The 107,933-nt window shown below is 44.9% G+C and overlaps 5 protein-coding genes and 1 long non-coding RNA gene across 10 annotated transcripts; 4 read left to right on the top strand and 2 right to left on the bottom strand.

Moving 5' to 3' along the window:
• The first annotated feature begins 12,258 nt into the window (after positions 1-12,258).
• Positions 12,259-23,914, top strand: LOC115537078 (ADP-ribosyl cyclase/cyclic ADP-ribose hydrolase 1). The gene is made up of 8 exons (XM_030348711.1): positions 12,259-12,601; positions 15,515-15,641; positions 16,599-16,731; positions 16,848-16,930; positions 17,709-17,782; positions 18,756-18,842; positions 18,933-19,016; positions 23,106-23,914. Exons 1-8 carry the CDS (start codon positions 12,453-12,455, stop codon positions 23,161-23,163), a joined length of 795 nt encoding a protein of 264 aa, XP_030204571.1. The 5' UTR covers positions 12,259-12,452; the 3' UTR covers positions 23,164-23,914.
• Positions 23,915-35,791: 11,877 nt separating this feature from the next.
• On the top strand, positions 35,792-37,327 carry LOC115537384 (uncharacterized). Of its 2 annotated transcripts, none has more exons than XR_003974797.1 (3): positions 35,792-35,827; positions 36,040-36,099; positions 36,951-37,327. It is a non-coding gene; the product is annotated as an uncharacterized LOC115537384 (long non-coding RNA). The 2 variants fall into 2 exon arrangements; XR_003974798.1 differs by lacking the exon at positions 35,792-35,827 and adding an exon at positions 35,853-35,893.
• A 9,568-nt stretch (positions 37,328-46,895) lies between these two features.
• si:dkey-192l18.9 (F-box/LRR-repeat protein 7) lies at positions 46,896-75,093 on the bottom strand. 2 transcript variants are annotated; one of them, XM_030348446.1, is made up of 4 exons: positions 74,560-75,088; positions 69,806-69,895; positions 51,829-52,485; positions 46,896-50,106 (listed from the first exon to the last, which is right to left on the bottom strand). In XM_030348446.1, the coding sequence occupies exons 1-4, from the start codon at positions 74,594-74,596 to the stop codon at positions 49,370-49,372; spliced, it is 1,521 nt and encodes a 506-aa protein (XP_030204306.1). In that variant the 5' UTR covers positions 74,597-75,088; the 3' UTR covers positions 46,896-49,369. The 2 variants fall into 2 exon arrangements, with proteins under 2 accessions (XP_030204306.1, XP_030204307.1); XM_030348447.1 differs by lacking the exon at positions 69,806-69,895 and having other exon boundaries at positions 74,560-75,093.
• Positions 75,094-75,474: 381 nt separating this feature from the next.
• Positions 75,475-84,292, bottom strand: med1l (mediator complex subunit 1-like). Of its 2 annotated transcripts, none has more exons than XM_030348444.1 (17): positions 84,009-84,292; positions 83,282-83,373; positions 81,520-81,592; positions 81,340-81,394; positions 80,708-80,834; positions 80,478-80,506; positions 80,217-80,291; positions 80,069-80,143; positions 79,819-79,895; positions 79,673-79,735; positions 79,268-79,388; positions 78,439-78,563; positions 78,088-78,209; positions 77,644-77,842; positions 77,211-77,309; positions 76,701-76,803; positions 75,475-76,302 (listed from the first exon to the last, which is right to left on the bottom strand). In XM_030348444.1, the coding sequence occupies exons 2-17, from the start codon at positions 83,369-83,371 to the stop codon at positions 75,906-75,908; spliced, it is 1,830 nt and encodes a 609-aa protein (XP_030204304.1). In that variant the 5' UTR covers positions 83,372-83,373; positions 84,009-84,292; the 3' UTR covers positions 75,475-75,905. The 2 variants fall into 2 exon arrangements, with proteins under 2 accessions (XP_030204304.1, XP_030204305.1); XM_030348445.1 differs by lacking the exon at positions 84,009-84,292 and adding an exon at positions 83,725-83,995.
• ralaa (v-ral simian leukemia viral oncogene homolog Aa (ras related)) lies at positions 83,798-93,254 on the top strand. Of its 2 annotated transcripts, none has more exons than XM_030348449.1 (5): positions 83,798-83,988; positions 85,805-86,069; positions 86,772-86,980; positions 87,908-88,082; positions 90,612-93,254. In XM_030348449.1, the coding sequence occupies exons 2-5, from the start codon at positions 85,956-85,958 to the stop codon at positions 90,732-90,734; spliced, it is 621 nt and encodes a 206-aa protein (XP_030204309.1). In that variant the 5' UTR covers positions 83,798-83,988; positions 85,805-85,955; the 3' UTR covers positions 90,735-93,254. The 2 variants fall into 2 exon arrangements, with proteins under 2 accessions (XP_030204309.1, XP_030204310.1); XM_030348450.1 differs by lacking the exon at positions 83,798-83,988 and adding an exon at positions 84,324-84,453.
• Positions 93,255-93,574: 320 nt separating this feature from the next.
• cdk13 (cyclin dependent kinase 13) lies at positions 93,575-105,591 on the top strand. Its single transcript, XM_030348443.1, has 14 exons — positions 93,575-95,683; positions 96,599-97,159; positions 97,325-97,492; positions 97,816-97,955; positions 98,078-98,248; positions 98,599-98,788; positions 99,084-99,140; positions 100,458-100,559; positions 100,946-101,023; positions 101,301-101,417; positions 101,780-101,911; positions 102,288-102,484; positions 102,864-103,469; positions 103,971-105,591. Exons 1-14 carry the CDS (start codon positions 94,554-94,556, stop codon positions 104,573-104,575), a joined length of 4,254 nt encoding a protein of 1,417 aa, XP_030204303.1. The 5' UTR covers positions 93,575-94,553; the 3' UTR covers positions 104,576-105,591.
• Positions 105,592-107,933: the final 2,342 nt, after the last annotated feature.

Genomic DNA, 107,933 nt, shown 5'->3' with positions numbered 1-107,933 from the left:
AGTAACTGCTGTTAATAAAAAAGCAAAGGGTCAGAATTTTGAGAATAAGTAAGGAATAATCACCGAGAGGCCGGGCAATAAACAGTTTGATATGCCCGGCTCGTGGACGGCTTACCGCCCGAGACGAAGTCGAGGGCGGTAACCTTCCGCGAGCCGGGCATATCAAACTGTTCATTGCCCTGCCTTGAGGTGATTATTCCGTTTATTCTACTTCGCGCCGGCCAACATAATAAAACAATTCAAATACTTTAATAATTAGCCTTTTTCTTATTCGTATTGCATGCTTATTAAATGTATGCTCTGTTTAAGTTCATCTCCCTCGAAAAGTAGTTCCCTTTAGAACTACGGTGAATAACGTTAGCTCAACTGTAGGTAACGCGTTTCTATAGCAACCACACAAGGCTGGATCTGATCTCACTAGTTTAACAACGTTGTTACATTCGTATCAAGTCAGCTTTAATGACGATCGATCAAACATGCACTCCTTGGTTTATTTTTACAACGGACCTCATGTTTGAAATGTATGTGATAGAAAACGATACAAGCGGCGTATTGATCTACTGTGCTCAGTCAGCAGCAAGTAGAGTGTGAAGTGTATAAGATAGTGTTGTAATACTGCGTGTACAAACCAGCCTGAACAAATAGTAGAATTTTGATAGCCCTTGCCCTCGTCCTAGCCATGCATTTGTGTGTTGACAGTCGTAGGAGTTTTGATCGACGTAGCAACAGTAACTAAGCAAGGGGGCTTTGCGAACGTGCGCTGGGACAGCTGATTCGCCAAACAGGCTCGCAGTCTGTGTTCTACCACAGTCCCCGACGTTATTCTCATATCTCTCATGATTCTTTTTTTTTTTTCTAAAGATGAGTTGATTTTGTAACGAGTAACGAAGGTTTCAAGCGAAATGTAGCGGAGTAAAAGTATCCGTTTTCTTCGCAAAATGTAGCGAAGTAAAAGTAAAAGTACAGAGAAATATAAGTAGTAAAGTAAAGTACAAATATCCCAAAAAACTACTTAAGTACAGTAACGAAGTATTTCTACTTCGCTACTATAAAACACTGAATATAGGGCACTCTCCGGGGTTGCTGCAAGTGAACCTTGAGTGTTTAGTGTTGAACCACCGAGGTGGTCAACGCACTCTCCGGGGTTACTGCAGCGAACGTTGTGCCACCGACGTAGTCAACGAACTCACCAGGGTTGCTGCAGCGAACCTTGACTGTTTGATGTTGTGCCACCGACGTAGTCAACGAACTCACCAGGGTTGCTGCAGCGAACCTTGACTGTTTGATGTTGTGCGACGCAGTCAACGCACTCTTCGGGTTGCTGCAGGCGAACCTTGAGTTGTTTTTTTTTATAGTCGTGCGTAAAGTGATAGCAATACCTTTCCATACAAGTTACGAAGCCAGATCTTACATAGCTTGAATAATTAATAACCACCACCACCACCAGAAGTTGCAAGCATGTTAAATGAGTATAAACATTAATTTAACATAGATTACTATGAACATGAATTGCTTGAATCAAATTACAACTTTAAGAATAATGATGATGTAGCCTACTTTATGAACAATAGATGGTTAAATTAAATTATATGCTTAAATCAAATTGTAAAGATGGAGATTGTGTAAGATACGGTATAAGACCACAGTAGCCTACAGATAGGGCTAATACAGCCTGTAAAGTGTTAACTGACCGGGACAGATGGTCAGTGGATAGTAGGGCCTACCCAGTAGATGAGTTGAAATGGTGGAAGCGGCAAATGGAGGGAGACTCATGCTGAAAAGTCCATTTCTCTCCTTCCCTTTTGTGGTGTTGAACAGCTGGGTGCGCCCAGGGGACAAAGGACCTCCTCATCCTGTCCGTTTCGCAAGGTATTGACAGAAGTCTGACACTGAAAATGCTCGGCTGTTTGTTGAATGTGTGTCCAGTGGGGGTCAGTATCCAAGATTGCCATCATCCAGTTCAGTCTCCTTTTCTCTGCTATTGAAGGGATGCACATCAGATCTATACCCAAAACATAGCCAGCTTTCCTTAACAGCCTGTCCAGTCGCCCAGTATCCATCTTCCTAATGATTCCTTCCAACAACAGCGGAGAGTACAATGAGAGACTGGCAAAACATCCTCAGGCGCTTGCAGACATTGAAAGACCACAGCCTCCTTTATAACAATAATAATAATAATAATAATAATAATAATAATAATAATAATAATAATAACTAGAAAATGCATTTCCTGCAGAAATGCGGTGAGTGCTGTAATGCAAAGTGAGGTTGAAAATATGTGTGTGTGTGTGTGTGTGTGTGTGTGTGTGTGTGTGTGTGTGTGTGTGTGTGTGTGTGTGTGTGTGTGTGTGTGTGTGTGTGTGTGTGTCTGTGTGTGTGTGTACGTGCGTGATAATATAATTGTATCACGACCAAAAGCTCTGCGCCTCCGGATGGCCGTATAGCACAGGGAGCTCTGTAGGGATTGTGCTTTGCGCGGGGTTTGTTTACCGCCGTTGCTATGGTTACCTAAATTATTATAAACAACTGAAAACAATACCAGTGTGGGTGTCAGATTGACTCGGCTGCCGGATCGACTCAGGGTCCTAGATGCGCAATAATGACGCACTTCCTATAAGCGCTGTCTTTTAAATGTGCATGCGCGTTTCATTCATTCCCATGTTGTCCCATGTTCCCAAGTATTAACGATCTCCTTTGTATTCTAATTTATGAATAATAATCTAATGTACAAATTATTGTTGCCTATACTTGGGTAATATATAAAAGAAGAATCGGTTCAGAATCGCTCCCAACACAGAGTCAAAACAGCGACCCACACGCAGACACTTCCGTTCTCCTCCTTCAGAATAAGAGTCCCTAACAGGAACTGGGTTACATATGCATTCATCAGGGCCCTGTACCACGAAGCTCGCTTAGAGGGTTAGCGAGGTATGTTGAGCTCCAAGCCTGGGTTAGTTGTACCACGAAAGTCGATCTCTTTTAGCGTCGCTGTATCACCATGGTGACTTATGCTCGCAACCAAACCTGGTCGGGAGCAGTTTTTCGGCTTAGTCTAGCCGGAGATCGGCTACTTAAATCGGCGTGCGCAGCTTCCTAGCCCCTCCTCTGACAATGGCGTCACCATTTGTGGGTGTTCCCGTGGACCCCGGCGCACTTCTCGTACAGGCGTCTCTCCGGAGACAGAGGGTTTTACGGGACAGAACCGATCCCTTGGCATTGTCTGACGATATTCAGATTTCAGACTTTATTGTCATTGTGCAAACAACGAAATTGGGGTTCTTCATGAGACATACAGATTCTCATCAGAGGGTGTTCGTTATTTGATCGTCCTTTTGGACCTCATGTAGACAATAATTACTGTTGCGCATTGTGTCTCAGTGACAGAGTGCTAGAGTGGAGGTAGCGCGTCAGTCTTGAATTTCTGCGCGGGGGGTTCGACTCCCAAGTGACGCGAATTTCTGTGAAGCCTATAAAGTCCTAATTCTCATGCATATGGAATACTTATTCACTAAAGCTTATGGAATTATATTTTTGTGCTTATTTCGAACTTGAACCCATATTTTCAAGGCCGTGCTGGCACCACATCTATGGGGGTAAAATGCATGATAGACCGGCGAATTTGAACCCCGGTCGCTGGCGTTCGGGTCTTATGCTAATCCACTACGCTACAGCCGCTACCTCTCGGCAGTCGAAAACATGCGATACATTTCTTAAATAGGGTGTATTTAAAGTGAATTCCCTAAATGATAGAATAAGGCAGGATGGACGTTGCTTATGCATTTTTAAATCATCATCATTCTATTTGGATCAATGGCGAACAATTCTGCATTTGGCATAGTTATTTTACAGACAATATGCAGAATCTTTTCACTTATACGCATATAGACTGCTTGATCTATCGTAAAGGTGAGAAAAATGACGCAAAAAACGCCCCTCTCACGTGAACGCGCACTGAACCTAAAGCGGAAAACCTGGTTCAACTAATTGAATCTAAAGTGAGCTTCGTGGTACCATTTAACTCTGATTGCGAGTTGCGGCTCTGTCGAGCCAGGTTTTCCCAAGAAAGCCTGGGTATGTTCAGCGAGCTTCGTGGTATACCCCCAAGGGCTTTTAGACGTGTTTCCAACGGCTTTGTTTGTGAGAAAGAACGGGCTGCGTTCAATGAAATAAAAACCAAAACGTATTGAGCCTTCGTTTTATGTCCATGATTGAGCCCCTTTTATAAACAACCCTTCCGGGTTTTGTCCGTTGGCTTGTGTCGATACGTCAAGTGTCGATACGTCATCTGTAAACGCAGGACCCCGAGTTGATCTGGCAGCCGAGTCAATCTGGTACCCACACCGGTGATTCTGAAAAAGTTTAAATGATATCGAAATTCCGTTGAGATATTATGGAAGATACAAGTGTGTAGATTTGTTAAATGGTTTGAACGATGGTTAACGGTTGAAAATGTATTTAGTAACGTTACTTCTACAGTTGAAGTACCAGAGGACGGCTCTGTCGTCCTCCCATTGACTCCCATGTTAAAAAAAAGATAATATTTTAAAAGAAGAATATCTTAAAAGGTATAAAATATTTTAAAAATCTGAAAAGAATAGCGCGATTCCAAGCTATTCTGAATATTTTAAAATTTCTCTCGGTGAAAAATTGAGGAAGGAGATAGGTCCGTAAGTTTGTAGAGAATAATGAAGACATTTAGAAAGAAAGATTAAAACCTAAGAAGAACAATAGTTGAGCGCTGCATGCAGCACTCACCTAATAATAATTTTGTATCCTTTACTAATCCCCTTAATTGGGGAAATTCTTTCTCTGCATTTAACCAATCTGGTACTACTTCTATTGCACCCGAAGCAGCGTGCAGCCAAGACCATCAATGGTTCAAGAATATATACACACTGTAAAAAAAAAAAATAGGAAAAAGGTGACCAAAACCAAACCTTTCACATTAAAAGCTGTGAGTGAGTTTTGAGGTGAGTAACAAAGGAACGAGGTGAATATTTTGGGGGAAATGTGGAAATGCAAAAGTTTGAGGACAGCAGCAGCTGCAATATTTTCAGCATTTATATACACCAACTATTTATTTAATGTGACAGGTGACAGGAGCCTGATGGAAGACTTCCTGAAGGGCTTGGATCAGTTGGGCAATACCTACTACTACTGCCCACTACTTGGGCAGTAGTATCAGCTGAAACTCCCCCCCCCCCCCCCCCCCCCCCCCCCCCCCCCCCCTAGCACGCTGCTTCTATTATATTTGATAGGCCTAACTTTTCTATGCGTTTCATTCCAACTCACAAAGTGAATTATTCCTCATCATATACTACCATCTACAGGCTAAAACCTGCAACTGCATTTTCATGCTTCGGACACTATTTTGCTTCTAATGGAATTTAAAATAAGTTAAATGTGGGCATGTATTGTAACTTGCTCTAATATAAATGGACAGCCATGCAATATATCAAACTCCTCAATTGAAAAATAAAATCCTATAGAGATTCCAACCAACAGAAGAGCAGACAGAACTAACATAGCTTAACCTATTGTATCTCCATGCATGATTGGAATCCAACTTACCCCATGTCCCTTTACAGATTCCGTAGATTCGCAATTTATGAATTTAAATAATTTCTGTTTTGTTTCATGTAGTTTTTATTTTGTTTCATTTTAGTTTTCATCAATCCCTCCTATAATAATCATGATATTCTTCATTATTAATTTCTACACTTTTTTATAATAAACTAATAAGATACTTAGTAATCCAAACAGCAACAAGAGGGAACTGGCAATGTGACATTCCTTAGTTTTAGCTAACTATTAGATAATAGCTGTTAGTAGTAGCTATATAGCTGGGCAATTCCATGCAAATGTCAACCTCACCATGAAAAAATAAAGTAGCCACATTAGTTCTCATTTTCAAATGATTATGAATACTATTATTGTTATTTAAAGCCGTGTCAGTCTTGACTGTGGGTGATGGGGTCCGCTGTGTCTGCTAGTGTCTAAAATACAGTAATATTTTTATTTACATTATCAAACGGAAGAACTTTTATTATGAAGAGCACAGGGCAACGAAGCACACTAGCCAATCAATGACCCCGCCCACCGACCGAAACAAGATATTGAGTGGTAAATTTGTTTTGTTAAGTAAGAACCAAAAAACGAATAAACAAACTGAAATTTTGATTTTCGTTTTTTTTACAAAACGAAAAAACGAGAAAAACGGCTTGTTTTCTGGTTTCTGCTTGTGTCAATTATTCCCAGAAAACAGAGTAATAAAACGTACCTTGAGCAAGGTACATTTTATTAAAGCCTCAATACATGTTCACATTTAATTTGCGTTGCGTTCCTCTGGGTCTGTCACAAACTAGTTGGGCTACGCCCTCCCCTACTCAGTTCTGTTCGCTTTGCATTGGTGGAAGTGAGTAGGGGGAGTGGTTAAAGCCTTCAGATTGGACGGTTTGACTTTAGTTACCGTCATGTTTTGTATTATTTTTTTACCATTTTTGTTTTATAGGGACAAACATGAACACATTTCTCCTGCAGGGGATTGATAAAGTTCTATCTATGTAACAGAAGGAAACACTTACTCATACTCCATCAAATATTCATACTCATACTTTGCACACTTTACCACAGCATTGGCCTACTGAATGCCACAGATATATTTTTAAGCATTGGACTGAATGCCACATAAATATAATATATGTTTTGCACGTTTGCAACGTTTAAAAGTTCAGGGAACTTTGAATACCGAGTTAAAAGTATGGTTAAAAAAACACACATGTCGAATTATTAGACGATTGCAGATATCACAGTTTAACAAAACACGAGAAAGAAAACGTGGCCTATGCAACTGGTGTTGCTTAGGCCAATATCCTTTTGAGGCAGTGTTGTTTCTGAATATTAGTGTTAAGAGCCAATAATGCCTATCATACATTAGTCACCATGCATGTCTGTGGACAAATTTGTATGCAGTCACATATTAATATATCTCCCCCCCCCACCGACAAAATCTCACTCTGAACTCAGTTAAAAAATGGAGAGCCCTGCATTGCGCATCTGTTGACCTTTATCCATTTACAGTAAACAGATAATTTTTTCTTGCTGGAAGATATTTTATATTGTTTTCATATTATTATTTACTGACAGTGATTACAGAATGCGAGTGCGTGTTATATTGAAAGCGAGGCTGGGTGTGCCTATGAATATAGGCTACAGTGAGTTGTTTAAGGTGCTTTACAAGCAAATCATATTGTCTACTCTGTACAGTGACAGGGAGTGTAAAGTAACCTACTTCATTCAATATCGAATAGACTACTGTAGCCTACACTATGTACAAATGGTTTTGCTCTTTACTCATGGCAGTTGTGACAGTAATTTTAACGTGTCTGCAGGCAAGCTTCACTCATTCCAGGATGCATTATGCGTTGTCTTATAGCCTACTTGGAACATGTTTTGGAATGGATCTATGGTATCGTGTAGAAATTTGCTCATAACAGGACAGCTGGAATACGTTTTTTTTGTGATGTTTTATGATGTTTCAATGTTGCGTTGGTAATGTGTTAGACAGCTTAGATGTTCTTAGATGTTTTGTTAACCTGATTCATATCCCACTCTGTGTGAGTAAAAGTGTGCTACTGCTGCAAAATCTCTTTGCTTTTGTTTTTTTCTTTTCTTTAATGTGTTTGGAAATGACTTTTAATGATGTTAACTAGATCTCATAACGGCCTAAACACATAAAATGTTTATATACCCTATACCGTTTGACTATAAGACCTCTATAAGAATCTCCTCTGTGCAACTATTCATGTAGTCAGTCAATGATCAAACTAGTAGCATGAATCTGAATTACAGTCCAAGCGGGTTAGGCAAGGCAAGGCAATTGAATTTTTATAGCCCAGTTTGTCTCAAAGGGCTTTACATAGCATGAGCATCATAACAACATCCTCTTCCCTTAAACCCTCACATCCACTGAGTAAAAACTCCCAGGAAAACCCTTTTAACAGGTGAAAAATTGCAGTTGGTTCAGAGGGATGGAGCTGTGGAGAATATATGGAAACACAGAGAGACTGCGAGACGCCAAGGCCAAACTACAAGGTGTGAAAGGTGAGGGGGGGGGGGGGGGGGGGGGGGGGGGGGGCTGTACTTAAATTTAGTTAGAGTGTCTGCCTCTCTGACCCATGGAGAGAGCTGGCTCCAAAGGAAAGGAGCCCAGTAACTGAATGCTCTACTTCCCAGTCTGTTTTTAGAGATACTGGGAGTCACTAACAGACCTGCATTCTGGGAGCCAATAAAAATCTTTGATAAGTCATAATAAAAAGAATGACTAATTATTGGGCATTTAAAGATGTATATTATTACATTGCAGCATTATTTGGGGATGACAATACAAGACTTCCATGAATGTGCATTTGAAGGAGTGTTTGTTTTGTATTCCAGCTGGCAAATTTCTATAGGCTATAGATCCATTTCAAAACACATTCCAAGTAGGCTATAGGACAAAGCATAATACATCCTGGAATGAGTGAAGCTTGCCTGCTGACTTGTTAAAACTGTCACAACTGCCATGAGTAAAGGGCAAAACCATTTGTACATAGTGTAGTTTACAGTAGCCTATTCAATATTGACTGAAGTAGGTTACTGCACACTCTTTGTCACTGTACAGAGTAGTCAATATGATTTGCTTGTACAGCACCTTAAACAACTCACGGTAGCCTATGTTCATAGGCACACCCAGCCTCGCTTTCAATATAACACACACTTGCATTCTGTAATCACTGTCAGTAAATAATAATATGAAAACAATATAAAATATCTTCCAGCAAGAAAAAAATATCTGTTTACTGTAAATGGATAAAGGTCAACAGATGCGCAATGCAGGGCTCTCCATTTTTGAATGTATATATTAATATGTGACTGCATACAAATTTGTCCACAGACATGGTGACTTATGTATGATAGCAGGCATTATTGGCCCTTAACACTAATATTCAGAAACAACACTGCCTCAAAAGGATATTGGCCTAAGCAACACCAGTAGAGGCATATACGTTCCCTGAACTTTTAAACGTTGCAAACAGTGTTCTGTATGTTACGTACAGTGTTCTGTATGTCTTATATGTTATACATGGTATAGGCCTACATAATTGCGTTCTGTTTTGTATGTTTGTGTTGTTGTTCTGTCTCCTCCTCCTGTTTTCATTCTCCAAGTTCTCAGATGTGCGCACCTGGTCCCGATCACCAAATCACCACACCTGTTCCAGATCTCCAATCAACCATTCCCCTTTAAATAGTCATGTGTTTGTTTGTCAGTTTGGGGAGTGCTTTGGTTTGCTAGTGTTTCTTTGTTGGTTTATTGTATTGTCTTTAGTTGTTACACGTTTGTTTAAACCTTACTAATTTAGTTGTTAGCAGCCTACTTTAGTTTTGTCTTTGTTAATTCTTTTGTTGTGCGCACAGGGTCAATAAGGACAGGTAAGATACCCCGGGGGTTTACATATTTCATACACGTAGGTTTACCCGTTGTTAATACCCTAGGTAACACCCACTGTACTTTTTCGGTGCAAAGCACCTGTCAATGGGGGGTTGGGTTTTGTTATGTTCTTTTCTTTGGTGCCACTGACAGTCCTTGTTGATCCCTGTGTTGCTTTTTTTGTACATAAACACTTTATATTGAATTCACCTTTTGTCTTGGATTTTGTGTGACTGCACCCTCACTTGCCCAAACCTGTTGCCCTTATGTTGCGTCCTACTCCGAGCCACCAGGGGGGCGTAACACATGCAAAACTTATATTATATTTATGTGGCATTCAGTCCAATGCTTAAAAATATATCTGTGGCATTCAGTAGGCCAATGCTGTGGTAAAGTGTGCAAAGTATGAGTATGAATATTTGACGGAGTATGAGTAAGTGTTTCCTTCTGTTACATAGATAGAACTTTATCAATCCCCTGCAGGAGAAATGTGTAATGTTTGTCCCTATAAAACAATAATGGTAAAAAAAATAATACAAAACATGACGGTAACTCTAAAGTCAAACCGTCCAATCTGAAGGCTTTACTTAACCACTCCCCCTACTCACTTCCACCAATGCAAAGCGAACTGAACTGAGTAGGGGAGGGCGTAGCCCAACTAGTTTGCGACAGACCCAGAGGAACGCAACGCAAATTAAATGTGGACATGTATTGAGGCTTTAATAAAATCCCGGACGATTTTGAAATTTCACCCGGACGCATTTGATTCCTATCCTTCCACTGTTAAATAGCGGCGCAAGTTGTGTGGCGTGTGAGCGTGTGCATGGGTTGAATTGCGTGCGTCTCACGGAGAGCCCTGCGCAATGTTCAGCTGTCAGAAATGTGTTGTAATCACTTGTATTCCTCATAGCTCTCAGGCTGTGAGGAAATCAGCAGCCCGCGATCACAGCTCCTTTGATGGGAACGCGCACAGAGCGCATAGTTCAGAGCCGGACAATGATGTCGTAGTAAAGCCGTCGGGTCTACTCTGCATGTATTAACTGTGGCTAAACATCAACTGCACTGAAGTCTTCATAAGTTCTCATGTTCAAATGATTATGAATGCTATTATTGTTATTTGAAGCCGTGTCAGTCTTGACTGTGGGTGGTGTGGTCCTCTGTGTCTGCTAGTGTCTATAATACAGTAATATTTTTGTCGACATTATCAAACGGAAGAACTTTTATTATGAAGAGCACAGGGCAATGAAGCACGCTAGCCCATAAGAGGACCCGCCCACCGGCGGAAACCAGATATTGAGTGGTAAATTCGTTAGGCTCAGTAAGAACCAAAAAACGAATAAACGAACTGAAATTTAGATTTTCGTTTTCTTGTCAAAACGAAAAAACGATAAAACGGCTTGTTTTCTGGTTTCTGCTTGCGTCAATTATTCCCAGAAAACAGAGTAATAAAACGTACCTTGCTCTACCTTGCTCCTTTAATTGACCTGTCAACACTTGCTATATATTATTTATAAATATAAATTAAATAAATTATAAATTCCAAAACTTTCCTCCTTGAACTGAACTCCGGTGTATTCGGCAATCGACTTGTGTGGACTTCCTGTAAACACGGACATACCGGTAATGCTTGTTAAACTGTCTTTTTAAATAAAAACCAAGTTTGCAAACTTAGTGGTTGGTGCTTCGTTTTATGTGTAGGGTCGCTAGTCATGCTTCTGCAGATGTTTGGTGCGATTTTTAGCAATATTAGTGGTTCAAAAATGCAGATTTGGAAGCGAAACTCAACGCCCCAAGCCAATAACATGGACGCTAATCATTTCGCCGTGCAAACTTTAATACTCGATTTTCAATGAAAGAGGTATCTGGAGGGCTTATTTGATGGGTTTTCATGCCAAAACAATGACCCTTGGTTCAATTTACGCCGGAATTACACTTTAAGTTAGCACAAAACGGCGTTTCGCGGTTAAACTATTCTGCCCGTACACACACACACACACACACACACACACACACACACACACACACACTGGCGGTTGGTGGTTAAGTTAGCACACAACGCTCAACACACAAACATTTCTAGAGGAATTTTGTAGCTATAAAATGTGACTTCAATGTTGAATCCATATATTTAACAACACCACTTCAACTATTTGGTGTTCAACGTTGTTTTGATGTTTTTTCATGAACATCAAACCAGTCAGTTTAATTGAATTGACTGCTTCAGGTATGTTTCTGTATATTCGTATTCAAAGCTGTGTAAGGCCATAAAAAGCCAATAGAGGGCACTAGTGCCAAATATGCACGATTTGGGGGAAACGCCTGACCTGAACCAAACTAACTCATCGACCAACAACTCAGAGAGAACTTCACTGTACATCTTTCCAGTTAAAGAAATAGTCTCCATGTAAAGACTCGGCTCTCCTCACATAAAAACAAACTCATTGATTAAAAGGCCTTTCCTCCCCTTTCCAATGAGATGCGTATTTCCTTCAGAGTGCCGCGCCAAAGAGCTGTCCGACTGAATGTTATTCGTGTCACTTTCTTAATGAAAGCGGCAGGCCAGACCTCTTACTTTTACTGAAAAAACACTTTATTGTACCAGATGGGAGATAAGGGTAATCGCTAGCAGTCTCGTCCTTTTTGGGGCAGGTGGGTTCATGGAGCACAAAACAGCTCAAAACAGCAATAATCTCTGTTGTGATTATGAACGCTCATGCACAGTTGCGCCAATTGTCAATAGGGACACCTAGCGGAAACTGGGGGGAAATGACCTGCAGTAACCTGAAGACTGGAGGTGAGCGGCCCGTGCGCATGCTTGTTTTCGGCTCTACCGGGGAGTGCGTCCGTATAAATAGACTCCGAGGAGCCACAAGCCAGCGAGGAGCAGAAAGCAACAGGCGGGGGAACAAGTTCAGGACAGAGCCCGTCCAACTGAAGGACTGTGTCGTTCGAGATAGCTGACGGGTTGAGTTCAGACGCAGGCATGATGGACCGCTTTAAGTGTTGCGTGCTGGTGGCTGGCTGTGCCATTATCGTCCTGGCTGTCGTGGTCGTGGAACCGGTGATGGTGACCTTCAAGGCCACGTTCATCAAGGACTGCAAGAGGATAGCTGCGAAGGACAGAAGGAACAGGTAGAACCAACATTTCCAACATTTTTTTTTTTTGTTTTCTCCCTTATGTAACCCTTATGCAATACGTTTGCAAGGAAATGCAGTATGCACGGCTTTTAATTGACCTCCATTCATTTAGCTTGATCAATATCTGTTCATCAATCGATCGATTTTTGACATTTCTTTATTGTGTTGTTTGCGTTGTTCTGTCTAGTCCATTCAATTCATCAGACGCTTTGAACTCACACAAACGAGTGCCACAATGAAGATGTACCCCTATAACAATGCACGAATATAAGATACATAATAATAATAAAAATAATAATATAATAATGATAACATATTTACATGAGTCCATACACATACATATGCTGAGGCCTACTTACATAGGCCTACATATACATCAGTACACATATATTCATCAAACAACACATAAAATAGATAAAAGTTAACTCGTCCAACTTTTCACGACTATCTTCAATATGATTTAATTGCAATCATGTATTCAAAACGTTTCAAATGCCCCATGTCTTGAATTATAATTCTGTAAGTTAATCTTTGCATTTCTAAAATATTATTTATATTTGACTTCCAGTTGTTAAATGATGGTGGAGTAGGTTTTAACCAGTTCCACGTTATCTGTTTCATTGCTGCGATCCTAAGTATCCTAAACAAATATTTATCTATTTCTGATGTGAGTTCAGCAGGTGATAGATAGGCCTACACCATAATTGAGTTTGTTATCAGTTGCCAGAACGTCTTTAGTGATGGGCAAACATATAAAACGTGAGTGATGTGCATTATTCTCCCCACAATTTTTTCCAACAATCTGGTGAATTTGGTGTCCTCAATTTTGATCGTATTTTTGGTGTAATGATCATTACACCAAAAATAAACACAAGATTCTTCGAATAATTTCTATATTTTCCATGTGTTCTCGTTCTCCCTCCAAAACCTTGAGTTTGTTGTTTTATCTATTGTTTTATAAGTGTTTTCCCATTCACAACCGGTATATCTGCTGATTTGTGCGTGAGTAGGCCCTACGGCACACAGTGCGGCAGTGTGGTCTGTTAAAAAATATGAGATAGAAATATGAGACAGATAGACCCCCTGTTTCCAGCGGGGACGTAAGCGCCGTGGTCACCGCTGCTGATCGCTGCCACTCTAATCAATTAAACCATCCCCACCGGGCGCGCTGCGTAACGTCTCAGCACCAGCGTCCCAGGATTGGACGCAGCCGTTCCGCGGCGATACGTCCCCGGTGGAAATCAAAAAGATAATTCGAACTTTGAGTTTGTGTATCATAAATTTACGCTCTCTAAATTATCTTTATAAACCATTGTGTCATCATTGCATGAATAATTGATAATGGATTAGGCTATATAGGCCTATTGCTTATATTGTATAGGCTAGGAGCAATGCTTTATAAAGTGCATTCAGTTCACGTTCCCGTTTAACTCATCACCACACCTTGCCCTGTGCTGTCCGACCTACTTTCAGAAATGCATATGCTATCTCACTCAAAAAATCATGTAGGCCTACAGACCTTTTTCAAAGTTTGTCTGCGTGTGGGAGCACCAGAGACCCAGAACAACACCCCAAATCTCAGGAAAAGGGTTGTTTTCATAATGTGTCCCCTTTAAGGTCACGTAATCCCGTGTGTGTGCCTGGTTATAGCCTTGACTTGTCCTTTGAAGATCCAATATTCTATGGGTTCTACTTTGAGGATTTGCTTCTAGGCCCTATGTCAGTTTCGGTAAATTTTGCTTTCGATAGACCGACACCCATTAACCGGTAACTGGTTAATTTTTCAGAAAAAAAAAGGAAAAATAATGTGAAATACAAGAATGTGGCGCTTTCCTTTTGGTTCAATGCTCCATTGACTCAATGAGCTTTGGCGCCGCATTTCTAATGGCTTTCCATTTAGAGGTGCTGCTAACATTTTAATGTTTTGTGAGGTAAACGTCTCGCCTTTATTATATTTTCTGTTGTCTTTACTGACGTTTATTGCCGCATTTTGATCAGGTCATCGTTGAAGGGGTGAGGCAGTAATGACGGCGTTCTATTATCCCTTACATACGTTGTTGCATATAGGCCTACTTACCGTAGGCTATAGCCTACTTCAGGGCAAAGCAAGACACCTCCACTGCGCGTCGGTGTCCTGTTCGCCCTGTCGGGGCTTATTTTCGATAATGACCGGCGACGTTCTATACATTAGGCTACCCGCTTATTACACGGCTACTTGCCAAAATGAAAAAAATAACTTCACAAGGTGTGTCTTTTTACAATTTATTTGTTACCAGCATTCGTAGTGTTGATCAGCAGAGAAATAGTTGTCCGCCAAAGACGTTGACGTCGCTTACCAACCGAAGAAGCTGCGGTTGACAAGTTACCGAGCCACTTGCGGAGTAGGCCTAGGCCTGATACCAAAGACGTCATTAGTGGCAAAAAATCCTTTGTTTTCCCTGACAGCGGTCAATTATACTAAGCAACGGGTATAATTCACCACCGGAAGTTGTGAAGGGCCCATGCAAGTGAACGAAGCGTTCCACGGCATTGAGAAGACCCGTGTAATTAAATGCAAATGAACCTATAAACCGGCATACGAAACCGGTCAAAAATATTCTTGGAGGTCAGCCGGTTAACGTTTAACGGTTAACCATTGACATCCCTATTTGTTTTATCATTGACTTATTAGGCCTATTAAGTTGTTAAGCTCTGTTTCAATAAAACATTTATTCAATTAAAGGCTTAGAATTTCCTGCCTGGTTTGTGTCTGGTTGATAACTTTTGTATTTTTGATATTGAATGGCTAAAATGTATTAATCAATGAATTTATGTGATTTTACATAAAACTTTAGGTCGATATAGATTGTTTTGCAGGCCATGTTCATGGTCTGCCTTACTCTCAAAAATCTCTGTTTTTGTTCAAAGCACCTACTGTGTGGATGTCTGGAGTGCCTTTGAGAAAGCGTACGTGGGCCGGGACCCCTGTCAGGTCCCGCCGGAGGCCTACGATCACCTGCTGTCCGTCGCACCTCCGCAGCCCATGCGCAACCGGGTAAATAGCCTATCCTGAGCACACTACTACTTAACCTGTTTCTAACACATGGTTAGGCTAGACACAGGGCTGGTCGCTCATAAACAGGGGTCCTCTATTCATTGTTGCAATTCAAGGACATAAGTAAGCTATTTATGTTAAATGTCCCATTGCATGCTACTTTATGGATGCCTGAATATAGGTTTTTAGTGGGCCTCTAACCATTGGCAGTTCTAGGGGCGGGGCCAAAGGGGCCCTGGCCCCTGCTGAAATCTGATTGGCCCCTGACGTACCCCTGTTCCGTCAATCAATTGACGAGCGGAACTACCGGAGAATTCAACGATCACAGATGCAATTCCACACCCATACTATTGGCGGCAGTAATTTGTCAATGCAACGTAGGAGAAGAAGAGGACCTGCAGAGGTCTTGGCTTTATCATTTTTTGCTTGAATCTTTTAATGTTAATGGCTGAATGATACCAGAGCCTGCTAGGCGGAAGAAAGAATCCATCCATCTTGAAGACAATTTTTGATTGGTCACAAATCCTCGTGTCTGTTGTCATTAATTTATGAAAGAGTTTTTTCATGAACTTCAGGGAGTCAAAGCCAAAGTTCCTTTCCCCCAATTCCTTCTCAACCATGGCTGAGATAACCCCCACTATGAGTCTCGTTGTGGAAACATCTGAGACGTCAGATTATGTGTTTATATCTATGCATATGTATGCATAGATATAAACACATAATGTCTCTCTCTCTCTCTCTCTCTCTCTCTCTCTCTCTCTATATATATATATATATATATATATATATATATATATATATATATATATGCGTGCGTATGTAAATTTGTTGAATTTGAATTTGAATTGTTATTATTATGTCATGCATTAGCATGCCCAGCCCACATCGGCTTATAAAACACCATGGCAGCTCAATGTATGTGTGTATCAAGAGGATGCTGTGGTGTGTGTGTGCCAGATGTTGTTTTGGAGCGGGACCAAGGAGGTGGCCCACCAGGTGTCAGTGGGATGCTACCAGACCCTGGAGGACACCATGCTGGGATCTGTACTGGATGGAAAGGTCTGGTGTGGGAAGAAGGGGAGGAAGAGCAGTAAGACACCACTACTATATAAAATACTACAGTGTATAGTGTTTATATATATATAGCCATCGGGAAACATCGGGTTCTCATGGGTCTGGTCTGTCTCTCTGCCTCTCTTGTGTCAGAAACGTTCACCTCTGGGTGTCCCGGCTGGACTGAATGTGTGAACACCCCGGTCAGGTCCTTCTGGAGCAGAGCGTCTGCTGAGGTACGTCATCACGAGACAGTTGACTCACAATTATGTATAGGTCTAAAGATAGGATAACAGCATTGCATACCTTGTGTAGCACCATTCGAAAGCAGTTTACAACGTTCTTTACAAGAAAATATTAAGATTCAAGTGATTCATGATTATTTATTGTTGCATGTCATATACAGTATAAGGCAGTACAAATGAATTAGTTCTGGTTTCTTGGCCTAGCAAAAACACGGATAAAGGCATATACACGCACAGACACAGACACACACACACACAGTGTCACACACACACACACACACACACACACACACACACACACACACACACACACACACACACACACTCATTTAAAGGTAAATTATGAAGCTTAATAATTTACTTTTTAATAAAAAGCTTAAGAGCAATTCATTGACACTGTGACGTCATTGAATAAGAAATTGACACACAACTCTATACACATGTTAAGGGAGTTGTCCTCTTTGAGAATGACATGTTCCAGTTTGTGCCACCTTCTGAAGTGGGCTTGTCATTGATAGAATAATATTCGCTAATGAGCATATTTTTATTTGCCATAAATGTTCTGTTTTTTTCTCAATCAAAATTGTAAATTTTAATCAAACAAGTCCATGGATCATGTTTCCCAAATTGTGTTTCATGAGAAGCTTTGTTAGTGAGGAAGAATTTCTTTGAATTTCATTGAGCATCAAACCCAGAACCCAATGATTGATAACCACCATCCTGGCCGCCCCTGGTCATAACAATGCATGTGACATGTTGTCTGGTTCAGTTTGCAGCGGTTGCCTGCGGAGATGCTGTCGTCCTACTCAACGGCTCCAGAGATACCCCCTTCAGCCCTACCAGGTGAGTTACTGCGTTAACGAAACAATGTTTAACACTTCAACTAGCTTGTCGATAAAGATAACCTGGAGACTAACAAGAACCGCCATTTGGGTTGATTAACAGCATGGCTTGAAGCTATGATTCATTAATGACCTGGCTGGAGGGAAACAGGTTGTTTTTAAAACAGTTCCTGGAACTCTTTTCTACAGGCGCGTTCCGAATGAGAGACTTTCCCTCCAGTGAGCCGCTATGGGTGTGGGTTGGGAGAGATGATCCGCCCAACTACACCGTTTAGCGGCTCAGTTTGCGGCCCAGGCAGTACCTGCCTCGGGGTAGGAGCTTTCTTAGCCGCTCCTAACTAGTCAACGCTGATTGGATACAGTTGAGGCGGGTCATACACATTGGATATAACATTGAGTATGTATGCATGTGTATGCATGTGGCGAAGTTTTTCGATTTTCAATCGAAAATACACATTAACATTACAGAAAAACAGGCTTACCATTTGCCCTTTTCTAAGACGTTGCATTGCATTTTGCGATGTAAATTCCGAACACAGCAACCCTTTCTCTGTTACCGCCTTGCTGTGTTGGTCAATGTTCCTGTATGGTAACAGACGCCAAGGGGAACTAAGTGACTGGTTGGAATCAAAACACTACACTGCTTTCCAATAAGTCCTCAGTCATAAAGCGGCTTATGTTATCTCAGAGAAATTTTACATATTTCAAAATAACTTTCATGTAGGGCGGAACAAAAAGTAGGCGCGACACAATTTGCTCATTCAGGATTAGATTGGCAGCAGAGCATCGGTAGAGTATACTCCTAAACAAAACAGTTTTCGATTGTTTTGAAAGTTATGGCCACATCCACTCAACCTTTGTGATGCACTCAACACACTCAATAAATGCTGCAATACATTGATCAATTGTTTTAAGACAGGTATCTATCATTTTCAATGAGGTAACCTTAACTTTTTGTGTTTGAACTTTTGAAGTACTTTTGCCAAAATCGAAGTCCAGAAGTTCAAACCCGGCAAAATGAAGAGTCTCACTGTCGTCCTGGTAACCAAGGACAAAGTTGTGTATGTTTTTTTTCTAATATCTCTAATAATCCTTCCTCCATATCCAACTGCTTATCTTGACTAAACGAACAATTTTACTTTCTTTCATAGGGCTAACTGTGAGAATGCATCTTTAAATAAGTTAAAGAAGCAACTCAAACCTGGAATCAAGTATATTTGCAAGGAGGTGACAGAGTAAGTGTGTGTGTGTGTGTGTGTCTGTCTGTCGTCATCATCATCTTCATCATCATATTTTTCCGCTAGGCACAGTAGTGGCCTAGGGGCGCTCCAGCTTAAACTTGTGGTCAAGCAGTCGCTGGGACTGTGTTCTCTTCATCATCATTCTGGCCTGATGTATAACCTGTCAAATATAACCTGTTAGTGTATTTTGCTGTATACAAGTATTCCTACATACTTAAGATTTTATTTGTAGCAAAAGTCACGCATTGGGAGGGTCTCAGTTATTTAGTGCAATTGTTCGTTAGAGATCTTGAAACTCCAGTCCAGGTCACCTCTGACTCTTTAATTTTGTGTCAAACATTCTTTCTTCTGTCACTCCGACTAGGAGCATTCTTCCGTTCAAAACTCCCTTGTTCCATGTTTCTCAGAAACCCATGCCAAATGAACACAACCTTGTTGAGTTCGTACTCTGTTAGTTCCCAGGCTTGAACACTGTAGAGGAGACGAGATCGGACACAGGTCGTACACAGTTCGTGATGTTATATCATAGTTCTAGACGTTTTTGATATTTTTGACTCAAAGAGTTATCAAACTCTCTTGGTCTGTTAATCATTCATCATCATTAAATACCATTGTCTCAATGTTATCATATGATATTTGCATTCCATACCGTTGAAAGGTGTGGAGAGTATGTTCTGAAGTTCCTCTGCTGTTCCTCTGCTGATAACCTGATCATCGGCATAGAGACCGGCAACCCCCAGAAGATGTGGTCGAGTTTGTATACCTGGGAAGCCACATCAGCACAGGAGGAGCTGATAAAGATGTTGAGCTATGCATCAGCAAAGCAAGACATGCCTTTAGAACACTCCTGAACACACCTGTATGGCCTTTCCCCAGCTCTCCAGAAACACAACACCAAAATCAGAATATTCAATACAAACGTAAAATCGATCCTTCTCTATTGTTGTGAAACCTGGAAAACCACCAAATCAATCATCAATAAACTACAACTGTTTATTGACAACTGTCTCAAATACATACTGAGGATTACGTGGCCCAACAAAATATCAAATGTAGACCTGTGGAGACTGTAAAGCCAGAGCCTGGAAATCTTTTCACTTCTGCTCTTTAATGGCATGTATATCTCAACTCACTGTAGGCCACTTTGGATAAAGTGTCTCTGCTAGGGCTGTAACGATACGCGTATCAAACCGAAAATCGCGATACTCAAAGCCACGAACCTGTCTCGCGGTGTGAGAAGGCAGAAGCGCGATATGCCCTTTCTAACTCTTCGGTCAAATTGTCCGATTGAAATTTGCTAACAATTTGTCTAAATAATAGTCTGCTGACAGCGCCCCCTCCTATCAATGCCGTAAATATGTGACGAGATGCCCTCTCTGTGATCACAGCTCCGTGGCTACGGAGGATTGCATTTCTCCACAGCCGTCGAAGTCCTCATATGCGATATGAACGACATTTATCCAGAGTGGGCCAAGCGCGAAAAAAATTGCCTGTGTGATCCTGTCTCTATTGTTTTGTGTGATTTGACTGGCAGTTTGTCTGCTTATAGGTCGGAATGAAGCGGCCACCGATTATTGACAGGATGGGTACTTTATTCTACCGGACTCGTTCGCTTCTTCACTCGACACACGCGCTACCGCTCGCTCTCCTCGCTCGTCCACTCACTCGCTGACGTCACTCACACACGCATACGCACACTGCCATTCTCGCGTATACATATATGCTACTCGTAACACTATGGGCCCTATTTTAACGGTCTGAAACGCAAGTGGGAAGCGCAAAGCGCAAGTAGCTTTGTGGGCGGTTCTACGGCGCTATCGCTATTTTACAGGCGGATAAATGACGCTTGCGCCGCGGCGCAAGTGTCAAAAGGGTTGGTCTGAAGCAGCCTACTTACCCGTAGGTGTGGTTTGGGCGTAACATGCAACAAACCAATGAGAGTGCCAGCTCCCATCCCCTTTAAGAGCCACGAGCGCATTTGAATCGGACGAGTTGATATTTTGACAGAGCGTCTGCAGTCTCCGATGAGACAGATGCACATGAATTTCAAACTGCAAATGGCTTAGTTTATTGCCAAATAATATGGCCTAATTCACACATGGAATAAGGGGGTTTCTTCCACAACTTCAGAAATACTGAGTCCTCAAATAAATTTCGGCAAAGAAAACGTATGATAGGCTATATGATATGCGGTAACTGTGGTTCTATTTAATGATATAGGCCTACGCAATACATTATAAACATTGTCAGTATTGTATGCTATCCTAATATGCATGTGTCCCCGCGGTAATAGACATTGCCATTGATTGTATTATGCGTTACGTGTTTAGTTTGCCCAAGTGAAGGAGTTCAAGTACCTCGGGGTCTTGTTCGCGAGTGAGGGAACTATGGAGCGTGAGATTGGCCGGAGAATCGGAGCAGCGGGGGCGGTATTGCGTTCGCTTTACCGCACCGTTGTTACGAAAAGAGAGCTGAGCCGCAAGGCAAAGCTCTCGATCTACCGGTCGATCTTCGTTCCTATCCTCACCTATGGTCATGAGGGTTGGGTGATGACCGAAAGGACGAGATCGCGGGTACAAGCGAGATGAGTTTTCTCAGAAGGGTGGCTGGCGTCTCCCTTAGGGATAGGGTGAGAAGCTCAGCCATCCGTGAGGAACTCGGATTAGAGCCGCTGCTCCTTTACTTAGAAAGGAGTAAGCTGAGGTGGTTCGGGCATCTGGTAACGATGCCCACTGGGCGCCTCCCTTGGGAGGTGTTTCAGGCACGTCCAGTGGGGAGGAGACCTCGGGGAAGACCCAGGACTAGGTGGAGAGATTATATCTCAACACTGGCCTGGGAACGCCTCGGGATCCCCCCGTCAGAGCTGGTCAATGTGGCCCGGGAAAGGGAAGTCTGGGGCCCCCTGCTTGAGCTGCTCCCCCCGCGACCCGACCCCGGATAAGCGAACGAAGATGAGATGATGATGAGAGTGTTTAGTTTGCGTGTGTTTAAACAGAGCACACACGAGCGCCCGCATTCATTCATTCTTTTTAACACTCACTCGCGGTAAAACAATGTTTTTCACGATCAAATAGGCCTACTCATCAATCCTAAAAGTTATGGGCATGTAGGCCTACACGATGTCTGTGTCAAGAAAATATGTGTTTGCTGTACGGTGTTTGCAGATGCATTGATTTAAAAGTACAACTTATTACCGCTGCTCTCAGCTGTTCTTTCACAAATAATTGACCAAGAATGTGCGGCTAGGTAGATGAGAGAAGCAAAGTGTATGCGCGAGGTGCACAAGCAATCCGTATGCATCGCATGCGCATGTATGCATGCGCCCTTAAAATAGCATCTGAACAACGCGCCACTGACTTTAAACCAGGTATTTCCTGGTCAGTAGCGCAATGGTATTCAGAGACGGCAAAATACCGTTTGCGCCAGAACACGCCTCCTCCTTCCGCCGAACCGCCCCTTGGGGCGCATGATCAATCCCTAATTTACCGGCGAGTGGCGCTGGTGGGAAAAGAACGCTCTGCGCCAGTTGTAAACTAGCAACGACACATGCGCCAGTGACTAAGTCACTTGCGCCGGATGCAAGATAGGGCCCTATGCCTCGTTATTGCGACGTTCATGTTTTTCCTCATCTATTGAAAGTTAGGCTATTAAACATGTTGCATTCTATACGGCCTGATTATGTCATTATTTAAGCTACATAGCCTCATAAGAAGCGCTAATAAGGATATTTGAATAAACCAACCAAACAGTTAAAGGGGCCCTATTATGCCTACCAGCAAAAAGCATCCTCCAACTGCAATCTTTGGTTATTTCTTTATTAATTTAACTATACTTTAATAGTATTCTTTCGGTTCAAATCTGTTCAGTGTTCCAAATGATTTGTTATTAAATGTTACATTAAGATAATTGGTATTTAAGTGTTATTTAAATAAAATGCTTTTTAAATTTAAAAGAATCGTGGGATGTATCGAACCGTGGGTCAAAAATCGTGATACAAACCGAATCGTGAATTTGTGTATCGTTACAGCCCTAGTCTCTGCTAAATGGATGATTAGATAACAGAAGATTTTCTGTGTCTTGCAGGTCTAAACTCATCAAATGCAAGAAGGACCATGGCAAATCCTGTGTTGTCTGCTGGTGAACCCCTCATCTGCCAGTCCTGTAAGGCTGTGTTCCAATTGTCATTCCAGAGCCTTTCCTTCCTATATCTCCAGATGTTGTCCTCGACCACCATGTACCCTGTTCCAATAGACGCAGTAAGCTAGCAAAAGCAGCCCGAAATAACGTGGTTGGATTTGATAAGGAAACTTTTAGCTTTAAAAACAAGGCTATCTGACGGGTATCGAGTAAATGCTTGTGAACAAGTATTTGTATTGTGTAATGCTATTTTTGACTTATATTTCTTATTATAATGATGAATTGCTATTACACATATAGTCTATAGCCTAGTTTAGAATATTTTAAGTCAAGTAGGGAAAATTGTCGTGTACATAATTGTGTGAGTCAGCAAATGGTTCTTGATTCACGACAGATATGCAGAAGTGTCAAAACGGACACGTTCATAAAATGTGACATAAATAGCCTAGACGGGTGGGGATGGGAGTCATGGTACGGCAATTATTGCTCTATTCTTTTCATCAGTGTCATGATGAGGAATTGACAACACGAGGACATGGTCCATTGTTCTTCTTTCAAACTCATCGGTTTTCTCCCCCAAAACGTGTGCGGGAACTTGAACGTCTGCCCACATGTTGTGCTTTATAATGATCAATGTGTTTTCTCTTTCATATCTCTCTTAAAGGACATAGGCTTTTACATTTTTCGATGATAAACATTGAAATACTTGTTTCAATAACAAATAAATAAAAGATTGATTTCCAACAAAAGAAAAACGCTCGGCAATGTTTTATATTTACTGAAACAGTTTCCTATTTTGCGGTCCTATTATGGCCTGCTTTGTTCATTATCTCAGCGTCCATATGAACATAAGGGATTACACACACACACACACACACACACACACACACACACACACACACACACACACACACACACACACACACACACACACACACACACACACACACACACACACACACACACACACACACACACACGCACACACACACACACAAACTTATGTCGCTGCTTCGAGTCGCTTTCCAGTAGTATTACATTTGAAACAAAAGTCCAAATTTCTACGGATTTCCGCATCCGTGGTCTGCTGAGTCAAAGTTTCAGCCCTGTGAGAAAGGAAAGCGTAACAACGCCCCCACTCAGAAATTTGTTTCATTCTCGACTGGGGTTACCACATTATAGCTATGGGTTTAATCACAACTAGAGGTTGCGCATGCAACGCTTGTACAGAAACTCTAGTAGGTTTGAAAGCGAGGCTATCTAACAGGTATTGTGTAATCGCTAGTGAACAAGTACTACTTTTTTACTATTTTTCATTATAATTATTAATTGCTACTACACTTAAAGCCTATAGCCTAGTTATGAATATTTTAAGTCACGTTTCAACCTTTTCAACCATCACATCACATTTATTAGGTTTCTGTCTGTATAGAATAGTGCCTGTGGTTGTGTTGGTGGTTTAGCTCTTCGAAAATACCACCATGTGACTCAATCAGGTGAAAATATGTTGGTTTACCAAAGTTTCAAAGTTTCCATCATCACAACCACACACACACACACACACACACACACACACACACACACACACACACACACACACACACACACACACACACACACACACACACACAGGTGTCCCTCCCCACCCTCTCTCTCTCTCTCTCTCTCTCTCTCTCTCTCTCTCTCTCTCTCTCTCTCTCTCTCTCTCTCTCTCTCTCTCTCTCTCCCGTCCCTCCCATTCTCTCTTCAGACCATCATGTCCTCCGCTGATATGAGCTCAGTCAAGGCCCAGTTGGACATGTTGTAGACGCAGAGAGAAGAGGTACGTTAAGGGTAAAACACGCATACTAATAGGCATCTAACCCTGAGAACTACCCATTGAGATGTAATACAGGGTTTTTGTTTTTCTACACAGCTTATCTCCATCAATAATAAATGGCCAGATCAGTACAAAGCTATGAGACAGTATTACAAAGGTAATGGAATGCAAGTTTGTGGTTTGAATTCATTTTATTTTACTGTTAAATAAACTCAAGAAAATGCAAATGTGTGGGTATTATAGGCAGCACCATAGACCTACTTCCTGATTGAACGCGAACGAGCCACAGGAGAGGGAGAGAGACAAAGGAGAGAAAGAGAGTACGGGAAGAAAGAGGGAAGAGAGAGATCGGGGAGAGAGAGAAGGAGGGAGAGAGAGAGAGAAAGAGAGACCGGGGAGTTAGAGAGAGAGAAAGAGACCACAGAGAGAGATGAGGAGGGGGGGAGAGACTGTTTGTGTGTTAGTGTGTGCGTGTGTGGTTTTGATGATGACGGAACGCCAGTTGTAGACACACGTGGGCTTTACGAAGCGCTTCACCACAGGCACTATTCTATGCGGTGAGAAACCTTGACCTGAACCCTGGCTTATGGGAATTTTTTTTACTGATAACTATATAAACGGAAGTTGTTGCACTTTCTGTTCTCATGAGGTTGAAACTTCATTTAAAATATTTTAAAATAGGCTATACGCTATAAGTGTAGTAGTAGCAATTCATAATTATAATAAAAAATAGAAGTAAAAAATTGTTAAAATACTTGTTCACAATTAATTACACGAGTTTTTTACCTTTTTTTTTTTTTATAAATGAACATTTTTTAGTTTCTTCTAAACATGTTGGATATGATATGGAAACTTTTTTATATAGCTTTAAAAGCTTTAAACTCATCGGTTTTCTCCCCCAAAACGTGTGCGGGAACTTGAACGTCTGCCCACATGTTGTGCTTTATAATGATCAATGTGTTTTCTCTTTCATATCTCTCTTAAAGGACATAGGCTTTTTCATTTTTCGATGATAAACATTGAAATACTTGTTTCAATAACAAATAAATAAAAGATTGATTTCCAACAAAAGAAAGACGCTCGGCAATGTTTTATATTTACTGAAACAGTTTCCTATTTTGCGGTCCTATTATGGCCTGCTATGTTCATTATCTCAGCGTCCATATGAACATAAGGGATTACACACAAACACACACACACGCACGCACGCACGCACGCACGCACACACACACACACACACACACACACACACACACACACACACACACACACACACACACACACACACACACACACACACACACACACACACACACACACACACAAACTTATGTCGCTGCTTCGAGTCGCTTTCCAGTAGTATTACATTTGAAACAAAAGTCCAAATTTCTACGGATTTCCGCATCCGTGGTCTGCTGAGTCAAAGTTTCAGCCCTGTGAGAAAGGAAAGCGTAACAACGCCCCCACTCAGAAATTTGTTTCATTATCGACTGGGGTTACAACATTATAGCTATGGGTTTAATAACAACTAGAGGTTGCGCATGCAACGCGCGTACAGAAACTCAAGTAGGTTTAGAAGCGAGGCTATCTAACAGGTCTTGTGTAATCGCTAGTGAACAAGTACTATGTTTTTACTATTTTTTATTATAATTATGAATTGCTACTGCACTTAAAGCCTATAGCCTAGTTTCGAATATTTTAGGTCACGTCTCAACCTTTTCAACCATCACATCACATTTATTAGGTTTCTGTCTGTATAGAATAGTGCCTGTGGTTGCGTTGGTGGTTTAGCTCTTCGAAAATACCACCATGTGACTCAATCAGGTGAAAATATGTTGGTTTACCAAAGTTTCCATCATCACACACACACACACACACACACACACACACACACACACACACACACACACACACACACACACACACACACACACACACACACACACACACACACACACACACACACACACACACACAGGTGTCCCTCCCCACCCTCTCTCTCTCTCTCTCTCTCTCTCTCTCTCTCTCTCTCTCTCTCTCTCTCTCTCTCTCTCTCTCTCTCTCTCTCTCTCTCTCTCTCTCTCTCTCTCCCGTCCCTCCCATTCTCTCTTCAGACCATCATGTCCTCCGCTGATGTGAGCTCAGTCAAGGCCCAGTTGGACATGTTGTAGACGCAGAGAGAAGAGGTACGTTAAGGGTAAAACACGCATACTAATAGGCATCTAACCCTGAGAACTACCCATTGAGATGTAATACAGGGTTTTTGTTTTTCTACACAGCTTATCTCCATCAATAATAAATGGCCAGATCAGTACAAAGCTATGAGACAGTATTACAAAGGTAATGGAATGCAAGTTTGTGGTTTGAATTCATTTTATTTTACTGTTAAATAAACTCAAGAAAATGCAAATGTGTGGGTATTATAGGCAGCACCATAGACCTACTTCCTGATTGAACGCGAACGAGCCACAGGAGAGGGAGAGAGACAAAGGAGAGAAAGAGAGTACGGGAAGAAAGAGGGAAGAGAGAGATCGGGGAGAGAGAGAAGGAGGGAGAGAGAGAGAGAAAGAGAGACCGGGGAGTTAGAGAGAGAGAAAGAGACCACAGAGAGAGATGAGGAGGGGGGGAGAGACTGTTTGTGTGTTAGTGTGTGCGTGTGTGGTTTTGATGATGACGGAACGCCAGTTGTAGACACACGTGGGCTTTACGAAGCGCTTCACCACAGGCACTATTCTATGCCGTGAGAAACCTTGACCTGAACCCTGGCTTATGGGAAAAAAATTTACTGATAACTATATAAACGGAAGTTGTTGCACTTTCTGTTCTCATGAGGTTGAAACTTCATTTAAAATATTTTAAAATAGGCTATAGGCCTACGCTATAAGTGTAGTAGTAGCAATTCATAATTATAATAAAAAATAGAAGTAAAAAATTGTTAAAATACTTGTTCACAATTAATTACACGAGTTTTTTACCTTTTTTTTTTTTATAAATGAACATTTTTTAGTTTCTTCTAAACATGTTGGATATGATATGGAAACTTTTTTATATAGCTTTAAAAGCTTTAAACTCATCGGTTTTCTCCCCCAAAACGTGTGCGGGAACTTGAACGTCTGCCCACATGTTGTGCTTTATAATGATCAATGTGTTTTCTCTTTCATATCTCTCTTAAAGGACATAGGCTTTTACATTTTTCGATGATAAACATTGAAATACTTGTTTCAATAACAAATAAATAAAAGATTGATTTCCAACAAAAGAAAAACGCTCGGCAATGTTTTATATTTACTGAAACAGTTTCCTATTTTGCGGTCCTATTATGGCCTGCTATGTTCATTATCTCAGCGTCCATATGAACATAAGGGATTACACACAAACACGCACGCACACACGCACGCACGCACGCACGCACGCACACACACACACACACACACACACACACACACACACAAACACACACACACACACACACACACACACACACACACACACACACACACACACACACACACACACACACACACACACACAAACTTATGTCGCTGCTTCGAGTCGCTTTCCAGTAGTATTACATTTGAAACAAAAGTCCAAATTTCTACGGATTTCCGCATCCGTGGTCTGCTGAGTCAAAGTTTCAGCCCTGTGAGAAAGGAAAGCGTAACAACGCCCCCACTCAGAAATTTGTTTCATTATCGACTGGGGTTACAACATTATAGCTATGGGTTTAATAACAACTAGAGGTTGCGCATGCAACGCGCGTACAGAAACTCTAGTAGGTTTAGAAGCGAGGCTATCTAACAGGTCTTGTGTAATCGCTAGTGAACAAGTACTATGTTTTTACTATTTTTTATTATAATTATGAATTGCTACTGCACTTAAAGCCTATAGCCTAGTTTCGAATATTTTAAGTCACGTCTCAACCTTTTCAACCATCACATTTATTAGTTATCATACTGAAAATCGTTCAACGCAGACATTTCCCTTAACCCAAGGTCCAAGTCGAGGTTTCTGTCTGTATAGAATAGTGCCTGTGGTTTAGCTCTTCGAAAATCCCACCGTGGGACTCAATCAGGTGAAAATATGGTGGTTTACCAAAGTTTCCATCATCAAAACCACACGCGCACACACTAACACACACTAACACACACACACACACACACACACACACACACACACACACACACACACACACACACACACACACACACACACACACAGGTGTCTCGCCCCACCCTCCTCATCTCTCTCCTCTCCCTCTCTCTCCCTCCCTCTCTCTCTCTCTCTCTCTCTCTCTCTCTCTCTCTCTCTCTCTCTCTCTCTCTCTCTCTCTCTCTCTCTCTCTCTCTTACAAAGGTAAAGGAAGGCAAGTTTGTTGTTTGAATTCATTTTATTTTAATGTTAAATAAACTTCGGAGCCCTATTGTAAACTCAAGAAAATGCAAATGTGTGGGTATTATTTAATGTTATTCAATGTGTTTTGTATTCTATGAATAATCTTCAGGTCAGAGAGCAACAACCGTCGGCCAAAACCTGCTCACCAACCCAGCCCAGACTGCGTCGCTCTGACACAGCTACGGCCAAATGACCTCACCTTAACCACTGTGACATCATGGAGCACACCTGACAGCACCATAGGCAGCACCATAGACCTACTTCCTGATTGAACGCGAACGAGCCACAGAACGAGTTTTTTACCAATTTTCTTTTTACAAATTCACATTTTTTAGTTTCTTCTTAGTCATGTTGGATATGATATAGAAACTTTTTTATGTAGCTTTAAAAGTGAGGCAATCTAACGGGTATCGTGCAAATAATTGTGAACAAGTATTTGAACTATTTTTTACTTCTATTTTTTATTATAATTATGAATTGCTACTACTACACTTATGGCGTATAGCCTATTTTCAAATATTTTAAATGAAGTTTCAACCTCTTGAGAACAGAAAGTGCAACAACTTCCGTTTATACAGTCATTTCCCATAAGCCAGGGTTCAGGTCAAGGTTTCTCACCGTATAGAATAGCGCCTGTGTTGAAGCGCTTCGTAAAGCCCACGTGTGTCTACAACTGGCGTTCAGCCATCATCAAAACCACACACGCACACACTAACACACACACAGTCTCTGAGAGTCTCAGAGACTCTCTCTCTCTCCCTCCTTCTCTCTCTCCCCGGTCTCTCTCTCTCTCTCTCTCCTTTGTCTCTCTCTCTCTCCTTTGTCTCAATCTCTCTCTCCTTTGTCTCTATTGCCTCCTCTCTCTCTCTTTCTCTCTCTCTCTCTCTCTCTCTCTCTCTCTCTCTCTCTCTCTCTCTCTCTCTCTCTCTCTCTCTCTCTCTCTTGTCTTTCTTTCCCTCTCTCTCTCTGTTGTCTCTCTTTCTCTCCTTTGTCTCTCTTTCACTCAAACACCTCTCTCTCTCCTCCATCTCTCTCCCCTGTCTCTCCCATTCTCTCTTCAGACAAACATGTCCTCAACAGACATAAGCTCAGTCAAGGCCCAGTTGGACAGGTTGTGGAAGCAGAGAGAAGAGGCACATTAAGGGTAAAACACACATACTAATAGGCATCTAACCCTGTCTACCTATTGAGATGTAATGCAGGATTTTTGTTTTGTTTTAATACACAGCTTATCTCCATCTATAACAAATGGGCCGATCAGTACAAAGTCACGACAAGGTATTGTTACGTATTTTAAGAATCTAAGCTACCCACACATAGACCAAAATGAAGCAGGACCAAACATATAAGCCGTAAATACTATACATAGCCACAAGGGGAGCAAGACCTTATTAGAGGCTGCTCCAGCCACAGATGGCAGCGCCTTTTAAATATATGAAGAAGCCGAAGCCATTACGGCACCCCGGCCACGCCCATTAGGCCACGCCCACTTGGCGGTCTCTACCTGAGGACACGAGGTGGGGATCGCCAGAGAGAGATTTTCAGCGACACCCGCGAAGGGTCACGGGTCTCTGCCCGTGGCCCATAGTAGCCAGAGTTATTATCTCTCACACGTGTTCTACACGATTCCTAGAATTCCCTCCGTATAGCTTCACTTACCATGCCGAAACATGCCGACGACTTTATAATAAATGAAGTGAGTAAAGCAACCCGGGATTGGACAACTTTCTTCGAGAATATGCAACAGATGGTGACCACCGACGTTTGGAAGAAAGTCCCTAGAATCCCGGCGGGCGCGACGCTAAAACAACTTCAACAGGCCACACACGTCTGAGGTAAGTATAAATCATTGTTTTAAAGATTAAATCTGAAATAGGATTGGTTATAAGAACACTTAGGTGTAAGTTTGTTTTAGCCACCGTCCGATCGTGCTGCTGCATAGGCCTAGCATAACAACACGTGTAGATCAACGGTTGCAAGGAACTCTGAAAACCCAACCTCCCCCCTTCATAACACTTGAGTTGTTTTGAGTACTCGTCGTTAACGATCATTCTTGGTAGGCTACTGGTTGAGAGGTGAAGCCCTCCACTATCGGTCTCTGTATTGATCGGGCCAAAATAGTATATTAACAAGAGTTATCTTTAACTTCTCCGCTGAGGCCCGGCACGGTCTGCGTCCACCATAGCGGACGTTCGGAGTGTATACTATCTTATCTGCCGATCCGCTAAATGCCACCCAAGACTGCATGCTTCATTTTACATTCAAGTCTATTGGTATTTTGTTATTAAAGACGATGAATTATTAAGGTAAAAGACCCCTGACCCCCTAGACACGTGAAGTCCCCACCCCCCCCACCCTCTCTCTCTCTCCCTCTTCAACCCCCCCCCCCCCCCTCTCCCCATCCCTTTGTTTACCTGGGCGCTCCTGGCTGTTTGATAAGGCAATGGTAGCCTGCACAAAGGGACCCCCGGTGTGTTATGTCTGTCTGTCTCTGTCGCTGTGTCTGTCTGTACCTCAGGTAATACGTGGGAGAAGTATTACTAGTATTAGTATTATGCCGCTTTTCCACCGCACATGTAGCTCGACTCGACACGACACGACTCGACACGGTAGCAGCGCGGGTCCTTTTCCACCGCAAATAGTACCTCCGGGACGTGGGCGGGGTCGGCTGCGCGAAAGGGCCGTGACGTAATTTTGTACGCGACCCAAACAACACCTACGTAACCCACACATGGACAGAACCCACATAACAACAATGGAGAACATCGATGCGATGGTATTCGTGTTCGTATTATTAGCTGGCATGTTGAAGAAGTGGAATATGTTGGCTGCGGCGCTGCTATGGCTGTTACCAGCATGGTTGCCATGTCGCTCTCGTGACTTCGTCACACTCTCTGGCCAATCAGTGGCCGGCCGTCTGCCGACGTCACCTTTTAGCATCGGCTCAGCCGCTTGGAACCTAGAGCGAGGCGGTACTAGAAAAAGCAGCCACTTCAGGTACCAGATACCATGTTTTCGCGGTGGAAACGCAAAAAAGGCGAGCTGAGTCGAGTCGAGTCGAGTCGTGTCGAGCTGGTACCATGCAGTGGAAAAGCGGCATAAGTGTTTTTTGTGTTATATGATGAATGTCTCGAAGTTAAGCCGAGACCATCATAAGGTAAATAGTGAAAGCGCCGAAGTTAAGCCGGGCCACTATAAGGTTTATTTATTACCGGCCACAAACTTCCAAACTCTTTACGGTGGGGGGAGGAAAGGTCAGGTTTTTAACGTTAATCTAGCTTAGTTGCATATTAAAACGGAGGCTTGGCCAAGGAGTTCAAATTGGATTGATTCCTCCCGGTTCATTTCAAATCTAATGTGCAATTTGATAGCATACAACGCAGCCGTAGAGTGTAACCACGTGGTGTTAAAGAGACGGCGCGTCTTCGTGACGTGGGTTTCCTTTGTCCAGACGTCCGCCATCTTGGGTCTTGCAGAGACCAAGAGCAGCGGGGAGCCTAACTACAGTGTTACATTCTCTCCCACCCTCCCTCTCTCTCCTCCCCCCCCCTCTCTCTCCCTCCTCCTCCCCCCCCTCTCCCTCCCCCCCTCTCCACCCCCCCCCCCCCCCTCTCCCTCCCCCCCTCTCCACCCCCCCCCCCTCTCCACCCCGGAACGGTGGGACGGGGGCTTCGATTTGACTAACAATAGAGAGGCAAGTGGCCTCGCTGTTGTTGGTTTGGTTGAGGTTCTTGGATGGGTTGAGGGGGCAAGGGGAAGTTCTTTCTTCCCCTTGCCCCCTCCCACCCTCACACCTAGCCATGTGTTGGAGGCAGGATGTAAATTTAGTGTTTGTTTATTTGAGGGTCTGTGTGTCTAGGTGCTGAAATACAGAGAGCCACTCCCTAGTTGATATCGGCAAAACACGCAAATGTTTGTGTGGGTTGTAATCAATGTTTTTTGATTCACCAACATTAATAGTTTAAACGATCTGTAAATGTTCACATTTGTACTGAATTTGTTCTTCCTCTTCAGGCCTTTGCAACCCAAGCAGTGATGGATGCGCGGCATTCATGGTTTTAACCGGTGCCCAAGGCGGGAGTTAGCTCAACTGCTGTAGTTCAATTACAATAACATTTGTTTCATCCGATAACTTCTGAATTTTTCTTTTAGGTTCAGTTTTTGTTTTGTTTATAGAATATCACCATATATTTGATACCCAGATGTGCATAATTGTTGTAGGTTTGGATGACTCTTTGTTCTGCCTAGTTTAGACGGTTTTGATTGACCTAGCTCAAGATTCACCGGGTGTCAGACGTAGGATTGTGGCACTTCCTGGGAGCCTCCTCCAAGCCACACGTTAATCGACTAATCGTTCCTGCAGTGTTCTGAGGTGGTAACGATGGGGCTCATGGGGAGGCCCCGGGAGAGTTGTCATTCGCGGGCTCACACGGGGAGAAATCGGGTAGGTCGGTAAGTCAGAAGGTTGAATTAATGTATCGATTTGATGTTGACCAACAAAAAACTAGATAATTATAATAATAAATACTGTTCATGTAATGGTATAGTTTGGTCTGGGACCTGCGTAGCTAAAAAAACTGTTTTGGAAATAGTAATGAACGTGTCCGGGACATGTGTAGCTATAAAATAAGTAAAGATAAAACTGAGTTTTACTTTACTTCACTTTGCTAAGACATATTCACATTTGATGTGGTATGCAGAAAGTGGCGCAATAGGATATTGTGCAGAGAATAAGGCGTATTCACGTTTGATGTGGTATGCGATGTACATAGGAGTGAATCAAAGTGTGGACAACATCAAATGCGATCAATAGGTAGAATAAATGAAGATTAGGTCATCCAATATACATAGTTAGTGTAGGACAATCGGGTAGTATGATGAAGGTAACTGTTATTATGAGATACGGTTAACACAGAAGTGATATTGAACATGCAAATTTTAACATTGTTAATTCCCTTTTACATCTTTTTGGTTATAGCAACTTGGTTGAACTACGGTGTTGTTAACTTTGGTTGTCATTTAATGCGCATGGCTGAAGCAATGCGCAAGGAGGGATGTAGTGTGAAATTAAATCAAAGTAGATACTGTAAAACAATTCAAATTAGAATTAATGGAAATATGTTTTTGAACAACTAACTGCTGTACATGAGTTTGTATTTCTGCAATAGAAACAAAAGTTCCAGAACCAGATGCAGACACACCCTGAGCCTACAAACTACCACCGCCGAGCAAGGACTAACAGTCACATGAGGAGATCAAATAACAGCAGGATTTGAATCGGTTCTGTTTTGGTTGTCCACCATTAGAAACAAATTTTAAAACAACCATATCAGACTATGTTTGTTCTGAATCGCTGCATACAGTTGATCTTTGAGACGGTTGTTTTACAGGCCACCTGTTACTGACACGACGACAACGGAGAACCTGTTTGGAGGCTCCCATGATGTAGGAGTAACCTCTCTGAGTTGAGCCCTTGACAAGGAGGGACGAGTCTTGGGTTCATGAATTACAGGCCCGACGGCGACAGAAGAAACAATGGCTACGATAATAACAACGCCCAAAACCACCCACATGCAACAGCGAACCAATGCACGAAGATCACCTGAACCACCCGAATCCATGCTAGGCTATCAATAATCTTGAATTTTTTAAAAATTGTATTATGACTACCAATTTTTACTTTACTTTTGCACATGATGAAAATTGTATGACCTTGTAGCGCATGACCAAAAGTATTAGCTCAGGATTTCTATTGATGGTTTTGTTTGTGTGCTGTTTGGCCATGTGATTGTATGATAACAAGATTCATGTTCATTGTTGTATTGTTAAATAATGACCTGTATTTCCAATGAGACCCACAAGGTGAATGCCGTCTCAGTATTATGGGGACGCGTAGTGGTTTTTCTCTATTCGATAGAGTTGTTTCCACTCCGGTTGATGGTGTTGATGATTGATCCTAATTTGACTATGTTTTCGGTGTGGTAAATGGTGTTTATGATTTAAAATATTATTGTATGGTCATCTAAGATGACCAAGGAGGGATTGTTACGTATTTTAAGAATCTAAGCTACCCACACATAGACCAAAATGAAGCAGGACCAAACATATAAGCCGTAAATACTATACATAGCCACAAGGGGAGCAAGACCTTATTAGAGGCTGCTCCAGCCACAGATGGCAGCGCCTTTTAAATATATGAAGAAGCCGAAGCCATTACGGCACCCCGGCCACGCCCACTAGGCCACGCCCACTTGGCGGTCTCTACCTGAGGACACGAGGTGGGGATCGCCAGAGAGAGATTTTCAGCGACACCCGCGAAGGGTCACGGGCCTCTGCCCGTGGCCCATAGTAGCCAGAGTTATTATCTCTCACACGTGTTTTACACGATTCCTAGAATTCCCTCCGTATAGCTTCACTTACCATGCCGAAACATGCCGACGACTTTATAATAAATGAAGTGAGTAAAGCAACCCGGGATTGGACAACTTTCTTCGAGAATATGCAACAGTATTAAAAAGGAAAGGTATAGGAATGCAAGTTTGTGGTTTGAGTTCATTTTATTTCAATGTTAAGATCAACTTCGGAGCCCTATTGTAAACTCAATAACTATCAATTTGCGGGCCTTATTTATTGTTTTTAATGTATTTTGTATTCTTTGCTAATCTTCAGGTCAGAGAGTAACACCCTTCAGCCAAAACCAACAAGTGACTAAATTAAGACATTAATCAGGTGAGTCATTCAAATAGTGAGCGTCTGTGTGTGCGTGTTGTTACCTCATTGAGGGATTTCCGCATAAGTAATTCAATAGTTGTTCAATGTCTTGGCAGTACATCTGTGCCGAGTTTGCAGCTTTTACTATCTCCAACACCAAATCTGTTTGAGTATTGGCCTATGGTCGAGTTGTGGCCACTACTCTATATTCAAATGGTCTCACCATATGTGTTACGATTAAGAAATTGTTAATCTTGATGAATGGTGCATGTATTACACGTTTCATGCATATTGCATCGGTAATGGCAGCCTGTTTAAATGCTGAACTTCCAGGACTTGTTATAGTGCCAGCTTTGTGTTATTCTGGCCCATCTATTGATTCCCTAACTCGGAGACAGCAGATCTGGTAAAAAAAAAGGCCACGGTGTGTGGTGATCAGCCCAGGTGTGTGCACTGCCATATATAATATCGTCGCTGACATTGATCTCAGTGAATCAAGTGGCTGAAGAGGAAGCACATATCCTGCCAATGTTAGAAGAAAATTGATTTAAACTGAGGTCATACCTTTCAAATTCCTTATAATTTTGTATATATTGCTGTGTAGCCTAAAGATAAAGTGATTAGGTTAAACATGCTCTGTACCAGATACAAAATACAGGAAGGAAAACATTTGACCCGGCTGCTGTATATGTGATGAATTTATCGATAAATTCAGTGGTTAATTTGAGCAAGAACAAGCTGGAACATGTTCCGGCACCTCCCAAATTGGTTCCGGATAGTGATGGGTTGTTTGCGACCGAATCAATTCGAATGAACAAATCTTTAAAAAGAACGAACCGAACTGATTCTTCTCTCTCGTTCGTTCTCAGGCTCGACTCCTCCCAGACCCACTAGTCGCTGAGTCTCTGAGTCGCTGTTCGTTCACTGACTGTGGTGAAGAGGGACCGACTGAGAGATGTCACGGCTCACGGGAGCCGGCCAGCTGTATGTTGCTCTAGGACTGAGTCTAGGACACTCTTGTCAAATTTTTGCCAATGAGAGACAGGAATACAGCGCTTTCTTGGAAAACAAAACAAATGGGCTTATGCTGCATTTTATTATCCATCCGTCTCGGAGGTCCGAGGACGTTGCCTAGCGACACGCACGAACACGCCCCTCAGTGGTGACCTAGCAAAATTCCGAGACAGAATTCAAGATGGCTGCGCCCAGTGTGACTTGAAGCATGAACTGTTTTCATTGTGCTTGGGCCGCTTTGGTGGTTTAACCGGGTGGCATCAATGTTTTCCTCCAACGACCGAGCGAAATAATAAAAAGTGTGGGCGTGGCGTCAGATCCGAGATCCGAGTCGGTTCGCAGAGAATACTCAAAGGCATGAGCGTACGATAATACGATTACATATCAGTGAAATGGTAAATGCATGCTGTCTTTGTGTTTTCTGTGTCATGCCAGATTGATAAAATTGGCCTATTTGAATGTCTCGTCAATCTGTCTCGTTCTTTCATAGTTCGTTCTCACACACGCAACCCGGGACCCCCACCTTGCTGGATCTTGATCGATTCTTGATTGGGGGTGGCCATCTTGACAAAAGTGTTAAGTTACTGTTAACCCAAGAAAAATCAAATATGCCCAGAATAAATACAACTGCACATTATTTACTTTTAAACTCCATCATTGCTAAATCAAGTCTATTATCTTGGTGATATGTTAAACATCCAATAATCAACTACACCCCCCCATCCCGCTGCGTTTGGTTTGTTAAGTCCTCAGCTGAAAGGAACTTAGTTGTATTAAAAATAAGTCCCTGTGCACAGCCTTTTGATCCTCAGGTGCTGTTTATATGCAGTCAACAACGACATATAAAGTCAAAGAAGTGTAAAATCACCGCACACTGAAATATACATTGATAAGCTGATTTATTTTGTGAAGGATTCGTTTTGCTGTTGCTTCGTCAGGTTCACTCTTCAAATTCACATGACACCGACAGGTGATTTAGATGATTCACAGGTTCACATGACCTCACCAATTAGTGCAAGGCACCACCATATGAACTTAGCTGTATGTTGTGTTGATTGATGACGACTTGCACGATCGTTTGAGAATGAGAACGAGGGAGGAGCTTAGTCTGACCGACTCAGCTGAGAACCGTGCATTCCGTGATTCGATTTACGCCACCGGAAACGCGACTGGACGAACAAACGATTCTGAACGATTCTTCTTGGCGAACTGACCGACGGAAACTGAATCTAGGTAAAGAATCATGAAATCCTTCACTAGTTCCGAAACATTTTTTATTGAATCTGGCACCTCCTGTGTCGCTATGAAGAATGAATCGCCTAAATGAAAAATATATATTACTTTTTGTGTAATGTTGTTAGCTGCTGTTAATCTTTATTCCCCATTGTTCCACAAAAATCTTGTGTTTGCATTTTTCGATACGTTTGGTGAATTTTTAGGGGGAGAGTGGCGGAGAGAGGCGATCGAGGCGCATCAAGTGACGCATAGCCTACACTTTTGCTGGTTGAGATCGCTGTTAACGCCTAGCCTCGTTTCACTCAGGGGGAAAAGGTCAAGAAGACAACAAACTTAAGTTTGCTTAACTTTTCAAATACACTGGCCAGTCGGATCACAAACAAGCAAAAATCGTTTCCGCCGATCAAGAATGTGGGGACCACGGTGAACACAGCATTATTACGCGTGTGAGAGGGTCTTTAACCAGATTAATTTAATCTGTAGGACAAATCTGATCTGTGCAGCAAACAGGGCTTCTTCTCTCCCCCCTACCATCTCCTCCCTACTCTTCCTTTGCCTTGTCGGTCCGCCGCTTACCCGGTTCAATCCCTTTCCATACGTGAAGTCAGTGTGCGTGTGGAGCCTTTGTCCGCGTGCGTGTGGAGCCTTTGTGTGTGCGTGTGGAGCCTGTGTCCGCGTGCGTGTGGAGCCTGTGGGTGTGCGTTGGGAGCCTGTGTCCGCGCGCGTGTGGAGCCTGTGTCCGCGCGCGTGTGGAGCGTGTGTCCGCGCGCGTGTAGCGTGTGTCCGCGCGCGTGTGGAGCGTGTGTCCGCGACACATGCGTGTCGAACCTGTGTCCGCGTGCGTGTGGAGCCTGTGTCCACGTGAGGTGGAGCCCAGCTGTGTCCACGTGAGGTGGAGCCTGTATCCACGTGCGTGCGGAGCCTTTCTGCTCGGTGAATTTCACCGTCTTCTCCAGGAGCTCCGTCTGGATGACTGCCGCTTCCAACGCTGACTCCGGCCCAGTTTGATGACCTGCTAGCTAGGATCGGTGCCGGAATTTCTCGGTTGGACACTAACTACAGGCGTTCCATCTCAGCTTCGAATCGAAAGATAAACAGTCTACTTCAGGCTCACCCAGAAGCCGTTTCCATGGTAGACAGCGCCATGTAGTGGACAAAGCAGATAACAGATTATAATGTTTGATATCCTTTGCCGACAATAGTATAGGAAGTCAAATAGGCCTACAATAAATATATAAATTATATTGATAAATTATGACTCCTGCCTTTGTAAATTGGGGTTTGTTATAAATAAACGTGGCAAAATTATTGTAAATGTAGGATTTTTACACCTATAGTATCTTCACTACAACATTTCATTATCTTAAACTAATTTAGCATTCAGGCTAATTTTATATAGCATCCTGACTGTTAATTCCTATAATGAGATGTTGTATTTTCATTTCTCAGTTTCACCCTACTTCAACACACCATAAAGAGTAAACTGGAACGTGTCGTCTGCGTGGTTTGTTGGAGAGGAGTTATCTATCTGTCGACCCAGGCAAGGCGCTGGGGGTAGGGGACAGAACATTAAAACAACATCTTTCTGGCGGGCTCATCTTCGCACCTAGAGAAGGACCGAACAAAGACGATGGAAGCCACGCTACGCATCCTAACGAAACAACTGTTTTGATTATCATGTCAATTAACGACATTAAATTCAACATCAATATGTTGGGAACAGACTCAATAAGGATCAGTTAAAACCAGATCAAATTTTCTTGCTCGTCTAAAAAATCATTTTTGGCGCTTGTGGATTGAAGACAACAACTCCCACCATGCACAGCTTCGCTGGCCACTCCCGCTGATCTAGATCTCCGCCTATCGGACACCTCGCTGTTCCATCTACCAAGCTGATACCGCAAGACTGCTTGAAAATCATTTCACACAACATTTCTAGTGAAGATCCAGTACCTTCCGCCATTGTACTTCAGTTTTATCAACAGCCTCTGTGCTTAGCTTCAGACGCTGTGGATGTTAGTTTCTGCTGGTGAAGTCCCACCCACTGGCACTGCTCTAATAGGTCTGTAGCGTCAGTGGATGGGGGTGGGACTAGTGCTTGTAGTCTTACGAGAATCCTCCCCTCTTACACTTCCTATTTAGCCTACTTCTACGCAAAAATCGTCATATTGCGTCATCTTAAACAGGAAGTGTTGGAGATCGATACGGAACTCTCCATTCTCCAGAAAATAAGGGAATGATGCACGACCATTCAAAAATATGAGTGGGTTTCTAACGATACAAAGCTTGATGGAAATGGGTGAAGTTTCCCTTTAAGTACTACGTCTGGGTTAGCGGTAGCCTGGCTATTACCAGACCAAGCCAATCGTAGATTGCACGTTGGTCTGGGGAAGCTGCTGTCATTTTCTTCAGCACAAGAGGCGTGATCAACGGGCCTAGTTTAACTGACTCTTTACGCGATAGGCTGCTTGCCGTCGCTTCCCTGTCGTCATTGTGTTAAACCAGTCAACAGCGCGCCAAAGTGAAAAGCCAGCTCAGTGATTGGCTCCCGCAAAAACGAATCGGCAGCAGAAAGAAATGTATTGCTCTTCTCCAGACCCTTGTGCAGGGCAGACTTAATTCGCCGAAAGAAAGGGTGGGGCTACCTAGGCTAGGTTTGGGGTATATTCCTGGGTTTTCTCCGTCCAAATTTTGTGCGTCCAATCAGCGAACAGAGGGAGTGGCTGACAACAATGACGTTAAAGTCAGCTCTTCTTGACGGATATCTTCACGACGGTGTTTGGTTTGTTACGCCCCGTGCCCACTACATGCGTCCGTTGCGTGATCCCCATTGACTTTAATGGGGACGGACGCGCAATGCATTGTGGATCCGTCCGTTCCGTTGGAGCCTTCGGCTCAGTCAAGAAGTTGAAAAATGCCTCTGCAAAGACTACTCCCCCATCAGTCAGCCACGCCTTCCCACATCAGTCAACGGACGCATGTAGTGGGCACGTGCCCTTACCCTACATGCCCACTGCACCGTCAGTCAACGGACGTGGGAAGGCGTGGCTGACGGATATCGGGAGTAGTCTTTGCAGAGGCATCCGTCAGCCAATCAAATCGCTTCGCCGGGTTCTTCCCGCTTCTTCCTGCTTGTTGCGAGGCAAGATGACCCGCTTTCCCGCTTTCCAGTATCGTCAGAGCCTGAGTCGCGTCACAGTGCTTAAATTTGCATACGCGATCTGATTGGATGACGGATCCGTCGCTGCCGAAAAAGTTGAACATTTTTCAACTTTTTGACGGAGCCGAAGGCTCCAACGGAACGGACGGATCCACAATGCATTGCGCGTCCGTCCCCATTCAAAGTCAATGGGGATCAGTCAACGGACGGAGGTAGTGGGCACGAGGCGCGCCTCGTGCCCACTGCACCGTCAGTCAACGGACGTGGGAAGGGGTGGCTGACGGATGGGGGAGTAGTCTTTGCAGAGGCATCCGTCAGCCAAACAAATCGCTTCGCCGGGTTCTTCCCGCTTCTTCCTGCTTGTTGCGATGCAAGATGACCCGCTTTCCAGTATCGTCAGAGCCCGAGTCGCATTAAAATCGAGGCTATCGAACGGGTATCAAGTATTTGCTTGTGAACAAATATTTGTAGCGTGTAATGACTGCATAAATAATGCTAACAACTTTAATAACTTGAGCCAGTAAAAAAAAGCCATTCTTATTTATATTTCATACTATTTTTTTACTTCTATTATTTTAAGTCAGTACTTCATTATATTTTAAGTCAAGTATGCTAAATTGTCATTTACCTAATTGTGTAAGTCACCAAATGGACATGTTCTTGATGAACGACAGATATGCAGAAGTGTCAAAATGAACACGATCAAAGTGTGACATGAATAGCCTAGACGGGTGGGGAAGAGAGTCATGCTGCGGGAATTAATGCTCTATTCTTCTCGTCATTATCGCTTATTTACTTGTTTTTGTGTGTCATGATGAGGAAAAGAAAACACAGAGCCTGGTCGATGGAGGCCATGGTACTTCAAACTCATCTGTTTTTACCCCAAAACGTGTACTGGAAATTGAATGTAGTGCCTTATAATGCTCAATATGTTTTTCTCCTTCATATTCCTCTTATAGGTCAGAGGCTTTTACATGTTTTGAAAAACATCGAAAGACTTGTTTCAATCAAAAAAAAGAAGATTGATTTAAAACAAAATAAAAACATTACTTATTTTACTGAAATCTTTTAAGTATTTTTCATATTATGGCCTGCTATGTTAATTATCTAAGCGTCCATATGACCACAAGGACCCTCACACACACTTATGGGAAGTCGATGCTTCGAGTTGCTTTCCAGTAGTATTACATTTGAAACAAAAGTCCACAGTTTGGCTGATTTCAACATCCGTGGTCTGCTGAGTCAAAAGTTTCAGCCTTGTGAGAACAGAAAGGTCAAAAACGTCCCTTTTTATAGTTATCATAAAAAAATCTTTCAACGCAGACATTTCCCGTAAACCAGGGTTCAAGTCGAGGTTCCTCTCTGTAGAGAAACATGCCTGTAGTGCAGCCCTTCGAAAACCCCACAGTGTGACTCCCCCATACACCTGACACAATCCGCCGTTACACCTTTCTGTCCTTCTTTATGAATGATAGCCTGTAGCTGCCAGTAAATTACCGGATGGGTCATTTACATCGTTGGGATAAGGAAATTCAAGGGTTTACCAGCCAGGCTTTGGAAATGGGAGCGGGTCTAGTCTACTTGAGGGAAACCCAATCCAAGGTTCAGATAGGTACAGGGCGTGTACTTGGCCACACTTGACCTGGGGCTACAAGGGGGGCGACGTTTAAGTTGGGGCGGGAGAAAGAAACAGAAACGTGCAATGAGTAGACAACAATTTACGATGGTTTAGTAACTATCTTGACTTTAAAATCATGGAATATTAAGGTATTTGTTTTTCTCAATGAAGTTTGGCGCAGAAATTATTATTTGGTTTGGGTACCAGACCATACAATGCGTGTGTGAGTCGTTGGTTCTTACACACGCACGTCGATTCCTCAGGTTTGACAGCTTACCGATGGATAAGCAGCTGATCCCCGACAGAACGAACACAGAGCAAGTGAACCATTTCTATCCATCCATCCATCTCAGCAAGGTGGGACAATTATTGTTGGATGGATTGCATATTTCTGGTAGCCTATTATAGTCAGAAGTGTTGCTTGTGAACAGGCAAGGCAGGCAACTGCTTGGGGCCCACAAGGGCCCCCATCTTTACTCTACAGCAATGACTCTTAGTAACTGCAGTGACTGCATCGCCCTCTCAGGACAATTACAACGACACAAGTTGGAAACCCCCCCTAAGTGGGCCCTATGTTGTCATTTCCATCAGCGCAGGGGTGCCCGATGCATTGATCGCGAACACCCTTTTTAAAAATTATTTTGAAATATATATATATATATATATATATATATATATATATATATATATATATATATATATATATATATATATAATATATATTTTATATAATTATCAGCCCGCTTTTACCACTTGATTGATGAAAATTATCTGCCAGACTTTGACAAACTGTTCAAAGTCAATCCAATCGCTACATTTATGTGATAAAAAAATAATATTTGCTTCTCCTGGACACGTCTGCAGTGGAAGAGGAGATTTTGACAGTACAAGCTGATATTGATCTTTAGTCCAGGGCTCATGGACAATTTCGGAACTTAGTCACAAAGAAAAAGTATCGAAACATGAGGAAATGTGCAACTCCTTGACTGCATTATTTGTCTCTAGTTATTTTTGCCATTCAGCCTTTTCCCACAGGAATATTAGTAAGTTCAAGTTCAAGAGTGTCATTTGGAAGTCTGCTTGAGATTAGCTACCAGCAGCTACTGTCCGGACTGTGCAAGCCTGGCTGACTCCATTCAGTGTGAGTCTTCAAGAGTATGTACTCAATTTATATAAATGAATATATGTTTAGCATTTTTTTATGTAGGTAGATCATTTTGACCTGGTCATTTTGAAAGTAGCTTGCATGCCGAAAAAGTGCGGGCAAGCTAGCAGCTAGGGCAAGCATTTGCCCATCACATGCAATTGAACAGCAATTTCAGTTTGCTTGCTGTCACTTCACACCTCTGTTAGGTGTGCATTTTATAATGGTACAGGTATGCAGTTGTATTCTTCTATATTTGTATTAATATAGTGCTAACTAATTGATGTGAACACAGACTCTTTTTCAGTGGGTTGCATATTCAATACCTTTTGAGCAGCATTTGCACTAGCCATGGCATGTAAAACCGCATTTGCTAAATAAATGCTTTATGTATGGATGAACACCGGCCTTAATTCTGTTTTGGTCAGATTATTTATAACATAACGGTGATGAACATTGGTTGGAGGGGCCCCCTAGGAGTTTTTGCCTAGGGCCCCAACAGACTCTCAAATCGCCACTGCTCATTGCAAACCCAAAAAAGGATGCTGTTAATTGTTTTTATTTTCTATCCAATTTGATCCAAAGCGACTCACAATTTGTCAGAGGAAAGAGAAGCAACAATATATCACTCTTAGTACGGCACAGTTCATACGACAAGTGCCAAGCACATACAATTAATAGGGTTACCCATTCCCTGTATACTACAAAGATAGCTAGGATAAGATGCTCCACGATGTTAAGTACCATTTTAAATTCCAGGATGTACAACGCACAATAAGTGCATTCATTAAGGGGCAGGACGTACAAACGTACGTGCGTTAGAGGGGTGTTTTTAGGAGAGTAAGGGATAAAAGGCATTGGTGCGTAAAGAGGGAGGCTATGCAGAGTCCAGGTGAACTCTGAACTCTAAGTCTTGAGCCTCTTGCGGAGGCTTGTGAGGACTCTGCAGTCCTGATATCTGCAGGGAGGTGAATTTCTGCTATGCGGTGAATGTCTGCTGAGTTTAGTGTTTAAGAAAAAAATTGTAACGTCCATTATTCTTCGTTTGGGCTGAGGTCTACAAAGAAGTAGTGAAAGTAATGAGTGATTACAGGTACATAAAAATGCATGTACCTATAAGGTACATTCCGGCCTACTCGTTTTACACACATCCTCTCGATCAGATGGCCAAAGTTCTTTCCTTTATCGTCTTCCCAGATCACATGGGCTAAACTCACTTGGGTTTGCTGTGTGTGTGAAATTAAACTGAACTCAACAAACAAGAAAACCGATTGGGATAGTATCGTTGTTGGTGTCTGTCTCCAAGCAGAACGTTTCTGGGTTCAAACCCCGATGCCCACAGTTAACCATTTGAGGAGGTTGGCCCGGTTCCCGAAGCTGTCCATCAAACTTCCTGTCAATATTGTGTAGGCCATAAGGGCATCAATGATGCGTAGAGTAAATGTTGTTGAGATGTTTTCATACCCAGTGTGTGAAAAGCTGGCTGTGCAGGGCATTGCAGTCCTACTCAGCCCCTCCTCCTGTCCTGTCACAATTAAGATTGCTGGCGAGTTTATTCATAATCAAACCGTGCATACAGTCAGTGTCGTGGTGCCTAAATGAACAAATGTTGCTGTGATTGCTGTAATTAAGCGAAAATCATGTTACAGTGATTACACTAATGCAGCGGGTTAGCCTGAACCTGTGATATCAGTCATAGAACTTGATGAAAAATGTTTGAAACAACCCCAACACTAAACTAAACTGCACTCCTGTCATGATTATTAGGTATCCACAAAGTGTCTGTGGTTACCTATTGTTATTCTAGGGTTTATGTATTATTATATTGGATTGGTAAAATCTCATCCCCTGATTACAAAAAGGTGTTTTTTTTTCGATAGTTGTATTCCCGGTAAACAGGTCTTCAAAAATGCGGGGCCATTTCTCCCATAGGGACCATTTCTGGAGTGAATTCTGATACGTGTTATTAAAGAGCAGGTAGTGGTTGTGGCATTTTGCTCAAGGAGGCCTACAGGTGGGCTGCAGACATGGGGTTCAAACCCAGAACCTTAACACATCGTTATTATTAAGGACAATATTTGACCCAGCTGTCCAGTAAGTGTGATGAATTTATCGATCAATTATAATTCAATTGTGTCAAATGGTTAATTGTAATAGTTTCATATTAGGAATGAACACATTACAAGCCATTCATCTTATTTGATTTTGATTTTTTTTGAATTATTATGGCAACTACTTGTTACGAACTATCTAATTGCGGCCACTAGAAACTATAGTTTCTAGTAATAATTAAATGTACTACTAGTAAGGTACTACCAGCTAATATCATAGCCACTACTCTCTATCTACCCTACTATTATAACTTATTCTATCCACTTTTATAGCCACTACTAGTAAGCTACTTTCTACGTATCTACTACTCACTACTATTATAAATACTACTAGTTACCTACTACTATCTACTATTATAGCTACTACTAACAGCTATTATAGCCAATAGTTAGCTCTACTAACTGCTAGCTTCTCGATATTTTGATTGCATGCTTTGATTGATGTCAGCCTAATTATCGTTTTGGATGAAAATGTGTCTGCTGAATGACTAAATGTAATTGTAAGTAATTGAAAACCTAAACAAAAAAAGATGTGTTTCAAAGTTTTCGTTTTTTATTGGTGCAATTATAGCAGCAACGGGTTCCTGGTCATTTTAATGTACAAAAGTCTCAGAGAGTGTTCCCTTTGATAGCGGTCATCACCTCTGTCCGTCCATCCGTCCTCCGCTCTTCCTCTGACATTATCTTCTTCGTCGTCGCTGTCGTCGTGGCAACCGTGATTTAACTAAGCTTAATGGGTAGAGTGGAAGTCCTTTGTAAATCGCTTTAAAAGTGCTTTTGCACCGTGCATCATGAACAGAAGTCGTACTTGTAGTACTTGCAGAGAGCAAAGGGGGGGATATAACATTGGCAGTTCCCTCTTGTTGCTGTTTGGATTATTAAGTATTTTAGTGGTTTATTATAAATAGGTGCAGATATTAATAATGAAGAATATCATGATTATTATTGGAGGGGTTGATGGCAGTAAAAAAGATCGACATGAAACAAAACAGAAAATATTTAAATGCATAAATTGCGAATCTGTACCAGGTGCTACATTTATTGCGCGTTTCCATCAGCGGTTGTGGTTCGGTTAATTATGAAAAGGTGCGGAATGGTTCGCGTTTCCACGAGTTGGGTCTGTCTGCGTCCTGCAAGACGGAGGCGTAACTTGTAGTAGGAGGCGTAACTTGTAGACGGAGGACGCGTAACTTGCACTAGGAGGCGTAACATGTAGTCGGAGGCGTAACTTGTAGTCGGAGGCGTGTCTAGTACTTTTCTAAATCGCGGAAGTGATGTGTGTAGCAGTGGTGCGTGGGTACATAAATGACCGCAACTCGGACCTCAAATATTAGGCCTTAAATTGACTTACCGTCATGAATATCGGAAGACCCGACTTCAATGAAGATCTCGTGTGAACCGTGATTTACAACGCTTTTTATTTACCGCGAAAAGAGAAAGATCTTGCGTGGACGCGATTTAGAAAAGAACAAGTTACGCCTCCTAGTACAAGTTACGCCTCCTACTACAAGTTACGCCTCCGTCTTGCAGGACGCAGACAGATACTATTGGTTTCCACCGCTAAAAGTGGGCGGGGTCCGGACTTAGCCGTGATTAGCCCTACTTATCTCTCAGTACTCCTCCGTTGTAGCCTGGCTATTGCCAGACCAAGCTCAATCATAGATTGCATGTGGGTCTGGGGAAGCTGCTGTCATTTTCGTCAGCACAAGAGGCGTGATCAACGGGCCAAGTGTATGCCAAGAAATGTATTGCTCTTCTCCAGACCCTTGGAGTAGGGTCTGTCTGCGTCCTGCAAGATGGAGGAGTAACTTGTAATAAGCGTAACTTGTAGTAGGAGGAGGCATGTCTTGTACTTTTCTAAATCTAAATCTAAATGTTCTAAAGTCAGGTGCATTATTTTTATATAAGGCCTAATATTTGAGGTCAGAGTTCAGATTCAGATTCAGATTCAGAAAACGTTATCGTCTGTCGTAACAGAAAATCATCTTTTTTGTTTTTGAGTTGCGGTCATTTATGTACCCACGCACCACTGCTACATACTGATGACTTCTGCGATTTAGAAAAGTACTAGACACGCCTCCTACTACATGTTACGCCTACTACAAGTTACGCCTCCGTCTTGCAGGACGCAGACGGATACTATTGGACCCTTCTGCAGGGCAAACTCAAATCAACGGCAGAATGGGCGGGGCTACCCAGTTTACCTGTGTTGGGGTACCAAGCGATGATTGGTCAACAGAATCGTCACTTTCGGGTGACAGATAAAACAACAGCAAAAAACACAGTACCTGCAAGATATTTCTGGACAACGGCGAAAGCTTTGTTTATTGAAGAAAATGGTGCGCAAAAGTTTGGCCTTCTTCTTGGTTATCCTACATTGTTGCTCTTAGTTTATTTTGTCGCATTGTTCTTTTTCGTTGGATTTATTAGCAGGTTACACTGTTTTGGGCTGCTATGAGGTCAGGATGCTTACGTAGCTGCCGCGGCTATCGCCGTCCGGCGTAAAACCCAACCCTACCGTAAAGGTACTGTTGGCGGTGGACAAGCGAGCCGTAACTGAGCTGCGCCTAACCACACCTACATTACCGGAACTAATCATACTTGGCCGATAGCACCCGCCGGTGGAAACGCGCCATTAGTAGCATGGATTTAGAACAGGTGACACATCGGAACCGAATGCTAACGTGACTGAAAAATGCTAACGTGATTGCTTATACTTGCATGTCTTTACCTTTGAACAGATAAATATGTGAAATACATTCTTTAGAAGTATTTGTAAAATTATAAAAAAAAAACTGACTTTATAATCATCATCATCATTCTCATCCTCACCCTCTTCCACCACGCGGGGAGGAAGAATTGTACACCTTGTGTCCAACCAGTCCGGACGGCGCGGCTAAGCTAACGCCACCGCGAAGCAGGAGTAGAAAAAAAAACATCCACTTGTCAGAAGGGGGGGCAGGGACTCGAACCCAGAACCCAGAACCCTTTCACCACCGTCGCACTCAGTAGAACGCCGGGTTGGTGTGTTCGATGACGCAGCGTCGGCAGTGGCGCCGCACGAAGCGCAGCGCCTCCGGCGACACCTCGCAGTCCTGCACGTTGAGCAGCTGCAGCTCGCAGCAGTTAGCCGCCAGCGCACGCAGCCCCCGGCCGCTCACGCTCTCGCACGCCCGCAGGCTCAGCCGCCGCAGACCCTGGCAGTACAGCGCCAGCTGCTCCAGCCCGCCGTCCGACACCAGCGGACACTTCCCCACGTCCAGGGACTTGAGCTTGGGGCAGCTCCGTGCCAGGTGCCCCAGGCCGTGGTCGGTCAGACCCTCGCAGCCGCGGGCATTCAGGTAGCGTAGCCGCGGGCAGTAGCGTGCCACGTAGCGCACGCCCACGTCGGTGATGCGCGGGCAGTGGGCCACGCTGAGGTAGCGCAGCCGGCCCTCCAGCCGGGCCACCTCGCGCAGCCCGAAGTCCCCCAGCAGGCGGCAGTCGCTGAGGCTGAGCTCGCGCACCGAAGGGCAGTGGAGCGCCAGGTGGCGGAGCGACTCGTCCGTGAGGCGCGGGCACCGGCGCAGGTAGAGGTGGGTGAGGCGGGGGCAGTGGCTGGCGATGATGCGCAGCCCCTCGTCCTCCAGAGAGAGGCAGTCGCTCATGTCCAGGAAGCTGATGGAGATCTGCTGGCCGTGCACCGGAGCCAGCTGCAGGGACGCCTCCTCGGTCAGGCTGATGCAGGTCACCTTGGAGCAGCCTGTAGGGGGCGCATGGGAGCAGGGAGGGTCAAGTACTTGTACCTTTTTTAAAAAAATGTATGTGATATTGACTTTTGTTAAGCACGTTATTTATTGAACAGCAGTTCAAATGCAGGCAGAGCAATGACAATGAACAATGTTCTCAATATTGGGAGATGGTGTAGAACGCTCAACAATAACTAGGTTCCTACTCAAGTCAATGTTCAGCAGATGGTATTGTAAAGTGGAGTATAGAGTTTTGGGGAAAGTTTTATAAGAACCCTTATCACAATAATTATTCTTATTAAATTGGATTATTATTACTGTATAAATGGTCATATGACTTTGCTTTAAGTCATTTTACCATTAACTCAAGAAGTAGTTAGTAAAAGCAGATCTATTCCAGATGGAGCTTGTTTAATTAAATTTACTGCTTCAGTTATGTTCCTGTGTATTCGTATTCAAAGCTTTGCTATGCCATAATAGGCCACTAGAGGGCACTACAGCCAACTAGGCTATATTTGGACAAACGCCCAAACTGAACCAATCTGAACTCATCGACCAACAACTCAGAGAGAACTGAAAAAAAAACGCTTGAAAACAAAAAATAAAAAAGGGGAAAAATTCACTGTACATCTTTTCCAGTTAAATAAATAGTCCTCATATAAAGACTCGGCCCTCCTCACATAAAAACACACTCATTGATTAAAAGGCCTTTTCTTCCTTTTCCAATGAGAGGCGTATTTCCCTTCAGAGTGCAGCACCAAAGACCTGTCCGAATGAACGTTTTATTCGTGTCACTTTCTTAATGAAAGCAGCAGGCCAGACCCCTTACTCTCGCTGAAGAAAGTCTTTCTTCTACCAGATGGGAGATTAAGGTTGGCAGAGCTTCCCCCCGTTCCCCTAATGGCTTTACCAGCTTCTGGGGAAAACGGCTGAGAAGAACCCAGAAGAATGACTCTTTGATTCAGAACCCAGACTGGTGACCCAGGTCCCAAGATATGTGTGTGTGATGTAAAACCCAAGCCACTCCTCAAATAAAAGCGCATTAATCTTAATCCTTTAAGGTCAATTCAACAATTGAAGGTGGTTAATGTTTCCTATCTGGTGAGCAGACGAGTTCGGGGGTCTCCAAACGTCCTCTTGTCAAGGACCCCCTATAATATGGCTAGGGCCCTCCGTCAGCTAAACCAAGACTATTCATATTATAAAAACAAATTCTACAAAATACAGCCCTGTAAAACAATGACATCTCTTAAGGTTCTGTTAAACGTTTGTCCTCAAAGCATTATGATACTCTATTCTGTATATTTGTACTATTTGTTCTCCTTAAAGGTGACATGTTACACCCCCAGGTGTGAGTGTGATTAGCCTTTAAAAGTGTTTTTCAAAATCGGCCACTTATGACATCGCAAGTGGGCGTGTCCACCTAGATATATGAAGGAAAGATGAGCAACGTTTGCTACAGTCCACTGGGTAAGCCAGTCGACTGATCTATCCAGCTCACATCTAGGTGGACACGCCCACTTGTGATGTCAGAAGAGGCCGATTTTCAAAACGGCTAATCACACTCACACCTGGTGGTATAATATGTCACCTTTAATGCTCGCTTGTGGCTCAAGTCGAACCTCCCAATCATACATCTCGGGTACGTACTCCCATTTGTGATGTCACAAATGGCTAAAACCATTCCCCCAGAAAACAAGATCCCTCCATCCCGATTCGGGGGGGGGGGCACCCACCTGCCAGGTTGAGGTGCTCCAGGTTGGGGCAGCGCGACACCACCTCGAACACGGCCTCGTTGGACACGTTGTAGCAGCCGGCCACCTCCAGCCGCCGCAGCTCGGGGCAGCAGCGCGCCAGCACGTAGAGGCCGCGGTCCGTCAGCCGCTTGCAGCCGCTCACCACCACCGTCTCCAGGGTCAGGCACACGCTGGGGGTGTCCTGGCACAGCCGATGGGTCAGGATGCGGATGGCGCGGTCGGCGTGCAGCAGCTCCCCGCTCAGCCGGATCGAGCTCCAGAGGCGCGGGTCCCACGCCAGGTTGTACCAGCGCCGGCTGACGCGGGCGCAGCGGCACAGCTGGTTGGTCGGCAGGTGGGCAAAGACCTGCAGCAGGGCGTGGTCGGGGAGGAGGTCGATGGGGGAGGGGCCGGAGGAGGAGGAGGAGGAGGAGGAGGAGTGGTGGCCCTTGGGCTGGCGGGCCGAGCGGGCGTGGGGGCCGGCGCCGGGCGTGGCGTGGACGACGGCGGAGGTCTCGGCGCGGGCGGAGGAGGAGGAGGAGGAGTGGGTGTCGTGGCCGTTGCTGCTGAGCGCCGGGGAGGACAGGGAGGAGGACTTGGAGGGGAGGATGAGGCCGGGGCTCGGGGTGCTGAGGGTCCGCGTGCTGGAGTCCAGGCCTGGGAGAGAGAGGGAGAGGGAGAGGGAGAGGGAGAGGGAGAGAGAGAGAGAGAGAGAGAGAGAGAGAGAGAGAGAGAGGGGGGAGAGAGAGAGAGAGAGAGGGGGGAGAGAGAGAGGAGAGGGAGAGAGAGAGGAGAGGGAGAGAGAGAGAGAGGGGGAGAGAGAGAGAGAGAGAGTCAATTAGATAGAGTTTATTTTATGAGGTTGATTACATTATGTTTTACAGATGCTTTTCCCCCACAGCAAGAAGCAGAGAACAACAAAACATGCAATCAAAATTGGAGTATCTGCAACTCATTTCAACCGAGTGCAGAGTAGCTGTAATCTATTTATATTCTACTGCACATTCCTGTTGGGCCTGTTCTTGACGTTTCCAGTTAAAAGTGTTTCCTCGTGCCAATAAAGCTCTTTTAAATTGAACGTAATCATTAAGCGAGAGAAGTGAGAGGAGAAGAAGAGGGAGAGAGTTCCAGTAAAGGGGCGTGGATCACAGGACAGCATCCTTCTGAACTTCCTTCCTGCACGCGATGAGAGGCCCTCCGTGTCATGCCTTCTCCATCAGCCAATCAAAACAAACGCCTGCTTCGCCAAAACGCTTCTATCAGCCCACCCGAGCAAAAATAAACAGAACCCAACCAGGCAGCCAGCGTTGCCATGGCTGTCCCGGTGTGTTCCCAGAGACGGGGGGGAGAAAACACAACAAACGCGTGAGGAGTTGAGTGTGTGTAAAGTGTTATCTCCTGCGTGCTGATTGGACAACAGGGGGGCCTCTTCATCAGGGGAGCTGGCTCCCCACGACGGTTCGCTCAGCCCCTGTGTAAACACTCGGGGCCCCCTCCGACAGATTGCGGCTGATTACAGACACGTTTCGGGGAGGAATCTTCGCCATCTGTGGGGGCGACCGGGCGTCGAACCATTGGCAGGCTGAACGCCACGGAGATGACGTGCGTGCGGCGGAGCGAACGCCGATCACATGGCTTCACATCTGATTGGCTGAGGGATCAAATGCATCAGCGCCGCCGCCACTAATGCCATCAGGCTGCAGGTTACATGTGTCTGGTCTCTACGGAGATCACCTGCAGAGAGGTCGGACGGCCTCCCTGCTAGCGTGCTAATGCTAATGCGCCTCCATTTTGTGGGGTCCCGTTGGGGGGCTTACAGTCTCATAACAACAAGGTCTCGGTGTCTGTCCGACGGAGGAACGCTCCCTCCAGGGGAACCTGGCCGGGCCAGGGATACTTCTCCTACATTTAATTAAATCACTTTGTTATTCTTATCTGATTTTATCAGATTCTCGTCTCCCAGCCCGCCCAAGCAAATTGAGTTAAACATTCCTTGCATGCTTTTCTTACAGACATGGATGAATGTCTTCATTTCCCAAAATGCCTGAAGTTCATTTTGTGATTCCCTTTTCTCTCGACTTCCCGAAGTGATGAATTTGTCATTTTGAGAAGCAATGAAGTCCTGTTCATTCTTCCAGGGCCCATGTGGATAGCATTTGGGCCCCAGGCACCAATCTTGGCCCTCCCGGCGGTTTGATCCAGCTTGAGGTGAGATAAGCATCGCAAGTTTACATTTCTTTTTCCACCCCAAAACACTTCGAGCAACCGTCTGTCTGGAGGCATGTGATGTCTATCAAACTCCACGGAATGTGTTGTTCAACTGAAAAAGGCCCTTTCCCTCTCGGCTGCCGCTAAACCCAAAGCTGGCCCCTAATACTAAATATTTGCGGCCCAAAACAACATATTGTATCACTTGTATTGCCGTATTAGTAAACTTTGAAAAGTAAGCAAGCACTAGACGGAGACAACAGAGACAGCACAAGTAACAAGAAACTGATTGGCTCAAATTGGGGCAAAAGCTTTCTCCTCATGCCCGACGGATAACGGGACTAAACGGAATCAGTTTAGACACCTTGACCTTCACTAATTTCCTCCTGGATGGTCACCTTTCTCTGTGACTGTGGAACCAAGTCTTTCCAGTCCAATTGTCTATAACATTGATAATAATTTCGATAAAACACCACTGAGATGTCCTCAAAGTGCTCCTGCCATCACAAATAAACCCCTGATCCACAAACACACTGTCCCTGATCGCCTCAACACTAAGGTGAACAGCTGCCGTAGGTAAGCATCGGGCCTCTACAGTCGGCGCTCGCATTCAAGGATCTGTGTCTGTGATTTGGAGATAGTTCTGCAAAAGTGGAACTCAGTGATGTCTGGTGATCTTCATGACATGAAGACGATGTGTTTGTTCTCCACTGATCAACGACTCAAACGGAAAACGTAACAGGAACGCCGCAGCAGGACTTCAGCCTCCCTGGCGCGTGGCCGATGCGTACACTTTCCTACACTTTCAACGCTGACTTTTGTCCTTTTGACCTGAAAACGTGTTTAATCCTACTGCTTTCCAATGTCAAGCCAGCACAGATCCATCCAACGGTTCCACACGGAACAACCGGACGAACGGGTCCTGTAAAATATCTCTCTATCTCCGTGACGGATGGCCCTGTCATGTCGGCTCGCACGGGCAGGAGTGACAGAGGGGGGGGGGGGGGACGTGTGTATGGAGGGGGGGGGGGGGCTGTGGTGGATCTCTATTCCAGGCCTGGGATGGATGGGGAGGGGAGGGGGGGGGGGAGTGTCTGGGGTCGATCCGTCTGTCCGTCCCATGGTGATGACATCAGCAGATGTCACCCCCTCCCCCCAGGGGAGAATGTCCTCGCTATGACGGATTTAAAACTAAACTGCTCTTTAAAAATAAACACATATGGACTGACAAGCACACACAAACACAGGAACACATGCACAGACACGCACATACAGACTACACGCGGCACACACACAAAAACACATGCATATGTACAGAAATCAATGCTCGCACACGCACAGACACACACGCACACATTTTACCAACACAAACACATTGATTGTCCCTCACATAGTGAAATTACCAGTGGTTTGAGAAGATATGTTCTGATGGAGATAGTAGTGTTGGCTACGGATGTTTTGTTTTACTTGTACATAAGAGCACCAGTCTTTGAGATTCTTTTCAGCTATGGTTTATATCTCAGACTGATTCATCCATAGCGTGTTTTACCTGACATGGGATGGATGTTAAACATGCACACCAGTTACCCCACTTAAATCCTTCCCATCCAACACCCAGTTGGCCAGGAACACTGCCTGCCTCCAACTGACAAAAAAACACATTTCACTCCATGATCACCCTCATGAACTGAAATAAGGTATTTCTAGTTCAGTTATTACTCTCCTGTCTGAATATTTCACCCTGGCAGTGTGGCTTCTGTGTTTGCCTAAGCGCTTTATAAATATTAAAAGATTCCTGAGTGAATGCTTGGTGATTCTTGGGTTAGCGGAGCGGTCTTGCTCTTGTTTTCCTCTCTACAAAGAAAAAACGTAACATTCCCCGGATCGGTCCATTGAATAATATGTGGATATTTCTACAATATTAGCATAATACTGAAAACCATACGCCGTCGTTACAACAATTTGAGTTAAAACAATTCTCCCATTTTCCAGACCTTTATGGTTTTGTTAACTTATCCAACCCAACATGGCATCAACAACAGTAAACCAGTTTCCAGTGGGACGATGTCTGTAAATGCTTAATGGGGAACAATATTTATCATCATTGTTAGTAAGGGACTGACAAGGAACTGTTTGAACAAGCTTGACAGCAAGCTAGTATCTGCCACCGGCCAATGAGCAATTTCAATGTCCACTCACTCAGAAATACACATACCATCAATGAAGGTTTGCTTATTTGAATTGTTTGCCCTCCCTGTTTTCTTTCTTTCCTAAGATCCAGCGTCTCTAACTGGTGTGAGCCTTTTGATGTAAAGACAGCTTGGCTTTGTTTCTATTATTTCTTTTTTTATTTCACCTCAAGCCTTGGGAGGTGGAAGCGATTCAGTCTGAAAGATCGGAATCTATCTAATAACTGTCCCCTACCACAGTGTTGAAAGGAGAACTGAAATGATGTGTATATACCTTGCGTATGTACATTGGGCATTGCAGTCAAATAATCGTTATTTTCATATCTGCTCCAGTAGAATGCTATGAAATACATACTTTGATTTGAAAGATTATTTTACCCAGTACTAATCCGCTATTTTCTAATAACTGAATCTTAATAATCCAAACCACTTTATATGATGCTAGCTTTATGTGTGTGTCCATTCATTACCTAGACCTACTACCCTCCAAACCATAGGAGGTAACACTGTTCTGTGTTCCTCCTCAAGGTTTCCTCCCTCTGGGTCTTGGGGACTTTGTGTCCTTTAAGAGTGCTTGGGTCGGGGTGTGTTGTATAAAGTGTGCCCATGAAGCCCTCTGAGACTGTAACTGTGATTGAGGGCTAAACACATAAAAATGACTTGACTTCTTTCACGGTTTTCGCCAAGGCACTTAAAATGAACAGGCTCGGTAATTATGGGATGTTGAGTTTCAGAGTAAACTGTGGAGGCCCAGCACAGGCCTCAGTCCATACTTTGCTAGCCAGACCATGACCCGTAAAACCTGACCCCTTCAATGGCTCGAGACATGGTCCCTGCTCTACAAGAGTTCAGGAACGCTCAACTCCCGTCCCAAGAGTGAGACAAACACAACCTGTCTCTTAAAAAAAACCCTGTTCTTCAAACCCCTAGCCAACTTCATTATTATTCCACTGCACGCTAGCCCTCACCACAGCCAGGGTCTGAGGCACACAGAGTGGATGCAGACAAAGAACTGGCAGGAATATCACCCGAGACCACAGCCAAGCCCCGATCACCTGGAGAAACCGCCGTTCTATCTGTTTTTCTCCTGGAAAACTGATGCTGAGCCCTCATCCTGCACTCTTTGAGTTGACCCTTATTTGAAAACAGCATTTCCTCCAGACACTCACTCGGTCATAAATCATTTTAAAAAGTGTTAATACACACCAATCTTGTGATTCCTCCTAGGTTTATTCCCAACTGCCATATTCTGTATCATGAAGGATACCAGAAGAACGTGTTGGCTCCATCTTGAAGATTAAGTATTGGATAACAGGCGGGCAATTTAGATCCACTGGTGAAGATCTTTCCTGAAACCCCAATGTCTGCAGACTAAGCTATAGGTGTCTGCAGATTAAGGACTTTAGAGTAACACCAAAGTCGACCCACAGCAACAGCACCACCTCTAGGAAGTAACAGATACTGCAACTGCTGTGCACCTGAATGTTTTTATTATGGCAAGAAAAACTGTTATGATGTAGTCAGAGAGGCAATGTTGCCCCACTATTTCACTTCAGAAGAAGTAACCAGAAATACATAGATCCTCACTGCTTAGCTAGCTCAGTAGTTGAGCTAGTTATTTCAAGCAATCCCTTGATTAACTGTTGCTACCAATTTTCCCTTGGAGGTGAATCAGCCGTTTCCATCTCTAATGTTAGTCACCATAACCGTCGCGAGCCAGCTCTCATCGTTTGCAGAACAAATACACCACAGCTGGATAAACCATGTCGGAGGGTTGTTTTGAGTGCAGATGTTGCAAGACTCATTTGGGTTAGGAGAGGAAGTCAGAAGGAAACAGATTCAAACATCTGGTCGTTACATCGCAACAAAGCAGGCATCAGAGCTGAAATGAAAGGGAAAGTCATGCGTTGTGAATGTGGCTGCGGCCGCAGCAAGGCATACCGGCATAAATGAAATCATCAGGCCGCTAATACCCGGATCTGAGATGAGCTCCAGTGGCCTGTCAGCGGGACCTTGTTAACGCAACCAACCAGAACCTCCTAGAACCAACCAGAACCCCTCTGGAGCAGCCAGCCTTTGATAGCAGAGCTGGAGCTGGATGGGAATCAACGGCTCTGTGATTGTGGTTTGGGTGAGGGGACGACGGCCCCCCCTGAGGACAAACAGTGAAGCTGTGTGTTGTGGGCACCGGGAAGGGGGTGACAAACACAAGAGCACATCAGGGGGATGGCTATTGACTGTTTAGTCTCGCAGCAGATGCTTTTATCCAATCGAAGCAACCTACAGTAAATCCAGATACAGGAGCAGATAGGGCTTAGGGTCTCTTACAAGAGACCCTAAGCACCCTTAGGGTGCTTACCAGAGGACTGTGAACAATTGGACTCGAACCCAGAGCCTTTCCTTCTCCCCCCTCCCTCCGTCCCCCTCCTCTACAGTATATATTCCTTGTAATGGCCGATGCAGGGAAATCAATAGTCATCTCAGACACATGAACGCACGCCAAGGTGACCAGCGCCAGGGAGGAGGTGGAGGAGCCGGGAGGCTTCCAGCGGCTCGGGGGAACGCTTCCAGAGTCCCTGGAAGCCAGCAGAGAAAAACAAACGATGGAGAGAGCGAGAGAGAGAGAGAGAGAGAGAGAGAGAGAGAGAGGAAAGATGAGCTGCCAGGCGGGGGTGATTGCAAGTGGAGAGCCCAGACGAAGACGAATGGACGAGCGGGGTGCGGTGAAGGGCCCTGGGTGGGAGCCCTGGAGGGACTGGATCAGGGTTTATAAGAGCACCGTGAAGACCCGGTCAGAGCCGCCCCCTGGTGGGGGATTATCAACCGTGGTTCTGGCTGAGCAGAGAGGGCCATTAGCTCACTATGACCAGACACCCACCTCCAAGGACTGAGACATGCGCTGGTGGTGTGTGTGTTGGTTAAAGAGAATGTAAAGGCATGTATGCATTAGCGGCGTGCATAAGTGAATGAGTGTTTGTGTGAAATGGATGTGTGCGCAAGTGAATGCCTGTGGATGTGTGTAGTGTGAGAATACGTGTGTGAATGTATACTATGAGTTAGTATATATGGTTGTGTGTGTGTATATGTGTGCATGCATGCGTGAGTGTATGCATGTGTGTGTGACGGTGAGCTGAAAGAAGGGTTTCATTGTTCCAGAGACCACCAGACACACATTAGGGTCGGCTGTCGGCGGGCCCTGCAGCCTGTAGGCAACCAAACACCAACACAACACGAGCTGTGTGTGTGTGTGTGTGTGTGTGTGTGTGTGTGTGTGTGTGTGTGTGTGTGTGTGTGTGTGTGTGTGTGTGTGTGTGTGTGTGTGTGTGTGTGTGTGTTTGGGTGTGTCAAAAACGTAGATTGCTGTGATTAGTTAACATACTTGTTTGTTAACAAAAAATTATACACTCTTTACCACATCTCTTTTCAAAATCAAAAGAAAGGGTAAAGGTTCTTTGAAATGGCAGTTTCACTCCTACTCTTAAAGCTCAACAATAAAATAAAATAAAAAATGATCTTCATTTCCCCACAGTGGCACAGTGCAGAACAGAAACAACCAGTTCTACGCTGGGCTGGTTTGAATGGACGGAAGCTCGTACAGCTCAGGACCCTCCTGTCAGAGGAAGTTGTGACATCACAACCACGCAGCCAGACAATAGGCCCCTGGCCTTCGCTCACAATATCCACATTGAGGCCGGAAACCTCCACTTCTGCCAGCTCCTCCACCCCTCCTCTTCTTATTGCTCTGACCGCTCTTATCCAAGGCCACACCCACCTCCTCCTCCTTCTCCTCCACCATTTCCACCACCTCCTCTGCCCCTCCTCTTCTTTCTCCACCTCCTCCTCCACCCACTAGACCACAATTTCCCTTAAACGTCCTCCCCCACCACCTTCTCAATACTATGCCTCTACTATGATTCTATTCATGTGCATCTCCCCTCATTACCCCTGTCCTCTGGGTATGCTCCTAGCGCTGGTTAACTCCTACTGGTCTCCCAGCCCTCCCAGCACTGGTCTCCTAGCCCTGCTGGCTTTGGTTTCCTAGCCGCTCTGATCTCCTAGCCTCCTTCCTTTTTTCTCCTAGCCTCCTACATTGGTCGTCTGCAAGCTCTAGTATCGTAGCCTCCTAGCCCTTGTCTCCTAGCCTCCTAGCTCTTGTATCCTTTCTTCCTAGCTGTGGTCTCCCTTCCGTGGGTAAGCTCACTTTAAATTTAATCAGTTCTGCAGTATGTACTCATACACAACATAAAAACTAAATCTGCTACAACTCATGTGTGTTTGTTTGTGTGTTTGGCTTTGTGTTTGTGTGTTTGGTTTTGTGTTTGTGTGTGTGTGTGTGTGTGTGTGTGTGTGTGTGTGTGTGTGTGTGTGTGTGTGTGTGTGTGTGTGTGTGTGTGTGTGTGTGTGTGTGTGTGTGTGTGTGCCTGCGTCTGTGTCTATTTAGCTCAGTGCTAATTTGCGGAATGGAGAGGACATTCCAGACTCTGAGCAGTTTGGCACTGAGGGACAAAATGGCCTCCAGTCTCCTGCAAGACGGCCGATGCAGAAACCAAAGAAGGTAACAGAAAATGGAGGACGGCTAGTGTTTATCAGGTGGCTACAGAGTGAGGAACAGCAGCTGAACCCAATGCATGCGCTAGGAAGAGTGGCCCCCTTGATAGGTTTCAACTTCAAAGTCTTGTGTGTGTGCGTGTGCATGTGCTTATGTGAGTGTGTTTGTGTGTGTGTGTGTGTGTGTGTGTGTGTGTGTGTGTGTGTGTGTGTGTGTGTCTGAATTGTGCATATGCGTATTTATATGTGATTGTGTGTTTGTGTCTGTCTACGTGTTTGTGTGTGTGTGTGTGCACGCGCACACAGAGTGACGACCATGTGAAATGACTCACGGTAAATAGTGGACACCGCACACACAAACACACATACAAACACACACACACACACACAAATATATATGTATATATACACAGGACTGGAAAAGTGTGCGCACAGGCCCAGCGAGCTGATTGGTGTCTGATGAGGAGCAAATGTAGTGATGTCATGCGGTCATGGCACTGGAAGCACGGAATAATCCGGAATATTCCAGAGCGGCATGCGACTGGAACGCACATGTGCGTGCCCAGGAACACCGACGCAATTTTACGGAATTCTAGAAGGGAATTCTATACCTCTATATATAGAATCACAAATACACATGCAGATACATTTATAAAGCTACAGACATCCAAACACCCATATACTATCTATTACTGTTTAGTCCCTTCACTGTTGTTTTTTTCCGAGAAGACTAATGGTCATTTTACACTGTAAGACTCCAGGCACAAAGACAGTTATTCATATCAACTGTTGAAACTTCCGATATTCAAAAGTAGCAATGTGTGTTGTCTGTGCTGTGGGGAAGTGGGAAAAGTTCAAAGGTCACATCAACTAAAGTGTAGCCCCATTGTTCTCTTTCTTTCCCACAATGCATCAGCAGGTACACTTCCAGCTGTCGTGTGGTGGAATATTAAATGCCAAACCACAGACTGTGAGAGAGAGAGGAACAGGTGAAACCCAGGGCGGCCATTAACACCAGAGCCTGCGGCAGCCGTTGGACCACCACAATAAAAGTCCCATGATACCAGGTGTACAACCCTCCTAACCAAACTTATCCCAGCTCAACAAAAGGGTAGTGAGAGATATAGTGAGGGGGTGGCAAAGAGCGAGACAGAGAGAGGGAGAGAGAGAAAAGTAGAAAGCAGGAGTATCTTAAGGGTGACAGAGGGAGAAAGTGAGAGAAAGAGGAAGAGAAAGAGAGTGAAAGTGAGAGTGAGAGTGAGGGTGAGAGCATCATTAAAAAACCGGGACCAATTAAAACAGAAGCAGTTGGACCGCCACAATAAAAGACCCTCAGACAAGTTGTATGCCATTCCATCACCTCAAACCAACCCAGAGCCAAACCGTCCCTCATTACAAGCCCGGAGTGCACACACACACACACACACACACACACACACACACACACACACACACACACACACACACACACACACACACACACACACACACACACACACACACACACACACACACACACAAACACCCACACACCCTGCCGCCAAGGCATATTTTCCACCACACCCCGTCTGTCCAGCGTTCACTAGGCTTTGAACGACTTCACAGAGTCAATGTATTCACTCAGAGGAACCAAATGGCACGCGCTGGCGGGCCCAGCGGGGCTGTGTGTTAAACTCCCCGAGTGAGGGCGCGCCAGGCAGTGATCACAGATGAGTTATGGGAGAGAACCTCCACAACTCCCCTTCCCTTTTACCCATGAGCCTCTATTGCAGGACCTCTTGGCTGGTTGTTCCCACTACTCCGAATGCATGTCATGCTGGTGAGCATCTTTGTGTTAACTCGAATTTCCGTACATTGGGAAGGAGGGAGGGAGAGAGAGAGAGTGAGATGAAGGAAGGAAGGAGGGAGGGGGAGAGGAAGCTGAGAAAGAGGGAGGAAGGACGTTTAGAAATAGAGAGAGGAGAGGAGGGAGAGTTGGAGACAGGAGTGACGGAGTGATGGAGGGAGTGAGGGAGGCAGGGAGGGAGGGAGGGAGGGAGGGAGGGGGGAGAGGAGACAGTAGGTAATGAGTATGTCCAGACAGTGTTAAAACAGCACAGGATATTCCCAACCAACACTTATCTACAAACATTTGGTTGCAACATTGCAGCTTTCAGGATAACTTTGGATTGTTTTTCATTTGGGATGAAAAAAAGACTTTGGTCACAGAGTTCAGCCCTTTCGAGCAAGTATATAAGCACAAACGTTATCAGGTTTTTTTTTACCCTCGCTAAGCTAGTGAGTTAGCACGCTAGCACTAGTAGCGCGTCACCTGTCACAACCGCCTGGCCTCCGGAAGCGTTGGGGAATTTCCTTCCTTTCGACAAAGTCCTTGTCGTGTTTCAACGCCCATCACCACCACAGCTGCTTCCCCCCACAGAACCAATGGACGCTAGCGTCTACTAGGTGTCTGCGAGCCGCTCCTCGACTAGCGGACAACGCACATGGCCCACGGTGCTATAAGTAGCCCCGCCGACTGAATGATGGATGAACGTTTGATTCGCCGTCTCATCCCGCCAACGACCGCCGAGGGGCCAGACGTTCATTCGCCGCCGGACATGAAACACGATGCTTTCGTATAAATATCGGATATCATGAGGCCGTATATCCCTGCTCATCAAGATGTTACGAGGGCGGTGGGGGGGGGGGGGGCTTCTTTTAGCAGGTGAAGGCTAAGGCGCTAGTTTTGTTAGCGTCCTTTGCAGACGATGGGTGATGGTGGTCACACTGTGGTTTGGAGTGAACAGATGACCTCAACACTGGCCTTGCCGCAACGCAACCTTCCTCCCCCGCAGACCCCCATAGGGGAGGTCTGACGGTGGGGAAGGGGTGTGGGGGATTCGAAGCAAACAGCTGGGTTTCAGGAGGCTGTTCCATCTAAAGCCTAGTAAAGATTTCCAATGTGTTCCGAGTAATCGTTTATTCAAAATGAGGGCCAGTAACAACCACATCATTGTAGATTGTCGATATTATTATTGGTTGCTTCTGGCGGAGTAGTCTACGACTAGGCCCTAGACTAACCTGCTATCCGGGCCTCAAAGGTAGCCTAGTAAGCAAAGCGCCACAAATATCTGTGTGATTGTAGACAAACTACAATCTCGTTGTGTTGTTACTAGCACTCATTTGGAATTTACGTATAATTTTGAAAACATTGGAAATCCATGGAAAGTAATTATAAGTGTTATCCCCTCCAAATAACAGGAGCTAGGCTACTCTTACTCTGCAAGTCAACGGAAGCAGCTAACAGAACAAAAATAATAACGCTACTCATCTTCTGGACGCAACAAGATGAATTTTCGAATTAAACAACTCTGGGTAAGGCAGGTAAACCCCGACCTACAGATACCTTGTAGTATCCCTTTTAGGTAGTACTTGATCCATAAGCCTATACCCTGTTATCTTAGTCCCTGAAATAATAAAAGAACGCGCACAGGACGTCCTTCACGACCGCACAGACTATTCATGGGTAACTATGACACATTCTCAGTGCTAACCTCGGACATCAGAGGACCGGCTGACTCCTGCAGAGATTAAGAACTCTGAGATTTACCGCTGCAGGTCACCGTGATGTGCGCCCGGGGGGATAAACATGTCTACTTGCCGATCGCCAAACGGTGTTATCTGGTGTGAAACACAGATTCATTCCTGGCCCCCACCTCGCTGTGCCGGCGGACAGGAAGTGTGAACGTGAGTAAGCCGTGTTCCCACGCATTGACCGGCGCACCGCGACCTTCCTGCTTCCCCCAGTGATGGATGACAGGGGGCTGGGGGGGGGGGGGGGGGGGGGGGGGGGGGGCTCCCCTCGCCCAGGCGTCGTGATCTGTCAAGGGGGTGGCATTTGACCCGGACTCTCCCCACATGTTAAAGTGTTGTGTGACTCTACTACATGCGTGTTGGGTCGTACATGCAGCCCTAGAGACGTGTGGGTCCTCTACATACAGTCAATATGCGTGTGTTTGTATCTACACATTGTTTAAATGTTTCAGTTTGTGTCTAGAAACACTCATAATGTCTGTGTTTGCGTCTAAATACTGTTTAAATGTTTGTGTTTTGAGCCAACATACAGTCAAAAAACTTGCTTTTACAGTCTACACTCTACAGTCTGCATGTCTGTTTGAGGCTACAGTTAACTTTACAAGTGTGTGTGTGTGTGTGTGTGTGTGTGTGTGTGTGTGTGTGTGTGTGTGTGTGTGTGTGTGTGTGTGTGTGTGTGTGTGTGTGTGTGTGTGTGTGTGTGGGGGGGTTTGAGTCTATAGTCTCCACGCGTGTGTGAGAGCAGTCGTGCCAAACAGGAATCCTCAGAGGCCCCGACACAGCAGGGAGGTCAAGGGGTCATCCCTGCGGTGTGACGCTCAACTCCGTCCTCCCCTAGGGGAGGATTAACTGTACGGCGCCTGCAGTTCCCGCCTGCCGCTGACAGGGGTTAGCCAGGCTACGCTGGGCTACGCTAGGCTAACTGGGTCAGCATTCCCCCAGTACTCGTTGTAAATCTCACTCCGAAACAGGAGAAAAAGATCTAAGATGGCTACCCAACTGTTCTCTGAAACGTAACATTTCATTGGACCTTCGACTTTATTTTCTGGTGGAATCAAATCCACATTAACCATGAGACTATCTGAACAATAATAAGTAAAGATGCCACACATAGATAATTATTACAAATCCATCAGACGGGCGTTCCCTCCTGAGCATGAATGAGATGTGAACGTGGGGGGGCATGGATTATGAATCAGTAAAATGTACTTCATTCTCGGTGGATTAGTGGGCAATTAATGTGTGTGGGTGGACAGTGTGTGATTGCATGCGTATGTGTGTGTGTGTGTGTAAGTGTGTGTGTGTGTTTCCCTTCAATGCCTGTGTGTAGTGCTTGTGTGTGTGTGTGTGACTGTGGTTGTGGTGGGTTTACACATTGTAATTATTCCCTCCTAGCAGTAGAAAAAATAACAATTTGGGTTAAAACATGGAGGGGGGGAATTATGGTCTTGTAGCCGCCGGCCACAGTCTAGAATCATCTATCTATATGTATATATATATATACCGATCTGTCTATCTATCAATTTGTCTGCCTGTCTCTCTTGCTTGTCTGTTCTATATGCTTGTTCCTCTGACAATCAGAATCAGAATCAGAATCAGAATCAGAAATACTTTATTGATCCCCAGGGAGAAATTGTCGAAATCTGTCTATTTGCCTGCTTGTTGTACTTTATGTCTATCTGCAGGTCTTTCTCTCTCTGTCCCTAGTCCTTCTCTAACCTCTCTCTCTTTGGCTATCGCTGTCCATCTGCCAGTCTGGCCATCTGTCTGTCACTCATTCTGCCCGTCTGTCTGCAAATTGTTTCTCAACCATACACCAACACCGGGACCAGGACTCTTGCCTGCCTCTCATAATAACACAGGGGTTAGGGTTGCATCGCCACGGAGATATCCTGGTGAGTCAGCGTTTCCGCGGGCAACAAGGGCAACTAGGGGAGGCCGAGGAGGGGCGGGGGGGGGTATTGAGTCTCTGGGAAGATGCAAGCCTCGTGTTCATGTCTTTAATCAGACAGACCTCCAGGAAACAGACCATCACACAGCACCCTCTGAGTAGCGGCCTCAAACCTCCAACGCCACCACCAACAACCGACCCACCCGAGTCCCCTAATGGCTTCAGCCCGTCTGTGCTTCTGGAAAATGGGCTTCTAAACCTTATTGTTGTATCAGAGGCACTGTTTGATTCTACCATGTCTGCAGTCTAACGCTAAGTAATCCCTGAGCTATGCTTCTAAGGCCTTCCTGCTACTTGATGACCTGTCTGTGAACTGTCTAACACGTACCTGTTCCTTAATGATCTGAATCTGTACTGTCTTACCCCTACCTGCTCCTAAATGACCTGAATCTGTACTGTCTTACCCCTACCTGTTCCTTATTGGTATGCATCTGTATTCTCTATCCCCTACCTGCTCCGTATTAACATGTATCTGCACTGTCTAACCCCAACCTGATTCCTAATGACATTTATCCTACTCACTGTAAGTTGCTTTGTTAAAAGTATCTGCTAAATAACTACATTTATCCTGCACGGCTTTAATTGTCAGTGTGTGTGCGTGTGTGATTGTGTATTTTTGCGTGCTTGGGTGTGTTTGTCCCTTCAATAGCTGGACGACAGGCCTGGTTTAGCATTCAGTTTATTGTTTCTGAGCACATTTCACCACAACAATACAGTGAGTCACCAAACATTTACCATGGTTACACAGTGTTGCAATGAGGAGCTTGGGTGACTTTGAGTGTTTGTGAGTGTGGTTGTGTGTGTGTGTGTGTGTGTGTGTGTGTGTGTGTGTGTGTGTGTGTGTGTGTGTGTGTGTGTGTGTGTGTGTGTGTGTGTGTGTGTGTGTGTGTGTGTGTGTGTCGATGTGTGTATGTGTGTCTATGTGTGTCTGCGCATGTGTGTGCATGCTTGTATGTATGTATGTATGTGTGTGTGTGTGTGTGTGTGTGTGTGTGTGTGTGTGTGTGTGCACGGATGTATGTATGGTGTGTGTGTGTGTGTGTGCGTACTTGTGTGTGTGTGTGTGTGTGTGTTTGTGTGTGTGTGCATGCTTGCATCAAACTCTGTAAAGAGTCTGAGCATTAAGCTCTAACCATAACGTTACAGCACGTCAGGTCCAGTCAATTAAAGGGAGCATGAAGAAAGAATGTACAGAGGAAATGACTCAAGTGAAGACAAATTACTAAATATTAGCCACAGAGTTCGAAATAAAAGCCCCCATCTCATTCCCCTTTGAAAAAAAGAACTGCTAGTCCCTCATCTCGTCCACATCTGCCTCCCGGAGGCTTCAAAGGCCACCGTCCACCACAGAGAAGCTTAGAGAGATGCTCTGCGCTACACACACACACACACACACAACCCACACACACACACGCACACACAACCCACACACACACACGCACACACACACACACACACACACACACACACACACACACACACACACACACACACACACACACACACACACACACACACACACACACACACACACACACACACACACACAGCCCACCACCACCACCAGGCTCTTCCATGCTCTGTGTTGCCTGCTTGGAGGGCTGCCTGGCCTGGCTTGGCCAAGGCCTGGATGTGGGGAAGAGATGGAGGTGGAGAGAGCCAATATTCCCTGTCTCTCTCTCTCTCTCTCTTTTTTTTCTCTTACTCCATCTTCTGTCCTTTGTCATGCACACTCTATCTCCGTGTCCCTATTTCGTCTTTCCGCCCTTATCTGCGTCTATATCTGCCTCTCGCCATCTTTTCTCCATTTCTGTCAGTCTCATCCATTCTTTCTGTACCTCGTTTTGATTCGCTTTATCTTATTCACCCCCTGGCAACTACCTCTGTCTCCATCTCATTCTCTCTCTCTCTGTCTCCATTACATTCTCTCTCTCTCTCTCTCTCTCTCTCTCTCTCTCTCTCTCTCTCTCTCTCTCTCTCTCTCTCTCTCTCTCTCTCTCTGTCTCTCTGTCTCTCTCTCTCTCTCTCTCTCTCTCTCTCTCTCTCTCTGTCTCTCTGTGTCTCTCTCTCTCTCTTGCTCTCTCTCTGTCTCCATCTCTCCCACACACGCTCCTGTGTAAACTGAAACATCTTGATTGTGACGAATGACTGAATTGAGTGTGGCTAAATGATTGTGAGTATAACACGGCAGATTCTCTCTGGCTTTCTCTTGTAGGAATTGCAAAAAAGTTCACCGCTCTCAATCTCTTGTTCTAAAAAGTTTGGGCCCTGGCCCTAAATGTGTTTTTATTTATTCAATGGAAGTCTGTTTCTCTCTGTCGATTTTATCAACTCAAATTACAGAGTTGTGTTGGCATGATAAGACATTCCTCGAACCCTCAAAGCAAATGTCTGCACAGGTTGAAATCTGTGTCACTCTCTCTAGACGTCTCCCCTCTCTCTGTATGTTTCTAAATCTCTCTCTATCTTTTACACGTGTTCATCCTTTTGAGAATCTTTCTGCATCCTGAAACCTTCTCTTTCTCTGTTTTTCCCTCTCTCAATTTCTTTCCCTGTCTCTCTCACCATCCAACCCCCTCTCCATCTCCCCATCTTATTCTGAACCTCTCTCGTTTTTATGTCTACACTGTCTACCTCTATCCTTCTGTAAGTCTCCATCTCTCTCTCCAACACTTTATCTGTCTATCATTCTGCATCTCTCTCTCTCTCTCTCTCTCTCTCTCTCTCTCTCTCTCTCTCTCTCTCTCTCTCTCTCTCTCTCTCTCTCTCTCTCTCTCTCTCTCTCTCTCTCTCTCTCTCTCTCTCTCTCTCTCTCTCTCTCTCTCTCTCTCTCTCTCTCTCTCTCTCTCTCTCTCTCTCAATATCCCCCCGTCCTTCCACACATCAATCTCTGTACGTTCTCCCTGCTGCCCCCTTAGCCATGACATTAACCACAGTTTAGACAAGCATTCTTCTGCAATGAGAAGCCCCAAAAAAGTGTTTCTCCTCTCTCCCTCCCCCCCCCTCTCTCTCCTTCCCTCTCTCTCTTTCTATCTCCCTCCATCTCTCCCTCTCTCCCTCCCTCTCGCTATCATTCTCTCTCTTTTTCCCTCCCTCCCCCTCTCTTTCTCCCTCCCTACCTCCCTGCCTCCCCCCTCTCTCCCCCCCCCCTCCCCCCCCCCCCCCCCCCCCTCTCTCTCTCTCTCTCTCTCTCTCTCTCTCTCCAGCTCCATTTTCTGGCGAACAACGCTAAAGAAGAATAAGAGAGAAAATAATTCCTCTGGCTCTTGGTACGAGGAGGGGCGCCGTGTTTGTTTTCGGTTTAAGGTTATCCCGGGAACACGCGAGTTTCTCCAAAAATAGGCAACAGAGATGGGAGATGAGGGGAGGGGAGGGGGGGGGGCGCAGAGTATAGAGGAATGGTGGGTGTGGGGGTGTTAGGGGAGGAGGGAAGGGGGAGGGAGGGAGGGGTGGGGTCCTGGGGTAGGGTAGGAGGGGGTTTGAGTAATGAACAGCAGATGCCGTATACCTTCGCTGGTAGTCGCATTCTTCGGAGCTCTGGTGGGAGTGTGATCCGTTCCCGAGCTTATGTCAGAGAGGGTGCTAGAGCTCTGCTTACCTGCAGGGGAACAACAGCTTTAGGGGAGACGGTACACCAGGGAACAGCTTTAGGGGAGACGGTACAACAGGGAACAGCTTTAGGGGAGACGGTACACCAGGGAACAGCTTTAGGGGAGACGGTACACCAGGGAACAGCTTTAGGGGAGACGGTACAACAGGGAACAGCTTTAGGGGAGACGGTACAACAGGGAACAGCTTTAGGTGGGACGGTACAACAGGGAACAGCTTTAAGGAAGACAGTACAACAGGGAACAGCTTTAGGGGAGACGGTACAACAGGGAACAGCTTTAAGGTAGACGGTACAACAGGGAACAGTTTTAAGGAAGACAGTACATATAGGGAACAGCTTTGAGGAAGACGGTACAACAGGGAACAGCTTTGAGGAAGACGGTACAACAGTGAATTGCTTTAAGGAAGACAGTACATATAGGGAATAGCTTTAAGGAAGACGGTACAACACGGAATAGCTTTAAGGAAGACGGTACATAGGGAATAGCTTTAAGGAGGGCAGTACAACAGGAAATAGCTTTAAGAATTGACATGGGTAATGGATGAGTTGTACACCAGACCATACTTTGAACTTAAAAGTTGACTTTGTATAACGATAGACCCTAAACTAGACAACTAACTTTGTAGTCGTACACCCCAGCCCGCAATGTGTGTAATGTTGCATCATTTATAATTAAATAAATACAAACATTGTAAATGACTTAAGTCACTTCATATTTTACATTTGAGGTATCAACCAGACCCTCTCCAGTGTCAGTGTCTGATGTCATGTGTTTCACTACCCTTGCCAGTGACCTGTTTCACAAGTCGGTTCGTAGCCGTCATCTAGCATCCATAAAGACCACTCTCTCTCACTCCCTTAGTTCCTGCCTTTTTCTCTGGATGAAACACGATTGGTTGGAGCCAGGAGGGGCTTCCCAAGTGTCCTCAGTGTCATGACCCCAGAGAGCCATAGGATCTACTTCAGCACCCCACCCATCCTTAAAAACGTGAACTGCAGTGCTAGAGCAGCACTATCTGTTCTCGTCTAAATCAGTGCACGGCTCTCGCATCCACCACTGCCTGCACACCAGATGTACAACTGACTGGTTTAAGTTACTGTGAAGATGCTTGTACTTATGATGTTTAGAGGCATGGTGTTTGTAGTTATGATGTTTGCACTTCAGTTGCAATGTCAAGAGTTGCTCATTCATATCTGCTAATCACGTTTGCGTTTGTCGGTTTGGAAAATAGCAAGTGTCATTTTGATGCGTTTTTGTCCCATCCTGATGTTAGGAAGAAAAATCGCCTGAACGGAAATCCCATTTAACTTGCTTCCCTCATAGTGAGCCAGAAACTGTCCTGTAAATGAGAGATGTGCATTTGCCTTATTTGATGTATGATTACCGCTTCATGTGTCATCAACAGAATACTTCATAAGTCACTCTGCCTGCTCGATGTCTTTGTTTTATTGCCTCGGCGTTGATTTATCTTTTGTCTTGATGGAAACGGGAACGTGAATGCGCCGAAGCTTAGTCCTCCCATAATTCAACAGGAAACGAATGTCAAACAGGCGCTATGTTTGAGTCGGCTAGCTCAGTGAGCGCTAGGCTGATACGGCTAACAACTCATGAATACTGCTTTGCAATTGGGTCATTTAGAAGACACTTTTCATCCCAAAGTGATTTAGGGTGAGTACAAGATCCTGCTCAATAAAGCTGTGGACGTCTGGGATCAAACCCACAACCTTTCATGGTGGGAGCTACATGGTGCTACTACACCACGTTTACCAATAAACGTTTGTATTTATTTGGTTAGTTTGATATTGTAAGGCAATATCAAATTTCATATATTTGCAATAGTCAATGTATGGTGAATATGTGCTGCTACTACTACTTCTACTACTACTACTACTACTACTACTATATTTTAGCAGACGCAGTGTGAATTGACAGTGAATTTCCTTTTTAGTTACAGGTAATTTAAGTTCAGGTAGGGGTCAACGACGCCTACAGGTAGACTGTGGACATTGGGGGGTTCAAACCCAGAACCTTTCTGCTGAAAGTGAAACACCCTCAAGCCCAAGGGTTAGGGAGACGCATATCTGAAGTGAGGACGGTGTGTATCGCGGAGCTTCGAGCAGGGCAGACAGTAAACGGTTGGGTGAGGAGCCACGTTCCTCTCTCCATTCACGAGTGTGTCTCCTTGGCTTTCCTAAGCCAAAATTTGTCTCTCTCTAGCAAAACCCCAACCTTGACCACTGAGCTCCCAATGCGACCTGGTCTAAATAAAACGAGACGACGCAGTGGTAACGACCGACTTCTGCGAAAGCGTCAGAGTAATGGAGCCAAGAAATGATAGACGCCGGGTTTTTCTGGTATCGAATGTGGTAATGTTTCAGAGATTTCGAGACGACGAAGTATGCTGAAGGTTAAACAACGTCATTCCATCACCCCTCGCCCTTTTCAGACACAAACACACAGTCAACCATGTAAACACACACACATACATGCATAAATGTTGCATGTATGTGTGTGTGTGTGACAGACTAAGTCAAATGACACAATTAACACCCATTAACACATTAAATCAACGCACCGCCAACAACACCACCCCTAATTACAACATTGTAAACTATACACTACACTGACCAATAGATATGTGTGTGGCCCATGATAACAGTATGCCATGACATCACTCGAAGGGAGGGCCGTGGCTGGAGATGTTGGACAGCAGAGAGGAGACCTCCTCCTCTCCACCACACGAATCCGTCTCGCTCCTCCACGTAGCCGTGATGTTGCTTTACCCAGAAATAACTGTTGTTGTTTTGCTCAATTTAACATCTCCTTCTCCTCCTCCTCCTCCTCCTCAGCTGCCGTCTCCCCGGGCAGTGCACACACGTCCAGCAACAGCGACAGCACCGTTATATCATAGGCTTACTTTTTTTATTTTGGGGCAGTTACTTTTTTTGCAAACCAGTAGTTTGCTTTGTGTATAAATAACTTGGCACTGCCGTCCATCCCTGCTGTAAAATGGTCATTTGACCCGTCGAGGTTCCTTCCTGTGTGATTTACACTGCAGGCCAGGGTTACTGGGTTAGGGCATGTGAGTCGAATGCTTTAATGAGCACGCGAACGTAGAACTGTTTCAATGGCGATCGGCGTGAAAGGCTACCGACAGTCCACTTCCTGTCTTTCATATGTCCGGAGTGATCAGAATTGCTTAGGAGATTTGCCGAATGTTTGTGACAAGTGTATAATTGATCTGTCTCAATGCCAGGGAAACAGGATGTGTAATTTGATGAACTTTGAAAAAATTGATCATATTATCCATTTGATTGGTTAGACTGAGTATAATTCTGTCTGCAGGTTTGTAGAGGGTTTTTTAGTGTGTGTACGTGTGGTTGTGTGTGTGTGTGTGTGTGTGTGTGTGTGTGTGTGTGTGTGTGTGTGTGTGTGTGTGTGTGTGTGTGTGTGTGTGTGTGTGTGTGTGTGTGTGTGTGCAGTGGGAGGGAGCTAGCTAACATGGAGGAGCCCCGATGTGAACACACGGAGATCAGAGTATGCTAACTCCACCCGGGCTAAGAGACCCACGCTGGGAATCGAACCCGGTTCACTGATGCTTTGAGCCAATAGAATATAGAGACTCATAGAAAGTCTTTGGGTTGAGTTCATTCAAATGAAACCTTAACCTGTTATAATCCACTTCTTGTACTAGGCCAATTTGGAAATGTGTGACGTCACACTCACAAGTAGATTGGACCTATTGTGGTACAATATGCAAATATATGCAAATTACTGGTAGTTTTACCTGAAACTTAAAGAGTTGCATATTTATATTTTTATTTGTATTTCCCTCTGTATTGTCAAATGCCAGATATGAATATTCACAAATTGGCTCATTATTGCTTTTTAATATTTGTCTTCGGTCATCTGCAGGAGTATTAAGCCTATTTAGTGGAGTATGTAAAGGCAGACTAGAAGCTTCGCTACAGCAAAAGACATCAACTCTAAATCACAAGTAAACAACTTTGATGATGATTGGAGGTTATTGTAGCCTTTGTAGACAGACTAATTTGTACAAAATGGCTACCTTTCTTGACCCATGATAAAATGATCCCTATTCAAAAAATCCTTTAGCAGTTATGACATTGGGACTGTGCTCTGTCATGTTGACAATGCACATTGGCGTTATAAAAAAGTCATGTCGTTTAGTGGGGAGAAACAAAGGAGCCATTGAGAGCAGGACTGGCTGGAGGTGAACAGACGCTGGACTCAGGATCTTTGTTCAGACATGTGTCACAACTTTGTTGTGCGCTTCACATTAATCCGGTATAGAAGGCTTCATAAAACAACTTTTTTCTTAACAAATGTTAGACTTGAACGACTCCAGGCCTTTGTGAAGTAGGATTCAAACAGTCTACCAATATGTATTCAGTTTTAAATAACGGAAAAGGAATAGCCTATATCGCAATGTAAAGCTAACGGAATCAAATAAAGAAATCAATTTCAGATTTGAAAATATAAAACATTCCCATCCCTGAACTTGCTATACCGACACATTAGACCCATTATGATATTACTAGGCTCCAAAAGGAAAGTGATCATGCCAGATAGTCCCACTCAAAACAGAATCATTCAAAAACGCCAGATGTGGAGGCGACAGATAACGTACCTTCGCTTCCATACTGTTTTCCATTGTTGGCACCCATCTTAAAGAATACATAATCTATTAAAAACGAGTCAATATCCACAGCGGGCAATTGTTTTCGCCAAGGAACCGGACGAGCCTTGCACGGAGCAGGCTTCTGTTCCTGGGCCGCCGACTCCCCCCGATAGTTAATCCAGATGTTGCATGATCGCAGCACGGCTGAACATGACGCAAACTCAACATCCACGCTCCTGCGAGGACCCGAAGCGACGGAGTCTCGCCCGCACTGTGCTACATCCTCGGCCCCGCATTGTTTCGGATGTATCCAGATTCGCGTGTCTCCTTTTCGAAAACTTTTTCAGCCCGCCGTAGATGGCAAGCAGCTGTGGATCAGGTTGAGCGCTCGGCAGTGGGAGCTGCCAAGCCGAGCGAGCGTCTGCAACACGCACAGCCCTGGTCCGGAGGATCTGGATTTAAAGAGACCGCAGACCAGGGTGGAGAAGACTAGAGCGTTCAGAGCAAACTGCACACGAGATCCAAACTGCACAACCACCAGTAGAATGAAGGACTAAATCACTGCGAGGAGCAGAAAAGCATTGTGTGTGTGTGTGTGTGTGTGTGTGTGTGTGTGTGTGTGTGTGTGTGTGTGTGTGTGTGTGTGTGTGTGTGTGTGTGTGTGTGAGATAAACCTTTCAGTTTGACAACCAAGACAAGATCACTTAAAGGTTTCCTTATTGTTTAAATGTGAACCAATAGTGACAACCATCACGTATTAACAAGGGAAACAGAATCACACCTTTGAACACAATATGAACGTTTTTTTTTTTTAACTAAAGTTTTTTTTTACCACAAAGTAAAATGTGCTCGAAAATGTGATCAATCGACACCCTACTGCGGCCAGTCTTCTTTATTTAGTTTTTAATGGGCTTTCTCTTGGAACACTACACAAAAAAAAATCGAACTCTCTTGGCTGTCTGATTGAGGTCAGATGCCAAGGACAACGTAATAACCAGTTTACGGCTTGTTTACCTAGGTGGGATGGACGACCGAGGACGTCTACTCCTGCAAACTTAAAGATGCACGTTATCAATCCGTGACGTGCAATAAAAAAGCAGAATATAAGACAAAATTAATATTTTATTAATTTAAACAAGAGAAAAAAACACAGAAACAAAAAGACAATCAATCAAGAAAGAAAGTAGCTCTTCAAATCATGATGTCAAAAGTAGTTTTGTTCTATCACGGTCCATAATGCAAACATCATAAAAAAATAATGTAGGTTTGCCTTAATATAGGGGTATTTAAATATGCAGATTTATGCAGATGAGCATTCTTAATGAGTGCCTAGTTAGCCAACGCACAACGCTACATTACATGATTTCTGCTATTGGGCAGTCAGTGCTCATCCAATTGGAGTACTCGCCCATGGGTACATCGCTCGCGTCACAGGGTGACGTTGTCATGGGAACCTCAGCCACCTGCTCCGGTGTGGAGGTCGCACCCGTGAAATAGTCTGACCCGTACACCGGATGCTCGTCCACTGGTCCCAATGCATTGTGGGAATTGTAGTACGGCGGCAAGGACGCGAGGAGGGTCTCGGAGGAGGATGGGGTAGGACACGGAGTGACACCGTCACCTCCTGTCTGGGTGTGGAGGGGGTCCGGGGGAGGAGGGACCGATGAGGAGGAGGAGGAGGAGGAAGAGGAAGAGGAGATCTTCTCCAGCTTAGCACGGAGCGCCCTCATGGTCACTGGGATGGACATGCACCTGCACACGCAAAGCTTGGGTTGGGTAGTTGACATGGATGTGCGTGTTGAGAGGTGTGTGTGTGCGTACATGCGCGCATACGTGTGTAGTCTGGGCATCCTCCCATCCACAACGACTCACGTCATTCAAATACGTTTTGTTTGGACTCTACAAAAGTATGGAATAATTAGTGCATCCATTTTTTAGTAAGTAAATAGTTACGTCCAATTACTATTAAATCCATTATCAGATACTTTATCCCAAGTGACTTGCAGTGAATCTGAACATGTCATTAAGGAGCAGGTAGCGGTGAGGTCATGAGGTGACCCGCCAACCACTAGACCGCGTCCTCGTCATAGGATACCTCAGACCTCTTGCGGTGGAGAGCAGTTAGGAGTTGGACCACTTTAGCATCGTACCTGTTGATGACCCTGCAGGTGTACTCTTCCAGGGAGACCTCTCTGGTCCCGGCGGTGAACAGACTACAGCTCAGTTCACCAGAGAGCGGGATCTCCACCACCACTGCAAACACACAAAGAACCTTCCAGAACCTCTGCTTGCATCCCCCTCCACCCTGACTGCCATGGACTGTGGTGAACCAATAGAAGGTCCCATCTGCGGGCCCCGGGTACTGGGAACCGCTTAGCCCCCAAGTGTCATAAGACGCATTTAACATGGAGTAGAGTAGTTCTTATGCCTCAATGATGCATATGTATGACGCCAACCTCGAGGCCTCTACCCAACTGAGCTTTGGGGCCAATTGGTCAAACAGACAGCGCTCCCTCCACTGATGAACCGCAGTATGTCTTATACTGGCCAAAGGTTCCCTTTCCCACCTGTGGTACTATGTTACAAGCCACTCCCTTTCTCTTTAATATTTCCCTTTACTGTGCTGTCCGTAAAGGCGCCAAGGCCAGCAAATCACTTACGGATAGCGAGAGAGTCAACGTCTGGTCTCTGGAAGGTCACGGCCAGGCTGGTCTCCGACTGCATGAGGATCTCAAACACCAGGTCCACTCCTGAGTTGCCTGTATGTTTAGGATAAACAACAGCAATAAACAAACGACGCAAATCATTTATTTAAACACAGATAAAATGGGGGTTACCTGCAAAACCCATTTGTCCCGTCACTCTGGAATTATTCTTTATCTTCCACGTATTCATTTTTTATTGTCGACGACAATCTCTCAAGAAAATTGCAATTGTCTCCATAATGTTTTGCAGTACCACCACCATTACCATCATAACATGCGATGACATCATCGTCCTGTGTGATGACCTCTCCAGCAACACAACGGCACGTCCTTTACCATTGCACCCAGAGCTCATACCCCCTCTGTCAGCTAAAGACACCCCCCTTACGTGGACCAGCCGTCTGGGGGGCGAGGCAGCTGGCCAACAGGGTGTTGATGGCACACTGGTGGCGAAGGACCTCCAGCAGGTCGGGGACGTGGCCGGGTCGAGAGAAGGGGAGGCTGCCCACCACGGTGCCCCTCAGGGTGGGCAGCGCCCACGCAGCGGCTGGGAGCACGTAGCGGTGCTGGAGGTCACCGGGAAGGGACTGTGACGCAGACAGAGAGAGAGAGGTGCTTTGGAAAACTGAATGCCTTGAGAAGGCTAAACAGGAGGGACTTCATAGATATACATTACAGACTGATGATCGCCCCAATGCAGTTTTAAGGAGTTATAAAACAGGTGAAATGAAGCAGGTGAAATGGCCACTCCTATACCCCAACAAGAATGTAAAGAATAGTCATTTATGGGAAATGCTTTCTTTAAGGTCATAGCAGGTGAATGTCGAGGTACCACTTTAAATTCTCGGTCCGCCTGGTCCAATGCCTCGTCACCACTACTGGAGTCGCTCAAACCTTTCATCAGAATTGTATGAAATGGCGCCCACTGTAGGTCAACATCTGGTACTGCCATTTCTATATGGTAAAACCAAACAAACGCATTTAAACAAAAGTTAAAAAGGGTCAACTTAGCTTTAGACTGATGTAAGACTGATGTTGGACTGATGTAAGACTGCAGACTTAAATCCGTAGCTATGATTCATACAAAAAGAATAAACAAGTTGAGTAAGTAGTGATAAGTACTAAGATATAAGTTGAAATGTCAACAGACAGAACTACCGTTAATGGACAGTATCACCCAGACCTGTCATTTTGCCGATCTTGGTCAGAAAGGAGGAGAACATGGGCAGGGGTGGGTGTAACCTAAGCACAAAGCATGCTGGGAAACTCTCGCTGGGTATTTCACTCAATGGCATAAACACTGGATTGCTGCCAAAAGACATAAGAACCACAATTATAGAATCAAATCAAAAGGTAGTTAATGGAGCATTACATACACGAGAGTAAGCAATCTGATAACAATATTAAGAATGTAGTCATAGAGCACAAGCTTTTATCCAAAGTGAAGGGGTTATACAGACATGTCTTTAACGAGAAGATAGGGGATAGACAATGCATGCAGAGACGGGTAATAAAAGAGCAGTTAGGAGTTGGACTTTATAGAGCCACGTCATTATGGAGCATTTAGTACGTAAGGGAGCCTCTTGCTGTATGATGTCTACAGGTTAGGCTGCAGACATTGGGGGTCAAATCCAGTAGTTTTTGGCTGGGAGTCAAACATCCTACCCACTCCCCTATCTATTCATCTGTCTATATCTCACAATACAGTTTCCTCAGATAAGGCCTTATACACGTGAACGATTTTGTAGGGTACTACTAAAATGGGATTATTCCGGAATTTATATTCTATGTCCATTACTAAGATATCATTACAATTCATTAATTGTCCCTTCAGATTAAAACGATTCAAAAAAGGTGCAGTGTGTAGGATTTAGCGGCACCTAGCAGCGAGGTTGCAGATTGCAAGCTTATTGCAAGCTTACACTCCCTTTAAGAGCAATTGTTCTGGTTTTGCTGCGGTTTTATGATGGTAATGAGATGATTTTACAATAGTAGTAGTACAGACATGTTACCCCTGTGTATCAAGCTGTGGGGGAACTGGAAGCAGGGAAGCCATCTGCAGAACATGGACCATATCACTGAGACCTACCATCACCTGGCCCACCTGGCCTACCTCCTCCATGTCCCAAACATCTGCATGAACAACATAAAAAAAACAATAATATCCACGGTCAGTGGCAGGAAAATGATTTTCATTGGGTGCTGTAAAATCAACAGCAACGAGTTAAAAGGTAGCCTTTGCAAATTTGAGAAACTAGCCAGAGTACGTACAAAACCCATTACTAGCTTGCTAGCTTTAGCAATAGGTCTGCAATAGGTCTTCTGGAAGACTACGGTCACGCACAACAAGGCCCGGGCAGAATGCTCGCTGTTAGCCACGTAGGAAGGTTCACGGACAGCTAGGTCAACCAACCTACTTGAACTTGAAGCTTTGAGCACATCGGAGGGACTGACGTAGAACTGGATGGTCAGAGGGCAATCTGAAAGAGCCGGGTTTTCGGATCAGTTTATTTAGTTACATCAATAACTTTCGAGGGTGCATTTAAACGATGTCCTCACGCACCTTCCTTTCCTTCAGTTAGATACCCAGTCTTGCCGTTAAGTATCGTGTCCACTCTGGTGTTATAATCCTTGATATGTCTGACGGGGAAATACCATAACATACAGTGTTATTTTACAATGTATTCCTCTGCGAGTGTCGATGCCACTCCTCAGTGAATCTCTGCTTCGTGAAGTGACATGCTATGTACAGTAGCATGAGTAGCCTACAAGTGCCTTGTAGGTTGCCTAAAAGGCCCAATACCCACACTGACCTTGGTAACCGAGAAATCTTCAGCAGATCCTTTCCCAGGTACTGTAGCGACGTGAACAACTTTATTTTGTCTTCACTGGAAAGAACCGAAAACAATTAAATGGGTAAAGTGTGTAGGACCTTGATCAGGACCATAGGTCGAGGCTCACCTTTCATTCCCAGGTACGTTGTAGAGAGCAGCAAAGCCCTCCAACTTCTTGGAAAACGCCACAAAATTCTTTGACCTGTGTGACAACCAGGTTAGCTGTTTTTTGTGACTTATAGTTATGGCTCAAGATAGTGAATCCGGGGATACCCAACAGACCAAATCTTGGCCTAGTAAAAACAAACTGAAAATGTGTTTATAATATTTAAATACATTTACGATACACAACTCTTCTTCAACAAATAACATTGATTTATACTGGTACCTCAAGAGCACCAGCAGGGATTCATTGGACTGAAGGGAAAACAAAGGGAATACATTAATAATCATCAGGATAATTATGATCTGATTCAAACTTTGATCATCAATCAGCCAATCAAATCATTGCCTCCAAATCCATCCGGTTTATAAGGACTCATACCAATTAGCCAATCAAATTAACAAGTTGAGATAACATGAGCTAACATTAGTCTGATCATGACATATCGTTCTCACCATGGGGGGCTGTCCGTGGGGGGCCACCTTGACGTCTTGAACCCCCCCCTGGAGGGACAGCGCCACCTCCAGGTAGAAGAGGTCTGCTGTCAGGTAGCATGTGGCCTCAGAGAAGTGGAAGCCCATCCTGAGGAGGAAGTGAAAATGGTGATTATTAATAAATTACATTTGTAGGAGCCAGAAGGGTGGGTTTTGTTTCTCATATTTGACGGGTGGTTGTAGTATTCCGATGCATTTTACATGCAAAACCAGTTGGCCTTTCACTAATGAACTCCAGATTAACTCTGGAGAATTAGGTCCGGAGATGATCAGGAGTTGCCCTTTCACACATGCAACACACAACCGGAGATAAGCCGCATAAGACATGTTTACACATATTGGGGATACTCCATATACTTTAGGCAAGGGGTGGTGCCTCGGTAGAGCGTGTGGGAGGCAGAACGTGACACAAAAAGTATGCAGTGGAATTGCATTAAAGTTTTGTTTACAACACATTGAAGATGGCTGCTGAGTCCATCCACTCAGTAATGCTGACTCTTCTTGCTTTGAAATCAATACTGCGTTTATCTAGGCGTATCCACAATATCAAAAGAAGAGTGGAAAGCAGAAAGAGGTTATTTTCTGGCATTTACCCTCGTTGCTGGGCTATCTTCTCAAGATGGGACATCATGGCATTGAGTGAGAACACTGAAACACACAAGGTTAAGTATGATAGTGTATTGAAGTGTTTGGTCAGGCATTGGGTTACGAGTTAAAACTGGGTGTCCACAGATTAATGGACCCGATAAACAGCGTATCTTTTGTTTTCTTACCATTGAGAGCTCTGAATTTCTCAAGACATCGAACCAACGGCTCACAAGGTTTAGTCTTATCCCTCACTTTTTCCTGAAAGAAACAAAACAAACAAGATATAATATTTTCCTAATCATCAAGACATCAGCTAGTACTAAACATTTGCTCATTTTTCACCCCAAGAACGGGGTGGCTGTTAAAACCTCAGGGGTCTGGATTCTGTTAACACCTGGTCTGCAAAGAGCAAAAAACAGTTCATACACAGCACTCTTATAAAGAAGGCAAAGGCCATAACAACATGTTTGAGAGGTTCTAAGTCAATTAAGGTGCAACCATTGGCAGCCGTCAGAGAGGATCAACACATCAGTTTGATCTTCCTAATCACACCCTATCGTTAAGGTCACCCACTTGTGTCCTCCTCCTCAGCCAGATCATACACAGCAGGTTCAATAGCTGCCCCCCCAACCCTACTCTCTCATGATCTATTTACATTGGCTCTGACTCATGTCAATCATGATGTGCATGAATGAACTCAGAAGTAGAACGAACAAAAGCCTCAGAATGCCTCCAAACTTCTTGTTGTCCTCCTAATAATTATTATTTGATGCTTGCCACTCTTTGTGAGCCCATCCCTTGAAATTCACCCAAGTCAACCACTGACAGAGCACCTGCCTATTCCACGATGAATCAGAGCTCCTCACAGCCTGATTAACAGGCCAACGCCTCTGTGTCAGCGCTATAAAAGGAAGCTGAGCACAGCATACCACAACTAGGGGTTATTCACTGCTTAGCTTTGCCTCAAAACAACATGATTGTGAGCTAGAGGCATCACTTTTAACGTGTTTGCGCCCTTGGCTACATAATTATAAATAAAAGGTCTGGTACAACTTGAATATCTTCAATGAGCCATCAATGACCCTGTGTATTTTAATTATAACCATACACACCAGACATAAAATCAGTGGAACAAGGCCCCATCTTTCACAACAAGTTTGTGGCGTCCAACATTTGGTACCAATAAACAACACTGTATGAAGCCGTGTGAGTAATCTGCTCTGGCGATGCAAACTGGTTTCAAGTTCCTTCACTGCCTCCTGCAAAACGCGCAGCGGTTGATGACAAACGATCTCGGAGGAGGAATCGACGGACAAACGGACCCAGCGTGTTTATTACCCAGAGACAAGATAAATGTTTCCAGGATCACCACAACAATGACATCATCATCTTAATGATCCTGTCGCCTGGTTACTTTACTTCCCTCATTGATCAGCATTTCAAAACAGATGACAAAACCCTTCAGTGAAGAGCATCCCTCTCTGATAATGTTTATTGGTTATGTAAATATAATCAGTCTTCATAAAAACTGCAAACCTTTGCGTTTGAAGGTAGAAAGGGTTTGATGTTGGGTAACTGTCCTGATTGTTGTAAGGACGGCAGGATTCTGATGTGTGGTACATTAAGACATGGTTGCAATATGATGAGGTAACGTGGAAAGCACTTGCACATAAATGGTGAACTGTTGATGTAATGATAGAGGGCAGGAAAACAAAGCAGGGTTATGGTTATCATGTGGTGATGCAATTCCACTAAAATGCGTTTTCTCTCACAGTTCCAACTTCCAGCAGTTAAATAATGAATCATCATGAGAGAATCCGTAGGAACCTTGTATGCATTGTTATATAATCCCTCATTATAGCCTATAGAGAAATTGTCAACAGATATCTTCACAAATATTCATAAGTTAATTTGTTTGTTAAATCCCAATATGTTCCTTAGGTTTACCATGCATCTGCGAACAAGCAGGAAGGTCTCGTTCCAGGTCTTCTCTCCAAATTTGACGTGCAGGTCAGGGATTATGTTTCGGGTATTCATCCCTGACTCACAAACGATAAGATGTGGATGAATTATGCTTTTCGTTGACAGATTTGGAAAATTGAAACCGACGACTGGCTACTTTTAATGGCATAAATCGAAAGTCAACAAAACAAACTATCTGGATCGAAGTAATCCTAATAATTCTATTACCATTTACTTTACAATTGTAAATATCGGGGGGAATCGAGGCCTATGAAAATCTTTACTAATCTGCATGCAGCATGAGGGATGAGTCTCCGCTAATGGGCCAATTAATCAATCACCTGTCGGCGATCGATCCACTGTCTGCCTAAATATAAAACCCAAATCCCGTTTAACAACAATCACGTTACACAAATCCCACACCTTACCTACACAAAACACCGTGCCAAGAATAACACAAACGATACAAGAAGTAGGCTTGGTTTCAACCGTGTTTTTTGCTGTGTCCCCAGTGGGCGGGCGTTGTCTGTTCCGTCAGACTGAGCCGAGCCCAGGGCATGCAGTCTGCTAGGGACCTGTCTCGGGAGTTACCTCGGAGGCTAGTCATGAGCTAACAAGTATACAATTTAGGTCTTCTCCCCCCCAAACGTAACCACTATAGCCCAGCGTTGACGTCTGGAGGCAGTGCGAAGGTAAGCCTGGTTCGACTCACCTTTAGTGGGTATTTGTTTTATTGGAAGCGGGGCTCTCGGCTTGAATGACAGTGGGAGGCGGGCTTACCCGATCCGCTGTCAGTGCATCGTCTGGGGTTAAGCTGTGTTCACGCCTTATGGGAATTTGTATATATTACCTTACCCTTCCGAATTGTGAATAATGTCCGAACCAAAATTCTAATTGAAATAACAAGAATGAAGATTGAATCTTTTTCTAAAAGGTCCGTAATTATCCGGCTTTATGGAAAACATTTCCCATATGACGTGAACGCATCATCATGCCGTGTTCAGGTCTCGTGGGGATAGCAGAGAGTGGCGATGGGAAAGCGGAGTTGCCTGTGCTAGTTGGCTATTCCGGCTCCGGAGCTAAGTAGCTAGGTAGCCATACACTTGACACAGACCGTGTGATTCCCATGACACGATAGACCGAGCTGCGGACGAGAGGTATCCTGCTGTGTTTTAATAATTCTCCGTTATGATGACATGGAAATGTTTCTCCCTCCTCGCATAATTTGCTTTGTGCTCAGCCGGTTAGCTATAACCACTTAGAGTTAACTAGTCGTTTTTATCGCGGCTTATCTGATTTAACTAGTTAACGTGGGTTAATTATGTGTTATTTCTGGGAAACAGCCATGGGTTTAACTAGTTACCGGGGCATTAAACCGGCTCACCCCGCCGAGCGGTTCAGTTCGGAATGCGATTGACGTTGTGCCCGACATACTAATACATCTCACCAGCCATGAGTGTTTTTAACCTGTTAGTTGACACATGTTGTACAGGTTACTAAGCCCCCGCCAAAGACGACGCCTATCCGCTTCATGAACGCAATTAACTTGGCGACATGTTGTGTTGGGCGAATAATGCATTGTTTCTTTTACAGTGGTTAGGAATAAGGGTGTGTGACTTGACATTTGCATGTAGTCCTATTTGAGGGAAATACACCTGACTCCATGCTGTGTTGTTGTAGAAACCTGTAATCCTCACCCTTGGTTTTAAAATGTAATAATGTAAATTTCGTTTCAATAATATGGAATATATATACTGGACCACTGTAGTGATCATCAATGTATACGTTAAATAATGCAGCAAAGTTTCTACCAGATAATTTTCCACTTATCTGGAATGGTCAATAATGTATGGTTCAATAATGCAGCTATACTGTAATGTCTACCTTATCTGTTTGTTATGTTTACATTCATTGTCTTTACATTTAAATTTGTTTAATTCCTGTTATTTTGTATTTTCTACTGCTACCAGTCTATTATTATCTTGGTTAAATTGACAGAAGAAAAAAACAGAAGATTTACAATCGTTATGAAAGATCTCTACTAACTGAACGAAGTGTGCGTCAATATTCTTGTCAATCTCTCTTGGTCCTCATATTTCTCTGAAATATTTTTGTGGTTTTGTGATCTATTAGGTTCAAGGGAAACTACTTAATAACTCCCCAGTGAAATGGGTAGTCTTGAAATCATTAAGAAAAATCCCCCAACTGCTGTTTTATGAAAGCCATATCGACCCTGTTTGTAAATACAATGCGAGAATTTAGAGAATTGTATAGACCAAACTGTGAATGTGACTATGTTACAATGACATTCTCTCAGGAGTATTTTGATGTAGAAGATGCATTATGCACAGTAACAGCTGCTGAATAAAATATTAAAAACGTTATATTGTACTTGCTTCCCCCCACAATAAAAACAAAACAAAATGTCTTGAATAATGGAAAATAAACAATCAAATCAAACCCTGATAACACAATCTAATGTTTAGTTTCCTCTTCCCATGTCTCCAGGAATTGCAACCCCGCCTCATTGCAGCTGGAGAATCTGGTCAATCTCGCTCGCTCCCTCTCCCCATCCTCTCCCAGTAGTCCTACACACTTCCTGTCCAGAGCTTGAGCTCACCTCCTGTCCCCTGCTGCCAAGCGCTGGGTGAGCAGAGCCATGGCCACCGCGAAGCCCAAGGGCCAGAACTCCCTGGCCCTCCACAAAGTGATTATGGTGGGGAGCGGTGGGGTGGGGAAGTCTGCCCTCACCCTCCAGTTCATGTATGACGAGGTGAAGACACACACACACACACACACACACACACACACACACACACACACACACACACACACACACACACACACACACACACACACACACACACACACACACACACACACACACTTTTTTTCACTTCAACGTATTGCTGTGTCAGATTCACTCTTGGGACAACATTACCCTTCCAAAAACCTTTTTTGGATGTCCCTAGTTTTTACCTGTAGGGCATTAAAGATAAACAGTCAGATCATGGTTGGGATGTCTTCTAACTAAGTATTCCAACTGTCGACAACGAAATCCAGCAGGGGTGTGTAGTTCATTGATCATAACCAACCGGTCAGATTATTAGCTGGTCATGTCCAGCTCAACTAACATAGTCATCAAAGATAAGAATTATAAATGGCTATTGTTGGAAAATGTAATCAATCAAACTTTATTGATATGTGAATTATTTAGGATCCCTGCAATACAAAGTGCTAAAGAAGGGATACTACCCAATTTGAAGAAATTACATGTAAAATGTCTTAAAATATCAGATTACTTCCACATAGGGATACACTTTACAGGTTGATTTGAAGAAAAATGATGACATGCAATATACAAACCAAGGATGAACTTTAGAGGAAAGCAACATTCTTAAGATGAAGGCGTCAACCAATATGCTGCGGATTACGAGCACACCGTACAATTTAAAATCTCAATGTGGGCTCCCAGTTTGTGGAGGACTACGAGCCCACCAAGGCGGACAGCTACAGGAAGAAGGTGGTCCTGGACGGTGAGGAGGTCCAGATAGACATCCTGGACACGGCAGGCCAGGAGGACTACGCCGCCATCAGGGACAACTACTTCCGCAGCGGCGAGGGCTTCCTCTGCGTCTTCTCCATCACCGAGCTGGAGTCGTTCGCCGCCACCGTGGACTTCAGGTGACTGAGATCCCAGTCATGTGGGCACTGCACTGTTTTACTTCAGTCTCATACGTGCCTTAACAGCTTCCAGAACAGGCTGTGAGAAGGCGGGTCCGTGTCTTGGGTATAGTGAAGGATAGTATGGCCACTGGCGAGGGTGTTTGAAGGTCGAAAGGCCTTGCGTTTAGTCCGCTGCCTAACCTGCATGTATTCCGGAGCAGGATGACGTTAAGCCTACCTGCTCCCATAATAAACAAACATGATTTAAACTTGATTTAAATATATTTAGTCATTTAAAGGTAAGCAAGGATTTGTATACCGCTGTGTTGGTTGTGGCGCTGTTCCCTGTGTTGTCCACCCTTTTTTCCTCTGCATCTGCTTGCGAGAGAGACTTGTGTGTGGGTACATTGCATTGCCGGTTGTATGTATCAGAAGCCAATCTTCTTCACCGTTCACATTGTGTAGGAACTTGTTTCTACACGTGTGTTTCAGTTAATTCAGGCCACAATTATTATGCAAACAAATAACAGGGAAATTGAGATGCATCTCATTGATTAGCAGGTTGTGGTTGTGGCACCATGCTCAATGATGTCATGTAAGACTAGCGACGTCAGGGATTGAAATCCGGTACCGTTCGGTTTGAATCACCCATCACTAGCCACAAAAATAGACTTATGTATACATTTCTTTGGGGTATTGTCTTCATTGACCTGTATTTTCTTCCTTTTGTATTCGATTTGCACAGAATAGTAATCTTACAAGAGACTTAAAAAATATAGATTTGGTTGAAGGTGTGGAGGTTATTCCTTTATAAAACCGAAGGATCTGTCCGTCGGTTGTCACTGCCAACCAGAGTCTGTATGTCGAGATGTGGAGGTCGGTCCGGTGGACCGCCCATATCTGTCCCCGGTGACTGACCACGGTTCCCCTGTGTTCCCGCCTCAGGGAGCAGATCCTGCGTGTGAAGGAGGACGAGAACGTTCCCTTCCTGCTGGTGGGGAACAAGTCGGACCTGGAGGACCGGCGGCAGGTCAGCGCAGAGGAGGCCAAGGCCCGCGCCGAGCAGTGGGGCGTCTGCTACGTGGAGACGTCCGCCAAAACCCGTGCCAACGTAGACAAGGTGAGAGCCCTGCGCCAGACGACTTATCCAACGAGGGCCGTCATTAGCTCAAGTCCCAGAGACAGGCTTGTTATCCTACTTTTACGTAAAGCCTCTTGACTCACAATAAGGGTAGGCTTCGACGAACCATAGATATAGCTTTTTGGTGATCTCGGTTATAGGATGCAATAACCAGCCTGCATCTCACCGGGCTTCATCCATTTTTGTGTCCTGGAAAAACCTAGACATTTCGTTATGCCCACATCCACATGTTAGTTTTAATAATTACCGGAGTATGTCTAACCTTTTACAACATGGCTGCTCCCCTCCTATTCCCTCTGCTTCATGTGAAACTCACTTTTTTGCCCTTCCGCTTTACGGTAGATAAGCGAGAGTGATCCCCCTAACTCTAGACGGCGTAACCAAAACATTACATATAGCCAATGATAGAAGCCATAGTTCTTTCATGTAAAAAATAGTTCATACATGTGAGGCGAAGCTCTTCTTGAATTCTAGACTTCATAACAGCTGTCCGCTGCAGCTGGAGCCCTGGTCTGAGCTGCTGAGTGAAGCCCAACACAGCGCTCCTTTCATTGGCACGGACGTCACACAGAGTGTGTGTTTTATGCAAATACAGTACGCTCTTCCTCTGCATGCTGGCATTTTAAGTTGTGTCAATTTTTTTTTTTTTTTTTGTTAGATTTATTTGTCCCAATGACACGTTTCCAAATTAAATCCCAATTAATGATGAGACTAACCTGGTTGACTCCTTAAAATTCTAACACACGAGACCGGCAGCCTTTTAAAGCGCTGCGGTTGTGTATCTGGAAAATAGGTTGGCAGCACACATCACAGGTAGCAAAAAGTAGGATACTAACATTAGCATGTCCTATGTAGCCTACACAAGAAGTTGCCGATCGCACCATCTCCACAAACAAGCCAGATTTGTCTTTATTCCAACTTCCTTTTAGACGTGTGAAGCACACAGTAAAGGTTTATTCATTTATTTGTTTATTCCATACACACAAACAATACAATCAAGTCATTATTTGTTTTGCAAAGCTTACTAAATCCGCTTCTTCCCGGTAGCTGTCCTTTTCTCTGCCTGTGAATATTGAAACGTGCAGAGCGTGGCACACGCGATACTGTTACACTTGATGACTGGATGGTTGGATTAAATCTGTGTTGTGTGTTTATTATCCAAACTGTTTATGGTTTTATCCGTTATAGCTCCTTTACTAAGTGCGCGATTGAGTATTTTGACCCTAGTCATTCCAATAAATAGTAATCCGACTGATTTATTCTCCTTTGTTAGTGATGTTAATTTAACCTGCGTTTCCGTTCCGTCCAAACTTATGGAACCGGTCAGAAAATCGTGTGTTTCGGCTCTTAATTAGTCCAAACTAAAATCTGTAGGGCTCTGTGTTTACGTGCTGTCTCGTCTTATCTTAAAGGAACACAACACATTTCCGTTGGCTCAGCAAATCAACAATAACTCATACAGCACTACTAACTAACTATGAACCCTAATAATATACATTTCAAGATAGAAAAATATGTGATCGGTATCAGATCGGCCAATCACACATTAAAAGGATCACTGATCGGTATCGCCCTAAAAATACCTGCTCGGTGCATCCCTAACATGTATGTCATTATAATTATTTACTATTCATTTTTTGTCAAAAGCATCCATGCTTTTTGTTACAGGTCATTATATATTTATGTGTGCTGCATGCAGCGCTCAACTACTGTTCTTCTTAGGTTTCTTTCTTTCTTTCTTTCTTTCTTTCTTTCTTTCTTTCTTTCTTTCTTTCTTTCTTTCTTTCTTTCTTTCTTTCTTTCTTTCTTTCTTTCTTTCTTTCTTTCTTTCTTTCTTTCTCTTTATTATTCTCTTCAAACTGTGGGACCTATCTCCTTCCTCAATTTTTCACCTAGAGACTCAATTCCAATTTTAAAATGTTCAGAAAAGCTTGGAATCTCTTGTTTTTTTTTAAGATTTTCTTAATATTTTATACTTTTTAAGATATTTAAAATACTATGTATTTTTTTAACATGGGAGCCACGGCTTCAACTGATACGACCTAACTAAATCAATTTTCAACCATTTATCTTTGTTCAAACCATTTAACAAATCTATCCATTATCTTCAATAATGGCTAAACAGAATTTCGATATCATTTAAACTTTCTTCATAATCACAGTTTTAGCTTCATACCGGGTTTGTTTTCAGCCGTTTTCATTGAAGACGTCCGCCCATTCTGACGCTCCTACTTCTTAAGACATCGTAACTCAATCATTTTTCAACCATTTGTTCAAACCATTTAACAAATCTACACAAATCTACACACAGTTTTAGTTTAATACCGGCTGCGTCTTCAGTTGGTCTCATTGATTTACGTTTGCCCCACTGCTTTTTTCCTCCTGCTTGACAATGACTTGACTACCGCTCGTATCCTCGAGGGCATAGTGAACGAGCAATGGGAAGGAGGATGTCGGAAATGTTTTCCGAAATTGACATTTTAATGAACATTGATGTTTGTTTGGCAGGTCTTCTTCGACCTGATGAGGGAGATCCGAGCCAGGAAGATGGAGGACAGCAAGGAGAAGAACGGGAAGAAAAAAAGCAAAAGTTTGGCCAAGAGGATTCGAGAGAGATGCTGTATTTTATAGTGGCAAACGAAAGCAGCCCTGACTGTTTAATTGTTTGTGTGTGTGTGTGTGTACGTACGGATGTATGTATGTGTGCGTGTATATTTATGCATACATACATACAATATGTATAAACATACACATACACACACACACATACATGTCTCAGACTTTTGCATTTACTTTGTGCCCGCACCTGACAGCAACCTCCTCGTTCCTGGACCTCAGGGGGCCTGGGCCACGGCCTTCCATTCAACGCTCCACCTCCCTGTTAATGTGCTCACACTTCAGACGATCAATGTCACACCTCCATTCTCTGTCTCTCCCTTACTCTCTCTGTCCGTCTCTTGATTTCACTCTTTCAATCTCGGTCGTTCTGCTGTCTCTGACTCCGTCTCTTAAACTCATGTTGAGACGGGGTTTTCATTTAGGGCAGACTTTTTGCCCCAGAAAATACAGATAGGGTTATTCCCAAATGTTGTTTTGGTCGTGTTAACAATTTGGTGTGTATTTATCGAATGTGTCTTAAGACCAGGTTAAAGTCAAAAGGGGTTAAATTGTTGGTAGAGTTTGCTGTAGGAGGACATTCGTACCTCGGCTTATTTGCTCGGTTTAAGGCGTCTGTGTGTTTTTAGGTAGCTAGGGTCGTGTGACGTAAAGCCAGAGTTATCCTTTTCAGTGCGACCTTTTAGAGCCGACATTGCACTGATGCATTTTAAGAAGGAAAGAAGCGTTGAGTCCTTTAAGCTACCTGTGGTGTTGAAATGCCATTCCTATATTTTTAGATATCAAGTTTATTATGTGCTATGGATATATACACACTAACATTAAATCTATTCACTTTTATTTAGCGTTGAATGAATCTCAGTTGAAAGTAAGCACACTACTAACGTTTATTCCCGTGGAGGGGAGACGCCCCCTCCATTACGCAGCAAGGTTTGAGGTCTAGGATGAATTGTGACATATTTAATTCTAACATTTCAGTTTTTACCTCAACTGGTTGAGTAGATTTCATGGCGTTTTGTTTACATCCTGAAGGTGCTCTGACGAAAAAACGAATACAGAGTTGTTCACAAGTCTGACCGGGAATAATATATTGACAAAACAATGTAAAAATATATATATTTTCCGCCCCTTGCACTGAGTCGTCATTGCTAACAACCCAAACGCCTCATTTTATTTCCTTTTGCAGATGTTTCCTAAAAATATTTCACGGTAAATCGGAAATGCAATGTCAAATGAACATGTCCTATGAGTTAAGATCTATCTCTCCTGTCACAAAACCTCCTGTAACATTATAATTGAAAGGCATACCAATGCATCTTTTAATTGATATGACACCCAGCTTTTGTTATTCCTAAATTCTGGTGAAAGAAAGCGATGAGCAGAGGTTAAAATGGTTCCATTGCTTAACCAGGAATTTCAATTAAGTTTGTTTAATTTGCTTATCCATGTGCGTAGTTGCCTTTTTGGCCACACTGAATGTGATTGACCTTCTCTGTTTTAAGCGTTCTGTCAGCAGGATGCATTGTCAGAGAGTCTAAAGGTTATGCACAAGGTTATGTTGGCGAGAATATCTGTTACACTTTGAAAGGTGCCCTTGTGTAATTCCTCTGTAACCACAGCCCTCTCTGAAATGGATACTTCAATGTGTATTTAACATGACCAAGACTTTGTGGTTTAAATTTTATCACAGATGAGTGACTACTTAAATATAGTAAAATCGAATTGAACCCAAGTCTCAAACAAAGACTTTTTCTCCTCCTAATCCCTCATGTTATCTCATGGGGTGCACTTCATTAAACAAGTGGTTTTCCATACCAATAACTGCCTGATAAAATATAATATGTAAATTAAACATTTGAATGGCACAGGCGAAGAGTCCAGAAATTATTTACATGGATTCCAGAAAATTATCATGTAAAACAAAATTCTCTTATTTGGCATGGCACATGTCCCATATCAATTATAGATCTAAACTCTTCAAATTATATTAAATGTTGTAGTTATGGCCTGAAATAATTCCTTCCTATTTGGCTACATGGACGTCTATTAAGTGTCATCAATCATGTGCTAAGTATTGTATTTTTGCTCTCCCAGATAGTTCATATTTAGAAGGACCTGAAGCCAGATGTGTCAATTGGTACAACCAAGATGCAACAATACTTGTATAAAGGGCAGGTTACAATGCATTGTTTGACATGACAGCTTCCTACCCTATTAACACAAATTTCATGTAAAGATTAAACGTAGTTAGACCATTTGATAATTTGATGCAAGATTCAACTTAACCTTTTGTCAGACATGTGTATTTGTTGGAGCAATGACTGTACATTATTTTGGTAACATGAATTAAATTGCCTTTGACCTAACCTTAGGGACATACATTTTAGTTGTTTAGCCAATGGCATCTCAATTTGTTATTTTCTTTATTTAAACCAAACCACTAATGTAGCTTCTGTGTCGCAACAAATGAAAATAACATTGAATTCATTTTGTGAGCTATTTGCAAATAACTAATAAAGTGAAAATTACTAATAATGGTTTATATCTATTGACTCTTTCCCCACTTACCGGCCCCTCCACTCATGCTTCTCCACACATAAACACACCGTTTTCATGTTACGTATTCAAAACGGTTATATTCTATTAATCTTATTGGTATCATATTAGCTGTCAGTCAATCGCTGAAATTGCATATTCCACACAACAATTGAAATAAAATAAAAATATATAATTCAACTTTCTCGGATTTTACAATTTACCTTTTTTTTGTGTGAAGTGTATGGGGTTTCCTCTGTAGCCGACGTCACTGCTAATCTGGTTTACGCACACGACTGTGATTGGCTGACCGAAAAGCACAAGGCCTACAGTTTGAAAGCTCTCGGGGGGTGCAGCGAACAGCAAACGCTAGCTACTTTGCGAACAAAGTTTACGATTTCTTTTTGAAAATCAAACATATTTATCAGTCCCACTTGAACCTGAAATTGCTCTAAAACGCTTTGTCGGACGCCCCGGCTGCCAAACAGGAATACCGTCTCGATCGGATATGCGGACGCAAATGTGCTTTTGAATGGCATTGTTGTGCTGTATCTCGCCGGAGTGGACTTGAACTCCACGCCAGGAGAAAGGAAGGCTAGCTTAGCGGATGCTAACTTGCTCGCGACCTGCCACAGGCAACCTACAGCCAGCTCGCGTGCTACTCTACTTCCTGGTTGCACACTGGGAGCGTGTTATGGGAGCCGTGAAGAAGTTTGTGGACCGGGAGCATGTATTTTATTCACTTTAACTCCGCGTGAACGAATGGATTCTACGGTCTCTGTGTGCCGCGTCGTGGCGTGAGAAGCCCGTGTGTGTGTGAGATCTGAAAGCTCTTCGGGCCCTGAGTCGAGCGGAATGCGACTGTCTAGTTTGGGACACAATTGCTAGCTAGTGTGCGGCTAGCTAGCCGGATCGGCTAGCCGACAGCTTGTCCACGAAGCAGAGGTGCACAATGATTGTATTGTGTGTTTGACTCGACTTCTTGGTAAACTTGATTTGCGAACCGAGGCGATGCTGTTCCTGTGTAGAGAGTGTGGAGGAACATCAGTAGATCACTTCATAGGGTCAGCGGCTATCCTCCAGTGAGCTACTTTAGGAATGCTATCGCTAGGCTACCACTCGGCTAGCTGGGTGGCTGTGTGATTGTTAATTTGCTGGAAGGTTAGCAGCTAGCTTGCTATACGGCTGGCCAAATGTTGTGCTACGTGCGTTGGGGAGTTTAGTTGAGTGGGCAGAGACACTACGGAGAACAACCGCCCCCCCCACAAGCCGTGAGTGTATCTTATATTTTCTAAATAAATGCCTAACACAGAGGTACTCCGGGAGGCTCGGGGGAGAAGCCCCTCTTCACAGAGGAATGCTAAGCGACAGGAGAGGCGCAGTAAACCTGGAGGCGGCGGCGTGGAGCGAGAGGGGCACCGAGAGAAGAGGCGCTCGTCAGTGTCTCGGAAGAAGAAACGCCGACAGCCCAGGGACCCGCTGCCCGTCGGCACGTCAGAGCTGCCCGTCAGCGGACGGAAAGGCACTTTGGAAAGGGAGAGCGAGCTCCAGACTTTGGTGGAGTACGACGACGTGAGCTCGCAGTCGGAACGCTTCTCTGGAAGCCCGTCTCCCAAACTTGACCCGCATGCTGATCGACTCTCTGTCGACCGGCACAGCGAGAACGACTTCGAATATAACGGACCTGCGTCCCCTGGTCGGAGGCACCAGCGGGACAGGGACGCAGTGCTCCCGGCAAAAGACGCCCCGGCGGCCAGGGGCACCTCAGATAGGACTAGGCCAGAGAAGGAGCCCCGAAGAAAGGAGCGACAGAGTCACGAACGGGACTCCTCTAAAGTTCGGGGTGGGAGTGCGTTGAGTGGCTCTAAAAACAGGGACTCTTCCAGGAGTAGTGACAGAAATGGCAAAAAGTCAACGGCAGCCCAGCCGACCGTGGTCCCCGCGGAGAAAAGGGATGTGAAACGACACAAAAGCGCAACGAGGTCTGACAGACCCGAGAAGGAACCGCCATCTGCGTATAGAGAAGCTCCACAGTCGTACCGGGATGACCGGGAAGAGGTCAGGGGTTATCGGAGGAGCCCCGTTTTAAAGTCTGAGAGCCCCTACGGTACTTCGTATCCTTATGGTTACCAGTCCCCCAGTGGGTACAACCAGCCGATCTCTAGGAGGAGCCCCACGTACGGCAACAAGAGGCTTTCCCCGAGCTCTGCGTACTACAGCCGGGACCCGGATTTCTACCAGAGCTACGGCGCATCCAAGTCTCCCAGCTCGTATCCGAGCAGCAAGAGGAGGCGGTCTCCGACCAGCCCTGCCACCTGGCGTAGGTCACCCAGCTTTGGACGCCACAGTCCCTACGAACAGGGAGAGTTCGGCAACAGGAAGTCCCGGAGCCCGTACAGAAAGTCACGGAGTCCGAGTCCCGAAGTCAGGTGAGCATTCTTGTGTAAGGTGCCTCTGTTTTAACTACCAGCTCTGTGGTTAGATCTGATGTTGATTAGCTCGATTTCAGAATCGAGTCTATTAACGTCTGGTCGGTAGACGGCACCCTTCATCTTGGTAAAATCTGCCACTTGTCATGTGGGTCGATTTCGAAGCTTCTTGTTGAACAGCTGTGGGGTAATATAGGCCAGGGGACCGTTTTAAATGCATGACTCTTTCAGGGTTCCTCCATGATTGCATGCCAGCATTTGTAATAGGTCTTGCTTCACAAGACTTCCAGACGTGTTTTTTTTTTTGAAAGTAATGATGGGATCAGGTGGACGGAAAAGGGTAGACCTATTGCCGTCCTAACCTGAAATGATGCTCTCCCCAATTCATGCTATCCCCTCCGTATGGAAACAAACTGGAGATATAGTGAATAACTTTCTTACACAACGAGTATTAAAACTTTGAGGAGCAATGCAGGTTTTCAAGAAAGGTTTTCAGAAGACAATCCATTCCTGAGCTTTAAATATGTTACTAGTTATGCATGGAATCCATTGCAATTTCTACAGCCAATCCTGCAGATGTCGTTTGCCGAATCCTTATAGCGGAGTCCTGAATGCCTGGCTCAGCCAAATCAAGTATACATTCCTAACACAACATACTATTGATTTGCTGTCAGCATCACTTTTCTGCCCGGGCTTGTGGAATTATTTGGTATGTTAGCAGCCTGGAAGGCCTCCACGGCTAACCGGGTTCATATCCAGAATTGTTTTTTGCTTAAAGAAGAGCCAGTTCACGGTTGTTTGTTTTAAAATGTTTTTATGAACTGTGGCCTTGAATTGGGTGCTGTCCCAAAGCAAACACGCTGTCCAACTCCCGTATTTCATCGGAGGTTAATAGAGAACATCTCATCCCTGCAGGCGCCCGGCGAGGTCCCGTAGCAGGAGCCCGTTCGCGTCGACGCGACCCTCGCGGTCCCGCAGCCACCACCGCCACTCGCGCTCCCGCAGTCGGCCCTCCAGCCTCTCCCCCAGCACCATCACCTTCAAGACCAGCCTGGCGGCGGAGCTCAGCAAGCAGAAGAAGGCCAAGGCCGCCGAGGCCGCCGCCAAGGCCAAGACCTCCAGCAACGCCTCCACCCCCACCAAGGGGCACTCCACCTCCGCGGCCCACCAGCCCAGCCCCAAGACCAACCACCACACCTCCAGGAAGGGCCGGCCGCCCTCGCCGCCACAGCCTCCGCAGGGGCCCAAGACGCCCCCGTCCAGCCAGCCCCAGTCCCCCGCCGAGCGGCCCGCCAAGAGGAGCGCGGAGCCCCCTAAGGAGCGCGAGAGGGAAGGGAAGGGGAAGGAGGACAAGAGGAAGGCGCCGCCGGTGTTGATGAAGGACAAGCAGGGGGCCGCAGCGGGCCCACTCCTCGCCGCGCTGGCATCTATGCCGCTACCCCACGCTGTTGTCGAGCACATGGACAAAGGAGAAAGGTACACAGAGGAGGCAGGGTCTGTGCTGGATGTCCTGGACGGCTTTACAATTATTTATCTTTTGATTTACCCATTAAACCGTGTAGATTTAATGTACGGCAAGGGCTTCTGATAAATCATTCGATACTCGTCCCCATCTCACTGTTTCCTCCTTCCCACCCGCAGCCTGAAGGACGGCACGCTCTCAGGAAAGAAGAAGCTGGAACGCAAATCCCGCCAGCTTCTGACGGACCTGCCCCTTCCCCCCGAGCTTCCCGTGGGCATCAGCTCCCCCGCTTCGACCCACAGCCCCGCGGAGGAGAAGAAGAACCATCTCCCGCGCCGCAGGCCCAAGTATGGTTCCATTACGTCTGCCCGTTCTAGTCCGCTCCCCGGCGGTACATTGTAGTGATGGCCCAGATTGGGTGGTGAATGTCATGGAGGTTAGCGCACTGGAGTTGTCGTACATGGTAAGCCTTCTGAAGGGCTGCAGTAATTTAGCTTGGCGGTGACAACGCTCGCCTTCCAATCCCTGGGTTGCCGTCCCCTGGCACGTCTCTCCCCATGGTGTGAGAGAAGTGGGTGTAGCACCGGTCTTGCAGACCTCATGGTTTTCCCCTTGAGAGTTAGGAACTCTTGTGTTATTATTCATTTCTTAATATCTCTTTCTTCACCAGGATCTGTGGATCCCGGTTTGGTGAGATCAAAGAGACGGAGATCGACTGGGGCAAACGCTGCGTGGACAAGTTTGAGATCATCGGAATCACGGGCGAGGGCACGTACGGCCAGGTGTACAAAGCTAAGGACAAGGACACGGGTAACACACAGAATCCCTTTTAGACTCGTTTCTAATTCAAACATACTCGTGTAAAACCTTTCTACCCAAGCCCTGTATGCGTGTGAGTGTTTCTTGACGTTGGCCTCCCTCTGGTTCTCCAGCTGAGATGGTGGCTCTGAAGAAGGTTCGCCTGGACAACGAGAAGGAGGGCTTCCCTATCACCGCCATCCGGGAGATCAAGATCCTCCGACAGCTCAACCACAAGAGCATTATCAACATGAAGGAGATCGTCACGGACAAAGAGGACGCTCTGGACTTCAAGAACGACAAAGGTATCGGGTGGTGCCCCCAATAGGGGAATGTTATTGTGTTCACACACACTCAGATATTTTGCGCTCCACTGCTTGGTATAAAAGCCCGACTGGTAATCCTGACTGCGGATACGAGGTCCTGATGGAGCAACTAGTGGCCTTCTTTCTAAAGTACCCTGTTCACTAGACCAGCAAGGGGAACATGTAGCCTAAGGGGTTCATGAGCAGGCTCCGGGGGTTAGCCTAACATTTGAGCTTTTTACCGAATTGATCAATGCAAAAGAAAGATTACTGTAAAATATGAATTTGTTGTGTTTGATCCCACTCTGGCCAACTCTTGCTCTACATCTGCCCCCTCTCCCCAAACCCAGGTGCGTTCTACCTTGTGTTTGAGTACATGGACCATGACCTGATGGGGCTGCTGGAGTCCGGCCTGGTCCACTTTAACGAGAACCACATCAAGTCGTTCATGAGGCAGCTGTTGGAGGGGCTGGACTACTGCCACAAGAAGAACTTCCTGCACCGAGACATCAAGTGCTCCAACATCCTCCTCAACAACAAGTGAGTCCGGATAGCGTCCCAGCAGAGAACCATGAGTACGGATTTTAATGCTCTTTCTTTAGTATGAAGGAGGATGGTGTTATTGGGGCTTTAGCCAGAGAGCGACCTAAAGAGGATTTTTTGATGCTTGCCATTTAGGAGATGGAAGTATTGTGTCTCGTTGTAGGATGCGAACATTGGGGTTAGAACCTGGTCTCTTTCGGCTGGGAGCAACTCTAGACGCAGCTGTCTAAATTTATATTATCAGCCACCTTTTTTTTTTTAATGTTTTTCTATTTTCTTCTATTTTTTTCAGGGGTCAAATCAAGCTGGCGGATTTCGGTCTTGCTCGACTGTACAACTCAGAAGAGAGGTGAGTACTCTGCCCTGCTGTCTGCTCAATCGCACTCCATCCCGTTGTCTTGGGTTTACGTAGCAACGCCCGCCAACCACTTCTTCCAAGGGGAGTTCCAGCCCCTTATTCTACTTAATTTAAGAATGCTCGATTCTGATTGGCTGGGAGGGGTGCATTAATCCGGCATATTGCCCGCTGATTTGTCGGTTCTACTTGCTGCTGACTGAGCACTGTACATCAATACGCCGCTTGTATCGTTTTCTATCACATACATTTCAAACATGAGGTCCGTTGTAAAAATAAACCAAGGAGTGCATGTTTGATCGATCGTCATTAAAGCTGACTTGATACGAATGTAACAACTACGTTGTTAAACTAGTGATCAGTTGCAACCTTGTGTGGTTGCTATAGAAACGCGTTACCTACAGCTGAGCTAACGTTATTCACCGTAGTTCTAAAGGGAACTACTTTTCGAGGGAGATGAACTTAAACAGAGCATACATTTAATAAGCATGCAATAAGAAAAAGGCTAATTATTAAAGTATTTGAATTGTTTTATTATGTCGGCCGGCGCGAAGTAGAATAAACGGAATAATCACCTCAAGGCAGGGCAATAAACAGTTTGATATGCCCGGCTCGCGGAAGGTTATCGCGGTAAGCCGTCCACGAGCCGGGCATATCAAACTGTTTATTGCCCGGCCTCTCGGTGATTATTCCTTACTTAGTGCCTCAGGAGAATAACAAAGAAGCGGCCTCAGACCACAAAACTGTACCTTTGCATTAACCTTGCGAGGCAGCTGGATTCTCGAGATCCAGGTCATGCCAGCATCAGCAAGCGGACCAATCAGCGTCCTATGAGTCTACTACCTGAGAAGTGATAGACAGATGGTTCGTCCAATCACCTGCCAAGTATTTTTGGAAAGGGCCTGCCCTTATTGAAACAGCTTCCAAGGACCACTTCCCAGATGGTTCTGTGTATAATACCATCTGGCACGTCATAGCAGTATGCATAACGCATACTTGTCTGATATTGATTATCTGAGAAATAAAATATATTGCATCCCAAATATGAACATTATCTTATGGGCCATCACATTAGATGTCCCTGGACTAGTTTTGTAAAAATCATGAATTTAGCTGGGCTGGTCAATAACATGTTGACATGCCCCTGGGTAGGGGGGTTGGAACTCCCTAGCAACGACACTCTCCTCCATGGCGACCGTATCACGACCCTGTCCTCCAGGACGCGGCTGCTGCTCCCTGTGTCCGGGGAGCCGCTCCCCAGGGTCTCCTCTGAGCCGTCAGGACTAAGCGTGTGTGTTGGGTTTGTTTCAGCCGACCGTACACCAACAAGGTGATCACCCTGTGGTACCGGCCCCCGGAGCTGCTGCTGGGGGAGGAGCGCTACACGCCGGCCATTGACGTCTGGAGCTGTGGGTAAGAACCGCACCAACCCTCCACCCGCGCCCTACCGGCTGCCGCATAATGGACATGGAAACGTACAGATCAGCTGGTACCTCTGATGACCACATTAATGGGGATTGGTGGAAATGGGATACCTTGTTGTCATTCATTTTTGATTATCAATCATTTATCAATTCATATATTGGGTATTAACATCAACAAAAGATTAACTGCCCAATCGTTGAATATCAATCATTCATCTGGACCCTTCCGTTTGTGGTGTCACTAATGGTGAGGTTAAAATATGTCTATGTCATGGCTTATCAACATCCCACCTGCTCGTAAATAAGGGGCGCTTTGATCAACAAATGTTCACGCTGCTCGGTGTTCACATCCCACTTCCCCCTTCTCTTTTCTAGATGTATTCTGGGGGAACTGTTCATTAAGAAGCCCATCTTCCAAGCCAACCAGGAGCTGGCCCAGCTGGAGCTCATCAGGTACCGGAGACGTTCACCTTCGTTCAGTTGTGGAGTTGCTTAGGCTGAAGTGGTCCAATTCATAAACTCCTGAGCTGCGTGAACTTCACATTATCTGATATTTTCTTATGGGTTTTGAAATCTGTTTGAATTTTTATGCGGTTTGAATTCAGATTTCTGATCAAAATGTAAACGGTTAAGGCAATAGATCAAATCTGAGTTAAACTTGACACTGTTGCAACGCCTGACTGATGTATCCTCACTCTTTAAGTAATCAAACTTCTCTTTCGTCTCTCAGCCGTATCTGTGGCAGCCCCTGTCCCGCCGTGTGGCCAGATGTGATCAAACTTCCCTTCTTCAACACCATGAAACCAAAGAAACAGTACCGAAGGCGCCTACGCGAAGAGTTTGCCTTGTAAGAAACTATTCATAAATATATAATACTATTATAATGGTGTGACAGGCTGTGCCTTTGACCAGTGGTTGTTTCCGCCATGGGGTATAAGTAGGTTAGGCTCAACCACCCATCCTACATCAGGATAGACACTGCCATTTGTGATGTCAGAAATGGTGGTGTCCATCCAGATGTAGGACGGCTGGATCAGCCTCCTGCTAGTCATAAGAGCCCACTGGGTAGGTGGAACTCTCTGTCGTATATCTGGTTGGACACGGCCACTTGCGATGTCACAAGTGGGACATCACAAGGGAACAGCTCCTCCAGGTCCCACCTGGTGATGGGATGTTGAACGATGTCCCTTAACCTCTCGCCCCCCTCAGCATCCCGCCCTCGGCGCTGGACCTGTTCGACCACATGCTGAACCTGGACCCCAGCAAACGCTGCACAGCGGAGCAGGCGCTGGGGAGCGAGTTCCTGAAGGACGTGGACCCCGACAAGATGCCCCCGCCAGAGTACGCCTCGCACACCACTGGGGTTTCACACCGCAGAGGGGCAGGAGAGGGGCTATGCTGGGTTTTATGCCCAAAACGTCAGCCAGCTCTCTTTTGAGATGGAGCGACTTGTATACAACAATGCCACTTTTATTTATATCATGCATTTATATTATAACTTATGTTGAAGTTATTTGTATGAATCCTCTTTTCATAAGTCGATCGATCCGTATTTATATGTTGCTACACTCAGAAAAAGGTAATGATGACCATGGAACAGCGAAATACCACAACAGGAAAGAACAAAACGACATAGATAGTTGAGAACGTTGAATTTGTCCGTTCCACGGTCCCACCGGTCAAAGTGACTAATGATCCCCCCCCTCCCCTTCTGCAGCCTCCCCCTCTGGCAGGACTGCCACGAGCTCTGGAGCAAGAAGCGCCGGCGTCAGAAGCAGATGCCCGAGGAGCCGGCGGCCCCCAAGGCCCCGCGGAAGGAGCTGGGCCTGGACGACAGCCGCAGCAACACGCCCCAGGGCTTCCCCGCACCCGGGCCTCTCAAGGCCCCGGCCGCGGCTGCCTCCGCGCTGCTGGGTGAGGGCCCGACCACACACACGCATCAATCAATGTCTGGCTTAACGGTTGTGAGACTGGGTTAGGATAGCGGAGAGGTTTAAGGCTTTTGACTCCCAGCACACACGGTCTGGGTTCAAACCCTGCTGGGTGTTTCTCTTTTTAAATTGCGGTTAACCCAACTGGCTGAGTGGGTTATTATATAAGTTGTATTGGCCGTCAATCTGTGTCACCTTAAAGAACACCCAATATCGATTTTGATCACATAATAAACCACCTATCCTTGTATGCTATTATCCAAAGGGACTTTGATCATGACGCCAACCTAGGAACCTTATTCAGTTTGGAGGTGTTCTGAAGGCGTTTGATGTTCCCCCTCCTCTCCCCCCCCCCCCTGCAGACCCCAAGGGCCCCAGCTCCCAGCTCACCCAGGAGCAGCTGGCCGTCCTCCTCAACCTCCTCGGCCAGCCCAAGGGCGCCGTCAACCCCGCCCAGTTCGTCCAAGCCATGAGTTCAAAGGTCAACCAGGAGACCCTGCAGCAGCTGTCCAAGGCCCTGGCGCCGGGCGAGCCGCCCGCCGAGCCAGCCCCGCCCCCCCCTCCTCCACCCCCCCAGGGCCTCCCCGTCAAGCCGCCGCCGTCGTCCTCCTCCTCCGGCGCTCCGAGCGGAATGCCCCGCACGCCGCCGCTGCCCAAGCCCCCGTCCACGCCACCCCCCCCCTCCTCCTCCTCCTCCTCCTCGATGGCGTCGGCCCCCGAGGGGGAGGCGGCGGCGGCCACGCAGACGGCCATGACCATGCTGCTGGCCCAGCTCCTCCAGGCCCAGCAGGGGGCCCCCAGGCCCGAGCCCCCCGGGGAGGGGGCGGAGCCGCAGGAGAGCGCCGCCCACCCCTCCTCCTCCTCCTCTTCCTCCTCCAGCAGCTCCGCGGGGGCGGGTCCCGGCACGGCGGCGCAGCCTGCCTTACAGGACGCCAAGCGGCCGCCGGAGCCCCATCGGGTCTCCCCAGGTACTGAGGACCATACCTTTTATTCATACCATGCTTTTTGTCATGAGTTGTAAAATATTATTACAAATAATGAAGTATTGAGGAAGAGCGCTGTTTTCAACCCCCTTTGAACTCGGAATAACCCTCAAGCGCGTGTGGAATTATTCAGTAGATGATGAACTTGGATGAACCAGGTTTCTAACAGCGGATTGTACTTAAGTCTATATTGAATTAAGATATGAAATACAGGTATTGCAAATATGACACACCTTAAATATGCGAGTCATTTGCCCCTCCAGTTTCTTTCTTCATGTCGGTTTGTCATTTAGCAAGCACTCGAATGCACAAGAGCCTTCCTGTGAAGTCAGACATGCTTCAGCAGCAGGGAGGGGGGCGTCTTGATAAGGGGGATGTAAGCCTACACGGGGGATCGAACCACAGCCCAAAGACCCCATAGTAAACCAGTGGTTTACCAGTGCACCAAAGTTCAAATCTGTACCCAAACGTCTCCTTGTCTTCCAGTGTCTGAGGTGGGGGCTATGCCGATCCTCCCTCCAGACCAGAGACCCCCAGAGCCCCCGGAGCCCCCACCCCACGCCGACCTGGACTACCGCCAGGCCCCCCCGGACCTGAAGACCACCCAGCCCACGGCCCCGGTCACCCCCGCCGGGTTCGGGGACAGCTACATGGGTCACCTGATGGGCGGCGGTCTGCCGCTCCACGCGCTGAGGGAGGTGTTCAGCGGCGCCGGCCCTCCTCCCCCGGGCCCCGCCTCCTCCTCCTCCTGCAACACGGCTCTGTCGTTGTCGTCGGCCGGCGGGGCCCCCATGGGGGTCCGCCCGGAGCCCTACCCCCAGAACCCCGCCGTGCCCCCCGGGGGCATGGTGTTCACCGGGGACAAGGACCACCGCTTTGAGTACAACCACAGCCCCGGGGAGGGGCCGCCCTGCGCCCTCCCCCCCCACCTGTACAACCACGCCATGGGCCGGCCCGACGGCCCGCACGCCCCGGCCTGGGGCTCCCCCTCCCAGGCCGGGGCGCCCCCCCCGTCCCTGCCCCTGCCCCTCGGCTACGTCCCGCACGTGAACTCGACGGCCGCCCTCAGGGGGCGGGGCCTGCCGTTCTGATTGGACGAGAGGGGCGAGTGAAGGGCGGGCGACATCCAGGCAGCAGGGCTCTGATTGAATGGAACGTGAGGAGGACTCGACCCGAGCACATGGAGCCTCTGAGGCGCGGGGAGATGCGTTCTTGATTTGTATTAACTTAAAGGCGGCGGCGTGTCTCTCCTCCCGTCTGGCCACGGAGGGCGCGGCCACACACACAGGCGGGCTTTTCTTGCTCGTAACCATTTTCATATTTTTTTGTAATCTATTCTGCTGTCTTTTAAATTAAACTTTTACCTACTTTGAGTGTACATTTACCATGCAGGCATATTTTAAACCTCTCTAATTGCCCAGGGGCCGACTAGTATTAAAGGTTTTGCACTACTGACCCAAGTAGGCGGAGAACTATTTTAGCTATGAAAGGACTTGAACGGGATGAGGTGACCCAACCACGTGTTCGCCCCTCCCTCTGGGGACGCGGTTGTCAAGGCAACCCGCCGTCTCCGTATGGATCCACTCCACTGTTCAGGGCGAATCAAGTGCAAGCGAAAGGTCCAAAACGAATGTGCGATCGGCTACCAATATGCCCAGCCCAGCCCTCCCCCACCCACCCATCGGAGTGCAACAACGCTGCTTTTTTTTTTTTTAAACCGGAGAGAGTGGAGGACAAGGTGATCAACAATGAGTTCTGGTGGTGCTATTAGTGGGAGTCAAGTGTGACGGCACATCGTGAAGGAGCTGCTGGGCAGGGGTGGGCTCTGAAACATACGTCCGTCTGGTCCTGCGTCGACGGGGGAGAAGCGGCAGCACTTGGGGCCACTTGGAAGAACCAGTGGCTGCTGAATGACTCGATGGAGGAGGGCTGGATTTGTACTGGTATTTTGATTCTGTTGTAAGTGGACCCAACACATGAATTATGAATTTCAGACGGACACACAGGCAATGAAAGGTTGTTTTTGTTTTTTACTAAAAATGTTTGTCCCTCCCCTGCCCTACCTCTTCCTCCCTTGGCAAATGTTTATTAAAGAAATGCCAACGACGTTCTGTGGTAGTACATTTACTCAAGCATCTTTTTGGGGGACGATTTATTGCGTGGAATCAGATGAATGAGGCAAACTGTATGAAAAGAAGGTAGTATTCTCAAATATAGGGCTCCATAGTGTATGTGTAGAAAAGAATAACATTTGATTAAAGTAGCTACCTGGCCCTGGGGACATGATGAAGGTTGAGTCAAATTAAATTAGATAGTAAAGATAGTTCATACCTCTTTCTGGTTTCAGCGTTGTTATGGAAGTTACGCAATAAATCCTCTAGAGGGCAGTGACTCGTTTACATTTAATTGTTTAATTGTAGGTCTAGGTGGCGGTGGCATGTGACACCCCTCACCAACCCGCAGATTATCTCCTCAAAATGTTGTTAAATGACCAGTAACAACTCATTGCCAAAGCAGGGTAACAATAAAATAAAAAGGTCAGGTATATAGTATATAAGTATAAAACGTTAAATACAATATATATACATATCAGATATTATACTACTCTATCTATTTTCGGGTATGGTCTGACTTTTGACTCTATACCGCCGCCTCGATTTCCGGTGGTATTGCTCCGTTTCTCAAGGAGCACTCCGGATTCATAAACTCAGAGGCGACGGACGCCCATTGACGGACGACACACCTCCGGGACCGGACGAAACGGTCCGTGTCCGTATTTACCGTAGGGTGTTGTAACGGGGTGAATTGTAACGCCACCAATTCCACCTATCATAAGATATGAGACATGTGAAAGTTTCAGTCTCCTCCTTCCTTTACGATCACTCATGGACATGTTCCACTAGTTGGCGTCATTTTTGAAGGAGTTCCGAGAGAAATCCCAGAAAGTAACGTTTGTTTTCGATTACTTATACCGTTTTTACCGTACTTTTACCGTATAGTTTGACCAAACAGGTCAAACTATAGTTTCTCTAGTAAAGAATGGTGTATCTCTCCCTTGCGAACGTCAAAGCACCATGCCAATACAGCTAGTTTAGTAATGGATGACAGGGCGGGGTAGGTTGTAACGCATGGTTTGAAAGTGTTCCAACCATCCCCTTGCATACAAAGTTGTTCATAGAGAAGATGTTGAAGATGTTGCCCTATTCTAAAAAAAAAAACACTGTTCAGCTCTCTCTCTCTCAAGAGACACAAATGCATACACAAAGTATAAATGTCATCATTTTTATATTTTGTTCATAACATTAATATGATCTTTATTCTCTATGGGAAGAATGGATTGTATGTTATATGATTTGATTCGTTCAGTATACCCCCTATGTTTTATTCGATACATTTCAACCCTTATGGGTTTTTCATGACGACAGATAAAAAACTACAGTGTTACCCTTTACGTTTCATTTGATAAAACGACAGTGTTACCCCTTATGTTTTTCCCCCATGATGACTGAGGAAAAACAACAGTGTTACCCCTTATATTTTATTTGACAAGGACAATTTTTTTTTTTGAAATATATATTTTTTCATGACGACCAATAGAATACGACAGTGTTACCCCTTATATTTTATTTGACAAAGACAGCAGTGTTACCCCTTATGTATTTTTTCATGACGACCAATAAAAAACAACAGTGTTACCCCTTATGTTTTTATTCATGACGGCCAATAAAAAACAACAGTGTTACCCCTTATGTTTTTTTTCATGACGACCAATTAAAAAACAACAGTGTTACCCCTTATGTTTCATTTGATAAAAACTACAGTGTTACCCCCTATGTTTTAATGGCTAAATATCAACAGTGTTACCCCTTATGTTTTTTTCATGACGACCGATAAAAAAGGACAGTGTTACCCCTTGTGTTTCATTCGATAAAAACGACAGTGTTACCCCTCATGTTTCATTTGATAAAAACGACAGTGTTACCCCTTGTGTTTTTTTCAGTGACGACCAATGAAAAACCACAGTGTCACCCCCTACGTTTTATTTGATCAATAAAACATTTATCAAATAATAAACGTTTATTAATAAACGACGACCAATAAAAAACAACAGTGTTACCCCTTGTGGTTTTTTTCATGACGACCAAAGAAAAACCACAGTGTCACCCCCTATGTTTTATTTGACAAATATCGACAGTGTTACACCTTATATTTATTTCATGACGGCGATAAAAAACGACAGAGTTACCCCTCATTTTTTCCATGTTGACCAATAAATAACGACAGTTTCATGACGACCTTATATTTTATTTGACAAAGACAACAGTGTTACCCTTTATGTTTTTTTTCATGACGACCATTAAAAAACATCAGTGTTACCCCTTATGTTTTTTTTCATGACGACCAATAAAAAACAACAATGTTACCCCTTATGATTTTTTCATGATGACC

Source organism: Gadus morhua, chromosome 23 (genome assembly GCF_902167405.1).
Source record: "Gadus morhua chromosome 23, gadMor3.0, whole genome shotgun sequence".
NCBI lineage: Eukaryota > Metazoa > Chordata > Actinopteri > Gadiformes > Gadidae > Gadus > Gadus morhua.
Note: the sequence above shows the minus strand (reverse complement) of the source record. Positions and strands in the feature narration are given on the sequence as shown.

What these genes read in the sequence shown, in the direction of transcription:
- LOC115537078 (XM_030348711.1), top strand. Translation starts at nt 12,453, where the DNA reads ATGATGGACCGCTTTAAGTGTTGCGTGCTGGTGGCTGGCTGTGCCATT. An exon ending in CGCAGCCCATGCGCAACCGG is followed by an intron (nt 15,642 to 16,598) that starts GTAAATAGCCTA and finishes TGTGTGTGCCAG; the next exon opens with ATGTTGTTTTGGAGCGGGAC. An exon ending in GTAACCAAGGACAAAGTTGT is followed by an intron (nt 18,843 to 18,932) that starts GTATGTTTTTTT and finishes TTTCTTTCATAG; the next exon opens with GGCTAACTGTGAGAATGCAT.
- ralaa (XM_030348449.1), top strand. Translation starts at nt 85,956, where the DNA reads ATGGCCACCGCGAAGCCCAAGGGCCAGAACTCCCTGGCCCTCCACAAA. An exon ending in GCCGCCACCGTGGACTTCAG is followed by an intron (nt 86,981 to 87,907) that starts GTGACTGAGATC and finishes TTCCCGCCTCAG; the next exon opens with GGAGCAGATCCTGCGTGTGA. An exon ending in CCCGTGCCAACGTAGACAAG is followed by an intron (nt 88,083 to 90,611) that starts GTGAGAGCCCTG and finishes TTTGTTTGGCAG; the next exon opens with GTCTTCTTCGACCTGATGAG.
- med1l (XM_030348444.1), bottom strand. Translation starts at nt 83,371, where the DNA reads ATGAATACCCGAAACATAATCCCTGACCTGCACGTCAAATTTGGAGAG. An exon ending in AAGATAGCCCAGCAACGAGG is followed by an intron (nt 80,835 to 81,339) that starts GTAAATGCCAGA and finishes CTTCCTCCTCAG; the next exon opens with GATGGGCTTCCACTTCTCTG. An exon ending in CCCCCAGACGGCTGGTCCAC is followed by an intron (nt 77,310 to 77,643) that starts GTAAGGGGGGTG and finishes CTAAACATACAG; the next exon opens with GCAACTCAGGAGTGGACCTG.
- si:dkey-192l18.9 (XM_030348446.1), bottom strand. Translation starts at nt 74,596, where the DNA reads ATGGGTGCCAACAATGGAAAACAGTATGGAAGCGAAG. An exon ending in GAATGCGACTACCAGCGAAG is followed by an intron (nt 52,486 to 69,805) that starts GTATACGGCATC and finishes TCTCTCTCCCAG; the next exon opens with GCCTGGACTCCAGCACGCGG. An exon ending in GGAGCACCTCAACCTGGCAG is followed by an intron (nt 50,107 to 51,828) that starts GTGGGTGCCCCC and finishes CGCCCCCTACAG; the next exon opens with GCTGCTCCAAGGTGACCTGC.
- cdk13 (XM_030348443.1), top strand. Translation starts at nt 94,554, where the DNA reads ATGCCTAACACAGAGGTACTCCGGGAGGCTCGGGGGAGAAGCCCCTCT. An exon ending in AGTCCGAGTCCCGAAGTCAG is followed by an intron (nt 95,684 to 96,598) that starts GTGAGCATTCTT and finishes TCATCCCTGCAG; the next exon opens with GCGCCCGGCGAGGTCCCGTA. An exon ending in CTACGCGAAGAGTTTGCCTT is followed by an intron (nt 101,418 to 101,779) that starts GTAAGAAACTAT and finishes CGCCCCCCTCAG; the next exon opens with CATCCCGCCCTCGGCGCTGG.